Below are 137988 nucleotides of genomic sequence, written 5' to 3'. Positions count from 1 at the left end.
GCTGCTTTGTCTTTGCTAGGATTTCACCTGTTAACTGGAGCTAGAACACACTTTCTCCTGGTGAAGAGAAGGCCTTCGCCTATACAACCTCAGAGGCCTAACATGTAGGTTCTAGTGCCCCATGACAAATGTTTGTTCCATGGCACAGATAAGGCTACAGGTAAGTCTTTGCTTCCTTACATCTGGTCACCCCTACTGGGAGTCTAGTCTCCATGGGCACTATAATGCTTCTTTCCATCATGTGCAGTTATGTTAGGATGTTGGCTCCTCCCTTCCCCTCTGTGGTTCTCCCCCCCAAGCCAAGAGTCACCCCTCTGCAGAAGAGGGTAAGGGAACAGCAGTTATCAAAGCCCTATAGGAAAGCAAGGCCATTTCAGATCTTTATTCAAGACAGTTTAAAAACCACTGAGCTGCACTCCACACACATCCCAGCCAGTCTGTTCTGGGGTGATGAGGACACAGCCTGCAGAGCATGAAGCTAGAGTTTTGGACAGTTTACAACAGGTGCTCATGAGTCACTCTACTTGCAGGAGTGGGTGCTACTCCTGTGAATCCTGCAGACCCTCCCTGGAACATCCCAGCTGCCATCTTCAATACCACACCGCAGGACAGCTTCTGACAGCATCATGCAGGACCCTGCTCATTGGCCAGTCCTTCCCAGCACTTCTGGCTGCCCCAGCCTCACACCCCCTTCACCAGACTCCACTGGAGCAACGAGCAGTGTCCAACAGCCCAGCAGGCTGCATACGACCCAGTGACAATGAAACATACTGAGTGCCCTGTGATTAGGAGTTTTGGTGCCCGGGCATGGTGATACGAGGGGCTCCTGTGTCATGCAGCAACGCTCCTCCTTGAGTCCCAGCTGGCGCGCGAGGCAGGTACTGGAGGCCCTTCCCAGGCAGAGGCAGTTCTCTCCTTCTTTCTGAGCAGCAGGAGAGATGTTGTACCATAGCCACCAGTGTCCATCCAGTTGTGGAATGAGCAGGAGCTACCCCAGCCCGAGCACCCAGGCCCCTGCAGCCAGCTGCAGACTCACCTGCTCGCTGGCTCCTCCACAGTCCCCAACATCTTGGCTCGGATTTTTTTCTGCTGTTTTTTGATGGTGGATTTCATGGCATCCAGCAGGAACCTTGGGATTCGCTCATCATTCAGCAGCTCCCTGGGGAAAACAAACCAGCCAGTGCACAGAAGGGCTGGGAGACACTCAGCTCCACAACCTCCTGGGAGCAGGCAAGGAACATCCCACAGCTAGAGTGACCTCTCCAGGACTCTCAGTCTTCAGCAGAGACAGGAGCAGTCACCCCTCCCCTGAGAGTACCTCAATCCTGGCACAGAGGAATTCGATCCCAGACAGGTCATCCTGTAGGCCTCTCAGCCCAGGCAGGAAAAGATCACTGGCAGGGTGAGATGAGAGACTAGCACATCCCCCATCCCTGGGGAGCAAGGGGCAGCAGGGCAAGGTTGTAAGAACTCCAGTCAGAGACCTTAACCTAGACCATCTACAGCCACACAATTCACCATGGGTTGGGAGTGGGGCATGTGAATCCACCTCGAGGGTGCCCAACTTGCTGGGTGAAGCAGAAGGGAAGGGTCAATCCCTCCACTCCCCCAGGGCCCTGTGTCTAGTTGCTCACAGTTAAAACCATTTCAAGGCTGTCCAGCACTCAAATGCCAGTGCTGCAGATCAGAATCTTAGTAGATCTGGATGACACAGATGCAGCCTACCAGGGTCAAGGGACCTTCCCTTTCTGCTGCGGGGGTCTTTTGTTCCTTCTTGAAGTGAATGTGGTTCTGGTCACCCATGAAAATGCTTCCCCATTCCCTATAATCAGGCTGCTCTAGGTATGCTGGATGGTGCCCTGTCCCATGCTCTGTGGTCCTGCAACATCCATAGAGGTGCTCGCTGTCTGTGGAGACTTCCCTACAGCCAGCGCCATGCCCCACAACCTCCAGTCTGATGCAGGGCTGTGGGCATGCCTGCTGCAATGCTCACCGTTGGTAATAGGCCAGCTCCTCCTGCACTAAGAACAGACTGGTCTTGAGCTCATTCCGCTCCTGCAGGATTTGCTTCAACTCTTCTTTAGAGAAGCAGCTTGGAGCAGAGTTCCTCCCCCAGTCTTGGTGCTGCAGCTCCTCCACAGGTGCTGCTGCTCCATCCTAGGGATAGAAAGAGTGAAAAGCTGAGCAGACCCTGGGAAGACAGGTAAGTCAGTGCAAAGGCCCTGGCAGACCCTCTTGCTACGAACAGGGTACAAGCCAGGTGAGGAAGCTTGCTTAAGATGCCACAGGATCCAGGGGAGATGCCACTGCTGACCAGAGTCACGTGCAGGTGGGGGAGCACATGCAAGACAGTCTCCTTCCCCTTGTGATCACTGATTAGGTATAGAACTAACATATAGCTAGACTTCATTAGCTAGATAGATAACAAATCTGGGCTCTAGGATATTTTAAAGCTAAGGGTGTTTGGTTTTCCAGCACCTATCTAAAACAGAGAATCTCTGGTTGCGAAGAGGTCTCATGTATATCACACACAGCCATCAGGGTTTTCTTGAAAACTCCCTCTCTGCGCCCTCTCCTTCACAAATACACACTGACAGCTTGAGATAGAGCAGATGCTGCTCTGGCCAGCACAGCTTTCCAGAGGTCAAGAGGATTCTTGTCCATTTCTCTGTATCGGAGGGTCTCAAGGATAAAGTTTACATAGAGGCAGTGATGTGCACAACCACACAGCAATGCCATTCATGTGCGAGCCATCTCACAAGGACACTGGATTCAATTATTTACTATTTACGTCCATTTGAAGATAATGAAATCCAGTGGTGTATGGGGAGAGCAGAGGGGAGTTCACCTTACTCTGCTGCATCACAAGCCTGTCCCAATAAGGCCCCACTCCCTCTCCTGAGAGGCAGGAAAGGTGACAAGTCCAAGGCAAAATTCTAACAAGAAGCTATTAATAGGGAAATTGGTTAGCTCATAGAGGGCTAAATATTAACTCTAGGAAACCATTTCCACAACAGAGTTTAGACATGGTCTGCTATTCCCAAGATGACCACTGATGCTTCTTAAAGATAGGTGTGTTTGTTTCCCTCCAGCACCCTAGGATATCATCAGATGTTAATGCTTTTTCAGTTTCTCCAGAATTCTTGGGTATGAGCCATCTGGGCCTGGTGACCGGTCCTTAACTGTATGAATTTGTTCCAGTAGTTCTTCAGATACATAGGTCTCTTATAGCGCCTCTACTTTATTACCTGAAAAGAATAGGTCTGAGGCAAATATCTTGCCAGCATCCTCTGTGGTGGGGACTAAAGCAAACAAGTCACTTTATCACTGCAATATCCTTACTTTCCTTAATGCCTCCTTTTACTCTCTGCTAAAGCAGCAGACTCACTGATTCTCTCACAGGCTTCCTGACACCAACATCAGTCTCTCGCTAAGCCCTGATGTTTAGAGACTTAGAGCCCATGCAATGACCCATTAGTGATTTACTGCAGCTTCATGCAGTGGCTAAGAGTTTATTCTGCACTAGAGATTCCCAGTAGAAAGGATATTGCAGGGCTCTGACTCACTCACCAGATTGAGCCTGGGGGATGCTCCAGATGCAGCCCTGGTCAGTCTGTCAATTTCCCTCCGATTTTCCAGCACCATGGTCTCCAAATCCTCCTTCTTCTCCAGAGCACTCTTGAGCTGAACCTGGACCACAGCCAGTTTATGACGCAAGTCCTCATTCATGGACATGAAACGATTTAACTGCTCCTGCAGCTGAGAAACCAGATACAGGCAAGTGAGAGACAGCTGTGCATACAGCTCCAGGCTCTGCTCTCGCACAGGGACACACAAGTGTGTGCAAGGCCACGGTCCACTCCCAGGAAAGGCAGAGAGGTATGGGCACATATAGGTGCTCAGATACTACATTGCTGAGGATGGTATAAGAATCTATATAAAAAACAATCTGCTCTTATAGCAAACACTCTGGCATATATTACAGGGAGACAATGGTGCATGCAAGAACAGATCACATAGCATGGCACTCCCTCACGGCACTGGAATAAGCCACAGGCACCCTGCCTCTTACCGCCTCTGTGTCATGGTTCTTGCAGACTATCTCATGGGCTTGGGCCCGAATCTCATCCCTCTGCTTGTCCACCACCTCCTTCAAACGCAGCATCACTTCTCTCTCCTTCCGTAAGGTGCTGTCTAAAACCCAAACACCAAGAGAAAAGGCATCAGTTGCAGCTCTGCCCTCCTGCTGAGCTCCATGCTCACAGACATGGCTACTCTAGAGAGTTTGACAGAACCCCCCTCCTGCACCATTGCCAACACTGTCTCAGCTGCATTGATGTTTGCAATGCTGGGAGCTCCAGAGTAAATGTGCTCCTGCCTCCCACAGCCATTTTATGTAGCACATGCTAGACAGGCTGCCAATAGGGTTAGATGACAAATTTCTGAGAATGGCTGCTGCAGCCAGAGCCATTCACACTGGGGCTCCCAATGTGGCTAACCCTAGTGAGCCTGAGCCAGGCTAGCTACCAGGGAGTCTGCAAGGTCCTCTACTGAAAGTGAGGCCATAGCATCTGCTACTGGAGTAACTCACAGATTAAGGCCAGATGAGACCATTATAGTAATTTGGTCCCCCCCACATACACACACCAAATAACACAGGCCAAAGCATTGTAACCACTCTCCTCTCATCTCTTCCCTATGAAGGAGCCGGACTGCCCCACACATCACCACCCAATGGAGGCAGAAGTCACTTTGTAATTTTCTCAAGCACCAGTGAAAGATGGCAGCTGAACTGTGACCACAGCCTCAGCAACTCCTTCCTCTCCCCCTTCGGGAGCTGACATTGCCCAGTTAAATAACCAACTTACAGAATCTAGAGATCACAGAGACTCTCAGATTACTCACTCCCAGGGTATACACCTTCTTGGTATTATCCAAATATTTCCCCCTTTATTTCCTCCCATTGCTCCTTGTACTACCCTCACACAGCACCCTGAATGCCTCCTCCCTGGTGTGCCCCCATGTTACATGGATCTAACTCCCAATGGGCCCTTCTAGTCCCCAGCCACTTATTTGGTCCTCTCCTAGCTTCTTCTTCTCTCACCCACTGTATCTTTCTTACACTGGGGTACTCAGCAGAGAACATGCCCTTCCACACTCCACCTGGAGGTGCAGAGCAGGACCATCCCCTCCCTCCCTCCTCCATGACAGGCCAGTCAACACTACACTCACCATTCTCCTGCCATGTCACATTGCCAACTCCTTCCTGACCCTAACCAGGCAGGTAGACAGCAGGGACTGACATCACTGAGGCCTCCTGCTAATTTATGTTAAAGTCTGCCAACCGTGCATGCAGCCAGCCCATATAACACCTCCTCCTCACAGTTACCATTGTCCTCACTGTTTCTTTAAACACACTTATTACTTCTTTCTTTAAGCTGTAAGCTCTTTGGAGCAGGAACCATCTCTTACTATTGATTCAGGCATAGTTAGGTCTTAATCCAATTAGCTCCCACTACCTCTGTGACTCCAATTTCAAGTGCATTGCAGTAGAGAAGCAGGCCCTCTGCTAAGTGATGCTAGTTGCTGCTTCCTTACTCTATTTCTTCTTTTTACTTACAATTTTAAGAGTTGGTTAGTTTAAATTCTGACTTACTCATCAATAACTAGACTCCCTGGTCACATGAAGGGTGGCTTTAACAAAGGAAATACAGTCAACCACCAACACTGAAAGATGCAACTGAAACAAACAACCTAGAAGGGACAAGTGTAAAATTCCCAAACAGTAGCTGAAGCTTTCTTGGGCAAGGGACAATAGTCCAAGAGTATATTCAGTGCAATACAGCGATGGGTGCTCTGGAGCTACCCATGATAGAGGGACACTCATTCTGAGCTTAACATGTCTGATCCTAAGGGTATGTCTACACTGTGAATTTGTCAACAAAACTTTTGTCTTTCACAGGTACGGGGGGGGGGGAGCCCCCCCCATGAAAAACAAAAGTTTTGCCAACGCAAGTGGCAGTGTGAATGCGGCTCCTGATGACAAAGAGAACACTGATCGCGGGGCTGGAAGTTGGCAAAAGTGCTGACAAAATACCAACAAAGAGCATTTACATACAACGACTTTTAGCGACAAGGCTGTCCACACAGCCTTGTCACTAAAGGCTGTGTGGTGTAGACAAGCCCTAAAGGAGGATTTGACATGAACTACCTTTTCCCTAATTTAGGTAAAGTAGCTCCAACCTCTGACTAGAAACCACTTCCCCAAAGCGCAGGCAGAACAGCTCTTGAAACAAGACATGAAAGGGACAAGTTGGGGTGTGTTTTAAAATACAAGTTTTACATTTGTAAAAGACAGCCAGATTCACACAACCGCCTCCCTGAATAACTTAAGGGGAAGAATGTCTTGTGGTTGAGGCAGCAGCAGCTGGGACTCTGCAGACTTAGGTTCTGCTCCCAAGTTCTGCTATATGCTTTCTGTGCAATGACAACTTTAGGGTAAGTAAAAGGTGTGTTTAGTAGGAGATCCTACAACCCATGCACCACTGCGAGCACCTCTGGGAGCCCTAATATAGGCAAGGCTTCTAGTTAAACTTACTAGAAACTTCCATGCCCTGCCTAGTTCAGAACTCCCCAGTGCTAACACCTGTGCAACTGAACAAGGGGTATTTTCCCTAAGGTCCCTAGTATAGACAGCATTACTCTGTACCTCAGTTCTCCACCCATGAAGTGGACCACCACCACCCTGCCTCCAAGGCACTATGCAGACCCATTCAGAGTTTGCAGTTGCTCAGAAATCAGAGTAAAGCCTTTACACAAATATAACCAGAGAATCCCAGAGAATGCAGCGGCCTGTGAGCCAGGGCACTAACTTGATTTCTGTAAGCAACATATGCGTTCGGATAACTACAGCTTAACCACCACAGACCCCCAGCAGCAGTGACAGCTGTGGAAGGGATTCAGCAGCAGCAGCTCTCCACCCTCCTTCCCCAGGGACACCCACCTTCCTGGGACTGGCTTTCTGCAAGCTGTGCCAGGAGCTTTTGGTTTTCTTCCTCCAGCTGGGCCAACTGGTTCTGGAGAACATGCTCTTTCCTCTGAGCTTCAGACAACTTCTGCTCCAGATCCTGACGGGCAGACCCAGAGAGATCAGCTCCCGCGCTACGCCACGCCAAGTCGACTATGCCTGTACTGACGGGGGCAGCGGCGGGGATCCTACATGGGGCATACGGCTCCCACGGCCAGTCTGCTGTGGGGGTCCCGCTGCCAGCCGAGCTCTGGGCAGCAACCCCCACAGGAGCCAGAGGGCTCGGGGAGAAGCCAGGCTCTGCTCGCCTGGAGAGCAGCCATTACCGGGGACTGGGAACGGGTCACTCGGGGGCAGCCGGGACCCTGGGCCCCAGCCAGCCTGGCCGCTCTCGGTCCGGTGACGAGCGCGCCGCTCGCTCGCGCTCACCTCAGCCCCGGGGGCCGCCGCTTCCTCCCGCCGCCGCTCCCCGCGCAGGCTCTGCAGCGTCCGCAGCAGCGTCTCTGCCGGGTCGCGGCAGCTGGACTCGGCCCCAGCCGGGCCCGCCAGCGCCTCCAGCAACTCCAGCAGCCGCACCACCTGCGGCACCAGCCCGGCCACCGCCTCCGGCCCGAAGCGCCCCGAGCCGCTGGAGCTCGGCCCCAGCGCCCCGGCCATGCGGTACACGTGCTCCGGGGCCAGGCAGCCGGCTGGCGTCCGCCACAGCGGCTCCTCCATCGCCCTGCGGCCGCCCCGGCCTCCGGCCGCCTTAAAGCCGCGGGAGTCTGCGCCAGGGCCCGTGGGGCGGAGCCGGGACGCCGCCCCGACGCAGGCGGCGGCGCTTCCCTCGCGCGGCCCTGAGGCGTTCGGGCCGTTAGCGCGGCGCGCGGCAGCCCCGCCCCCAGCAGCCTCTCGCGCGCGCGGCGCTCGTGGCCGCGCTGGGCCCAGGCTGTCGCGGCTTGGGAAGCTGGGCCAGTCAAAACGTTACCTCACGGCGGAGCTGGAGCTGGGGCAGGTGAGGGCGGAGACCGGCCAGGCTGGGCGGAGCGTGGCACAGTCCAGCCCTCGCGGCGGCGTTTGACCCGCTCCGAGTTACCCCCCGGTTCACAGGTGGGGCTGGGCCGCTGCGGGGAAGCTGCGCTGTGCTCCGCTCCAGCCAGATAGGCCACGTCTTCTGGCCCATCCTCCTCCCGGGGCATCTTGTCCTGCTCAGGGCCAGTCAGGATGCTGCTCCAAGGCCTAGTCTAGGCCTGAGCTAGGCCCACCTCTTTTTCCATCCCTCCCCAGGCTCCACAACAACGTGCTTGTGCCCACTTTCAAAGGCCCTTCGTAGCAAATCCCACCCACTCATTTCTCCTTCGTTAAAGCACTGTCAGTGCAGTCTCTATCACCACCTTGTATTTCCAAACAAGCCCCTTCATGCTCTCATACTGCCCCACGTTTGGGAGGATTGAGAATAAATGTGAAATTAAAGAATGAGTTCTCTTTATACCAAATTCAAGCAAATGTGTTGTAAAGAAAAGGCTTTCCTGCTACTTGTTAGTCAGGGCCTGAAAATAATAAGTTATAAGACCAGAGGAATGGAGTAGGGAGAATATCTGGTTTAAAAAAAATGAGAGACGGGAAAGCTTCTAGAACAATAGGGATGACTTCAGATGGTTTAAACTAAGACAAAGAATCGGGTCTTAAAAAGCCAACATGGACCTTCCCACGCTAGAGTGTTATCTTAAAAGTAAAGCTTATGCAAACCCATATACAAGGCAAAAAGCTATTGGTCAGCAGGAAGGAGGGGAAAGAAGAGGAGGAAAGACTTTGGGAGAAAGGAGGTTGTAAATCTTATCTGGATTAAAATTAGAGTAAACTGTCTCAAATTAGTTGTTAAGAGTGGTGGTAATTGACTATAATATCTGTTTAAGGATATGAAGAGTTATGAATTTGAGGGTTGTGTCAGACCCTACCTACTCATGCTGGAGCACACCAGGATGAGATGGTTTTCCCTAAATTTGGCCAATGTGTAAGTAGACTGATCATATGCTCACAAATGCTCTCTCTGTATTGGATGTACTGCTTATTTTTAGAAAGTTTAGAGTAATTGTATAAATACCATTCAGCCTTTGGATTTAATAAAGGAATTTATGATTAAGTTAGTGTTGTGGTAATACCTTGCATAAATAATCCCAACAGAGGAGCTCCCCATAAATATGCATAACACTACCTCACCATTATCCTCCTCTAAGTCCCTCTTTAAAATTCCCCTTTGCTGGGATGCTTACAAAATAAAATTGACAACAGCTCAACTCCCACTGTGCTGATCAATATGGTCTCATTGTTTCCTTGTACTCCTGTCTGTCCCCATCTGTTGTTTCATCTTTTACTCAGTTGTAAACTCTGAGACAGGGACAGTTTCCTCCCCATTCGTACAATGCCTAGTACAAGGGATTCCTGATCCATGACTAGGGCTCCTAGATGCTACAACCCTTAAGTAACAGGCACAAGCTTAACTATGCACAATTAAGAATCGTAGCATGAGTGACTTCCAAGGTCACCGGAAATTGGTGGCAGAGCCAGAAACTGAACCCAGCTTTCATACCGATGAGGCACAAGGACAATGTAGAGTTCCCAGTTATATAAAATTTATTAAGCCATTCTCCAAAATCACAAAGTACATTTGGACTGACACTTTACACAAATCCTGCCGTCAGTGACTAGACACAAAAGCATCTAAAGCAATGAACACTGAAAGCAATACAGGGGAATGCCTGCAGATCACTAACTCTTCTGGGGCAAGGTACCCACTGTTGAATATCAACAGTGCTAAGTCTTTTCTGTGTCTGGGTGAGTTCTGGGAGCCCAGGTCTATGCATAGAGATCCTCTCGGTCTGCAGAGTAGACCTCCCCTTCCTGCAACAAGGCGAAGTTGAGGAAGTGAGATGGGCGATGGACCTCATGGTAAAACTCCTTGGGATTCGCTAGCTGCAGCTCATACTTCATGTTGGGATCATGACGAACACCTGGAATTAAGCAGTCCCATTTCAGTCCCCATGCCTGAGACTTCAGCCATTTCCACCCACACAGCTTACCCTGTTCTTCATAACCCCCTGCAGGAAGCAACTAATCATGTTTAAGGTACAAGACTGATGTGATTAAGACATGATGAGCTGGACAGGTTTCTTTCCTCTTTAGCTTTCACAGAATCATTGCAAGCCCCTACTAGAAAAGAACTCTCAACTGCAGTTGGGTGTAAGTATCAAGAGACTTGAAACAGGGAGGGGGAAGAAAGGGGGGAGGGGGGAACAAGGCGTGTTCCCACACACAATGTCTTTAAGCTGAGCTCTTTGCATACATCAGAAGTGACTTGCATCTCTCCTGTCCCCCTGAAAGCTCACCATCTGCCATCCTTCTGTCCCTCTCTATTTCTGGCACTCCTTCCAAATCCCAGCCCCCTTCCTCATGCCAAGAGTTGTGTTCCCCATTCTTGTGCCATGCCACCCCTATTATTGTTCTTTGTGTGGGAAGTCATTCAGGGTGTCAATGTGTTAGATGCTATTAGGAGGATGCACAGAGAGGAGACAGGGATACTGTTATGTTGGAAGACATTAAATGGTACCATCAGCCAGTTTGATCTACAGACAGATGTGCTTGAAACTGGCTCTACTAAACAGATGGCAGGAGCTCTGTGACCCATTTCTCCCTTTCCAGTTTTCTAATTTGCCTAAAAAAAAATTTAAAAAAATCAACAGGATTCTGCCCATTGATGCCTAGAACTTTCCCTGAAATTCTGGCCTTCATCAGATGAGGCATTCAGAAGTTACCATGTCACAGACAGACACCATGGAATTGAGTGTAGGGCTTTGAAAACTCAGTCAACAAGCTGCTCAGATGTGATACAGGGCTCATAGCACCAATAACATTCCCCTTCCCGTAACTGCCCAAGGAGGCGCACAGCCTCCACTTCTCCAAGGACAGCCGGCTAAGGTCTGTGCTGGTAGGGACTCACCCATGAAGTTGTAGTTCCAGGATCCCTGTGCTGGTACCATGAAGAAGCCCAGGAAGCGGTCTGATAGCAACATCTGCACCCTCTCATAGTGGGATGGCAGGTAGCCCTTAGGGTTGTTTCCTTTGTCTGTGTTCTGCCTGCCCCACTCATATCCACTGGGAGTCAGTTTGTAGGCGGTCAGAGTACAGGAGCCTGGGGTAAAACTGAAGAGAAAGAAAGTGGTAGTGACCCAAAACTGCAGATCAGGTGAACCCTGAGACTGAAGGGAGGAAGCTAAGTGCAAACATTCCCCCCCCAGCTGAAATAATACTACCTCTAGCTCAGGGATGGGCAAACTTTTTGGCCCGAGGGCCACATCTGGGGATGGAAATTGTATGGCAGGCCATAAATGCTCTCAAAATTGGGGGTTGGAGTGCAGGAGGGGGTGAGGTCTCTGGGGTGAGGTCTCTGGGGTGGGGCCAGAAATTGGAAGTTCAGGGTGGAGGAGGGGGCTCCGGGCTGAGGGTTGGGAGGGGGTGAGGGCTCCAGCTGGGGGGGTGCGGGCTCTGGGGTGGGGCTGGGGGTGCAGGAGATTGCTCCGGGCTGGGACCGAGGGGTTCAGAGGGGGATCAGTGTTGGGGCAGGAGGGGGGCAGGGATCCAGGCTCCAACTGGCGCTTACTTCAAGCAGCTCACAGAAGCAGTGGCATGTCCCCCCTCTGGCTCCTACGCAGAGGCGCGGCCAGGTGGTTCTGCGCGCTGCTGCATCTGCAGGTGCCACCCCTGCAGCTTCCACTGGCCGCGGTTCCTGTCCATGGCACGCACAGAGCAGGAAAAGCCCCAGGCCCGCTCCCCAGCTGGAGCTTGAGGGCCAGATTAAAATGTCTGAAGGGCTGGCTGTGGCCCCTGGGCCATGCTTTCCCACCCCTGCTTTAGCTCATAGTCTAAGTGATCCACTTCCACAAAATGAGTGCAACATGTTGAGCCTGTCTCCTACACCATACCTCCCAGTCTTACCTTACTTTAGTCTAGGTGCTAAACCTAGAAACACAAAACAGACTCTGATATCCACCCATGCTCCCAAAGATAGGCAGCTCACAGCATGCACATTCCAAACCTGGCCACAGCTAGTCTTCAGAGGCCTGGATTTAGATTATTTTTCCTGTATCTGGCTCAGGCAGCCCACAGAAGCCAGGACCCAGGGGATATTTCTAGTGAAGACCTGGCTGCTTTGCACACCTGCAGGTGATGATGATGGTTTTCTCCCCATCCCATGAGGGATTGTCAGCCATGACCTTGGCATGTGTGGTGACGTCCTGCGGCGAGAGCTGAGGGGACTCATTTGGTTGCGTGTGAATCCACCCCAGGGGCTCCATTTCCTAATGAAAGAAGGCTTGTTAGAGGCAGTGACTGGTAGGTGAGCTCACACACATTATAGCCTGTCTATAAATCATTTGAGTAAATGCTTTCCTTTCCCCAAAGCGGAATGGACCCCCCAAGTAAGGGACACAGAAATGAGACTCACCTTGAGGTACTCATGTTGCGGCAGCTGGCCAGGGAGATGCACCGTCTGATGAGTTCCCCATTGGGGCACCATCACAATGCACCGGATCTCCTTCACTTGGGGATTATCTGGAGGGCTCACACCATACAGGTACCCTGCAATCTAGAAATATGCACAAACATCAGTAAAATCCTTGGGTATTTTCCCTGTAAGGCCATGACAACAGGGTGCACCCACTCTACCTCGTGTTTCCAAGGTCAACAGCCCTTTGTTTGGGGATCCTCACAAGCAGAGGGAGCATCCCAATTTTTTTCAGTGGTAGAAGCAATTACTACACAAGAGTGGGGACATGGAGTTTTTGGAACAGAACTAGAATTCAACTAGTGTGTGTAGCACCATTACTGATGCTCAGTGGAATTCACCACCACCTCTGGGCTTTAGAGAATCAGAGGCAGGGTTGCTCCTCCAGGACTGGCATGTCCCAGTGTGATGAGCTGGTTTTTAAATGTAGGCTTGCTGCATAGACTCACTTGGGCCCTGAGGTCTGAGATGCAGATGAATTTCTTCAGCACATTCTTGGGAAGGATGTAGGTGTAGCCTGTTTCCTTGATGTCATCAGACGAGACATAGATGTGGTTTGTTCTCAAGTGGAGATTGGCAGCAGAGATTGCTCTGTGAATAGGAGATATTATCCAGCAGCTCAGTAACAGACCTCACCTGCCTGCACTCATCCTTCCCACCCAGCACAGCAAGCCCCAGACCCCTTCCATTACCTGACTCGCCACTCCGTCTTGGAGGAGAAGGTCTGAGTTTCATAGTTGCTGGTCGTGGAGGTGATGATTTCATCACCATGCTTGTTAACAGTGCGGGTTTGCGTGGCCGTCAGCTGAGACTGCTCCTTGGTTTGCTTCTCAATCTCTGCAATCTGTTGTCTCTGCTGAGAGGGAGCAGAGATCTCCATCCCCAGGATAATATCGCGGATCTCCGACTGCGTCAGGGATGCCACATTCACACTGAAAAAGAAAACTCACCTGTGTGGCTAAATGTTCTAACATGTATTCCTGAAACACCCTCCCCCACTGAGACACGAGCTCACAGAACACTAGCTAGGGGGAGAGTGGAGCAAGACCCAGTTGGGGAGAGGAAAGTGGATCACGGACATATTGAGTGCAGCCTCCACCTCAACAGCGCTTCAGAAGATGCAGGCACAAATGCTCACACTGTACACATGCCACTGAAGTTTTGATGCAGACACTTCATCTTCTTAGCTGAAAGTGATTAACAGAAACAACCAGCTTCCCTATTGGTCCAGGACTTCCAACTATTTGTGGGGGGAGAAAGCAGGGGAGGCCAACGGGCCCCCTTTAAGCCTCCTCTCTGCCAGGTGGAGGAGTCCAGTAGTACAGTTGTTACTGTAGCAGAGAAAGGGGTGGTAAGGGCTGGTCCTATGCTGACAGATCTCTACTGCTTACTTGTTCTTTTTCCCATAGTCAGCGAGGATCAGGTCCTTGAGCTGCACCTCCACCTTGATCCACTCCTCATCTGTCAGGGTGGGCCAGATATGGTGAGGCTCCGTTATGGTGGTCTTGTCTGGTTTCAGGATCACTTTGGCACGGTCGTTGTTTACATGCAGTGCCCGGAGGATCAGGATCAGACGTGAGAATGCCTATGGGAAGAGAGATGCAGCCATTCAGCAAGGAGAAAAGCCTGACATACAGGAAGATATTGGTGACTTACTCCTGCCTCAGGGGACAGTTATGTTGCAGATACAACACAAAGACAGTTCTGAAGTGAACTGTCATTGATGGAGAAAAAACACAAGCACAGTTTAGTGCCACTGCTGGGACTGAGGCTTCCTGGCAAAGCAAGTCCCTGAATAAAGGATGGGGATCCCTGCCCCGTTCTTTGCTGCATGTAGCTGGCAGCAAAGCAATTTACGTCTAGGCAACCATCCTGAACCGCTTTGACATGCAGCAGTTGCAAAGGGGACCCTCACCTACGACTATCAACTATAATACAAATAATTTGCAAAGCAGCCATTTGGGGTGGACCCCAGACCTCACCGTGTAAGAGGAGATGGTTTTCAGCCAATCATCATAAAGGTTGAAGAGAACCATTTGGGGCTCAGTAGCCTTCAAGATGAGATCTCCAAACTTCTCAACTTTCAGGCAGGCCTGGAAGGGCAGCTGCAGCTCGGATCCTTTAATCACAATGTTTGGGAAATCCAGCAAGTGCACCTGGAGTTCAGAGAGAGAGAGAAAGAAAGAACAGGAATAAAACCACACAAATTCTTCAGTATCTCCACCTGCCCCTATAGATCGCAGAACCCTGATCTAGAGCTCCACTGTGGAGCTGCTTAAGGGATTAATGCCTGTGCAACCCCATATTTAATGCATTGATACAGAAAACTCACCCCTCACTTGCCCACTCTGAAGTAAAACAGAAAACCCCCTGCTCTATAACGTCTAAAGGATTTTATAATGGTGCCCATCCCCATAGTATCTGATCCTTTACCTCAAGTGGGTCCAGCATGCCCTTCCTGGTGACTATGATCTGCTTGGGCTGCTCCTCCACAGGGAGGGAGCGAATCAGGGCAGCCACTTCCTCAGCAGTCTTCCATTTGGCCAGCTACAGAGGAAGACAAGGTTAGAATACGATTGCACACACCACCCACCCCTTCACAGGAGAAAACAGCTTGACCTTTGCGGATGAGAGGAACCCTTGAGTAAGCACCACAGCGTGGATCAGCACAGTGAAACGCTCCTGTTAATGAGCGGGCTGGGCAATTACACCATCTCGCTGTGCTCCACCAGCACATCCCCAGTCCGGCTGGGGAAGTGAACTGATTATAAAGTCTAAGGGGAGTCAATTCAACCAGTCATTTTGTGACGAGCCCTCTCAGCCTCATGTCACTGGCACTCCCTCTGTCTGGAGGCACAATCCACTAGAGCAGCTGTTGTGAGTGAACTACTTGCAAAACCCTGGTGCTGGTGGGGGAGGGCAGACAAGTTCGGATTCCAGCCCATGGGCCCTGCTTAGGAGTGCAGGCTCTTTACACCCCCAAAAAGCCCAGAGCTCCGACAAAAATGCACCATTAACAGTGAAATCAAGGAGTCCTGTCCTATAGTAGAGATTGGGCTTAGATCTCACTTTATTGGGACTTCCCAGTGCTCCAGAGACCTATCAAGCTCCCACATGGAGGCGCCTCCTGCTCACTGTTACTAAACAAGTCTCCGGAAGCAGCTAGAGTGATTCCCTGGTCCACTGTCCCCTCCACGGTCCCTGGCTCTTACCTGGCCCAGACGCTTCTGTCCTGCCCACACAGAGGTATGGATGATCTTCAGGAAGAGCTGCCCAGTCCTGGGATTGAAGATGAAAATGGCCCCATTGATGGGCTTTGTGGTCAAGTTCCCTTCAAAGGTCTGGAAAAAACACCAAGGTGAAAATGCTAATGTGAGCTGTACGTGCTGGGACCAAACAGTGACAGGACAGCAAACACCTGTGTAATGAGTTCTGGTTCCCAGCCCCACATAAATGTAACAGCTTCTGTGTATGCACTGCACAAACTTCCATGTCCATTAGTTCCCAGGCTCACCAGAATCCAACAGATTACGTCATCCCTGCCCCAGACTCCCCTAGCCACAGTACGTTACACAGCCCTCCTTCCTATTCCCTCGTCAAAGGTTCCTCCCACCTGCCGCGCTCACCTTGTGAATGGTAACTCTGTACACGTTGGTGTCATCTACAAACCAGATGATCTGATTGGAGAAGAGCTCCCCATAGTTCTGGGAGGAGAGATAGGGTTCTGTGGGCTCTGATGAGTAAAGCTGCAGCCCCTTGCGGATACGCTCCCTCAGTACGTACAGTGCCGGGTTTGCCTTCATAATCTTGGCCATGGCCTGCTGAATCAGAGGCTTGCTTCCAGGGAACCAGTTCCCATAAGCACTGGGGAGGAAGCAGCACGGCACTGGGTCAGTAGCAGATTTCACCGCAACACCAGCTCAAGATCTGAAAGGCAGCAGCAGCCTTTTCCCAGAGAAGAGGCTTGGAGCACTGCCCCTCCCCACACAGGCAAGAGCAGATGCTGCAGCCATCAGCATGTCCCATAGAGGAGATGTGGTCCATCTCTGGCCCCAGCACACTGCTCTCCTCACAATGTCCTTGGGAGTTGTTCATCTGGCGACCCCTCCCTTCGCTTCCCCACACAATGACGAGGGGGAGCCACAAAGAGCACAGCAGTCCCCAAAGCAGCTGCAGCTGCTCCACTGGTGCTGGGGATCCCCAGGGAAGTGGCCTGGCCTTCAGAAACTGCTCCCCGTTCCGTTAGTGAACAGTTAGCACTGTAGACAGACATGGCTCCATCTTTCAGGCCCAGAGTGAGCCTGCAGAGAAATCCCCCCATTAAGAATGCAAGCGACCCCAGGATTTAAACGGATTTGCTGTGACACAACCCACAATTATTAACAACTCAGCAGTTAGCCTCACCCCATTCATTGTGTGTATCCTTCCCACGCCACCCCCTCCCTCTCTGCTACCCTTACAGGCACAGAGCCGGCTCTATTTGTTCTGATGCATACCCAAGGCGCCCATGGCACTGTGAAAGTTTTGGCAATAAAGACGTTGCAGTCCCAAGGCGAGGGGTCATACCTGTGCAGGTTATAGGCCAGGTCAATAGCAATGAGCACGCCAGTGGGGGAGGGGTAGATACTCATGTTGTCCGTGGTGTAATCCAGGAACTTGGCTCTTGCGTAGCGCTCAATGTCATGGGAGTCATAGTCGCCCCAGCGCAACTGGATATCAATCCAGTATTTCTGAGTGGTGGTACTGTCCATCACATCCCTGGGGAGTAGAAAAGAAAAACGGCCATCAACTCCTACCTCCCAAAGGGCAGCTGCAGCCAGACCTTGCTGCAGTTGTGGCATCACCACCCTTGGCAAATAGCACTTACTGCCAAGTCTCAGCACTAAAGCCAATTGTTAATTATGCAGAGGCAGCAAGACCCAAGTTTAGGGAGACTTCATTGTCACATCGGTGCAGAGATGCCTGATGGGACAGTGATCTGAAGGAGATCAGCCTCAGTTTCATATTGGCTCAGATCAGGAAGAATTGCTATTGGTCTTACATTTAACTGGAAGGGGTCACCAGCCCCTGAGGAAAGTCTCCAGTGAGGGCTCAGCCACATGAAATCTGGGGTGAGGTGCACCTGTAAAGGTACCGACTCCAGTCCATATCTTAGGCCCCCAGGACAGCAGGGTCACCAGCAGCACTACGTTTAGTGCTGTAGCTCCTTTAATGTTGAGTGGTAGAAGTGAGGTGCTTCAGGGAGAGGGACAACAGCAGAAGTGGCACACAAGATGCTTCTGGCCACACCCTCTCTAGAAAAGTCAATGCAGATGCAGAGGAGAAAGAACATTGAATGTCCTGAACCAGGGCCACAACTGTAGCCAAGTCACTGCTGGTGGGCAGGCCTCTGTCCTACTAGGAACCCAAAGAGACCCTTGAATGCCTGAGGGACACGGGCTCCATGCTCAGCGGCTCTGCACCCCACAGAAACAGGGAGGAGAGACTGGACAGCACTTACTTGGAGTCTGCCAGCAGGGACGGCCGTGACACATTCCATTTATAGGAGGCAAAGAGGAGGATATCTGCACAGGAGGAGTTCATCTTATAGGACTTCCTGGGGTGGATGGTCTCCTTCTGCACGGTCTCAATCTCTAGAGCATCCAGCTCTTGATCGAACACCTGGGGAGACGGCGATCTGAATAAGGCAAAGAGCAGTGCACAGGAGGGCGGGAAGAACCCCCACCCCAGCAATAGCAGCAAGCACAGCACCAGGGAAAAAGCCAGCTGTGTCCTCTTGCCATCTCCTTCTGCCTGAGGTCACTGGGGGAGGTGCAGCCCTGCTGTAACTCCCATAGCAGAATAGATGCTAAATGATGGGATTTCCCTGGGCAATCTCCACTGCAGGTGGCAGGCTGTTGTAGGTTAAACCCTTGTTCCCCCAAAATTGGAAAGGGGCTTTCTGGGGGCACTGCTGGTAACAAAAAGCCTCCTTCAAACACCGCAGAAACAGAATTACATACATCTGCACCCCCTTCCTCAATGCCCCACTCACTTGACACAAATCCATTACAATGCTCTCGTGAATCTTTTGCCACAAGTGGGCTCGGAAGATCTGAATGAGGGAAATCTTCAATGTGGGGATCTTGCCATGCATGAAGATACCTGTCAAATCCAGTTGCACCTGAAACCCGACATACACCTGACAAGAGAACAGCAACCATGAGAACATGTCACATCACAACCAGCCCCAGGCCTGGGTGAGCCCAAGATCAGAGGATGAAGCCAACTGCTGCTCTATGGAGACATGTATTTTTACCAGTATTAGAATCTGAATGTTACCCTTTAGAATGTGCTTTGAAGGACGGTGAGAATTAAAGAACTTGCCTCAAACACAACTCATCTAATTGTATTCCACAGAGATACAAGTCCATGGAGGAGGACTTTACTTACATTGGCTCTGTTAATGGTAGGAGACCACCAGAGGGTGAACCGTCTGTTGGGGATCTGGTTCAAACCTGATCTTTGGGCATTTGTCAACTTCTTCCACTTCATTGATTCCTCAAAGCCACTGGCCTTCTCCCTGAAAGGAACAGATGCAATCAGCTCTGTAAGAAAGCTATCCCTCCCCCGGGAAGGGAGAGTGGCTTACTCGCAGCGAAGACCATACATAGCACAGAGTTGGGAAATGTATGGTTGGAAAGGGCCTTGAGAGGTGCATCAGCACAGGGGGCTGGACTAGGTGGCCCTTTCAAGGCTCCTCCCAGCCTTGCATTTCTAAGATTTTATAATCTTGTCCATCCCCCTGCCCTGAGTCAACAGTGTGACACGGCTGTAAAAAAGCAAACATCATACTGGGATGTATTAGCAGGAATGTTGAAAGACACGAGAAGCAATTCTTCCACTCTACTCTACTCCACGCTGATTAGGCCTCAGCTGAGTACTGTGTCCACTTCTGGGCACCACAGAAGAGCAACAAAAAGGATTAAGGGTCTAGAAAACACAACCTATGAGGGAAGATTGGAAAAATTGGGTTTGTTTAATCTGGAGAAGAGAAGACTTTGGGGGGGGGGGGGACTAGGACAGGAGAAAAGTTTTCAAGTACATAAAAGGTTATTACAAGGAGAAGAGAAAAATTCTTCTCCTTAACCTCTAAGGATAGTACAAGAAGCAATGGTCTTAAACTGCAGCAAGGGCAGTTTAGGTTGGACATTAGGAAAAGCTTTCCATCTGTCATGGTAGCGAAGCACTGGAATAAACTGCCCAGGGAGGTTGTGAAATCTCCATCACTGGAGATTTTTAAGAGTAGGTTAGACAAACATGAGTGCAGGAGACTGGACTCGATGACCTCTTGAGTCCCTTCCAGTCCTACGAGTCTAGAAGGCGGGATCAAGAGTACCTAGATCATCTCTAACAGGTTCTTAAAATCCTCCCATGATGGGCATTCCACAATGTCCCTTGAGAATCTATTCCAGTACTTAACTATCCTTAAGAATTAGAAAGTTTTTCCTAATCTCCCTTGCTGCAGAATAAACAGATTACTTCTCATCCTACCAATTTGTATTTGTGCATTTGATTTTTCCTCCTTAAGTGCAGTACTTTGCATTTGTCTTTGCTATGCTATAATGAGACTGTGTTGGGGGACAGGGGTAGCATTAGCACTACACAGGAGAGGTAAGTTTTCTGCCGAAAAAGTCTTCAGTGAATAACAGGGCCTTTCCTCACCAGAAGAGACCCTCCCAGGTTGGGAAGTAGGTTCCCTTGAAGAGGGTGTGCTCCAGGATCCCCTCCACTCCACCCAGTGCTTGGATCATATCTGTGCGGTAGTTGTTCAAGTTCCAGAGCTTCCCATCATGGCGCTGATGTGTCCACCAAAACGGGTTCTGTTTCAGAACCTGTATACAACAGAAGAAGGATGTCAGTGCAAAGAGGCTCTGCACCCAGCCCAGCTATTTAACCTTGCAGCACCCACAATGGAGATCTCACTAGAGCTAGGAACCAAGATGCCGGTGTTAATGAGTAAATTAGATGACCCACTGGTGGAAAAAGGAGGGCTGACCCAGAACGTGAATTCACAATGGACAAGTCAGCCTGGATTCAAAAAGATGTTTAATGGCTTTCTACTGGTCAGTATTTTAAAAGCGATCAACAGGGAGAATTTACATTAGGAAGCCAATATTTTGCAAAGAGTGCCACTGAGTCCACATGCCGATTCTCAACATCTGGTCACTCAGCACCCCACAGAGCTGTGTTCCGTATGCCCCTGCATACTCCCAGTAAGGAGAGTGCTGTTTAAGGATGGGGCAGGTTACATTTCCTGACTTTTTTCATAAAGGCCTTTAGCAGTCCCAGCTCATAGGTCTAGTTCCTTCCTAAAGCAGAGAGACCAGGAAACTGCATCTGCTGTAGTGCAAAGGGGAGAGGAGAAATAGGCTCCTCCACCGGGGCTGGCAGGTGCCTGCCACCCAGTAAGTTTCAGAGCTTCCAAGGGCAATTCCCTGTTGGTACCTGGTACTGTTTGAAGTCTGTCCTGACCCTCCAGCCTTTATCATAAGCAAGGGTGTGCCGGTCTTTCTGGAAGAGGGTATTAATGCGAGGAATCCCTCTGTCCCATGAGTCCTCTAGATCCTCCAGAGTCAGACGCCTTGAGAGAGAGAGAGAGAGAGATTTCAAAACAATGGATTTAAACCCAAAGACTCCAGCCAAATAAGGTCCTGGCTTCAGGAGTTCTTAGCAAGGAAGAGGTTTCTGCTACATAAAGCATCTGCAGGTTCATAAAGTATCTGCTGTAGGCTACTATGATCAGTAAAATTTGGACTTCAAAAAGCTGCCCCAACATTTGTACCAGTGATCCATCCTTGTGCTGTTGCTCCATGATGAAAAGAGATGACACTCGCTAGCATCAGTCCTTTCACCAGAGCCTCATGTCCCAGTGTTTCTCAAATGTGGCCACCAGGGCCTTTTCTTGCAGCCACAGCCACCTGAGCTGTGATTTTTATTTTTTATTTTTTATTTTGGGGGGAGGGGGGAGAAGAGGGAGGGAGAGAGAGAGAGGAGAGCACAGGAACAGGGGTGCACAAAGCAGTGGCCCCTCTCCCAGGGATGCCAGCAGCGGTGGGTCCCTGCCCCCCTCCAGAGAGAAGGACTCTGGAGGTGCAGGCAGCTGGCAAATTCCCCACTTTTCCAGGGGTAAGGGAGGCTGGCTTCAGCCATAGGGCTTTGTCCATGCAGCGGCACGCTCTGGTTCCCGGCTCACCACCCCCAGCCATCGTCCCTGGGCCCCGCTGCATCCCTGCCCACCTCCCCATTCAGGGCTTAAATTTGCCCCAGGGCTTATCGGGGCTGATTAAGTCTGCTGTGAAAAATATTAACAAACATACAAATATCACTTTTCACAGTAGAAGACTTACCAGCTACCAAGTCTTAGACGAAAGAAAAAAAAAAGCTCAACCAAAAAAAGCAACAAAAAAAAAAAAACAACAAAAAGACAAGAACATGCAAAGCACCTCATTTGTGTTTCTATTCTGTTTAGGTCCCGTAAAGAACAGAGACAACTGTACATTTTTATTACTGAGTCTGAAAAAACCCTATATAAATAAATTACAATGATTTGGATATGTATATGTGCATATTTTTCCCCCCTAAAGCTAATTAAGTATTTTAGGAAAAATTGTCAGCGTGGCCATCAGCAAGAGTTGGTGGCCAAATTCTGAGGCCACCAGAAAATATGTTGTGAGAACCCCTGCTCTAGACTGTCTTCCTGCTAGGAAGTGTCAGCCATGTCCCAGTTACCTTGCAGAGGCTGGCCCCACCACCTCTGGGAGATGGAATGTGCCATTACAGGAACCCAGCCGTGCTTGGCTCTTAAGAAGCCTGGGATCAGCAGGGCCTTTACGCTTGTAGTTAAGCGGAGTTTTGAAGACAAGCAGGGTCTCCAGGATTCTGCTTACACATCATTCCCTACTTTGCCCCACAACTAACCCATCTGAGTGCAGAGCGGAAACACACCTGTTCTGGGCAATAGCCTCCTGCCTCTTGAGGGCGTATTCTGCCCACACTCTCTGCGAGTCAATGAACTCACTCTCCCATGGCTGGATGTAGCGGTACAGATTTGGGATCAGCTGGTCTTCCTCATGGCTCATCCCTGAGCGGAAGTGAGTGATGCCAACATCTGTCTGCTTGGACCATCTGTAGCAAAGAGGCAGAGGCAACAAGTGAGGGAGGGTGGTAGATCGCTCATGGCTAAGTACACCAAGGCCCTGATGGAGACGACAGACCCCTAGAAACAGGGCACAAAGGTTAACGCACAGGGCGGAAGGTCCCAGTAATACCCTACAAATCCTGCCCGAGCCCCCAACCACTAGTGGCATTCTTGGAATAATTATTTCCCTTCCCATTCTCAGAATCTTGCACAGAGCAGCGTGACTCACCTCAGGTCAGACTGGGGGATAAGAACATGGCCCATGGACAGCATGCCCAACCCCCCCAGCTCTTTGGGGGTGTAGAATACCACGGGGGGGAAGCGGCTTGGCATCTTGGAGTTCAAGCCGATTTTGATTCGGGTCTGAATCTTGTTCTCACACTTCACCAGCAGGTCAAGCAGCTCCTGCGTGTTCACAACAGCCTCCCGGAAATATGTCATCAGACCAATCAGAGCAGTGTTCCATTTGTTCACAATCTAGAGACAAAAGCAAAGGATCATCATCTCAGCAACTCCGGCCAGTGCCTAGAGATAGCCACAAAAGACACCCTCCTTGTTACCTTTGTGAAGGTTGTGGAGCCGGAGGCCATGAGTATCTGTCTCACTCGGTTGTGAAACCTCTGCATAGACTCATCATCCACACGCAGAAAGCACTGAGCTGTGCGCTCCTTGGTCACCTGCAACAGCAGCACATGGACAATCAATTCAACTTAACTGGGAGTCCCCTATCCAACAAACATAATGAGGTGATTTTCACCCCTCTTATGCCATCACTGAAAGGTATCACAAACACCCGCTCTCTCCAGAAAGTGTAGGGGGGTGGCGGTGAGAACTTTAGGAGACTTCTCTGCACTCAGACTGCAGTTAAGAAACAGGAGTACTTGTGGCACCTTAAAGACTAACAAATTTATTTTAGCATGAGCTTTCGTGAGCTAAAGCTCACTTCTTCGGATGCATAGAATGGAACACATTCCATTCTATGGAACACATTCCATTCTATGCATCCGAAGAAGTGAGCTTTAGCTCACGAAAGCTCATGCTAAAATAAATTTGTTAGTCTTTAAGGTGCCACAAGTACTCCTGTTTTTTTTTGCGGATACAGACTAACACGGCTGCTACTCTGAAACCTGCAGTTAAGAAGTTACCTTCCATGGCACCAGCACAGCTTCTCTGCTCTTCAGTTTTCATGCCCACCCACTTTCTAGTTCGCGCCAAGATCCATTCACAGACCCTTAATCTCTTCTGGACAAGAGCTAACCCAGCCAGCCACTTGGCTCTAGCATACGCACTAAACACAATTAACCTTAGCAGCCGATGCTCTAGGCCAGAAGTGCAGAACCAACAGCCGGACAGAGTATTTCATAAGGTCTGCTTCAACACAGTATACTAATGGCCGAATCATTACTGTCTGTCATCATGTTTACATCATTTTAGCTTACACACTTGTGTTTTTATGTACAACATTATCTAAATACATATGAAACAAGCTGAACTTAAAATAGCAACCAATACAGATGACTTTAAATCTTATTAAAACATGCAGAATCTGTTTGACCCACACAAAGTTTATTTGGCTCTCCTGAATAATAAGGTTGGGCACCACTGCTGGCTACCTCTATTGCCATCTCCAAGGGCAGCACGAGCCCAGCAAATCAGTTCTACTCAACCCACACTAATGCAGGGCATGACCACCATCCACTCTGAGCCCTGCTCTGGGATAGACTGCTGTTCCCAAGGCTGCCAGCCACATTCCCTACCTCATTCTGCAGGTTCCACACACCATCCTTGTGGGTGAACTCCTCATAGCTGGTGCGGCACTTGGGTAGGATGCGGCACTCAAAGCCACACATGTTGAACAGCAGGTTGGGATTGTCCTTGCTATAAACTGATACAAAGCTGTTCTCCCACTGCACTGTGGTGACTGAGCGAGGCAGGCGGTTCTTAATGTCCCAGAATACAGCACGGCCACTGAAAGGCAAAGAACACAGTATGAGCCCTGGCTGACAAGATACCCAATTAGTGGGGTGAAACAGAGACATGGGTTAGTTCCTCAATCTCCCCCCTCCCCCGTAGCACAGTATGAACACAGCCCATCCCACATCCAGCACCCCATTAATAGGGATTACAGCATGAAGCTCTGACAGATCCAACACCATCTTTCCCTGATGAGGAGGGTGATGCAACACTAGCTAGGGTTATCCTACAGCTGCCAGATTTCTATGGCAAAACTGCCCATGCACCCAAATCCTCCTTGATGCTCAACATGTCAGATGACTTACAGATTCACATCGTGTTTCATGAGCCGCATCCGGGCATCTCGGGGCCAGCACTTCTTGTTGTTGTAGCCCACAATGTTCTCATTGTTGGGATCTGGATGCTCTGTCAGGTAGCGCTGGATCAAGTCTCTTGCCTCATCTGCTGTAAACCTGGAAATTCACATTAAGGGAGGAGTGAGTTACAGGATTGAATTCACAGGGCAATCCCCATTCAGCCTGGGCAGGAAAGGAGAACCCCTGAAAAGATTCAGAAATTGCACTACCACAGATCAGGGGTAGGCAACCTGCGGCACGCAAGCCGATTTTCAGTGGCACTCTCGCTGCCCGGGTCCTGGCCACTGGTCTGGGGGGGCTCTGCATTTTAATTTAATTTTAAATGAAGCTTCTTAAACATTTTAAAAACCTTATTTACTTTACATACAACAATAGTTTAGTTATATATTATAGACTTATAGAACGAGACCTTCTAAAAATGTTAAAACGTATTACTGGCACGCGAAACCTTAAATTAGAGTGAATAAGTGAAGACTTGGCACAGCACTTCTGAAAGGTTGCCAACCCCTGCCACAGACAGTACATGTCATGTTCTTTCATGCATGTTTCTGTGACTAGACATCCAGAGGTCAGTGCCTACTCACTGCAAAATCAGAAAGGCTACACCCAGCGCACGCTAAGCCCATTTTTTAAAAAAATGTGATTCCTCGCATAGAACTATGGACCTGCCATGCCTGAGCTTTGAGAAGCCAGTTCAGTTACTGCAGCTCAAGAACATGAACTCAAATGGGTCCAAAATCAGCTTTACCAAACAGGCTGAGAAAGAGCAAGAGGAATCTCAGCCAAAAGGGTCATTTCTCAAGTGTATAAGCTCCTTTTAAGAGCTTAAAATGGAAGTAGCCCTGACATGCGACATCATTGCTACTGCACTGCACCGATGGAGCAGGATAAAAGCTTTCCTTGTCTCAATACTGTTGGGCTAGCCCACAGGGCAGTATTCCAGAAGGCAGAACAGATATAATTTAGATAATATTTTTACTTCAAGGTCCCAGAGACACAGACAAGGTTTTCATCTCGAGGCCAAAAGACCAAAAACATCAAGACACTTGATCACGGCCTTGGCTAGACCAAGAGACTACTCACACTTGATCTGAGCCACAGCACCAGCCACTTCATTCCATCTGCTGGAAGGGAGCACTGATATTCCTATGTTTGGCATGGAGAAGAACCAGAGCCATTGCCCTGTGGATCAGTACCATCTCAGCTGTACCTTCTCTGCTGGCACACGAGAGCAGCAGGCAGAGAAGGGAAGGCGCACAGGCGGTGTCTCCTACCTGAAGAAGATGTGAATGCGGTCAATGTATCTGCAGAAGAGGCGGATGGGATGAGCCACCTCAGTGGCAATATCTTGGAAGCTAAGGAAGTCATTTGGCATCTGTGGTGGGCCAGCCATCTCGCTGGCTCGGTGAAGGCCCAGCACCAACAGGTCCATCACCAGCCCATAATACTGAACGATGAAGGAAGCAAACTGCAACCCCCGAATAATCCCGTAGGAGTTGGTGTGGTTCATGTCCTGAGGAAACAGAAGAGAGCTGTGAGACTCTGACTCAACTGCGCCCCCACAGACCTTTCAGCAGGGCTCTCACCCATCTGATGCAATTAAGTTCATGGCAGTTCAAAGGCTACTCCAACAGTCACTCTTGAGCAGAACTCCGATAGTGCTCTTAGCTCCTCAATCCTTCAGCCTGCTCCACTCTCACCCTGGCAAAGTTGCGACTTCCCCAAGGAGATGTGTAGACAAGAGACAACTCTATAGCCCTTCCGCTCCTTCCCCGTTTCCCACAGGCTAATCGTTACCTTGTAATTGATCACCACGTTGTTCTTAGCTGTCATGTAGTCAGCAATGTTATGATCAACGATAAGACGCAAGAGCCTGTTGAGCAGTGTCAAGTCAATCTTCTCATACATCTTCTCAAATCGGGACTCCAGCATCACATTACATTCACCGTCACATGTTTCCCAGACATCCTGCAGATTGTTAATACCTGAGGCAACACAAAAAAGCCAGTTTCACCATCAGCAATGATGCTGCTCCCTCACTCCATTAGCACCATCTTAGGGAGGGACAGAACATTTTCAAGCTCTCCACTGTCACTCCCTTTAGTTGGCCTAGTCTTTTATTGAAGAACCTTACAGAAAAATGGAGACTAGGGAGGAATACAGCAATCAGGAATCTTCAGAGAGGGTGCCTTCACTGTGTATAAAGGTGTTCTTAAATTTACTGAATCCAGTTTCTGGCAGAATACAGAGCTACTGTGCTGAAAGCAAGCTACACGCTACTAAAAGACAGACATTTAAACCACTTCCAAGAGGACACACTAGGAATAGGCAAGCTGACCCCCACAAAGAATCCTACCTACATGCAAGACAGATGCCTACACTGACCTTGGCACCATTTGTACACCAGCAGTGGAGGCGGTTCAGTGTCTGCAGGTTTGATCCAAGGAGGGAAGAGTCTTCGCTTGTCAGCCTCATACCACAAGTACTGATCCAGATAGGCATCTGTAATCTTCTCCAGGGGTTCAACATCGTAAACAGGAACCAAGTGACTGTAGAGGTCCATGAACTCAATACCAACCTAATCAAGAGGAGACACCAAGCTGGCTCACACTGAGGATAGGCAAAGTAAGGGGTTGATCCAACAAGATTCCAGGTGCGAATTAATCTCTGCATGCAGAGAGGTAACTCAATCCTAGGCACTCTGAAGATACTGCTAGTGGTCTATACTCTGGCTCTAGCCAAGACATTTACCTCTTTAAAGGCTCTCTGAGTCAGAAGGTGTCGTTTGATTCTGGACAGAGCTTCGTGGGGATTATCATACGCCTGCTCAATAAGACCCAACTCCTCTCTCTGCGACTGATTCAGACGGGATTTCACACTGAAAACAAAGAATTGCTCCTATGTCCAAAAGTTGATAGACAGAATGACAACTACTCCACGACCCTCAAGGGAAGATTCTCCACAACCAGACTGGACTGTAAGGCATCCTCTGATTACAACTCCTCCCATACGCCCACGCTGCACATGACTCCTATGAGATGGCCAGTACCTGTTCCCACCCATGAGGAGAGCCTGCATGAAAACTCAATAAGCCGCACTAAAAAGCCTCAGTAGTACGGTATATGCTGGAGCCTTCATTAGTCTATCAAGAGAACCTACTATCATGTTCAAGCTCAGATATAAACTGATAACCAACAGCTTCAAGGGCATTACCCAATGCAGCTATCAGGCCTTTGGCAGCCAGCAACACCCTTTCCTCTCCTTACCTGTAGGCTTCCTTCAGCCTTTCCAAGGCCAAAATGAGTAGCTTGGTGTCATGCTTGTAGGAGAGTGGAGGGAAGGGGATGGGTGAGAACCTCCTGCTTTCCAGCCAGTGCACAGTGGTGGTATACACCGCGACAGCCTCCTCCGCAGTGATGTAGGGGCCATCCTGTAAACAGACGGCAGCAGCTCTGTCAGCAGCCATCAAACCCCACTACAGAAAGTCCCAAGCTCTGGCCACCCCTAGCCAGCATCCCAGCCCCACCTTCAAGTAATTATGCTGCCTCTCCTGCTCAGCTTTCAGGTAAAGCCTGGTCAGCCGACCCAGGTTCTTCTTGCACACAGTCTTGTCCACAGTGGCACCCCGGCGGATCCGCTCTCTATTGTAGTGAGCTGTGTTAGTCCACCAGTCAGCTTTTGCCTTCACGTATCTCAGGATCATGTTTTCAATAGGAGTTGGCAGCCCAGGAACCTGGGGAGGAGCAGCAGAGTTAGAGAAACAGGAGTTCTCCCCATGACTAACTGAAGAGAAAAGCCATGTGAGGTACTTGCCTTCCAGGGGATGTTGGCCTTCCAGCACCTCCAGGCCTCACTCAAGTGCTGCAGGATGGTCCTAGCTTTGTTCTGCTTGATGCCCTCCGGCATCATGTCTAGAATGTCATGCATAACTGCAGCTCTCAGCTCCAGGTCAAAGTGAGATTCCACACGCTGCTTTGTTACAGTCTTTGCAACGCCCTTGGAGTGTCGGCCTGGAAGACCAAACACACTTCAGGAACCTGAAGACCAACTGGGCAGTGTCACTTTGCGTCCCATTGTGAGAGCCACACGCAAAGAGGTGCTACAGAAACTCTGTAGCACAAGACAGCTGGAGTTCAAGCAAGTGGAATAGAAATGAACGGCACAAACAGAAGTGAAACACCCACAAGACCTCAGGCCACTGTGCTAAGGGGAGGGCAGTTAATAGGCTATGGGCTTCACAGAGAACTCTATTAAACATCAGTTCCACTGAGAGTCTATATGGGCTCCCGGGAAACTGACGTTCCCTGAAAAATTAGTGAATTGCTCTCACGCCCAGGTTCCATGTTAAGTGCTTTTCTTGGACAAGGAGGCTGGAATTAGAGCTGACAAGGAAACAGCATTTACCTTCACCAAAGCACCCCCTCCTTCTCAGTTCCACTTATTACACATACCTTCAAACTGCCTGGCCAGCAGGTTGCCCAGCCACCGCTCTAACAGTGGGGTAATGCCTCTCATGAAGAACAGCCATACCCTCCAGCCTGGAGCCCAGAAGCCACAGCCGGGCCCCTTCCCCACAGGCCCCTGAAGAAGAAACGCACAATAACTGCATGTTATGTAGTGACATTCCAGAAGGCCTCCCTTCTCACACAACTGCATTGGGAAGCAGTACTCACAGTGTTAAATCTGTAGTAGATGAGATGCTTCAGGTCCTTGCACATACGAATCTGCCTCATCAGTTTGTACTTGTACCTGTACATTCCTGTCAGCTGTCCCACATGGGCAAAGATATACTGCAAGCCATCTGCCAACTGAAACACAGTGTGCACGATTAGGAGATGGCAATGCACGTTACCCAGAGGCACTCTCTGGAAGCCATGCTCTTTACTCCTGGCAGTATAGGGTGCACTGTGCTGAGCAGAACTCCTGTGGGTCGCTCAGCCCTCACCACATGTAAATAAATCAGGAATTGAAGAAGTGCGATTAAACTGCCTCCGTCTGAGCTATTCCTTAACTGAGCTTCAGTCCACTCCCAAGCCTCTCGTACTGCTCCAATTGCTTCTCCAGGGCAGTACACGAGTCAATGGCTCTACTTCCACAATCCATAAAAGTTAGCCACCCGTTCCCCTCGCCCAGCCCCTGACCACTTTTATTACCAAATTAGGCTCACCTGAAATGCATCCACATTTCCCAGTCTGTACTGGACATGGCTATCCACCACCAGTTTGGTCAAACGCAGAACCTCTCGGCACAGATGGAAAGCATTACCAAAACGAGACTTCTTTCTTTCCTGGGAAGGGAGAGACGAGGGTACAGGGATTGGAAGACATATTGTTATGTAGTGGCCAGGCAGCTTCCAGTCACTCAGACAGTTTGCAAAGTGAACAGCTCAGGGTCAGCAACAATAGCCCTTATATTGCATTTTACCTCAAGGCACTAGACAAATAAGCAGCTTGAAGTAAACTTAACAGGTTTGCTATCTCCTGCTGCGCAAAGACCACTACAGTTGCTGCTACACTAGCCATCTAAGACCTTTACTATAGAGATTGCTGCAGCACCAGACAAATTGACTTGGGACTGGAGAACATCACTCCAGAGGGGAAGACATGGACTAGTACCTTGGTGGTGAGGGTCTTGACTGGTTTGAGATTGAAATTGTAGTCCAGGTGGAGATAGTTGAGGTTCTTCCTATGAATCAGCAAGTTCAGCATATTGTAACCCTGGCGGCACACTTGCAGGCCAACCTCCACCCAGTCCAGCTTTGTTGACTGGAAGAACTTTGTTGCCTTGAAGGAGCGGAATAGGTACCTGGAGATGGGGAGAGAACAATGGAATCAGCTGCACCCCCAAGACAAACCAGAGAGACGCTCTCAAGGAAACAGGGCATCACTTACCTCTTCTTCTGAGCCTTGGGAGGTCTGTGCTTGAGTGCATTCAGAACATAGTACTTCAGCAGCTTCTGGTAGGAGACCCTCACTTTCACTGGCTGCCCTGCTGGGCAGTGCTCTCGATACCTGAGGACAAAGACCACAAACCTCAGAGCTCCAAGGAACACTCATTCTCATTCCCCAGATTGCAAGTGATGTCCTGCAGAGACAGCTAGCCAACAGAAAGCTTTGCAAGGTCTCCAGCAGCACTATTACCACCTGCGGCTTTTTCTGTATCACCTTCAACATACAGAAATAGGCTGGATAGGAAACTCTGCTATTCAGAGCCTCTCTACACAACTTCCATGCTTAGGAGAGCAGTACGGCCCCAGTACCTTGGAATCCAACCAAGTCAGATTCATCAAGGAGCTGGAAACTGCACTAGTTCCACTATTGTGCAGCACAGATATCTCCCTTAATGCCGCAGGCACTAAACCACCAATGCCCCCAATAAAGTATGTTACCAGTTCTTGACCAATGGGATGTCTAGAGCTCTGCGTGTCCTGCCAGATCTTAAGTTAAAGGGTCGAGGGGCCCAGAGCAGTGCAATGCCATTGGCCGTGTTGTCCGTGTACAGCGGGGTGTCCTTCAGGAAGGGCTCCACAAATTCTGGTAACTCAAACTCTTCATCATCATCAGGTAAGGGTTCCTGACTCTAGAGAGTGGAAATCCCAGACATAATCAGCCCCACACTTGCTTCAGCTTAATCTCCCAAAAATCCTACCCAAACAATGGAACTGGCATGGCTACACAATGGCAGAGGAAGAGCATGAGATAAACCAACAGTGCTGACTAACACAGGGGACAATGCAAACTCTACGTACACACTGATGGTCTCTGATTCAACTCAGACCTCAAGACACAGATCTAGAGCTAGTGGTAACTCAAGGGAGAGGCCCATTCAATGCACAGTTGCACTCAAAAGGGATAATAGTTTGAAAACTTTTTAAAACAATGGGGTGAATAGATGCTGGCTGTATTATACAGGAGCTAAAGAACACAAGTGTAACACTATACACATCAATGGTGCATCTACACCTGAATATTAGGATCAGGTTTTGGTTAACTCTAGCAGTAGAAAAGGCCTTGAGAATAGCAATGAGGGAGATGGTGAAGGAAGGAGTCAGTGAGTGGAGATTTCTCCTGTGGACAAGAGTAAGAGGAGACATGATTGTGGCATAATCTATTTATGTATTAGGCTATGTCTACACTACAGCCGGGATAGAGGCTCTGAGATTGATCCACCGGCAGTCGATTAGCGGGTCTAGTGAAGACCTGCGAAATCGACAGCAGATCGCTCTCCGGTCAACCCCTGTACTCTACCCCCAAAAAGAAGAGTAAGGTAAGTCGACTGGAGATTCCTTCCCCCCCCCATCGACCCCCCTCTGCGGTGTAGACCCCACAGTAACGTGACCTAAGGAATGTCGACTCCAGCTACGTTATTGACGTAGCTGGAGTTGCATAACGTAGGTGACTTACCGCAGTAGTGTAGACATACACTTCTTCACTAAGGCTAATTTGGTGTCCCTGCTCTCAAGTGCTAGGAGGCAGTAAGAGGATCCTTGAAAGAAAGCCAACAAGTTTAAATGGAAGAAAGGAAACACTTAACTTATAGCATGTAAAGTTGTGGAACTTGCAGCTGCAAGATATTACTGGGGAACAATAGGATTCAGAAAGGATTAGGGATTTATATGAAAGACCTAGTCTCCAGACTCATCTGCAGTGCCACAGAGCTAGTGATCCTCCTGCTTGGAACTACAGGTCTGATCATGAGCTGGGGTCAGTCCTTTTACAGAGGAGTTTATGCTTTTCCTGAAGTATCCATGCCTGTCACTGTCAGACAAGGTTACCACACTAAGCCGGAGTCCCTACTTTCAACATACGGTCTATGCTAGATCAAAAAGACCCTCTTCCATCACTCCCAATTCGGTGCATCCCTGACTCATGGGCGCTCGAGCAGTAACTCACCTTGACAGAGTGCCTGTGAGAGATGGGATTGATCAATGGATCAAAGTAAAATGCTGGCAGGTCAGGATCCTCTGTTTTAATGAAGACCACATTAGGAGTGTGATACCTGCAAGATACAAGTATTAGAGCATCTTATGAGTACAGCAACTTCTCCACACCCCTGCCCGCAGTGGACACTGTACTCACCAGGTCAGGTGCACATGGTGCGGTAGGTTGTTGTACAGGTATGGGAAGGCAATCTTGTACTCTGTCCTGATTGGCTGTCTGATGATTATTTTATTGATGTCATTGAATTCATTCCAATCTTCATCCCTTAAATCAGAAGAAAAGATATTGGTAAATGAAATGCAAAATGTGGCAGGAAGGCAAAGGTCTTGGATCAAAGATGCAGGGCCGTGTCCCCAGATACCTTTCTAAACTCCTTCAATACAGATTCAGACTCTAAAGCAGCATATTACGAAGACCCACTGATCCCAATGAAGTGGCATTTAACCCACCAACATTTCACTTGGGGAAGACAACACATTGAGGCTCCACCCCCAGACCATGCAAGTACTTTTTCCCCTTCCCACCAAAACTCATCACTTACTGCAGGTTAATATCTCGGACCAGAGGCTCGAACTTGGGTCCCCCAGGAATAGCCATGTTCAGAGCCTTGGAAGTGAAGAAGGCCTTCAGATCAAACAGGTAGAAGTAGTTGTCATCCACAAGATCTGTCAGCAGCTGATTAGCTAGCCGGTATAATGTGGACATCATGGGAAGAGTGAATTGCCACCGCTGGTACGTAGAACCGTTCACATACCTGCGAAGGGGACAATGCACAGATCAGCACTGCAGGGCTAGAAGGCTACAAAGCTGCCGAAACCCATCCCTCTCCTCATCCTCTTTACAGGAAATAGGAAGGGAACAGATATCTCACCGGTTCCTCCCGAACAGAAGCGAAGGCTGCATGGCTATTCAAACCCAATGTAGACAACCATGCAACTCCACCTGGTACTGACCAGGTACTGAAATCAGCTCCCCCCCCCCCAAAGACAACTTTCCCCCTAATAGCCAAGATTTAGACATGAATATTTGGGATCACGGACAGCAGTCCCAGGCAGCACGTAATATTACCGAAATTTCCCCCAGAAAAGTAGTCAGCAGGTTAAAGAGCTTCTGGCATGCTCTAGTCAAGCATCATGTACGAAATTCCCAGTGTCCTGGCATGGCTGACTCAGTCCTTCATGCTTCCAGGGAGATAAACAATGTTTCATTCAGTTGACTGTGCAGAGGTCTTTGAGAAGAGACCTTAAAGGCTCAGGCTTGCCCACTCTGCATCAACACTAAAGGTTCCAGACCAGTTTTCGTAAGAGTAGAATTTGCCCAGGTGTCCTTGGCAAAACATCTCCCCACATTTCACAAGCCATCTAATGTCCTTCTCCCCAAGGCTGCACAATTCTAGGCTGCTGTGTACAGAGTTTATACAATGCTTTGAAACGCTTTACAATGAAAAAGTGCTACCAGAAAAGGGTACCCACTTCCTGTTGTCTTTCAATGGCTGGTGGTCATAGAACCAATCCAGGACAGGGGCATCTTCCTCTGGGTCCAGCTCAAGCTGTATTGCCTCCAGAGGCTCCACATCCAGGATGTTGTCAGCATAGTCGAGAGGGGGCTCTTCATCATCAAATGGGGGGAACCTCATCCTTTTGAAGTGACGCCTGTCTCTCTTCTCTCGTCTCATCATGATCCACATTGACCTGGGATGTACCAAGAGCATTAGATATAGCCTATACTGCAGATTCAAGAGAGATCAACCTGCAGATCCCAATGTGCGATTACTGCCAGTGCTTACCCCCACTGTGAGATGTAGACTGGTTCTATAACCCATGGAATCTCATTCACGAAGGAGATAGCACCAGTGATGTGGTACAAGACCGGAACATCTCGGATTTGTTCCCAGGGCATTGGCATGTTTTCCAAGAGCTTTAGGACAGCATGGGGCATGTACTTCAGGGCACTGCAAAAAAAAAAAAAAATCACTTGAGTTAGTCAGTATTCTTATAAACTGACAGTGACCAGCCTCCCACCTTCTTATTGAAACCCAAATTCAAGCTAAGAGGGCACTGAAACTAGATGTTTCACAGGCCTCCCCAACTAATATGAGATTACAGTGGCTGGTCACTAGACATCACTGTTTTACATCACACAGGTAAAAACAGAGCTTTCCTGCAGAATCAGTTTCAGATACAGTGAAGGGGTTAGTGCTAAAGCAACAACCCCCATACAGTCATGTGCCCTCATTGTGTACAGTAACCCTGAGCTGGGGCTTTTGAGAAACTGTTTAATTCTAGGGTGGCTGCCTAGGTTTCTCTTTCTTAAACTTAATAGGCAAACATAGCGGTCTCCCCTCTCTGAATAGCTAGCGCTCCAGAGGACTAAACGGCTCATTTCTTATGTACCTTTCACTGACAATCAACTGAAGTCAGACTTTAAATGCGTGTTGGCTCTTCTTCCAGCGGGGACAGTTTGCCCCATTTACAAACCCTGTTATGAGAGCCCAAATGGCAAGAGCTTATGGTTTTCCAAGTCACCAGAAATGATCAACCCCACCTTCAAGGCAATTGCAGCTCCTTTTCTTTCCTTTCAGTGTATCCGCAGCAGAGAAGTTCCCATGGGGAACAACCTGTCTGCCTCTTCTACACAGAATGCAAAATGTAGTTTGAGACTTTCTAAACCCCAGAATGCTCTGGCTCACCATTATTGCTTAGACACGCCAAGTATGCACAAAATTCACTGGGGAGACTGGCTGTTAGTTGGGCAAGGGAAACAGGCTTAGCACGGAGGCAACTGGGACCAGAATTCTGTAATGCTGATGAGGTGCTCTGGCGAGGACAGAGAGAGGAGCTAACTAGCTGATCAAAACATTAATTGTGATGGTCAAGACATTGGCACGCTTCCAGAAATCCCATGGTAAACTGGGATATTAATCAACCTAGTGATGGAGAAAGAGAAAATCTAATATCCAAGAATTACTATGCATTCCTATGGTGATAGGTAAACTTGTGATAGGGAACATACAACTATGTGCATCTTTAAAACTTGCTGCTTTATTCATGTGAACAGCCTTCCAAAATTAATGGACCATTAATTAGGGTTAAACTGACCTCACACTTAGTAAGGCAAAACACTTCTTTTCATATATTTATACCTGCTCCTGAATTTTCCACTCCATGCATCTGATTGAAGTGGGTTCTAACCCACGAAAGCTTATGCCTAAATAAATTTGTTAGTCTCTAAGGTGCCACAAGAACTCCTTGTTGTTCCATCCAAACACTGTTCTGCTATGGATCAGCAAGGAAAGCGTTTGTCGATTGTAAAATAGTTAGGCCAAAACACTCACCACAATGAGTGAACTACCCGATTCATCTCAACACTCTGCAGGCTGCCTGCCGGCTCAAGAACTCAGACATTAGTTACATGTGGAAGGTTTTTTGAAACCAAAAGCCATTGGGCTGTAAGAATTTATTTGTATTACTGTAGCACCTGAGCACATTCAGGAACCAGGACCCCATTGTGCATACACAGAACAAAAACATGGTCCTCCTTTGAGACAGGGAATGAACAGCTTGGGGACACCGCACATCCACAGAAATTCATCTTATGAATTACTAGGGACTCTGCATATGGTCAGGACTTAGCACTGGATTACAACCTGCTAGACTGGCCCCAAGTCTGAAAGGCAGAGAAACCCATCTCTTGCATTTGGATTATCCAACCACTGTGTAACTGGCATCCTTCTCTCTTCCTTCAAGACTTTTTTATTATTATTAAAGAAAAGAGCTAATTCTGCACAGTTGCATTTACCCAATAACTCAATCGCCTCCCCATCTCCCACTATTGTATTTCTGTTCCACTGAATACTTATTTAGCTCACATAGTCCATCTCCCAAGCACTTTACAAGAGCTCATACTGTAGCATTCTCTTCTATGCACACAGTTAAAACTGAAAGCTCTCCACGGAAGGTCACATAACTCTCAGTGGGTCTCTACAGACTAGTGGATACCTGTGGCATTGGTGTAGTGTACTGCTTACAACACCTGTACTATGTGTACCCTACCCACCACCCACCTTTCCCTGGACATGGATTAGGATGCTCATTGCTCTCCTCACCCCAAATAAACCCGTTTGTCATGCCGAAACTTCCTGTTAGTCATGTCACCATGGTCCCGGATAATTTTCCTCACGTGTTCTGGGGGCATGTCCTCCTTCTGGGCATCCACAAAACCAAATTTCCTCTTCTCGGCATACCGCTTTGCCTGCAGCTGCTGCCACTTGCGGGCTACACAGACAAGAACACACACAGTCCATCTCAAGCCACTGCACTAAGACATAAGCGGGTACTTCAAACCAACATAAGCCCAAAATTATATGGATAAATATCCAGAGCTCTGCTAGCAAGTTAATGCAAACAGTGTTTTGTAGGGGATAAAAAGCTTCATCTTTCAGGGTTTATACCATGTCTAACTACCAGGGATCAGAAAAGGCTCTCTCACACCTGCCTACGGTTGCGTTCTTTCACCTTCCTCTGAGTTATGTAGTGCTGGAGACAGGACACTGGCGCAAATGGACCTTAACATGATCCAGTTTGGCAGTTCTTTGTTCCAGTGCAACCACAGCCTTCACATTAACAATCGCCTTGTGTTATATTGGCCCTGGTGTATATCCGCTGTTGATAGCGAAGGGGTGCAGGTCATCACACACTAACTGCTATGATTTTAGTTGCTACGTTGTTTACTCTGAACAATGTTAAGCTAACTGCTAAAATACATGCAGCTGACAGCAGCCTTTTTAGGGCAGTTCTCACAAGTTGTAATAGAATAGAACAGCGGGGAAAATCCTGCAAAACAAAAACAAGGGCAAATACTCATTCATCACAAATGAAGTGAATTGAAGAGTTTAGTGAGCAGAATACAATGGCTGACAATGTAACTTAATGATACAGAATTCTCATAGGGGCACAGAGGCTACCTGGCCTTTGGATGGTTGGTACAAGGACCTAGGACTTCTCGGTCATGGCTGCCAGGACTGTGTGCACGCACACCCCCCAACCCCACAAAGGCCCTGCTGTGACAAATTTCAATAGCTCTTGCACCTTTCTCCTGCAGCTTCTCTTCAGACATGTAGTCAGGCAGCGGAGCCAAGGGACTGGGCACCGGGGGCAAGCCCCCACGGTAGGGAAACACTGCAGCCATGGAGAGGCAGGCTAGGGACCAGAGAGAGGAAGGAAGGCAGGCTCAGGTCAGGGTCTGCCACAGAAAAGAAAGACTCCTACACCCCACTCCCCCCCTTCTGCTCCCCACGCGCCCCCCCGGGGACAACGCCCGCGCCCCCTTCTGCTCCCACGCCCCCGGGGACAACTCCCGCTCCCCCTCTGCTCCCCACGCGCCCCGGAGACAACTCCCTCCCCCTTCTGCTCCCGCGCCCGGGACAACTCCCGCTCCCCCTTCTGCTCCCCACGCCCCCGGGGACAAATCCCGCTCCCCCTTCTGCGCCCCACGCGCGCCCCGGAGACAACTCCCGCTCCCCCTTCTGCTCCCCACGCGCCCCGGAGACAACTCCCGCTCCCCCTTCTGCTCCCCACGCGCCCCCGGAGACAACTCCACTCCCCCTTCTGCTCCCACGCGCCCCGAGACAAATCCCGCTCCCCTTCTGCTCCCCACGCGCGCCCCGGAGACAACTCCCGCTCCCCTTCTGCTCCCCACGCGCGCCCCCAGGGACAACTCCCGCTCCCCTTCTGCTCCCCACGCGCCCCCAGGACAACTCCGCTCCCCCTTCTGCTCCCCACGCGCCCCGGGGACAACTCCCGCTCCCCCTTCTGCTCCCCACGCCCCTGGGGACAACTCCCGCTCCCCCTTCTGCTCCCCACGCCCCCGGGGACAAATCCCGCTCCCCCTTCTGCTCCCCACGCGCGCCCCCCCGGGGACAACTCCCGCTCCCCCCTTCTGCGCCCCGCGCGCGCCCGGGACAACTCCCGCTCCCCCTTCTGCTCCCCACTCCAACTCCCCCTTCTGCTCCCACGCGCCCCGGGACAACTCCGCTCCCCCTTCTGCTCCCCACGCGCCCGGGACAACTCCCGCTCCCCCTTCTGCTCCCCACGCCCCCGGGACAACTCCCGCTCCCCCTTCTGCTCCCCACGCGCCCCGGGACAACTCCCGCTCCCCCTTCTGCTCCCCGCGCCCCGGGGACAACTCCCGCTCCCCTTCTGCTCCCCCCCGGGACAACTCGCTCCCCCTTCTGCTCCCCACGCCCCCAGGACAACTCCCGCTCCCCCTTCTGCTCCCACGCGCCCCGGGACAACTCCCGCTCCCCCTTCTGCTCCCCACGCGCCCCCCCCGGGGACAACTCCCGCTCCCCCGTCTGCGCCCCACGCGCGCCCCGGGGACAACTCCCGCTCCCCCTTCTGCTCCCCACGCGCCCCGGGACAACTCCCGCTCCCCCTTCTGCTCCGCGCCCGGGACAACTCCCGCTCCCCCTTCTGCTCCCCACGCGCCCCGGGGACAACTCCCGCCCCCTTCTGCTCCCAGGGACAACTCCACAACTCCCCCCTTCTGCTCCCCGCGCCCCGGGACAACTCCCGCTCCCCCTTCTGCTCCCCACGCGCCCCCCCCGGGGACAACTCCCGCTCCCCCCTTCTGCTCCCCACGCGCGCCCCCCCGGGGACAACGCCCGCTCCCCCTTCTGCTCCCACGCGCCCCGGGGACAACTCCGCTCCCCCTTCTGCTCCCCACGCGCCCCCGGGACAACTCCGCTCCCCTTCTGCTCCCACGCGCCCCCGGGGACAACTCCCGCTCCCCCTTCTGCTCCCCACGCGCCCCGGGGACAACTCCACTCCCCCTTCTGCTCCCACGCGCCCCAGGGACAACTCCCTCCCCCTTCTGCTCCCCCCGCGCCCCCCCCGGGGACAACTCCCGCTCCCCCTTCTGCTCCCTGCTCCCACGCGCCCCGGGACAACTCCCGCTCCCCCTTCTGCTCCCACGCGCCCCCGGGGACAACTCCACTCCCCCTTCTGCTCCCCACGCCCCCGGGACAACTCCCGCTCCCCCTTCTGCTCCCCGCGCCCCCGGGACAACTCCTGCTCCCCCTTCTGCTCCCACGCGCCCCCAGGACAACTCCTGCTCCCCCTTCTGCTCCCCGCGCGCCCCCGGGACAACTCCCGCTCCCCCCTTCTGCTCCCCGCGCGCCCCCCCCGGGGACAACTCCCGCCCCCCTCCCCTAACGGACCTCTCTCCTTTCAGGCTCTCGTGTCTCTCCCCCGCTCCCCCACGGCCTCTCTCGCTTCCGCCCGCAATGGCGGCTCTGGATCGTCGCCGCCGCGCTCCAGGGACCCGGATGGGCTCAGGGGGGCGGGACATAACAGAACACACTGACCAATCAGCTCTCGGGCTGGGGACGGATAGGCTCCGCAGCCTATCAGAATTTGCTAACCGGCTAGGAGGCGGGCAAGTCACCGGAAAGGGTGGGACTAGCTGGGTCAGGCGCGCGGATATTCTTCCGGTCGGAGATCCCCCCACCCGCTCGCGTAGAGCCACGCCCCCTTTAGGCCACGCCCCTCCATGCGTGCCTGGCCGCTTCCCCCTGCAGGCGTTAACTCGGGATCCTAACGATGGCGCAGCAGATGGCGCCTCTTTGTTGTTTGGCTGCTGCTCATGCGGGATTGGGGGGTGGGGCCACCCTGTCTACGACCCCCCACTGCCTCATCTATGGGAGGAGGCTGCCAGGCTCCTAAGGGATGTCAGAAGCCTTCAGTGCCATCCCCTCTCCCACGTATAGCCAAGCCCCCATCCCAGGGGTGGGCAAACTACGGCCCACGGGCCGGATCCAGGACACGAGCCATTTGAAGCCGGCCCACGAGTTGCACCACACAACTTGGCCATAGTCTGGCTCTCCCAGGGCTGGCTTTAGGGCGATTCAACCCGATTCGCCCCAATCAGACCCCGCACCACTAAGGACCCTCTGCTGACATGCCGCCAAAGGCCCACCGCTGTCTTCAGCGGCAGCTCTTCTGAATCAGGCCCTGCAGTGCCTAAAGCCGGCCCTAGGATCTCCAGCCGGGGTGCAGGGTCAGGGTCGTGCCATGTGGCTCCAGGAAGCTGCAGCATGGCCCCACTCTGGCTCCTACATGCTCCAATGGGAGCTGCAGAGGTGGTGCCTGCGGATGGGCCTGCGTGCAGAGCTGCCTGGCTGTGCCTTCGCATAGGAGACAGAGAAGGAATAAGCCACTCCTTCTCGGAGCCTGCACCCCGAGCCTCTCCCCCTGCCCCAACCCCTTGCCTTAGCCCTAATCCCCCTCCTGCTCTCCAAACCCCTTGATCCCAGGCTGGGATCCTACACCCCAAACCTCTCATCCCCACCCCAGAGCCCACACCCCCAGCCAGAACCTGCACACCTTCCCCAGCCATGATCCCCCTCCCGCCCTCCAAACCCCTCGGTACTAGCCCAGAGTACCCTCCTACACCCCAAACTGCTCATCCCCAGCCCCATTCCAGCGCCCACACCCCCTCCAGTATCCCAACCCCAATTTTGTGAGCATTCAGGGCCAGGCCTAAAATTTCCATTCCCCCATGTGTTTGCCTACCCCTGCCCTCTGACCATCCCTAGCGCTGGGACTCAGACTGCCCTGCTCTTTACAGAAATCCTACTGGGTCAGACCATGGTCCATCTCGCCCCAGCTCCTGTCTTCCCACTGTGGCTGCTGCTAGATGCTTCAGAGAGAATGAGCAGAACAGGACAATTATGGAGTGATCCATCCCTTATTGTCCAGTCCTCATTTCTGGCAGTCAGCAGTTTAGGGAAACCCAGGGCATGCGGTTGCATCCACAACCATTGTGGCTAACAGCCATTAATGGATCCATTCTCCATGAACTTAGCTAAGTGTGTTTTGAACCCAGTTGTACATTTGCCCTTCACAATACCCCTGGCAAAAGCTGCACAAGTTGACTGTGCAGTGTGTGAAGTACTTACATTATTTGAAACAAACAAAAGGATCTCTTTTGAGATGGGGTGACCAGAACTGCACACCATATCCAAAATGTGAGCGTACGATGGATTTATACGGCAGCATTATGGTATTTTGTGTCTTATTATCTGTGCCTTTCTTAATGGTTCCTAACATTCTCTTAGCTTTTTTGACTGATGCTGCCCCCTGAGCAGATGCTTTCAGAGAACTATCCACAGTGACTCCAAGATCTCTTTCTTGAGCGGTAACAGCTAATTTAGACCCCATCAGTTGGTATGTAAAGGCAGTCAGTGCCCCTCAGAGCAGCTGTCCTGTCATCATCACTGGTTTGCACTGATATGTTCATTATGGATGCAAACATCAGAGGCAGGAAACCCATCCCTGAGACTGGACCCCATCTCCCATCCCATTGTGAGTTTCAGCCTTAGGACAGTAAGCCAGGATGAATCAGACAGTTTCCTACTTGACTGAGTAGCCCAAACAGAAGTTGGGCTTTCTGAATTATTTTCACCCTACAGTCAAGCAGCTGCATGAACAAAGGAGTACTGGCCAACCCAGTAAACAGGCGGGTGGCTGTATGCTGGAGCCTTTGGGGGCACCAACAAGACCTTTAGAGGTAGACCTAAATGCAGCCTGTCTGTTGCAATAATAAAGCCTAAAGGTAACACGCAAGGTACACCTGTGAGGGGTAGGGGTTGTCACTTTATTCTAGCTGCTAAAAAAACTCCCAGGGCCCTGGGTGCTTAGAAAGTTTCCTGAACACTCCTGTATGGTGCTGCTGCCTCTGGTGCTATAATCCCATAGGCCAGTGTGTAAGAATGATTTTGCGTGTGGAAACTGGGGGATGATGCTAGGGGAGGAAGATGCTGCATTGTGAACAAGACAGGGGCTGCAGGGAACCAAAACCTTTTTGGCTCAATTATTCCCCATAAACAAAAGGGGGCTGGATCTGTCTCCCAACATTCACCAAGAGGGCATAAGAGTCTTGGCACAACCCAGAGGCAGATCCCACAAGATGGATGCATGCAACAGTTCCTCCCAGAAATGTCCCATACAGAACACATGTGCAACGGTACCTACCAGAGCCACAAAACATATGCAGGAAAAAAAAAAAACTACTTGCCAGAACCACACCCATAAAACTGCTCTTGATAGCCAGCCCCTGTGGAACATACAGTATTGCACCCCAGAGAGCAGCCAGGCCCATGCAGAGTGCCCAGGCACAATGGGACTTGCCCATAAAACCACGCCTCTCAGAGCCAGGTACTTCTAGAAATTGTGGCTACAGTACAAGGGTCACACTTCCAACACCGCTCCAAATGCGGCAGAATAGTTCATAGGCCTGACATTAGCATTAATCATTTTATAGCAAACAAACACTGGAATTATCGCCCAGGCTCACTGAGAACACAAGCACCACACACCTGTTTTACAGTTATTTTAAATATATTATCTTGCCACACCCATGGCCTGTTACAAAAGACAAATAAGATTAATATTTCTTAAGCCCACAAAACACTGTGACAACCTTCTTAGCAGCAGGTCCTCAGCACACAAGGTGCTGAGCACATTAGGGAGGTGCTCAAGGGAATGGGAATTCAGGTCATTCAGCATCTCACCAGATCAGGATGTCAGTCTTTAACATACAGTAAAACAGAGGAACCTTGGAAGCATGTGTGAAGCCAGTGTTTCTGAATGAATCAGAAGGTATGAGGCAGTGAAAGCAAGGTTGGCCCCTGCTCTCCCTCTAGAGCTGGCGATCGTCACAATCCCGATCCTGGTTCTTACAGGTCCCAATGCCCTGTTATCCTTCTCACTGGGACCAGGAGTCCCCATCCCTGTAGCTCTTCATCCCAGGACTGTCAACTTGGAGCAGGACTGAATAGCATCAGAGTCTGCTTGTAGGTAGCAACTGGCCACATACCAAACTGAAAATCCATCACATCGCCCACTCCTTAGCATTCCCATTGTAGGTGATCTGTGTGCACTTATTAGATGAATCTCTCAAAATATCACAGTATCTGGTTTCCCCAGTGTCCATCAGAGGGTTACAGAGACTTCCTGATTCCATGTGTCCCCACATTTGAGGTACCCTCGAGAAATCCTGGGTGCTCTGCCAGGGGAGATGGTGGGATCCCTTTAGTCTATACAGGGATCTAGCCAGAGCATAGAATGTTGTGAGTAAACAATGCCACATGATTAAAGGGAGGTAACAAACAAGTATCCGACTCAACAAAATTACATTCTGCAGAGATTGGGAGAATACAGAACAAATTACTATAGAAAGACTAATAAGTGAGTAGAATGCATCACATAACAGGATTGTAAGGACTGAAGGCAGGCATGTGAGATAGTATGAAAGGCACAGTCAGGAGCAAGGGCTGAATTGGGGAAGAGTTTCACTGTTTCCTTCCAAGTGTCACCCACTTGGGGACCAAACTGAGATCACTCCCAGACTGCACAGACATTGAAAGTGATTATACATGCTCTGCTGGGCTCAGCACTGCTTTACAGCTTGGTGGCTCCAGGGATCAGATACAAAAAACAAGGGGTTGCAGTCTCCTCAGCTCTAGGCACATCCCAAGCTCCCTCCTGTGAAACCAAGCTAAGCTATCACTCACAACAGATTGTACAGATCTTCATACTGTGACCGTCCTCCTCCTTTCTTACATGTGCTGATCAGAAATTAAATAGTTAAGTTTTGACATTTAAATTATTGGTGAGTTTTAGAGCTAAAACAGCATCAAAAAAAGAAGGCAGTTCACACCTCTCTGACATGCTGTTCCAGACTGTCTGCAGACTCAGACATTACTACATTCAGTTCACATTCACAAACAACACACCAGCTTGATGAACTGGCCCCATTCAACCCATGGTTGGGGAAAGGGGTGGAGAGAAAGGGAGTGGTTAGATTAGTCAAAAGGGCACAGCGGCAGGGGGTGGGAGGTGAGGAAGGAGAGCAGATATGTAAGCAGGAGATGAGCGGTGATGACACTTGAGCTACATGTAGGAGAAAGGAAGATGTGGCTGGACAGCAGGATAGCAAATGATTCTCAGTTGCCACTGATGGCAGTCTTTGGAGTGATTACAACTGGGAAATACAGGAAGCCAGGTTACAGGGCCAAGCAAAAACCTCTGAGGAGCTCTGCCATAGGGGAAGGGGAGGACATGATGAAGGATCACTCAGAAGAGCACTGATCTGCAGATGCCCAGGAAGGAACGATCATCTGTGTCAGGCCACTGGCCTGAGGTGTCGTCATGAAGGACTTGGGAGAGGAGTTCCAGTGCAGTGAAGTGGGGAAGTCAGATTGGAGGAGAGAAGAGGCAGCATGCTGCCCTGAAGGGCAACAAAATACAGTTTAGAACAGAACTCAATCCAGGCTGTAGGCCCATCTAAACCTGTGGCTCTGCATCTGAGCAGCACACTCGGACAGAACGCAAAGGCTAACTCAGTCTTCACTGGTACTTAGACTGGAACCTCTCTGGGGCAAGCACCTCTTTTTGTTCTGTGTTTGCACAGCACCTAGCACGGTGGGGTCCTGCTCCACGACTGGGACTCCTAGGTGCTATGGTAATTTAACTCAATCACTCAGCAGCTAGAGCAACGTTTGCTTGCTGTACAGAACTGGACACAGACAGAGTTAACCCAAGGAGAAAGGGCTGGCTGCCATCTCTGCCATGGGCGCTGTAAATGGGAACTGGACACAACATATGACTTATGGTGACACCAAGTGCCACAGGCTCACATGCCCAGTGGGGTAAGATTATCTGCTGAGCAGTTTTCCTACTGGTGACAAACCAAAACCCTAAACTCCAGATTCTTGCCTGCAGGTTTTGCTGCACTTTCCAGCCTGAAGAACAAATGGAAACATATGCAGGTCTGGCCACACCCCAGCTCCCACCTGCTGGCTGCTCCCACACAGTTTGTCTTCTCCCCACCATGGAGAGGAATATACCTTGATTCCCCAGAATTTGCTGCCTTTAACCTGCTGAAATTCCACACGCCTTCCTAGACGATGGGCATCTCAGTCTCAGCATTTCTTAGCCAGTTGTTTCAGACTGTCCCCCTGCAGCATCAAAACCAAACAAAGATTTCTAGTGAAAGTAGAATGGTTGTGAGCAGGGGTGGCTCCAGGCCCCAGCATGCCAAGTGCGTGCTTGGGGTGGCATGCCGCGGGGGGGCGCTCTGCCAGTCGCCGGGAGGGCGGCAGGCAGGCCGCCTTCGGCGGCTTGCCTGCGGAGGGTCCGCTGGTCCCGCGGCTCTGGTGGACATCCCGCAGGCGTGCCTGCGGAGGGTCCGCTGGTCCCGCGGCTTCCGTAGGCACGCCTGTGGGAGGTCCACCGGAGCTGCGGGACCGGCGACCGGCAGAACGCCCCCCACGGCATGCCGCCGTGCTTGGGGCGGCGAAATGTCTAGAGCCGCCCCTGGTTGTGAGCCCATTCAAACCAGGACTGCTGCTGAGCTGGTACACATGAGCCTGGGCTGGAGAACTCCCCCTTTTATACAGGGACTTGGTCAGAGACGGGGTTTGGTCAGAAAACTACAGAGACAGAAAACCACTGCCACACTTGGGACCCGGGGGAGTGGAGTTCTGCCCCAGGGGACATCTAGCCCTGTCAAGATTTTACCAGGGCCTGGGAGGCTGACCAGAGGGCTGCTGTGTCACCTGAGAGTCTGATGAACAAGGATGTAAAGAGGGTTTAAAAACTTAAACAGGAAAAGCTTTAGAGTCCTGCCAGACTCCACCTCCCTCCTCTCCCCCACAACTCAAAGTCAGTCAAAGCAAGCGTGGCAGGAGCATGTGGGGCAGGATGCTAGGGCTGGGAGGGGTCCATGACAACTCCACAGTATGGAGTCCATAGCACACCAACTTTTCTCTGAGGTTCAAGAAGTCCAAATCACTTCTTTTGCTCACTTTCCTCCTGTCCTTGTCCTCATGGCAAAGGTTGCTCCAAGACAGGAGCCCAGAAGGGTGCAGACATCTGCCCACAGATTGTTACGTGGGTTCACAGCCTCCAGAACCTGCTGGACTCTTTACTCCTTTTAGATGCCCAAAAAAGCCACATCTGCAAGACATCCACTTCCCCTCTGCAGCTGGTCAGAAGATTCCACATCATCCTCTTAGACACAGACCAGGTCAGTGATTCAGACTCAATTACTGAAACTTATTACATCTAGGAATGAAACTGCAAATCCTGCTAGAGCTCCCGCAACCTCACCCCTTTGGTCTGCACTAGCTCCCTTCCGAAAAGCGTCCAATTAAAGCTTTCTGTCCGGATAGCCAACACTCCCATGGATTGGCTCAACCCACCCAAGAGTTCATGTCTCACCCCATTACCACGACCTTCCATCACAACTATGTTCCTCTGGGACAATTAACCTGTCAGTCCCTAAGGGGGTGGGGCTCATAAGTGCAGAAGAGAACTATCACAAGGGCTGGAATTGGACTGTGCCACTCAGGCCTGCAAGACAGGAGACCACAGCCCTCACAGGTTAGGAGCCATATGCAAACTGTAGACATTCAGCTTAGCACTCCCTCAGTGAGATTTCACACACAGCGTGGGGCTTGGGAGAAATTGTTTTGATACTTTTAACTCTTATGAATTATGGTGACATAGACCATGCAGGTACCTGGAAGGCCCTGAGGATTTCCAGCCCAGCTGCGCAGAGACAAGGTGTTTCAAAAAGCTAAGATGATTTTCTAAGTTCACACATCAGTACTGTGAGAAGGACAACCCTCTCCTCATCTAAGCCACGGCCCCATGCTGCTGCAGAATCCTCTTCAGAGCTCCCTCAAGCAGCCACCCGTCAACCGATCATCCCAGCAGAGAGTGCAGAGAGGAAACAAAGCCCTGAATTCTGGCCTGGAAAGGCCTTCCTTCCCTGCCATGTCCACTCGGTCTCCCCACAGCTGTCAGGTGGTGTTATAAAGCAACTGCAACCCCCAGGAAAGCCCAGGAATCTCATCTTGAGAGGACTGTCATTGTCCTCCATTCCTTCAAACAAGACACTGACGCACTCCTGTCCACATCAGTGCTTACTCTCCGCTGGCTGCAGTCCCTCCTCTCCGACCCCTGGACTGCTGATTTCCTCAACAGCCTGCAGGGCAATGGGGGCAGGACTATTTCTCCTTCTCCCGCCACGCCTCCCGGCTGGACTTGAGGAAGTCACTGCGCAGTAAGCGGTAGAAGAGGATGATGTTCATGGGTGTCATGATGGCCATGCCCACTGTGCCCACAGTATATGTTGCCAGCGGTATGTTCTCACGGTTCAGGACCAGCCAGCGTGTCATCCAGGCCAGGGTCGTGATGCGAAACACTATGTAGGTGGCCAGATTTATGATGCTGTTGAGGCGGTAACAGGTGCTGTGCACCAGGTTGGCCATTAGCAGAATCTGTCGCAGGTGCAGGAAGATGGAGTTAATCTCTACAAGCAAAGCCACAAGAGCGAATCCAATATATTGATGAACCAGCACTGTCAAGCTAAAGCAGATAATCACCTGAATGACAGAGAGAAAGAGAGAGAAGAGGGTTAGTCAGCAGTCTGATCTTCAGCCCCACAGCAGGGAAATGGTGACGTTACCTGTCAGAGACTAGTTCTCGGACACCACACTCAACAAAGTGGGACTGATGTGGGCGAAAGAGGCAGTGGCTGCCATGCAGGACTACACCCCCCAAAGTCTCTCTTGCCTGCTGGCAGGCCTGGCGCTACCAGGAGCAAAGGGGACATTTGCCTTTCCCAACTATCTTCCAGGGGCCCCAAATCATTGTCAGAAAGGCCAAAACATGTACAAAGTTATCCACTGCTAAGCAGTGGAACAGCAGCAATTTGGTGAGTATAAATCAGTGCAAAAGACTGAAACAGCAGCGAAATTTTACTTTTGTAAACACTTAAAATGCAAGATTTGTCAAGGGTCTAACTAGCCCCTGGACTCCTGGAAGATTGCTTGTTTTTTAAATAGAGACATCCAGGGACCCCAAAATACCACCTGCCCCCACTGCCCAATAAGGGACCCCTACGACAGCCCTCCTGCAGGGCTTAGAAGCTCTGTTCTCACGCTGTAAACCCTGCAGGACCCTGATTCCCATTACTTTTCCATCCCATTTCCATTAAGTCAAGTCAATAGCCTGCTGGTATCATCCCATCGCTTTGTACAGTGCTGGACAACCTCTTCTGCTGTAAGCTGCACAAGCGGGTGAGGAAGGGCAAACCGAGGTGCTCAATACGGAAGAGGAGAAAGGAACAGCAGGAGCAGCTACTGCAGCCAGAGACCTAGCCCTGGGGAACATAGTTTGGGCCCCAAGCAGGGAAAGTTGGCCCCACTCCAACAGGAATTTCCTAGCACTCAGCAAACAGGAAAAACAGCTGAGCAGCAAGATGAGAAGGGAAAACTCATATCCCAGGACTGCAGCTAGTTGGAGAACTAAGCAGCACACAGAGGAGCTCAGGGAGTTCCCTCCACCCCTCCATGTCCCCATGACGGACTCACTCTCTCAAGGGATTAAGGACGTTTGGTGCACTGCGAACAGCCCTGCAGCCCCCTCACTGAAAAGTTACAGCCACTCACGGAAGGAAATGCCAGGCGCAAGTCACACAAGCAAGAGATGCCCAATAGAAAGAGGAAGACCGGGCACTGCGCTCTTCCCCAGGGGACTGGGATGAGCAGCTGCAAGGGTGGAGAAGTAGGAAGGATTTCAGGCTCCTTGCTCCCTCCAGAGGTCATGGGGAAGAGAGATCTGTGTGCCCGAGAGAGAGTTAGGGCCCCTCCCTGTCATTTAGTCCATTAATGCTGCCCTCTGCACTGGCTCTTTAATGAGATTATTTGCTTCCTGCCGGTTAAGCTCCCTGGCTTGGCCTGAATTAGGTGCATTATTGCAATGACCTTTTGACCCATCCAGCAGCAAGCCCAGATGACACAGCAGACAGGGCCCATGCTGGATCCTGTGAGAGAAGCAGGTCTAACCACTGCACCAAACCACCCTCACCCTCTGGAGTCCCCCAAGCTCCTCTCATAGGTGCTGTGCTGTGCTGGAGCCTTTCTCAGATCTGCCTGCCACACCCTGCCCCCTACCAGAGACTCCTGCTCCTACCCTGCACCCTTGTGAGCTCTTATTCAGTCCATTCCCCAGCACCCTCCCACTACAGTCATTAGGGACCGAGGCCCCAAACAGCCAGGCAGGCACCATGGTACAGAGTTACTACCCGGGGCCTGGTTCACCCTCACTGGAGCTCCCCTAGGGACCGAGGCCCCAAACAGCCAGGCAGGCACCATGGTACGGAGTTACTACCCGGGGCCTGGTTCACCCTCACTGGAGCTCCCCTAGGGACCGAGGCCCCAAACAGCCAGGCAGGCACCATGGTACGGAGTTACTACCCGGGGCCTGGTTCACCCTCACTGGAGCTCCCCACTAGCCTCTGCATTTACCTCTCTATTCTCTCCCCTACTGCTGGGTAAGGAGTCCAGCCAGGGCTTAAATTCTCAGAGTATTTCCCATAGTCCACCATGCCCCCTCTCCCCCCATTCTCCACAGGGGGCATCATGGGGCTCAGGGCTTCAGCTCCACAGGGGGCGCCCTGAGGCCCCATAACCCCCCTGAAACTGACTTGCGCCCCCCCAGAGGGCCATGGACCCTCAATTGAGAACCGCAATAGCACCAAGCTGGAGCCAACGTTTGAAAAAAATATTTACTGGAGCTCCACTCTGGACAGCTCCTGCTAAATTTAAGCCCTGAGTGCAGGTTTGATTGGCTCTTCTGTGTTCTGGGCACAGCCTGAGCCCATAGCCAGTGCAGGGAGGGACTGGTGGGGGAGAGATGTTGGGGGACAGCTGATGAGGGGCAAGCAAGTTGTTTGGGTTTTGTTCTGCAGTTCACATGCTGGAGCATGTCAGCTCACAGACACCCCAAGCCCCTTTACCAAGTGCCTGTGCCTAGGGAGATCAGTGCGCGTAATGGAAAAAGCCAAGTCCCCCACACTGGGAACCTGAACTCATGCAGAGGTGAAGAACTGAGATTCCAGGAAAAGTACGTGGCGGGAACTGGTGCAATTACCGCTCTTGGCAGAGATTCAAGTTGTGTGAAGCAGATATGGGATGGGATGGGCTGCCTCCCATCCTAGCAGAATGCACAGGTCACTGTTTGTATAACGCTGGATTTATTAGTTATGAAACAGCCTCAGCCTGGGAGTCTGCAATGAGAACAGGCTTCCAGGCTTCTACTTTCTCCACCCCATGGGATAGTCCCCAGCCCAGTGCTGCCAAGACACCACCAGACATCACCCTAGGCTCCTTCTGTGAGCAGAAGGGGCTGCTCCCCAGCACTAGAGCACCCCCAGTTTTACTAGAGGGAGTGGGACTTGGGTGAGAGAAATGCAGAATGTGCACAGATGACACAGACTCATGCGCACATCAAAATTAGCGTCATAAGCTTTAGTACCGGGGACTCACAGTAAGAAAAAGTTACTGTCACGTGTGTCATTCACTTTTGTTCTTCTTTCTCTTGCCTTCCCCCTTCCCTCCCTGCCCTTTCTCTGGGTGGCCTGAGGCCTCTTCCCCTCCCTTCCTAGGGAACACTTCATACTGTCAGTTGAGTTTTGCTGTCCCCTTTTCCCTTGGATACTCTTCTCTCTGCTGATTGAGGACCTGAGGGGCACATTCACCACCCTGCTTATTGGCCATTGATAGTTAATAGCTGGAGGAGTGAGACTGGCACATCTCTTTACTCTTCATTCTGAAGTCCTTCCTTTCTCCTCACTTAATCTCACTATTTCATCTGTCCCGCTACTGTCTCCCTCTCCCACCCCCTCAAGTTTACACACACACCCTTCTACCCTGCCCAACTCAGCAGAATGTGTGAGAGGGCTCTGCATATTCTCTCACTTCCCCCGGGCAGAGGTGGAATTCAGGGGCACATATTTTAGAACATAATGGGGGCACCCTTCCTCCCCCATCCTGTTCCTCAAGGCTGCTGTTAGCCCAGAGTGAGGAGAAGCCCTAGCCCAGGGGACAGCAATTGTAATTACCCTGATCATCTCCAGCCACAAGGATCCAGGCGTGTCATGCGTAGTTTCAAGAGTAATGAAGCCAAATGTAGACATTTTGCACCAGATAGAACTAAACTAACATATTCCAGCAGAAGCAGGAGCTGAACACAGCTCCCTCCAGGCCTCCAGAAATGTCCACAAGAGGCCGATGGGGATCAGGCTCTGCCTCAGTGAACTGGTCAAATGTCTAGTCCCTGCCAGCCAACTGACTGATTTGTCTTCAGAATAGTAAGGCCATGCACCCTGAACTCCTTCCCATAGTGACAAGTGGAGACTCACCACCGAGTGATGGAAAAGCAGTTCCCAGGACTGGTGAAGCTTCTGATTACACAACATATCCACAAAATCTTGGAGAAAATATCCTGCGAAAGAAGAGAGTTCCCATCACCAAGAATCTCCACAGCAACTCAGTGCCACTTACCTTTTAGACACCTAGCCAGTCAAAGTTTGTGGACGATACCAAGCTGGGAGGGATTGCAAGTGCTTTGGAGGATAGGATTACAATTCAAAATGATCTGGACAAACTGGAGAAATGGTCTGAAGAAAATAGGATGAAATTCAATAAGGACAAATGCAAAGTACTCCACTTAGGAAGGAACAATCAGTTGCACACATACAAAATGGGAAATGACTGACTAGGAAGGAGTACTGCGTAAAGGGATTTGGGCGTCATAGTGCATCACAAGCTAAATATGAGTCAACAGTGTAACGCCATTGCAAAAAAAGCAAACATAATTTTGGGATGTATTAGCAGGAGTATTGCAAGCAAGACATGAGAAGCAATTCTTCCATTCTACTATGCTCTGATTAGGCCTCCACTGGAGTACTGTGTCTGACAGTGCCTAAGGACCGACGAAAAATGGGACCTGTGGTGCTAGACACCTATCATCCTTCTCTATTGCCTGGGCCATAGCTTCCATTGCCTGTCTGTCACAGTCCCTCCCGATCCCCAAGGGTTTATGAACAAATAGAAGTATATGACACTCTCTTGCAGGAGAGCAGTCAGTTTCAGCAGAACCTCCTGAAGGGGCAGGGAAAGGAGACACCAGGGTCCCATCCCAGCTGGGTGTTTTGGGGGAGGAGTGTCCCAAGTAATTTTCATACAAGTAATTCTGTGCATCTGGAATTACCAGCCTTTGGGGGCAGGCAGATGAGAACTAGACACCCCGATACACAATCCCTCCCCACCCAGCAAAAGATTGTTAGTATGAACTGCGGGGTTAACGTAACAGCGTAGCAGGAGAAGACAGGAGGACCCGCAGCCACGTGAATGTCCCCGTTCGACTCCAAGGACGACCCCCCATTAGAAAGTGTGAGCAGAATCTGAGTGTGGAGCCCCAACACACTGTGACCCTGCAGGCCTTGCCACCAAGCTTGGACCCCAGGAACCTCAATCTGGGCATCAATGGCACTTTGACACCTCACCCACTCCAAAAACATCAGACACTGTAATACTGAGCAAGTTGCAACCTCAGTCCTCTCCACCCCTACACAAGGTCTGTGTTAGCTTCCTTTGTGGGTGAGGAGATGACCGAGAGGTGAAGTGACTCCAAGGCCAAAGCGGGAGTCCAAAAGTCCAGGATCAGAACCAAGCTGTGCGCTCAGTGCTCCTTTCACCACACCCACACACCCACCCACACACACCCTGCATCATCAGTTCAAAGCTGCCCCAGCTCCCCACAGTCTGAAAACACAGACAGCAGCAGCCCTAGTGAGACCTTACAACCTAGCAGGGCATCAAAGCTGCCCCCCACTCTCTCCCCACATTTACTACAGGCACCCCTCTCCTCAGTTAAAGACCCTACCTAATGGAACCGCTGGACAACTCCCCACCCCTGGCCACTACCCTCATATAAAGAAGGGCAGCAATCAGGGTTGAGGCTTCGTGCCTAGGGTCTCTACCCAGTCTGGAGTCAGTAACTTTTGTCTCTAGTTCTTTAAGGTGCAATGCTTTGGTAGCAGCTATTCGGACAACGTTCTGGGTCTTGTGGTTAGCAGATGGGAGCTGCCCAGCCTGTTAGCATGCGTTCCACAGGTTCTGCACTAAACACAGGGAATAACGAGCAGTGCTGCCACTACCTCACCTCATGGGGGAGGGAACAGTGGGGATGGATCCGCAGAAGGAACTCACTGTCCCTGCTGAGAATGGGGCCATTGTTGGCTTAGGGTGATCATACGCCTAGAGCAAGAAAGAGACATCACCAGACCAGGGTGGCCCAGTACCAGGCAAGGCTGCATTTACTTTTCTGTCCCCAGAGATTCAGGGGCTGTTGGGATCTCACCAGTGAAAAGAAAAACAGATCAGTTACAAGTCAGAGAACACTGGGCCTGAGGACAAAAGAGGAACTTTCAGGCCAAACAATCACAACTTCTTGCAGTGGAAGACAAAGGAATGTAGAGAGACATGCTCTGTTCGCAGCTCCCGCCTGCACACCCCAGCAAGAATTGCTCTGGGCCAGTCCAAGGGACTTTGCCCTCCAAGGAAGAAAGATCTATCCAGACAATTAAAGCCTGTACACAAACTTGCAGCCAGGGCTGGCCTTCCCCAAGACCCCCAGCTCCTGCAGCTGCCTGGACACGACCTACTCCAAGGCCATGTTCCAGCACAGGGTGGGGACTCTCTTGGAATGAGCTTTCAGGTTGGCAACTGAACACCTGTTTTGCTGTGGGGCCACTCAGCCAGCCCCCTCCCCCAGAAATGGTCTTCAGATTCCCATCCAGCCGGCGGGGCTTGCCTTGCTCCAGCCCAGGTGCCCCCCACAGTGGTCTCAGCACTCCCCATGCCGCACCAGACAAGCCTGGGAAGTCTCCCTGTGCCAGGGCATTGCCCCAGCCAGCGCCCCCTGCTCCAGGCTGGCACCCGAAAGAAGAGCCACCGAAACACGCCGCAGAGAGTTAGCGGGGCTGCCCAAAGCCAGGCCGGAGCAGGTGCGGGATGCTGCGGAGACTTGCTCACCTATAGATACTGAGACCAGGCTGTGCGCGGCCGGGGAGTGAGTTCCGATCAGGTCCTCCGCCATCTGCGGGTGGAGATAGAACCTGCCAGGCAAGAGAGCGCAGGGTAAGCGCCGAGCCCGGCCCCAGCGACACCCCTCGGCACATGCCTGCCACCCGCCCCAGCCCCCCAGCTGCCCTGGCCCCCAGCGCTGCCTGGGGGGGGGGGCAAGTGGGGCAATTTGCCCCAGGCCCTGCAGGGCCCCCCCCATGATAATACAGTGTTCTATAAAAGCTGCAAAGAGTCCGGTGGCACCTTATGACTAACAGACGTATTGCAGCATGAGCATCCGACGAAGTGGGGATTCACCCACGAAAGCTCATGCTGCAAAAACGTCTGTTAGTCTATAAGGTGCCACCGGACTCTGCTGCTTGTACAGATCCAGACTAACACGGCTCCCCGCTGACACTAGTGTTCTATAGTACTGCTCTTTTCTTATGGAAGGGGCCCCGGACATCGCTTTGTCCCAGGCCCCCGAATCCTCTGGGCGGCCCTAGTGGCCCCTCACCCCAGCAGCACCCGGCCCCCCAGCCGCCCCGGCCCCTCACCCCAGCAGCGCCCCGGCGCCGCTCAGCAGGCTGTGCGCGAACGAGGTCCAGATGTTCCGCCACTTCCAGCGGTTGCGGAGCGCGGGGCGCGGCGGGGGCACCAGCCGCTCCAGCCCGCGGTTCAGCAGCCGGAACGCCGCGAAGGAGCCGCCGATGAGCAGGAGCCCCGGGCTCAGCCCCATGGGGGCCGCCGCTGGGCTCGGGCTGGGGCGGGGGTCGCCTGGGGGGCTGCGGCTCCTGCCCCGCGCCGCGACGCGCCTGGCAGCGGCAGCTTCGAGCCTTGTGTAACTTTCTTGTAACCACCCAACAAACTCCCGGTCCCGCGGCCTCCCATTGGCCCGGCGCGGCTCCGCCCCTCCACGCGGCACGCAGGCCCCGCCCCAGGGTGTGTCCGGGCCGGGCCGGGCCGAACCGGAGCGGGCGTCCCCGCCGGGGCACCCGAGGGTCCCGCCCGCCCAGCGAGCGCGTCGGATCCCAGCGCAGGGCGGGTTGCTCTGTGCAGGTGGCTCCTAGGGAAGCTACCTGGCATCTCCGCGGTTCCCTGGGAGCCAGGCCACGCTGAAAGTATCGGGCAGGGCCTGAGGACCGACCAAAAACGGGGCCAGACACTGAGCCCTTTGGTGAGGCGCCTGGCCCGGGAGACTGAGAGGCTCCCATCGTAGACACAGCTGGGGGGAAAGGGCGCTAACACATGCACCTTGTATTAACATTTGCAGTGTTGCCTGCTCAGCGCTTTATTATGAGACTCCTAATCCCTGGTGTTTTTCTTATAGCTCCAGTGCCTGCAGCCAAATGAGTCAATGAGAACGTACACTTTCCCATACATACAGTGTCTCTAGCCCTCGTGGTCATGGGAAAATAAACTGAAAACAGGATCTACAAAACCAACATTTAGTATTTTAGAAAAACTCACAAGTTTTAAGACAAGCTTATGATGTTTGTGGTCTACAAACGGCTAGACACGATTCCTGGAGAGCTTTAGGAACTAGGAAGAAAGAGAAACTAGCAATAGTATCTGATGTTGAAGGGCTCTTTAGCTATGTACAGTTACAATTAAGTATTTTCATTTAATCTGTCAGCCTGCTCCATTGGCCCGTACAACAGCTCTAACACACACACACACACACACACACACACACCATCTCCTTCAGAACCTTCTCCTCAGGTTCTGGCTGCACTTTTCCCCACACCTCCTGATTTATGCATGTCCTATCCATATGCTTGGAGTTGGAATAATCATAAGTTGCTTCCATATGGAGAATTCCCATCCTTCCTTGTCCTAGTTAAGGACCCTTTTTCTTTCCTAACGATAACCAGTACTCCTCTTCCATCTCCAGCATCCAAGAGAGGTAACAATCAGATCTGACATGTCTCCCTCACTGGAATGCCACAGGGTCTATCTACATGCAAACTGTATCGAGGGACTAATTTGACTGAGGTTGATAATAGCTTTGGGTCTGGAAGGCCCATGCCTTTTTCCTTGTGGGAAGTCACTGATGCAGAATAATCATTGATACTTAAACGGACATATCCTGCAGTAAAATTGCTTCACACCTGGGATCATAGCCAAAGGGCAGAGCCCAAAAACTGTTGTTGTTGGCATTGTGAGAAATAACCTAGCACCTATATCATTAGTTAGAGCAGATGTGGAATTGGACTTGGAACTCTTGAGACCAAAAAAATGTGTACTTAAAGTTTTGCACATGACTGTGCACTTGCTCTCTCCATGGTAAAATTAGTGATTGTTCACAAATGGAAAATATGGGGCCAGATCCTCTGGTCCATCCAAGCTGAGCTAAGTTTAGGATAGAAATAGGGAAGGCCCAAAGATTACTTTAAGGTGGGTGCTAGTTTGGTCCCTGGTGTAAAGTAGAGCAGACTGAAGGTCTACTGGAAGGGCATAACGAGTGGGGTCCCGCAGGGATCGGTTCTGGGTCTGGTTCTGTTCAGTATCTTCAGCAATGATTTAGATAATGGCATACAGCGTACACTTATAAAGCTTGTGGATGATACCAAGCTGGGAGGGGTTGCAAGTGCTTCGGAGGATAGGATTAAAATTCAAAATTACCTGGACAAACTGGAGAAATGGTCTGAAGTAAATAGGATGAAATTCAATAAGGACAAATGCAAAGTGCTCAACTTAGGAAGGAACAATCAGTTGCACACACACAAAACGTGAAATGACTGCCTAGGAAGGAGTACTGCAGAAAGGGATCTGGGGGTCATAGTGGATCACAAGCTAAATATGAGTCAACAGGATAACACTGTTGCAAAAAAAGCAAACGTAATTCTGGGATGTATTAGCAGGAGTATTGTAAGCAAGACATGAGAAGCAATTCTTCGGCTCTACTACACTCTGATTAGGCCTCAACTAGAGTATTGTGTCCTGTTCTGGGCACCACATTTCAGGAAAGATGTGGACAAATTGGAGAAAGTCCAGAGAAGAGCAAAAAAAAGTATGAAAGGTCTAGAAAACATGACCTATGAGGGAAGATTGAAAAAATGGGGTTTGTTTAGTCTGGAGAAGAGAAGACTGAAGGGGGACATGATAACCGTTTTCAAGTACATAAAAGGTTGCTACAAGGAGGAGGGAGAAAAATTGTTCTTAACCTCTGAGCATAGAACAAGAAGCAATGGGCTTAAATTTCAGCAAGGGCAGTTTAGGTTGGACATTAGGAAATACTTCCCAACTGTCAGAGTAGTTACGCAGTGGAATAAATTGCCTAGGAAGGTTGTGGAATCTCCATCATTGGGAATTTTTAAGAGCAGGTTAGATAAACACCTGTCAGGGATGGTCTAGACAGTATTTGGTCCCGCCATGAGTGCAGGGGACTGAACTAGATGACCTCTTGAGGTCCCTTCCAGTCCTATGATTCTATGCTCATCTGCCCAGAGCCTCCAGATGCCAGCAGAGGATCAGATGGAGTCCGCAGTGTAACAGACATACCTCCCTTTTTCCTGCTCATGGCCCTACACTGGTGGGTGGGGCATGTGATGGGGCATAGGTGGAAAGTAGTCTCTGTAGGGCCCAGTATCTGGGTTGTGGGTATCAGAACCATTCTGCTGGAAGCTTTGGCTTTTGCAAGTTAAAGGCTTGGTGACACGTTATCTCAGAAAGAGAGGCAAACAGTTTTTGATTCCCTCTCCCCAGTGGATAACTGCTACACCAAAGTCAAAGTAGCACACAGCCTAGCCTGCAGCTGGCATGGTGGAGTATGTAGCATATTGGTGCCCAAACTCTCCCTCAGCTCTTCATTGAACACCAGTCACCAGGAGCCAGGGGTCTCATCCAGGCAGAGGCAGCACTTTGTAGCTAGTGCTTGCTGGTCAGATTGTCAGAGGTGCTGGACATCTGAGACCAGGGCTGGTGCAGCCATTTAGGCGACTTAGGCGGTCGCCTAGGGTGCTGGGATTTGGGGGGCGCCATTTTCTTCGGCAGCGACCGCGGCAGCCGGATCTTCGGCCACCCCAGTTGCTGATGGCATTTAGGCGGAGGGAGCTGGGCCAGGGGAGCGCGGGGAGGGCCACCTGCAGCAAGTAAGCGGGGGGGCAGCACGCAGGGGAACTCCCCGCCCCAGCCCCCCCCCTCCCCGAGCACGCCATGGCTGCTTCATTTCTCCCGCCTCCCAGGCTTACGGCGCCTAAGCTGATTGGCGCCACAAGTCTGGTAGGCGGGAGAAGTGAAGCAGTGACTGCGTGCTGAGCCGTGCTCGGGGAGGAGGTGGTGCAAGGTGGAAGTTTCGCCTAGGGCGCGAAACATCCTTGCACCGGCCCTGCCTGAGACTCTCGTTACATTCAAGGAGAGCTTGCAGAGGCTCAGCACTTCTGGAAAATCAGAACAGGCAAATTATAGGTGCCATACAAATACCTCAGATACCGACAGCTTGCCAAGCAAAGTCCTGGGTAATACAATGTACTGTGCTGGGCCTTCGCAAAGGCTCAGAAAGAGGCTAACATGACCCCAGGAGATGGAGAGAAATTGCATTTGTACAGTCTTGTTTTCTGAACTATTTTGTATATGATGAAATATCAAGATTTTATACCATCCACCTCCCCAGCTAGCCAATAAGCCTTTGTACTTCAGTTAGCTCTTTTCATCCTCAAGTAAATTAATTTAATTAGCCACAGCAGCAGAATAATTATAGAAATTGGACTTGAACGCTCGCTCAGCCATTCCCCCACAACCTTCCCCCTCATGACCTATTACAGCAATGACACACTCCAGCCTTCCCAAAGGGGGAGGAGCATAATGCTTGGTTGCCAGGTTACAGACCTCCTGTGACTTGTGACTGACAGGGATATTGTGTAACTTGTTGAGAGCCGCAACCCAGATGTGCGTTAGCTGCAGGAGACAGGGACAGACTTGTCTCTCTTGAGAAGTGAATGCCTCAGTTCCACACACCAGGTGCAATACAGGAGGCTGCAATTTCTCGGTTCTGGTGAGAAAAAGCACTTCTGGGCTCATGTGAGTATTTATAATGCCTTTCTGTGGGTAAATGGAAATGACATCCATGTTGGGTGGGTGTTCCATTGCCAGGCTTTTGAGGCAGATGTTGTAGGAGTTAAATTGTTGTTCCTGTTAGTTGCACCTCTTTTTGCGGTGAATCAATCTGCTTCTCTTTATGTTTCATCTCCCTTGATGCACCAACCACAGACCTCACTTTGAAGCAGCTTCACTGCCTGCTCCAGGGACTATTCCCCGGAGGAAAAACATTGATTTAATCCCACAGGCCTCTGTTATCTGCTTTCTGTCTCTAGTTTACTGATTACCAAGACAGCAGCAAAACTAAATAGCCAAGGCTCCTAAGTACTGCTGGGCAAAAAATAATTACCAACACTTTTTTTTAACTGAAAAATTAATATTTGGGTTGACTGAAACATTTTACAAATTTCTGCAAGTTGTGCCAAATTATTTGCCCCCCTGTCCAAACATCTTGATTCTACATTTTCAGAATTAAAAACTTTTTTTCTATTCAAAATTACTTTTTGTTTTGAATTTTGCTTCAATTGTATTCCAAAAAGTAAAAAAAAAAACAAAAAACAAATATGAAATGAAACAAAATGAATCATCGAACCAGAATTAAATTTTCAACTTTTTTTGTTTCAATGACAAATGCTTGTTTTGGACCAACCCAAATGTCAGTTTGTATCAATGTTTCAGGTCAGCTACAAAACTGAACAATCAGTTATTCTCCCAGTTCTACTCCTATAGAGCTTTCAGGCTATAAGCCCTGTTTGGTTATATTGTGCACAGTCAAGGTCACTGTTTGCACTAAACAACTAATACGTGACACAGGTGCGACACTTCCACTTAGACCAACTACTGCAGCAGTCTTGGTGTTGTGGTGATTATGCTGTAATCACCTGCCCTTTTGTGCTCCCTGCTTCCTCTCCTCCACAGTCACAGATAGAATTGTATCTTGTTTATGAAGGAGGTGGCCATGTCTAATGTCCTCTTCCAAGCCAAAACTCAGAACCAGTACTTCATCTTCATCCTCATCCTCCTTCACCTACCAGCTCTTTTTTAAACCTTGTCCTTCTTTGGCTTCCCTGACTCTGCCCTCTCTTGGTCACTCTTTCAGTGCGTCCTTCAGCGGATCCTCCTCATCTACCTGCTGACTTTCTGTGGGACCTTCACAACAAGGCTGCATCCTTGGACCCCTTCTCTACTTTATCTCCCTCTACACCTTAAGCCCATCTGCAAACAGATTCAACTACCACAGCTATGCTGACAGCTACCTCTCTACTCCCAAGCTGTCTCCTTCTATTCAAACTAAAATCTCCGCCTGTCTCGCTGACTGCTCCTTGCAGATGTCTAGCCCTCATCTTAATCTCAATTTGGCTAAACCAGAGTTCCTAATCTTTCCCCCCGCCCCAGTTTTTCAAGCAGTCACCACTACCTCCTTGTTTGATCACTGTGGACAACTGGGAAGCTAAAGTTCTAAGTCCATATTCCCCTGCTTCTCCCCTACTTTTGGAATCTTCCTTGAACGCTCTGTAGTCCACCTGCTCCCTACCATCCATGCACTCCAGATCTGGTTGCTCCCTTTCCTCCTTACAGCAGCCAGAAGGTGAGGATATGGCATACCACTCTAAGTTCTGCAGGAAGGCATCCTGATTTTTGCAGCAAATTGGAAATGCATCAGAAGTCTAAAATAAGTAGAAAAACTTCCACAAAGATGCATTTCATAAGACAATGAATGCTGTTATACAGTAGATCATGCAATTCAAATTAATTTTCTGGATATTTTTCTACGAACGTCCCACCACCACAGAATTTCCAGTTTGCTAAAGGCCTGAGGGGGCCTTGTGACAAATTTTAGTTTCCATGTGCCACAGAATTCAGTGGGCTGTGACGCAAAATACATGGAGCCCTCATCGTACCCCCTGCAAGCAACGGAGTAAGTAGAGAAATTCCAGTGCTCAGCATCAGTCTGTACCACTTGCTTAAGACAGAAGGATGTGCAGGAGCAGACTGGCTAATTCTGGATTTGCTGGCCCATTGCCATCCGACAGCTAACATGGGGGCTTTCACCTGCTGTGGTAACACGGGGAGCATTCCCACTGCAATGGCTTGCAGAGCCTGGCTCCATATGCAATTAGCTGGCCCCACCGCATTCAGTGAACCAGCAAAGCCCAGACAGGCTGCAGTAGCTTGGTTTGCTCTGTGCCCTCCCCAGGGCTGGTGCGAATTGTAGGAAATGACCCAAGGGAATGGCCCCACCAGTCAAAGGTGTGGGCATGGGCAGGTGAGAGGGCATCATGGACACCAGGGATGCTGGGGGCCTCTAGGCTTCAGAAGGGTGTATCTGGGCCCCAGCCAGAGAAGCATTTCTGAGGGTCCTAGACCTTGTCAAGTGCGAGTGACCAGAACTGAGCGAGTCAGGCTGTGTGGCCCGGAAGCAAGGCACAGACAGAGCAGCAGCTGCTGCAGAGTTTCTTACCTGGAGTGCTTGTTTGCAGCAAAGGGCAGCACCAGATGCTTCCTGCTGGCTGAACGTGGATGATGCTGTGTCTGGTGGGCTGGGGGAGGCGGTGAGTCCCCTGCCCTGTTGCTGCCAGGCCCTCATTCCCATCACCCAGTGGCTGGACGGGCTCCACCCTGCCGTGCCCACGGAGGCCTGGCTTTCTCACAGTTCCCAGGTACCCACCCTCAGTCTGTACCATCACCTCAGGCTGTGAGCGAGGCCTCAGCCTCGCCCTGCCCGCCAGGGCTGAGGCACTGGCCCGTCTCACCTAGGCTCTCATGCCAACAGTCTCTGCCAACTGCAATGACGCTTTCTGGGCCCCGGACTTGGGAGTCTGCCTGCGCTGGGCCCAGAACTGGGGCTCTGCCTGCTCCAGGCTGTCGAGCCAAGGCACTGCTGCTCAGAACGGCTGTGCCTGCAGGCCTGGCCCCTCTCTTCCCAGTGCTGGCTTTACAATGGCACCAGTGGTGCCATGGAGCTGGGCCCACGCTCAGACAGGGCCCTGGCCTGCTCCCCTTGCACTGTGCCGAGACCCCACCAGCCTGCTGGCTCCTCCCTGACCATCACTTGCTCCTTTCTGCCTCCTGGCCGGACCCGAGTGCAGCTCCGGCGCCGGGCAGTCTCTGCTTCCCACCACCTGTCTCCCCGGAGCTGAGTCGGCTGGGACTGGTGCAGAAGCCTGGCCAGTCTCACCAGTCGTGGGGGGGGGTGGCTTGGCTGGGCCCCTCCAGGCAAGTAGGTCCTGAGGGAGCCCGGCCAGGGCAGGCCCTGCCTGGCTGATCTCACCACACCTGAGGGGCCGGAGCGATTCCCTGCCCCAGGAACAGCCCTGGCTGTGCTGCCGTCTCAGCCCGGCAGACAGAGTCACCTCCCAGCAGGGCTGGTGAGTGCAGCCGGGAGGCAGGGCATGGGGGAGTGGGTCTGTGGGAAGTGTGGGGGGTGCTGGGCTGTGAGGGGCAGGGAAGAGCTGTGTGTGTTGGGGCACTGGGGAGTGGGGATTCTGTGTGGGGTGCTGGGTAGTTGTGGTGGGGCTGTGGACAGGGGGGCGCTGGGCAGGGGTGGTGTGCTGCAGGGTGCTGGGCATTTGTGGGAGGGTTGGGCAGGGGCACTGAGCATAGCGAGTTCAGGGGAGCTCTGGCCATAGGGAGTTGGGGGGGTGTTGGGTGGGGGGGCTGTGTGGCGTGGCATGGGCCCACCCCCGACAGGAAGGGGCAGGCTGGCAGCACAGGGCCAGGCAGGACACGCTTTGTCTGGCAAATGCCGGTTTGTAAATAGTGCCCTTGCACAGGGCTGGGCGGAGCGGGGCCGCCCTGCGCCAGGCTCCATTGCCCTCATGGGGGCCCACAAAAGGTTAATCCTGCAGGGCCAGGGAGATTTGCTGAGCACTGGCTTTAGGAGACCGGTGGGGTTCTGGTGCATTGGTGGGGGAAGGTGTAACAGAGGGTGGGAGGGGAACAGGGCCTGGCTGCCAGCCCAAAGGGCCCGGGGCTGCAGTTGTGGTGTCACACTCCCAGGGTGCACCATCAGGCTGAGACAGGTCTGCAGTCTGCCAGGCGGCCTAGAGAACGATTCCCAAAGTCACTCTGGGGCCTGTGTCTTCATGCTGAGCTGCATCGTTACATGGTGATGAGGTCATAACACAGATGTCACATCAGCAACTCTGAGAGCAAAATGACCGAGCAGCAGCCTTCCCAGAATGCTCTGCTGGAGCACCCCATTCCCATCCCTGACTCCTCTCTGCTCCGTCTTCAGCCAGCCAGCTGCTGAGACGGGCGCCCACAAGCATGGACACTGAAGACAGCGTCACAGAGCAGGTCTGCCAGGAGTCAGACATCCAGGATGGCGAGTGAGTGTCAGATTGTGGCAGGCTGGGGGATTGTGAAAGGCCAGTTCCCATCACCAGCACTTGCTGACAGTCCTGACCCAGGCCCCCTCCACCAGAACTCAGCCCAACCTCTGTGTGACACCCGGTAACCCCCCAGCCCCACCCGCATCCCCTGCTGGCACCCTGCATTAGCGCAGGGGGAGGGTGGGTCCTGCCTCAGCAAAGTGGCCCCAAGAGGTGGGTGTGCTGGGGGCTTCTGTTTCTGCTTTGCTCCTCAGCAACAAGGCTTCATTTATTCCTAAGAGGCAGCTTGTCTGGTGCTCCTGTCACCCAGGACGGGCAGGCAGGTTAGGAAGAAGCCAGCCCCACAAAAGGCCACTGAGAGAGGCTGTAGGGGGCCCGGAGGCAAAGAAACACCAGCCCCACTGCCGCGGTTATTGGAGGCTCTCGTGGCACAAGCAAGGAGGCCGGTATGGCAGCCTTCTCCTCCAGCTGCCCCCGGGTGGCCTGATTCTGATCCCGCTGCCCCGTGGTGGCCTCACGGTCCAGGCTCGCCATGTTGGCTTGTGCTTGTCTCCTGCAGGCTGCGGGAGGTGGAGGTTGCAGGCCACAAGGTGTTGCTGGTGAGGAATAAGATGGAGTTCAGTGCTGTGGGGAGCAAGTGCACACACGCAGGAGCCTCTCTCAGCAAAGGTAAAACCCGGCGCGTATCCCCAGCTGCCAGGCAAAGCTCAGGCCACGGTGTCCAAGGAGACACTGTGCAGAAAGAGGATGGGCAGCTTCTCTCCAGGCGCTGCCGCTTGTCTAATGCTTCTGCCTAGCAGGCTGAGCTTCTCTCTCACTGCACCTCTGAGCGAAAGGGCAGGGGAAGAAGCCCACACTGGCACCCCCAAGTCAGGGGCAGCCCAGCCCAGCCCCCCGGTGCGAAGTGGACCAGGATTCAACTGCTTTTCAGGGGGCTGCCTTGTCTCAAGTCACTGCTCTGGCCAAGCGCCCCCTGCTGGACACTCACCAGACTGTTGTGTTTGGCTCCCTCCCCACACATACCAGGGTGCTCGAAAGCAGGGGTCCTCACAAGACATTTGTTGGTGGCCTCAGAGTGCAGCCACGGCTGGTGGCCGCTCTGACAATTTTTCCTAAAATACTCAATTAACTTTGTGGAACTCCTTACCTGAGGAGGTTGTGAAGGCTGGACTATAACAATGTTTAAAAGGGAACTGGATAAATTCATGGTGGCTAAGTCCATAAATGGCTGTTAGCCAGGATGGGTAAGAATGGTGTCCCTAGCCTCTGTTCGTCAGAGGATGGAGATGGATGGCAGGAGAGAGATCACTTGATCATTGCCTGTTAGGTTCACTCCCTCTGGGGCACCTGGCATTGGCCACTGTCGGTAGACAGATACTGGGCTAGATGGACCTTTGGTCTGACCCGGTACGGCCTTTCTTATGTTCTTAAAAATACATATGCACATATACATGTCCAAATCAATGTAATTTATTTAGGTAGGTTTTTTTGCAGACTCAGTATAAAAATAATGTACCATTTTCTCTGTTCTTTACTGGACCTAAACAGAACAGAAACAAATAACGTGTTTTGCATGTTCTTGTCCCTTTCTGTTGTTGTTTTGTTTGCTTTTTGTGGCTGCTTATTTTTTTAAGACTTGCTAGATAGTAAGTTTGTTTCTGTGAAAAGTGATATTAGTATTTTGTTAATATCACTTTTCACATCAGCAGACTTGCTAGCTAGCAGGGAGGCAGTGAAAAGTAATATTAACAAACATACAAATATCACTTTTCACAACAGACTTACTCAGCCCTGGTAAGCTGGGGGCCAAATTAAACCCTGGATGGGGAGGTGGGTAGGGAGGCAGCGGGGGTCAGGGGCAAGGAGGGGAGCCCTTCAGCTGCACAGCCAGGGATTGGGGCCAGAGGATGCAGTGGGGCCAGGGGTGATGCTGTGGGGGGAGGCGAGCTTGGGGCCGGCAGTCACTGCCACATGCTTGGGGGCTGGATTGCGTGGCCCCATGGCTGGAGTCTGAAACCCTGCAGCTGGGGGTCAGAGCCCACTGCTGCACGGCCAGAGCCCAGGGTCAGAGGAGGCAACAGGTTGGGGGTGGGAGGGTGAGTCTGGGGCCAGGATGAGGGCTCAAAGCCCGTGGCCAGGGGATGGAGCCTGCCGCCACACGGCTGAAACCTGTCGCCCGCCAGCCCAAATCTGAAGCCCAAACCCCACCGCCTGCCTGCTCCTCCAGCGTTTGTGGCTCCAGAGGGGGACAGGGCTCACCCCCTGCTGACAGCCCTGGGGGAGAGGCCACTGCTTTGCCCCGCTCATCACCACCCAGGAGGCCATGGCCACACGAAAGCCCCTGGTGGCCACATTTGAGAAACGCTGCTTTAACGCCTCCCTTCTTCTGAGTAGGCTGCAGCACTGACTCTGTTTGGCTTCTCGGGCTCACTTCCTGGGCACAGACTGGGTCCGTGTGGTACCCTTCACAGACGTGGGACCTCATGTCTGGCAACTCTAGGACCTCCCAGGACCATTGCTGACCCCTCTCCCACTCTTTTCAAAGCTCCCACCTTGTGGGCACTCTGGTTCACAGCTTACCCTTTTAGAGACGTGCCAATGGACGCAAACAGACACCTTTGCACAGGGATTTTGGAAAACAATTGCTCGTTACTGGGCTAAACAGTTACACCAGCATGCCATTTCCTGCCTCAGTTTCCTCACCACTCTCAAGCATTCTGTGGGAACTGGGCAGCCTCCTAACGAGTCCAGGGTCTTTCCTCTCTCCATTTTACACCCAGAAATGCCCTGTGAGAGGCCCTTCTCTTTAGAACTTCAGTCCCCTTTGTCAGCTGACCTCCAATCAGCTTGAATTCCCCACCACCAGTGATCAGTTGCCTTGTTACCAGCCCACCAGGCAAACTGGTGCTTCTGGGAAGTAGTCAGCTCACTGACCTAGGGGGCCTCCACTTGAATAGAAGACCTAACGGTTTAACAACCCACCATTGTTAGTCCTGTGTCAACACCTCTGGAAATTTCAGCCCAAGATGGAGGTAAAAAGACAGCAGAGGAACTAGACCAGCCTTGCAATCCAAATGGAGTTTGCAGTTTAGTCTAGATACATGTAGAGTCCATAATATCAACCAGAATTCATAAGTTGTACACAGGATTCCCCAAATGATCTCACCCCATACAGTACTTCTCAAGAATAGTGAAGAGGTACACAGCGCTGCTTCGCAACACCCAATGAGGTGAACTAGAATCCTGAACCTAGTTTGTGGAAGTGAACAATTTACCCATGGTACATCACATCACAGTCCAAGCTGGGAATAGACTCCAGAAGTCCTGACAAGAAGTTCTGTTCTACACACTAGACAACACTTCCCTTGGTGTGTGACTTGCAGGAGTCTTGGTGGGTAACAGACTGCGCTGTCCCTGGCATGGTGCCTGCTTCAATATCAGAACTGGAGACATTGAGGAGTACCCAACTCTGGACTGTCTTCCCTGCTTCAAGGTGACATTATCCTTGTTCCTTTCCATTCTACATCCCAGCTTGTTCTGTCTGCTCTGTATTTGCTCCCCTTTTTGCCTCATCCATGACAGTACCTGCCACTCTACACCCAGCCTGGTCCTGGCCTCACCAGTGATTCTTTGGAAGTGTTAGAATTCTCTTCCCTGGCCACCGCTCTCCACAGTGGTTACCAAAGAACTGGTTTTCGGGACCATTTGGCTCTAGGACCTAAATGCCTTTTCAGAAGCCTTGTTAGGCCCCTTGCCCCCCACATTGCCTAGTAGCGCTTTTGAAGGGAAGAAGGATTCTCACAAGGCTCCGAAGACAAAGCATGTAATACTTCTGTAAGTGCTAGCAGTGTCCGTCTGAGCTGCTTTGGCATTGAAAGGTGCCTAACGGTCACTCTGAGCTTGTCAGGTGGAGCGCGGTGTTCTGCGGGCTTGGGTCATCAGCTGGATAGAAGAGTCCAAATGTGACCTGCTCAAACCCACCCTCCGCAGAGGGGCACTCGCTCTCTTCACAAGAGTGAAACACAGGACCGTGCAGCACTCTGTCTTTCGCCCTTAGGGCTGCTCTAGCTTTTTGCCTTTGAGAGACTCCTTCGGCCAAAGGCCCTGGGTTGCTGCTTTGGCATCAGGTTGCCTTATTAGTTCCACATCCTCATTGTGCCGTCACTGAAGACCAGCCCCCCTCCAGTGCCCACCTTCCTCCTTAGTGCCACTTGACCCCAGAGTAACACAGGCGTTGGTAGCAGCCAGCTCCTGCAGGACACACACAGTCCAAAACAAAGACTCCTCCGTAAATTCCCAGCAGCCTCAGCTATGCACTGAAATCCCACTCTTCTTCGGTCTTTGCAGGTGCGAGTGGAAGACGGGAAGGTACTTATTACTGCAAAAAAAAAGGTACTGACCTCACCTGCTCAGTGAGTAACCACAGCAAAGGTGGTCTAGGGACCAGTTACTATTGTTTGAATAATTTCTTCTTTTCTTTCTGCCAGGACCTTGAAAGTGACCGAAAGCTGAAGGCCATGAGTGAGCGATGCAGGAGCAATGAGAACACAATGCTGCTCCTGGGTGGAGGTCAGTGACTCAGTAGACAAGGTCTGAACACAAGCACCAGTGCTTTGGTTGTGTAGTTTGTATGTCACCCCTTTGGGCACATGCTGGGTCTTGCTGGTCTCTTCGCCAGGGGCTTGTTCCTCCTGCGTGGCTGGTGAGTCGTGCCAGAATGGGTGAGTCTCATGTTTCTCTCACAGGTGCAGCTGCACTGGTCTGTGCAGAAACACTTCGGCAGGAAGGCTTTACAGGCAGGATCATCATGGTAACCAAAGAAAAGCATGTCCCGTATGACAGGACCCAACTAAGCAAGGTTTGTGCATGGCCAGAGCTTCTCTTAGAACTGTGATTGAGGGGATGGGCTGGGGAGGGACAGGAATTAGTCAGAGCACCAGCTGCCTCAGCAGAGCCCAGTTAGCCAGGGCTGTGAGCAGAGCCTGGTTATAGGACGGTTACATTGTTCAGCAAATGTCCCTGACCCACTCCCTACAGTGCCTCATCGTGGAACAGGCTTGGACAGCCGTTCTGAGCCAGTGATCTTACCCCATTCCCTGCAGCCCCCTCCTGCTATAGACATGGTTGGCTTGGGGGGAGGGAAAACACATTGCCCATAAGGAAATGCCAGGGGTCCAGATTGCAGCGCAGGTGCTGTTAACCTCTTGAACTGTGTGAGTGGCTTTGTGGAGCTGCTCCTCATTCCTGTTGCTTTGCTTTACTTCCAGGCGATGGATAAGACACTAGAAAGCATTTACCTGAGGCAGCAGGACTTCTTTGAGGCTCATGGCATCGACGTTTGGACTGACAAAGAGGTGAAGGAGCGGCAGCCGCTCACCTTTATCAAACCATTAGTGCTTGTCTCTACCGCTGGCCTGGGAGCAGGGGACCATTGCTGCAGAATACTGTCCTTCTCCTCTGGACTGCCTGGGCACACACAGTGCATGTTGGGAGTCACACACCGACGCCAGGTTTACCTGCGGGGCACTGCTGTACATGTGGGTAAGCTAGTGGCAGACAGGCAGCAGGCGCGTGGGAGGGAGGTGACTTTAGAAGGGGGCATATGGCACACTGGAGGCTTGGGATGGCTGGGCTCCAAACTGGGAACCGTAGCGTTCTCCCACCTTGTACTTGGGTGCAAAGAGCAGACAGTGCCTGTGTGGCTATGCACTACGTGTACTTAGCCAGGCTGTGGAACGGAGCAATGAGCCAAACACTGCCCGGTGCCCTTCCTTGCTGCAGGTGGTGTCTGTGGACACGCAGGGGCAGAAAGCCCACTTCCAGGATGGGGCCTTCCAGCGGTACGACCAGCTCCTCATTGCGACAGGCAGCAGGTGAGAAAGCAAGGCAGCCATGTGTTTGCTCAGCACAGGGAGCCTTAGAGGGGAAGAGTGCAGCAGGTCTTTGACCTCTTCAGTGAGGTCAGCTCCCGGAGCCACTGGGTGGGGTGCATCACCGTGCTCACAGGGGGAGGGGGCAGGCACAGCTGCCTTTTAATAAGCACGGCAACTGTAACTGAAGTCTCCTCTCCCACAGCCCCAGGCAGCTCCAGTGCCCCGGCTCAGACCTGGAGAACGTGTGTTCCCTGCAAACCCCAGAGGATGCTAACAGGATTCTTCACCTAGCAACTGGCAAGAGGGTGGTGATTCTAGGCGCTTCCTTCATTGGTACGAGACTGGCGTAGCAGCTGCCTGACTGCAGGCAGCGAGTCAGAATAGGGGTGGGGTCAGATCACTAATTGTAAGCCGAGCCTTGAAATCTATTTTCACTGTGTGTGCTGATTAACCAGAGGCCCTTTGCCAAAAGTGGCTGCGATGCTCACTGGTGGGTGGCCGCTCCGTGCTGTTCTGGGCTGTGCATTACTCTGTGGGGGGTGCCCCACCCCAAGCTGTTCCTCTGGAAGCACTAAAAACTGCAAACAGCACTTGGACCTGGAGGAAGGGGATTTATTTTATGGAGGTGTCACTTCATCCTTCAGGAGTGCAGGCTGCCTTGTTCAGCACCATCTGGGAGAGTGGGGAAGGTTTGCTGTGCCCTGGGGAGGCCTGAAGTGCAGCTAGCGGGGTGCATAGGGGGACGGAGAAGTCTTTGCCCTTCATGATACTTGGATCCCTGGTGAATCCCAGAAAGATTCAGGATACTAGACTGATACTTGTATCAAAGCAGGCAGCAGGAGCAGTATCTCTGACACACTTCCCACCCCCATGGGTAAAAGGTTTCCTGCTTCATCCCTATTTCCAGGGAGAAGGTTGGGGCCGGGGGAGGGGGGTACTTGTGCCAATTTCACTGCAGACATGTCCATTGTATGCAGGGATGGAGGTTGCTGCCTTCCTTTCAGACAAGGCTAGTGCCATCTGCGTGGTGGGAAGAGAGGAGTTCCCCTTCCAGGCAGTGCTGGGGCCTCAGGTTGGAGGTGTTGCCATGAAGGTAGAGTGGTGTACCGAGTCTTTGTTTATTCATTCTAATGTAAGGTTCCACATGCCAGTAACACATTTTAACGTTGTTAGAAAGTCTCTTTCTATGAGTCTATAATATATAACTAAACTATTGTTGTAAGTAAAGTAAATAAGGTTTTTAAAATGTTTAAGAAGCTTCATTTAAAATTAAATTAAAATGCAGAGCCCCCCGGACATGTGGCCAGGACCCGGGCAGTGTGAGTGCCGCTGAAGGCACGTGTGCCATAGGTTGCCTACCCCGGTACAGTTAATAGCGGACAGAGAATGCACACAGATCCAAGTGGGGTGGAAGCCCTACACTGATCTTGAGTGCTGCACACGCAGTCACACAGCGAGCGCAAACCTTCCGCCCACTCTGTGCCCGAGACACACCACTTACCCCTCCCTACCCACCTTGCACACAGCGCAGCAGCTTGGACAGCTGTGCCTCACGTGCACACACACAGGCTCTCCCCAGCCACACTGGTCTTGTCTCATCCCCTCTCAGCTCTGGCTGATTTGCATGCCACACATGCTCCTGTCTCCCCCAAGCTAACAGTCCCGCCTTATGTGCTGAGCACAGACTGGGGGCCTAGAAGGCGGCGTGGCTGTTCCTCCATCAGCTGTAGGAGATGCTAGCTCTCTGATCCACAGGACCCGCTTGGGGAGGTGGGGTGATGCTTGGAGAACCCTAGTGGGCAGAGCTGGCCAGTGGCCCAGCTAGCTGCCTGGGTTTCTGGAAGGGGAGGAATGTGTAACTGTTGAATTAATCAGGGATAGAACATTGATGAGAAGAGCTATTTCGGGCTGGAGTAATTCCTCTTCCTTGTTTCAGATGCTGCAGAATAAAAGAGTGAAATTCTACATGAAGGCTGAAATCTCTGAGCTGCGAGGAGAGAACAGAAAGGTTACAAAGTCCTTAATAGCTGGACTGCTCCCAAAATCTGCTTCCAATCTGGACCTATACCGTTCTACTCCCATCCCATGTTCCTTCCACAGGCCATGTAATCTCCAGTCTCCCAGGCCTCCAAACTCTACACTTGTATCACATACACAGGCACTAGCTTCCTCTCCACTGCCCCTAGGATCAGAGTCTCCTGGGCCCAGAAACATGGATTGGGTGGTCCAGGGGCTGGGGAAGCAAAGTACCATAGCGAGAGCAGGCTGGGGGTGCTTCTGGGGGGGGGAGGTTCTGAGGCAGCATCTCAGTGAATGGTGTTGCCTCTTTCCTAGGTTACAGAGGCTGTTTTGGCCAGTGGAGAGAAGCTACCTGCAGATGTTGTGGTGGTGGGAATAGGTAAGAGACTAACCCGTACACCTCTGCTTCATGTAGACCCCGTCTGTATCTGTGCTGCCCCTCACCTTCCAGGACCTCTGCGTATCCAAAAGAGCCAGGCTGGCTCACGTCCCAAGACTAACTCCCAGGAGAATAATTACGCGCTCTACCCTGTCCCCAACCAACTCCAGTCCCCAAGATACCCGAGCACGACATGCTTGTGACTTGATTGCTTCACATTCTCCCTTCCTGTAGTGCTGCTCCAGGAGTCCCCCCAGGGATCCGTTCTTACACCCATTGCGCCCGTTACCAAAATACCTGGTCCTGCTTAGAGCTGGCGTTTGATTACCCCTCTTCAAGCTCAACCAGCCCTCGGCCTGTACCCCTCATGCAGCTCTCATTGTCACCCTCACCTCCATACGCTGCTGTTTGTTCTTACTGTGCTTTGCCCAACTCCAGCCCGTGCTGATTGAATGATACTTAAACAGCTGTGCTCCCTCCTGCACTGGCCTGCATGAGCTTTCTTCACTCTCCTGCCACACCTCTTGCGTTTCTCCATCTTTCCCCAAAGGTGTCACCTCCAACTCAGGTTTCCTGAAGGACACTTCAATTGCTATGGACCGTGGAGGCGCCATCCTGGTGGATTTGGTGCGTAAATTCCTGCGAGGCATGCACACATCGCGTTTAAGGTGCCGTGCATGCTAGGTCACTAATCACCCCCCTTCTCCTCTCTTAGTTCATGCAAACCAACGTCCCAAGAGTCTTTGCTGCTGGAGATGTGACTTCATTTCCAGTCACCCTGTTCAGTGAAACAACTGCCACCATCCGTCACTGGCAGATAGCACAGGCTCATGGTGAGGGACTGCAGCAGCAGTAGCACTATCTGTGTCTGCCTCCCTTCCCAATACAGCTTGAAAAACAGGCTTGAGAAATGGTCATTCAAGGCGGCGAGGCCTGTGCCTTGGGCAAGTGGGCTCCAGGACATGCAGAGCCACTACCCATGCACCAAACCAGCTCCACTGACCAGCCCACATGCCCTGCAATGGGGCCAGCTATGCCCAAAGGGAGGGAGGGGGAGGGGTCACACACGTAGAGGTGGGTAGCTGCTGCTGCCAGCCCGAGTCAGTACTTGGAAGCAATATCCCACTTCCCACCTTGAGCCAGGGCAGGAGACAGGCTTCAGGATGAGAAAGCTGATGAACCTGAAGTTTTAAAAGTCTCCCATGAAAGTATCTTCTGGAAAAATACATTATCCACCCCTGGGGTTTTCTGGGTCATTTCAGGTCACATTGCTGCTTTAAACATGCTGAAGAAGCAGAAGGCCTTGCACACTGTTCCTTTCTTCTGGACCTCCCTGCTTGGAAAAAGCATCCGCTATGCAGGTAGGAGGGGAGCAGAAAAGCTGGGACAACCACCCTTCCCCACCCCATGCCTGTGCAAAGCTAGGTGCTCAGATACTGCAGGGATGGGGACCTTATAAGCACCCAGACAGATGTTTGAACCATTCTCAAAGTCAATCAGAGAGAGTGAGGGTGAGAAGTCCCCCAAACCCCTTCTTTAATTTGGGGACGCTACAGCTGAAAGCAGAAAACCCGGTGTCAAGTCATAGACCAGGACATTAGGGTCAGAGGTCATATCCCCAGGGCCCTGGGGACAAGGGTCACCCTCTCTCCCCTTGGCCACAGCCAGAGCCCTAACTGCATGGAGCATGCAGCCCAGGTCCCGCCTCAGGATCCTTCCACTGGTCTACTGTGCTGTCTTCCCCCCACCCACCTGCAGTTATTTGGTCATTGAGCTTAAGGGGCATGGTGGCATCTGCCCAGACCCCACTGCATCTTCTGTGTTTGCAGGCTATGGGAAAGGATACACTGAGACTGTTGTGAAGGGAAATCTGGAGCAGCTGAAGTTCTTGGTCTTTTACATCAAGTGAGTGAATCCGTAGCCCAATTAGATTGGAACTCTTGGCAAGTCAGAGCCAGACCCAGCCAGTGTATCTGCCAAGAACTTACTCTTCCTGTGCAGGATGTAGCACCAATGTCCACGGTGCTCAGGGGAACAGCCTGTATGCACCTCTTGGGATGGTCCTTGGCAGTACCGCCGGGGGCACGCTCCACACCACCCTTCCAAGGGTGTGCACAACAGGGTTGCCGTCCATCCAGCTTCTGCGCGCTGGGGCAGGGGCATGCACAGAAGGGAGGAACAGGCCACCAGAGAAGAAGATTGACAGATCTTTCAACAGTGTCCTGGTTTATAGAAAAGCTTCCTTTTGAGGTTCAATATTAAAACTGTAGAGAGTCAGGATTCAGAGACTGAGGCATATCAGCCCTGGAGAGAGGAAGGGAGAAGTAGGAAGCAGGATAGCATGTTTTCACTCTACCCGACTCTTAACCCATTCAGCACTTGATCCCCCATGGGCACTTCACCATGGACAGCCTCCACTGTCACCGCCCGTGGGGAGACCAGCTCACAGCCCATCAGAATAAAGCTGGCTCTGGAATGGCTCAGTCCCTTGAGCTCTCGGAGGCTGCAGTGCTCTGGCACTCAGGGGGCTGGAGAGGAGTGTAACTTATTTGCTGAGGCTTTTCTCTTTCAGGGATGATTATGTGATTGCAGCTGCCAGCCTGAACTTTGACCCCATGGTCTCTCTGGTAGCCGAAGTCATGTACTCTGGCAGACAAATCTCAAAAGCAGAGGCCCAGTGAGTAATTCAACTGACCCACTAAGTTCATGCCCCATGAGGTTACTGCTGCCTCGTTAGCATCAGCCCTGCCTGGGCCAGAGCACTCAGTCACAGGCAGGCCTTTCCTCAGGGTCCTTTCCTCTGTTGCAGGTCTTCTGATACAACCTGGATGAAGCAAGCCTAATGCGAGACTGCCTGGGGGCTCAGTAACACCCCCACAGGCGTAATAATTTCCCATACCCCTGTCCTCCCACTCAGGAGAAATAAAAACCAGCATGAAATGGAGCAGGAGCTCTGCTTTTCATGTCTGCAATCACAACCATGGCATCCCTTCTCTTTACTTGGGGGCAGCAACCAGGAAAGTTTATGGGGAGAAGGAGGGGGGAGGAGAAGAGAAGTGCTGGATCAACCAGACATAACTTGTCCTCTCTTCTGTAGAGGAGAAACCGTTGGGCTGAAGAACAGCAGGCTACCAGAGTCCTGGAACTCAGCGGAACGGGGGTCGTGGCCAGGGTCTGAGTAAACAGGGGAAGCTCGTATCCCAACCATGCAGTCAGTCTGACAGCTCGATTTTAAAAAATGCCCATGAATATCGGGCAGTAAAACAGAAGAGATTTCACGGAGATTAGTAGTGCATCTAAGAGCAAAGCAGGAAGAGGCGCCTTTTCTCCAGCAAGGGGAGCTGTAGCCTAGAGAAAAGTCTTTCACACAACTAGAATCTAGCCCCACACTCTATGTTAAAACTGAAGTGTAATGCATTATCACTAATACTGCACCCCCACTAGTTAACATGGGCACACAGTGCCAGAGCAACTCAGATGACATTAAATGTTTCCTAGGCTGAGGCCTGCTATAATAGCATCGCTTGGGAACCTTAAATATTGCATTAGTTTCCTCAGTGTTTCCTACCTCTAGTGCAGGGACAGGTAACCTATGGCATGGGTGCCAAAGGCGGCACTTGAGCTGATTTTCAGTGGCACTCACACTGCCCAGAACCTGGCCACCAGTCCGGGGGACTCTGCATTTTAATTTAATTTTAAATGAAGCTTCTTAAACATTTTAAAAACCTTATTTACTTTCCATACAATAGTTTAGTTATATATTATGGACTCAGATCTTTTAAAAAACGTTAAAAGGTGTTACTGGCACGCGAAACCTTAAATTAAGTGAATAAATGAAGACTCGGCCCAGCACTTCGGAAAGGTTGCCGACCCCTGGTCTAGTGAGTCATGTCAGCCCCTCCCAGCCCTAGGAATCCCAACCCCCAGCCTAGGTTATGTGCCACTCTCCCCCAGCATGGAATATTATCAGCTCTCTCAGGCTGCATCTCTGCTTGGAGAGGAGACTTTACAGGAACAGCCAGATGGTGCAGGAAGTGCTCTGTGCCTGAGGGAAGAGTTACAGAATCTCCTGCGCCCAAACTGGCTGGTAGGTGCTGCTTTCCACAGGGAATTTAATGGACCAGGTCGTTGGTGGTCACATGGCAGTTTGCAGAGTACAGTCAAGCCGTGCGAGCTGGTCAAGCTCCACTTTGGGCAACTGCATTCTGCTAGCCTAAAAATCACCCTGGCTTTAACTGGATAGAGCATTCAATCACTTTCTGGCCTAAGCTGCCTCAGTGTGGTAGTAGCTGTTGTGTTCCTCCCCAGATACAGCTGCATTTTAGCAGTGGGAAAAGTAGTTGTGTGGTTTGCAGAGCACAATGGACTCCTGCATGATGAGAGGGGCACTAAAAATGGTAAAATTTCACTGTGCTAAGCCATGTGGTGACAACACCAGGGGAAGTGGGAAGAGCTGTCCCCTTCTTTAGAGCAACATGATTCGCGGCACCTTATATTTGTCAGCACCTGACATTTCAAGAGCTGTCTGCGGAGGCCCCTTCCAAGGCAGAAAGAGCTGAAGTGGAGGAAGTGGAAGCAGAGCAGGAAGGTCTCCAAAGGGAGAAAGCTGCTCAGGTGGCCCCATACAGAGCAATTGCTTCTACCTCATTCAGAACAATGTTTTGCCCCCTAACACACTCCAGCACATGCTCAACCCTGAGCAGAAGCCAGAGGCCACGTCTGACCTTACAATACAGAACACCCAGCCAGCTGCAACAGAAGGGACTGACTATGGATCAAGGTCACAGAGGGCCCCCGCCATGGTCACCTAACAATGACTGAAGATCAAATAAATTCATCTCTGGCCTGACAAGCTCCAACCCCAAACCAGCTGAGTTTGGGACTAGGAGGAGCTTAGCCTGAAGCCCATCCATGGACAGACTCCAGCAGTCAGGAAGCTCTGTATTAATGTAAGTTGAGATTGAAATGCCTGGAATTGAGCCGTTTACAAAGCACCTGCTGCTGCCTGCGCTGGTCCCAGACCGAAACAAGTAGCCCCAGGCAGCGGAAGACAGCCTTCCACCACATGGCATTACTGCCAAAGACACATTGGAGGAATAACCCTATTGCCATGGCCTGGCAGCCCACTTTACAACAGCGCAGCCTCCTAGCACTGAGAGCCCCACCTGTCTCCACCTTCAGCTGGCCTGCCTGGCAGCTCAGTCTGGCTCCTTTAAGAGCTTATTGTGCCACTGAAGCTTTTTTCAAGCCCATGACCATCAGCCATGTAGCAGCATCCTTTGGTGAACATGCTTCATAACCCATGGGTTCCAACTCACAGCCTGGATGAACATAAATCCAGCCAGGGAGCAGGGGGGAGCTGGTTCCTAAATCAGGCCAGTTTCTCCTCCCCTCCCACACTTGCAAGGTGAGGAGAAACCAGTCTGGCAGGCTCTGTGAGAAGAGGCTACATCTGTGCTTTCTAGCCTCCATGTGAGGGCCACTCCCTGGGAAAGCCTCTGTGATCACTGCCCAGCCCATGCCACCTTCAGTTTAGCATGCTTGCTGGAAAGCAGCACCTCCAGGCTGCTTCTGCTGCAGGGAGGGGGTCCCTCCTCCGGAGGAAAGCAGCTTGCACTTGGTCAGGGACCAGCCAAGCCCTTGCCAAGAGCACCACTTGAAGTGCCTGGCGAGTTGATGGGACATAGGGTGGAGTGTTCATGCTCTTCCCCCAGGAACCAGCGTCTTGTGAGGGACAGCCAGGGCCTGCCCCACGTGAATGGTAGCATGTTGGGGGGTTGCATTCCTACAGGACCCCCTCAGTACAATGGAGTAGGAGGAATGTGGTGACTGCTTGTGTGTTGGGTCCTTCTGACAATAGCTAAATAGCCTGGGGAATGTGGGATCAATGAATATTGCCCCATCAGGCTCCCTGCCTGCGTGAGCTGCGTAAGGGCCACAGAGCAGGTAGGTGCGCTGTGTCTGTTCCTGGAATGTCATTGGTTGGATGACAGTGCTCCGCTTTAGTCACAGCAAGCAGGCGGGCACACGAGGGGCGTGGGAACTGGAAGCTCTCTGAGCCATGCTAGTAGAGAATCCCTGTGCCTGGAGATAAGGCTGTCTTGTTTGGAAAGAATGAGAGTGCTATAGCTTCACCATCACAGCTGCTGAGAAGGTAGCGGTTCTCTGCTCCCTGCTCCCATGGGGGAGGGAACTGACATGCATGTGGTCATGACACAAGGGCAGTATCATGGCTGCCCCAAGTAACCCATGGAACTTGCTGCTGCAGGGTGAGGCAGTCATATACATGTACAGCAAAAGCAACTTTGGCCACGCGGAGAGGACTTCCTGCTCCACTGTGTAATCAGGCTGGGGCAAGAAGAAAACTCCCCACTCCCTGCCATGCGCCCCCATGCCCTGTACCATAGTGATGCATGTTCTTTAGTGACCATTACCTTCCTCTGCCAGATATAGCTCTGCTCAGGTCTGGGGCCAGGCTTGTTATCCTTAGCGACTACAGTCCTCCCTATTTGCAGCACAGAGCAGCCCCAGAAAGCAGCTTGCCATCTCCACATCAGTACTACAGTGCTCTGCAGCAGTGGTTTTCAGCCTTATTTGCAGACCCCCAAAAAGTTTCAAATGGAGCTGCAGACCCCTTTGGAAATCTTAAGACAGTGTGCAGCTCCCCCAGGGTCCAAGGACCACTGCCCTACTGGGGGCTGGCAGCACATCCCTGTGAGTGCAGCTAACTCCTATCCAAGGAACCCCCATTACCTATCAGGACAGCACGGCTGCGTGAACTCGCAAGTCATCAGGGGGTGAGGAAGAGCTGCTCAGGAGAAGCCTGGAGTGTGGTTTCAGCAGCCCTTTGCTGACTAAACCCATCACAGTTGGCGTGAAATGGACCTCTGCTTGGCAGCTATAGTAGAGGTCAAAGTGTCCTCATCAGTCCAGGTCAAGGAAGCCTCCCACGCTGCCCCTAGCAATTAGGCACCAAGGCTGTAACCAGCACAGAAAGTTGGTTTAGTCAGGTGTCAATTAGCAAATTAGAATATGAGGTTCTACCAAGTCACCCAGGGGTAGCCCAGGTCTTCTGGGTGAGCCAAAGCACACTTCCTCCTGAGACTAGAAGCAGGTTATAAGTCCAAATTGCTGGTGAAGTGAAGGCTGCAAAGATAATCAGGCAGAAAGAAGCAGAAGGGCCCAAGCCCAGGTTGAACAGCAGTAGGTGGCATGGAAGGGTTGGCAACTTTTCCTGCATGTTTTAACATTAGGCATCAGGCTCTCATATCCCATGGAAGCCTATGGAGGTTGGAGAGCTGTTAGACACCACATCCCATTTCTCCAAGGTGAGAGCTCCCAGTCCAGTTGAGACCTTCACCACGTCCCTCTACTTTAGACATTTAATGGTTCAAACATGACCTCTGTACATCAAGGACAACTTGTTTAGGACACTTTTGCAGGTCTTCCCATTAACCAGGGTGCAAGCACTCTAGCATGGAGACATACTTACTCTCCTTTATGTTCAACCTACACTCCCCCCAGCCTCAGAGTATCCACTGGAGACTTTTCCTGAGTGTCTCACTACCCCAGGGCTCTGCTTTCAGTACAGCTTACAGATCAAGATCAAGGAGCGGGGCTCTTCATAGTCCGGCAAGGTGGTCATCCCTCAACTAAGTGGTTAATCTTAATTAGTTGAAAACTCACCCATCCTGCTCGCCCAATGCGTGCATCCAGCTGACATCAGACAACCCAAGTGACAAGATGAGAGTGGCTACATTCAACAGTTCTTCAACTGGCAGCTTTAGCTACTAGACGGACGTAAAGCTTGCCACTGAAGAACTGGTGCTAGTTAGCCGGCAGCGCAGGCAGCTGAGTAGCAGCTGAGGAGGAAGCAAACAAGTCAGAACCAGTACTCAACACTTAGAAGTGAAATCAAGTCATCCAGGAACTAGAACTCAAGGTTCTTACACCAATGGATGGTAGTGCTGGGTACTTCCCTTCCTGACACACCCTCTAACCACACAGCCCATACAGAAACCCTTCCTCCCATCATGGCACCCGCTGAGTGCATTGTTCCCTTCCACTGTTGCTCCTGGCACAGAGAGTCCTTGCTGAGTGGAGTCTCATGTGAGACTAAACTGGCGTGGGTATAATTGAGGGATTCCTAAGATTGCAACTGACGGAAGTTTCACTCGTACAGGAGAATCTGCCACACAGGCTTATGGTTATGCCAGCTGTGCTTTACCAATCCCAGCAGCACCAAGGCTGGAGTTGCTGGGAGCTCCTGGCTATGTTTGACCTGGAGCCAGGTGTGACCTAAACTCCTCCCCAAAATTGGCACCAGCTGTTCCTCTCACTGCCAAACCAGCTGGTGCATTTGCTCTTATGCACAAAATAAATTCAACAAGACTGGCTGGGTGCATGCTAGTGGTGTGCAAAGAACGAAGGCATCTGTGTGACGGAGGAGATTAGATAGCTCATTATTATGAGAGCCTTATAAAAGACTCAGAGGAGAGTTTGGTGTATTCACTAAGGGGGCAGCCTGTGCCCCCAGCCAGAGGCATGGCAGGTTTAGGGCTACCCCACAGCAGGCAATAAAGCATTTCCCAACTGCCCCTCTAGACTGATGCCAGAAACTCAGCCTGCCAAGGAAGATACTTCAGCACCCAGCATTCCTGCTGCCAAGTTACCACCAGGGGAATTGAAAGACTCTTAAGCTTTTGAGAACCTGAGCAATCCAGCATATTAGCCACCCGGGGGACACCAGGGCCAGCCCAGGAAGCTGGGTGATGAACTACGAGCACTTCCAGTCCAAAGATGGAACTTTCTAGGAATCAAACACTGGCAATCAAGTAACTAGACCTCCTGAGGTGCTGGCCCAGCCTGAGAGAGCAGGGGCAGGGAGAGAGAAGTGTCTTGCTTTGTCAAGAGGTCCCAGGCATCAAGTCTATGGGACATCTGGAGGCCCTTTCCTTTTCACAGTGCGTTTGTGTGGCGAGGGCAGCAGTGTGAACAGAACACCATGACCCAGGACAAGCCACTAACTCCCACCAAGTCCAATGGCACATGGATTTCAAGGGGCTGCAGAGGAAGCCCCAGGAAAGTCTGTGCACCGGCAGTGACAGAACCTGTCTAGGACATAGGCTCTTCGGGACTACACAGACGGCATCACAGACTGAAGACTCATCCTGAGGGGGTGGGAACATCTATCCTGCAGGAAGGCTTCTGCCAGCACTTACCAGAGCACAAGGCCGCTATCCTGCAAGCTGCGGTGATCACAGAGTAAGGCCCAACTCTTCTGTACAGGCTGCTCTGGCCCAGCCGAGATGCCAAACATTCCACTCATGCCTGGTACATATGGTATAAATTCCAGCCCAGTCTGCCGGCCCCTTCATGTCTGAACTTTGTTCCAAGTGCTGAGCTCCACCCCCTCCTTTCTTCCAGCATGGGGCTTGAATGCATGAATCAGCATGAAAGGAAAAGGCCCTCTCCATGCCCCAGCTCCAGCCAAAAGCAGAGTCCTTGAGATGGAGGAGCTGCCAGACTGCTGAGTGGGAGACAGAGAAGGGACCTACATAGTCCACAAAAGAATAATGTCTCTATACAGAGTGTATGTCTCTCTCAGGCATTCACTCTCCCCCAAACTCCTGCATGGGGCATGAAATGTCAGTGTTAGTCTGACAGTTACAGACATGCCCCTGGAACCACCAAGCAGAGGATAGACTATCTCAAGGCTTTGCCCCTAGTGCTTTGTTCTGATCTAGTGACAAAAAGATCTCCAGTAATGTGCACGAGACGGTTGCAAGATGTCCCTTCTGTCTGAGTCTGCAGCAGGGTGGACCCTGAAGGTCCTCCCTCCAGCTGGTCCCCAGAGGATACTATTACAGCTTCTCTGAGAGGGGGGTGTGGGAAGCTGATGGCTGCTAGCGTAATGCCTACTCTTCGCTTCTAGCGATAGGGAACTTCACTCCACGAACTGGGTCTTCACCACACCCCGGATCTCTTCAAGACATCCACTCTTTAACTTGGGAATCAATCAGCTTACCCAGCCTTGAGGAGTTTCGCTCTTCTCCCTAGGGCAACCCACGCACCACCAGCCACTAGTGTAACATGGATGGGCAGCAGCATTATCGATTAGGAGCCAGACAGGCGGCAACAGGAAAGCCAAGAACAAGAGACTGAATCCAGCAGCCTCCAGTACGCCCAAATAAACCCCCCAGACTGTGCACAGTGGGCAGCTCCTCTGGGGCTGCTCTGTAGCCAAGGGCACTTTCCCAGGCTGCACCACAACAGGGAGAGGTTGGAAATCACCCAGCCTTGACCCAATCCAAATCTCTGGCTCGGACCAAGGCTCAAGCCCTCACCCCCCACGGAGCACGGGGAGAGAAAGGTTCGGTCTCCACCTACCCTCAGTGCCGAGGGGCTCATGCACCCACCCAACGGGGCAGGAAGCGAGCCAAGAGCCCTGAACCTCGCAGCTCAGGGCGGCCTGACCCGAACCAGGACTGAGCTCCTGAGACAGCCAACGCCAAGAGCCGATCAACTGCGTGTGCTGCTGACTCAAGCAGCATCTGCCCCACCCAGCGGCTGCCAGGGAAGCGGAGCTGCTCGCAGCTCCTCGGCCTGTCTGGGAAGCCACGGACCAGTCTAGATCCTGGGGAGGGGCGGGAGGGGGTCGGAGCCCCCCCAAGTGGCCTGGTCCCGCCCCAGCAGCCAGCCCCCGCCGCACCGACGCCAGGGCCAAGGCCGAAGTTCGGGGCCGCGGCAGGAAGGTGACCTTCCCCCGCGGGCGCCCCCGGGCAGAGGGGCTGGCCGGGGGGAGGGTGGCGCTGCCGGACGTTTCCAAGACGCCCTCCCCCGCCCCCACCCCGGTGTTGAAACCCTAAACTGCAGCTTGCATAAGCAGGGGCGGCTGCCTCCCCCGCCCCTTACATAACAGCGCCCGGGGCAGCGGCCGAGCGCGCCCCAGCCCGCGGCGCCCCCCCACCCCGGGAAGGGGGCAGGCCCGTGCCCCGCCCAGCCGTGCCCCAGCCCCGTGGCGGCCCGGCCGGGTCCCGGCGCCAGCCCCCGCTCAGACCCCCCGCCCCGAGCGGCTCCCCGGCCGGGCCCGCCGACACCCACCTGCCCCGCAGCCGGCAGCTCCGTCCCGCCCAGCCGGCCGGCCGGCCGCACTCCCCGGCTCCTGGCTCTGATCAGCTGGCGGCGCCGTGACGCAGCCACCCACCGGCTCCTCCGGCGGCCAATCACCGCCCGCCGTTGGCAGGGGTAACCCCGCCCTTGTGAGACCACCCACTGCGCCATGGCCGCCCCTTCCCCGCCCCGGCCCTGGTTGGCACTTTAGAAAGCCAATCAGAGGGCAGAAGACCTGCAAGTCCCTCTTGTCATCCAGCAACTTGACCAATGGACTAAGAGCATCCACCTCCTGCCCCGCCCTCGTAACCGAACAGACACTGGCATCAGGTTCATCCAATCAGCAGTGCAGAGCTAACTTAGAAACTCTCTGGACACCGCCCTGAAGCGGAGCATGCCGGGAAGTGTAGTTGGCGCGGCAGACGCGCTCCCATCATGCATCGCGCGCTGTGAGTTGGCATTTTCAGCAGAGAGAAATTGGGGAGGGGAGGGGTGCGGCCTCTTAAAGGGACAGAGACCCCCATCGTACCCAGCCCCAGGGAGCGTCCTACGGCCTCGGGCCTTGCACCCCAGCTGCACAAGGCCTAGCTCCCCCGCCCCCGCGGACCCAGCAGCTCCTATGGGCCTGCCCCCCCCCCCGGGGCCCTAGCACTGCTACCCGCCCCCAGCCAGAGCACCCCAGGCAGCCCCCCAACACCCACCCCAACCCCCAGGCAGCCCCCCAACGCCCACCAGACCCCAGCACTGCCACCCCCTCTCCCCCCGGTCCTGCCTCAGGCACCCTGCTAACCAGACCCCAGCCAGGGCACCCCAGGCACCCACCCCAACCCCCAGGCAGCCCCCCAACGCCCACCAGACCCCAGCACTGGCCACCCCCTCTCCCCTGGTCCTGCCTCAGGCACCCTGCTAACCAGGCCCCAGCCAAGGCACCCCAGGCACCCACCCCAACCCCCAGGCAGCCCCCCAACGACCACCAGACCCCAGAACTGCCACCCCTCTCCCCGGTCCTGCCTCAGGCACCCTGCTAACCAGGCCCCAGCCAGGGCACCCCAGGCAGCCCCCCAACACCCACCAGACCCCAGCACTGCCCCCCCTCTCCCCCCGGTCCAGCCGCAGGCACCCAGCTAACCCCGCCCCAGCCAGGGCACCCCCGGCCCCCACCCCACCCCCCAGGCAGCCCCTCCACAACACCCACCAGATCCCAGCACTGTCCCCACCCCCACCCCAGCACTGCTGCACCCAGGCACCTTGCCAACCAAGCCCTAGCACTGCCCTGCCCGACCCTGGGCACACACCTCCCAACTGCACTCCAAACTTCAGCAATCCCCTCCCCAGGCTATCAGAATCACATCAGGGGTATATCTGGAACTGAAGGCCTTCTGGTTAATACTTCACTGTCTAGGATTGGCTGGTGAAGGGAGCAGTGGGAGAGGGGGAAAGAGCAAGGAGCTGAAGGGCAGAAGGAAATTTGGAAAGAAGGCAAGGATCATAGAAAAAATGGGGCCCAGTATCTTGTCACTTTCTTGAGGCAAGTGCAGACAAGGGCACATGTGGAAGGGGGCCCTTCCCTGTAAGAACAGGCCCCAGGGCACAACCACAAAATAAACAGCATGTAGGGGTGAGGTGCATGGAACCCAGTAGCACTGAGCCACCTGGGACAGTCTGAGCTTCCCCACAGCTGTGCACTGTTGGTACCAGAGAAAATATTGGTCTGTGACCCATGACCTGGGCCTGCCCCTCTGAGAGGAGCTGGGTGTCGAATTTGCAGGATTAGGCATCTGCTAACTGCACTGCCCCCACAGCAGTCAGCAAAGCGCAACCTGTGGCTTTAAGAGCTCGTGCTAATGACAGAATGATTCCGAGAAGTTGTTACAACTGGGCCACCAATCAGAAGTAGATTTTCTCTGAAACGCACCAATCACAGCCAGCAAATGGGCTTGTCTAAAGAAACTCATCTGAACCCAATGACTTGGCAATACCAGAGCCGGGTGCATGATGACTGAACAAGTTGTTTAAAGGGCCAGGGACTTAGCTCCAGAAGCTTCAGGGAGTGGCTCTGTCTTGGAAAACAAGGGCAAGAGACCAGAAGCAGTTCCTACCACATTTCTAGGGGTCAGGAAGGGTATAGAGATTAATTTGTGAGGAACAAATCTAATTTCTGCTGAATAGAGGATGGAGACCCAAGTGGAGCAGAGGGGAGCAGTGGATTCACCATCTGACCCACCATCACATGGACTAGAGCCACCTCTTTAATGCTGAAGCTTTGTGGCAGTTCGCTTAGTTTGGCTCTTTTCTGTTTAGCTGGGGAGTGGGAGAAGGAGGATCCAACTCCACTTATCACAGAATATCATGGTTGGAAGGGACCTCAGGAGTCCAACCCCCTGCTCAAAGCAGGACCAATCCCCAACTAAATCACTTCAAGATAGATTCCACTTTTCCTCTCCTCAGGCTTGCTCCTAACAATAATGCCTAGCTCTTCCCTAAGGCTTGTCATCCTTAAAGCTGAAAGAACTTTTACCAAGATCAATAGCATCATCATAAGGCCAACACGCCCTTCAGCCTGGGAGGGTTGCAGCTGGCTGCACAAAGAGTCCCTCTGCAAGGGTGTAATGCATCCCTGCCTCTGGAGGGGCACCCTAGTCCAGAAGAGAAGTATGCTGCTTTTTGCCCTGCACCCCCAGGGACTAGAGCCTGTAGGGCTGCCATGCTCCCTCCTCTCAAGGGGTTCCCACTTTTCACCCTCATAGAATTGGTTTATTTCTGTACCTAGTTTTTTGTCTCAAACAAGAGGTGATCTTGCTAATCAGAGTCTCTCTGGGGAGGGACTCCGGGCCTGTTTCCCTCCCACGCTGCTGGCTGGCACATTAGGCACCCACATCAGGCTGTCTCACACTCATCCACAGATCTCAGCACTTCACTCAATCAGACACAAATGAGGGAGTGAAGAGCTGTGAGCCTGGCTGCTTCCCCTCTCCATGCTGCAGACAGGAGAGAAAAAGCACAGCAGAGGCTTGGGACAAAACAGGCTGCTGCAAAGGACACTGTGAAACCTACTGCAGAGGTTCTATTTCAGACCAGAGCCTGGAACAAGCTGTCATTTGTCCCCATTATCCACATCTGCTTTGCACCAGTGTCCAGAGAACCCCCCAGACTGAGGTCTCTGGGGTGCTGGGTGCTACACAGGCACACGCCCCTTTGTCCATGGCATTAGATGCAGCAGATACTGACCAGCAGAAGCCATCGGTCTCCCTCATACTGTAACTACTCAGGAACACTGGCCCTGCACAGAATAAGACCAATAAGGCCTCTTGCCCTACTGGGCCCTCCTAGCCAGATAAAGCCCCTGAAATGCCCTGAGTGCTTTTCCAGAAACATGGCTCTTCCCCACTCCCCAAGGCCAGCTCCGCGCCATGCAGGGGGCCCACTGGTCTCCTTTAGCCCACAGATCCCACAGGGCAAGTTTCCCTTCCTTTGTCTGTTCATTCTGTGGCACATTCCAGTTTGTGGAGGAAGACAAGAAGCAGGACTGAGGCACACTTACTCTCCCCTACATCCTGCTTGCTGTTGCTGACGCTGCGGGCAGTCAGTGCTGAGATGCTCCCCACTGCAGTCTGGGGATGAGAGGCTCCTAGACCTCCCAGAGGGTTGGGAGAGAGGGGCTGGGGGTTATGTTCTGCTGCCACCCCCTCGTTGTTCCCTCCCGGCTTTGGGCCGGTGCTGGCTGTGCGCCCATGGTGCCACCCCAGCAGCTGTAGCTGGGGTGGGGCAGCAGGGGTGCCGCACAGGGCGTTGCCCCTTTAAGAAAGTTTCCTGCCCTTAGCCCAGTAACAGCTGATTGATGTAAAGTGGGGGCCTCGGGGGACGAATCAGCTGTTGCCACATCCCGCCCACGTGACTCCTACACGCTCCGGAGACGCAGGAGCTGAGGCCGAGCCATGTGCGCGTCTCTGCTGGCACCTAGGCGTTCTCTTAAAAGGGCCACCGCTGGCTGTGCGAGCGGGGCCCATGTCCTGTTCCTGCTGGCAGGGGCCAGGAGCGGGGCACTTGGGGAGTGAATGCACCACCCTGGGAGGGGAGCAGGGCCTTAGGCACCTTGGGCTGTGACCTCCTCTCACCAACAAGCAGAGGAGGGGCCTGCGTGCATAGCCCAATGTCCCCCGGGGCCAGCTCCAGCAATTCCCCTGACCCCTGTGAATGTGTCAGATAAGACCTTAGCCTCTGATTTCATAATAAAGCTGTCAGCACAGATGCTTTTGTGACTATATGGTTTGGGCATGAATACAAGTTCACATCAGGCAGTGCAGTGCCATTTTGTATCTTCAAGCAGCTTTCTGACTGGAGAACTTAGCTGTTACAATTAAGGATGAATTTGGTTGCTGTTAATGTTACCGTAGGTGGCAGTAGTATTAATAATAGCATTGTTAGAACATCCCATAGCCAGTGTGAGGTCACAGTTACTTCAAAGACTTCATGGACAGAAACTTTAGTGAGAATATCTAACATGATTCTTGAGCCAAAGAGAACCCTGATGTAGTTACAACAGAGCGATATGTCAAGCAACTAGAACAGAAGTAATCCTAGGACAAGAGCATCAAACAGTTACCACTATTAAGTGAAAGAGAATGTTAGATGTCACACACAGTGGTAGGTAGCCACTGCACCCTTCACACCAGCACCATGAATAGTCTAGGCTAACAGGTCTTGCTCTAAAGTGCATTAGCTAGCACATTTTAACTAACCCCATTTAAAATGCAACTTGGCACTTAGAATTGGGGTGACCAGAGTGGCAAGTGTGAAAAATCAGGATGGGGTGGGGGTAATTGGTGTCTATATTAAAAGACAAAACCCTGGATATCGGGACATCTGATCACCCTACTTAGACTAGATGGGGCAAGTCATCTTTCAAAACGTTAGCTGTTTGTAGTCAGTTCTAGTGGGGCACCAGCCAGCTAAGGGAGCTTGTGCACTGGCAAGAACACAGCCACTATCCCTACAAAAACAAACACCAGGAGCTGCAAACAGGCACCGGGGTGGGGGATCCAGTGGCTGAATACCCTGCAGGGGGAACTGTTTTGAGAATTAGATGCACCACTGGGATCAGAAAGCTATGAAGGTTCAGAAACAGGAGTGACTGTCAGGTGCCCGGGACCAACTCCCATCCATGGCTGCATCTATCTGTGGCAATTGGTTTTACAGGGGAGTCGCATCTTACACAGGGGTTAGGTTCTGAAGTCAGCATGTAAGGCGAAAATTGCGTCTAGTCAAACGCTCATTGAGTGGAATGGTGGGCGGAATCGCCCGCACTACAGGTACAGTATTTAAATTGTTATTTTTCTTTGTTTTTTGTTTTGCCGAATGTGTATAGTTAAAATCACGTAAGTTAAATGCGCCTATGATGCAACTCCACTGTAGTTGCGATGATGTTTTATCAGCATTTGATTTTCCAATTCAAAAAGGGACACTAACAGCTGTCCCTTGGCTTAGCAGACACTGGCTCCTGCCATGTGGCAGCATGTTGACCCTTTGTAACCCTGATCCATGCCATCTGATTAGGTGTAATTGCTGGGAATCAATCAAACCTTTATACACCAAGAGAGTTTTAATGGGAGCTGGACTTGTCTTCTAGTTCTAGCTTCAAATGTATTGGCAGATGCAGTTGAGCACCCAACACTGATTTTCCTTCTGAAGCAACTAATCTCACCTGTGACTGGGCTGCAGCGCCAACAAACTGCCTGGCAGCTCTCTGCTGGGAGCTCAGAATTCACTGGCAGCAGCACCCTGCTGCTGTCTGAGCTCATAAAGGGCAAGATGATGAGGCAGAACCCCAGTGTGTCTAGCAAGGTGTAAAGCAGCAGATTTTAAATGACTCATCATTGCTCTTCTTCCCAGGGAACGGGGCTGTGTGGGAAGCTCTGGGTAACTGGGGGTCTACATCAGCACTAAAGGAAGGCTGGGTCCCATGCAGGGGAATTTTAACATGGGGAGTGAATTCCCCTCTTCCCCAGAAGCAGAGTGAAACCCTTCACCCCATTCTCTCCCACCATCTCTGGGAGAAACACAGCTCTGTTTGCTTGTTCCTTTCCATTAGCACTTACTCCATTACATGGTATTTCTGACTGAGGCCCTTACAGCTCAGGCAAGACTGGGATGGGAGCCATCCAGCAAAATGAGCCATGAGCCTATCCTACAAGAATGTCAGCTATTTGGCTACGCCCTTCCTGCAATGCGTGGGCTGTGATGGCTAATGTCTCCAGGGGGTGCCAGACAGCAAGTACACCTGGCCTGCGGTCTTGCTCCCCAGAAAGCAAGTGAGCAATCAGGAGGGGCCACACTGCACCAGGAGGCTGGGCTGCAGGCAGCAGCCCACCAGGGCACTGGGACCTCGGCAGGGAGCAGCTCTCTCTGGCAGGGGGCCCTTTTCCAAGAAGGAAACATTGTACATACTTTCTCTAGTTTTATACTAATTCTGCTGGCTCAGGCATGATGCGATGACCTCGCCTGGGCAGCACAAGGGCCTCTGGCTGCCAAGGCCCTGAGGGGAGGCATCACCAAACCAGGTCTCCTTTGCACATATGTAGATGCTTGTTCGGTCTCAGAGTCGTTGTGACTCAGAGACCCAGTGAGATGGGAGCATCTGCAAACCCTACCCCCAATATCAACCCTGTGAACCAGCATTACCCCTGCAGCAGCAGCCAAGAGCAGTCCACAGCGTACAAAAAAACCCAACCATGCAGCCATCTGGCAAGCACCAGCCCTTCCCAGGCCTAGCTCCTGAGGTTTGTAAGGCATGTAATTAATTTTATCCCTTGACTAGAGACTAGTCTGAACTGGAACAATGGGTCCAACTCAGGACATTTAGAGTCAGACCAGCCCAGGTCTAAGGTTTGTGACTTGGGTATTAACACTGATGAAGTTGCCAATTGGAGACTGAAGCCAATTTCCGCTTTGCTCAGTCTGTAGCTCTTAGAACAGCCTCCTGGAGGTGCCTGGAGCTCTCCCGCAGGTGAGCAAGTAGAGAGCTGTGAGAGACTCTTTAGCAGGACAGCTCTCTGCTCAGGGGGACTCTGCTCATGTGCTTCGATTTCCCCTGTCCCCTCACAGAGGCCTAGTCCTCTGCAAGTTCTAACTGGGATGCAGCGTGTTCAAGGGGCTATGTCTGAACTTGGAGCTGGTGGTGTGATTTCCAGCACAAGGAGAGATGCATGTTGTCCCGGGGTGCTGTACTCACCACTGGGGTGCCTCCTTGTAGCCGCACCTGGGGATTCGCTCAGCCAGTCTGACGCCCTTCCTGCGGGAACTCACTCTATCTCAGGATTGACAGCTCCTTCGGGCCAGGTTACTGTACTTTTCCCCTTTGGAGGGAGAGAGGGAGGGAGCTATGTACCAAGTGTCTCTGTACTAACTGTCCCGGACAGCCTTCCAATTCACTACCCCTCAATGGTGCCTGGTAGGGGAACCCACACCTTGCTGCTGTTTTCCTGGACTGCTTCCTACACTGCCTCCATCAGGCTCCTTCCCCACCTCCAGGTACACCCTGTTCCTGCCCAGGTGAGCTTCATCTTTTAATTAGTCCTCATTGCTCCCTGGCTTCTCCTCCAGATGCTCCCTAGGGAGTTAATTGGCCCACCTGGCAACCTTAATCAGGGCTCGGGTGGGGTGACACCCCATCACACTCATGCTACCTGTCTTGAGCTGCAAATAGAAATAGACTGTAGCTGTGGCAGGGCCAACAGCAGGAAGGCCTAGCTGCCTTTAGCTGTGCTTAGTGTCTCAGACAGGACAGCTGGCCCCTCCCCGCACTGGCCCCACTGCATCTACATTTAGTGCACTAGCTTGATGCCAGCTAGCATGGATCTGTCTCCTTGAGCTATGAATCACACCCCCAGCTCCCAGTGCAGCCATACCCACAGTCAGACCCAGAGTCTCTGCTCCTGCTCCGAGCTGAACTGCTGGCCTAGTTCTTTCTGCATTTCCTGGCTGGGGAATTTCCATTGGTTGGCAGCTGCCCATTCAACTTTCCTTTGAAAGTCCCATGTTTGTGACTCCACCTGTAGCCCTCTCCATGGTCATAGATTCTCTGTCCAGAAGGGACAGTGCTGGGCAGTGTGGATGCCAAGACAGGCGGCAACCATTGTGGGCAGCCCTGGGAGTCCTACACCTGGACAGCATGGTGCACGCCATGGCCCACTCCATGGGTGACATAGCAGGAGGGCTTCCAGACCAGCTCAGTGTTCTCAGCGCAGCTGCTAGGGGTCGGCACTTCAGGGCAATGCCCTGGAAGGGCTGCGGGCTCCAGAGTTACCAGTGCTGTGTCCGTGGGAAGCACAGGCGTCTCTGACCTCCTGCTCTGACTTTTGTGGCTAGAGTCACACCCTGCTCATCCAAGAGGGGAAGAGGCAAAGTCTGCTCTGGTAGCTGAAGGGTGGTGGCATGGGGAATGCAGGCAAGCGGAGGGACAGGGCAGGAGGTGACTCTTACGACTTGCCTCCTAATCTCATTACAGGGCTTAAACGGCAGCAATCTGAGCTGGGATTAGGTCTGGTGGACAGAGTAGGACGCTCGTTTGTTAAAATAATCACTCCTCAAACCACCTATTCTCAGGGCCTGGAGTCCTTCCCTGGCCTCTCTGCCCAAGCCTGCAGAGGAGCAATTCCCCTGAGTCACGCCTGCACAGAGCCTTCTCCAGAAGGGAACTCACCTGTGCCAGGTCAGCTCTGTGGGGTCCACATTTCCCCTCTGCCTGCTGCTGGGACCCCTTTAAGGCTGGATGCCTCATCAGCTTGGATTGCCGGATTTCAGCTGACAGCCTGGGGCTGCTTTGACGTCATTCTGACCTCAGCAGAGCCTGCCAGCTGATTGCAGTTCCCTGTCACTCCAGCAGTAGGGCCCGAAATAACAGCAGCCTTGCCATGTATAGACACCCTGCCTGGAGCAGCAGCCCCAGCTTTACATAACTCACATTTACTGCTGTGTTCCCCCAGCCCTGGCTCCTGCTGTGCCAGCTGGCCATGCCTGCCCCCACAGTCACATACGCCATCCACACGCATCCCACCTGCGCCCAGGCCTGCACGCCATCCCACCGCCGCCCCAGCCGCTGCACGGCGCACCGCCCCACCGCCGCACACGGCATCCCTACTGCCGCGCCGCCGCCACGCCATCCCGCACCCGCCATCCCTACACCTGGCCCACAGCCGCACACCGCCATCCGCCTGCCAACCCGCCGCCGCACATGCCATCCCTACCCATACCCACAGCCGCACACGGCATCCCTACCACCACAGCCGCACGCGCCATCCCAACCCGCCGCCCCACAGCCCCACGCGCCATCCCAACCCGGCCGCCACAGCCGCACACGCCATCCATACCCACCGCCCCACAGCCGCACATGCCATCCCAACCTGCCGCCCCACAGCCGCACACGCCATCCATACCCACCGCCCCACAGCCGCATGCGCCATCCCAACCCACCGCCCCACAGCCGCACGCGCCATCCCAACCCGCCGCCCCACAGCCGCACGCGCCATCCCTACCCGCCGCCCCACAGCCGCACGCGCCATCCCTACCTGCCGCCCCACCGCCGCACACGGCATCCCAACCCACTGCCGCTCAGCCGCACACGCCATCCCTACCCACCGCCCCACAGCCGCACACGGCATCCCTACCCGCCGCCCCACAGCCGCACACGCCATCCCTACCCGCCGCCCCAGAGCCGCACACGGCATCCATACCCACGCCCCACAGCCGCACACGCCATCCATACCCACCGCCCACCGCACGCGCCATCCCAACCCGCCGCACACGGCATCCCTACCCGCCCCACAGCCGCACGCCATCCCAACCCGCGCCCCACCGCCGCACACGCCATCCCAACCGCCGCCGCCGCACACGCCATCCCGCCCCGCCGCCCCACAGCCGCACATGCCATCCCTACCCGCCGCCCTACAGCCGCACACGGCATCCAAACTGCGCACCGCCCCACAGCCGCACACGGCATCCCTACCCGCCGCCCCACAGCCGCACACGCCATCCCAACCCACCGCCCCACAGCCGCACACGCCATCCCAACCCGCCGCCCCACAGCCGCACGCGCCATCCCAACCCGCCGCCCCACAGCCGCACGCGCCATCCCAACCCACCGCCCCACAGCCGCACACGCCATCCCAACCCGCCGCCCCACCGCCGCACATGGCATCCCTACCCACCGCCCCACCGCCGCACATGCCATCCCAACCCACAGCCGCACACGCCATCCCAACCCACCGCCCCACAGCCGCACACGCCATCCCAACCCGCCGCCCCACCGCCGCACACGCCATCCCTACCCCCCGCCCCACAGCCGAACACGCCATCCAAACTGTGCGCCTGGTCCAGGCCAGCGGCCTGCCACCGCCCCACAGCTGCACGCGCCATCTCTACCCACCGCCGCATACGCCATCCAAACTGCGCGCCTGGTCCAGGCCTGCGGCCTGCCACCGCCCCACAGCCGCACATGCCATCCCAACTTGCCGCCCCACAGCCGCACACGCCATCCATACCCACTGCCCCACAGCCGCACACGCCATCCATACCCACCGCCCCACAGCCGCACGCGCCATCCCAACCCGCCCCACAGCCGCACACGGCATCCCTACCCGCCGCCCCACAGCCGCACACGGCATCCCTACCCGCCGCCCCACAGCCGCACACGCCATCCCTACCCGCCGCCCCACAGCCGCACGCGCCATCCCAACCCGCCGCCCCACCGCCGCACACGGCATCCCTACCCGCCGCCCCACAGCCCCACACGGCATCCCTACCCGCCGCCCCACCGCCGCACACGGCATCCCTACCCGCCGCCCCACAGCCACACGCGCCATCCCTACCTGCTGCCCCACAGCCGCATGTGCCACCCCTACCCGCCGCCCCACAGCCGCACACGCCATCCCAACCCACTGCCGCACAGCCGCACACGGCATCCCTACCCGCCGCCCCACAGCCGCACGCGCCATCCAAACTGCGCACCACCCCACAGCCGCACACGCCATCCCAACCCACCGCCCCACAGCCGCACGCGCCATCCCAACCCGCCGCCCCACAGCCGCACACGCCATCCATACCCACCGCCCCACAGCCGCACACGCCATCCCAACCCACCGCCCCACAGCCGCACACGCCATCCCAACCCGCTGCCCCACAGCCGCACACGCCATCCCAACCCACTGCCCTACAGCCGCACGCGCCACCCCTACCCGCCGCCCCACAGCCGCACGTGCCATCCCAACCCACTGCCCTACAGCCGCACATGCCATCCCTACCCGCCGCCCCACTGCCCCACACGCCGTCCAAACTGCGCACCTGGTCCAGGCCTGCGGCCTGCCACCGCCCCAGCGCCGCACACGGCATCCCTACCCGCCGCCCCAGAGCCGCACACGGCATCCCTACCTGCCGCCCCACCGCCGCACACGCCATCCCAACCCACTGCCCCACAGCCGCACACGCCATCCCAACCCACCGCCCCACAGCCACACGCGCCATCTCTACCCACCGCCCCACAGCCGCACACGCCATCCCTACCCGCCGCCCCACAGCCGCACACGCCATCCCTACCCACCGCCCCACAGCCGCACACGCCATCCCTACCCGCCGCCCCACAGCCACACGTGCCATCCCTACCTGCTGCCCCACAGCCGCACACGCCATCCCTACCTGCCGCCCCACAGCCACACGTGCCATCCCTACCTGCTGCCCCACAGCCGCATGTGCCACCCCTACCCGCCGCCCCACAGCTGTGTGCGCCGTCCCTGCCTCTCCACCATGCGCTGTCCATACCCAGGCCCACCTGCCGCGTGTGCTGTCCATGCTCACACACTGCCCTTGGCGTGGCCCCGCTGCCTGTAGCTGCCCCCTCTTGCTGCCCATGGTAAGTGCAGATCCCCACTCTCGCCCACACCCTCTGAGCGGGTCACCGGCTGGAGTGAGCCGGACCAGGCCTCCTACTCTTTTCCTTTCTGGGCACGCATATGACTTACTTATGTCGCCTTCTGCAGCTGGGTCTCCCTTGTTCTCATGCCCCCTGGGAGTGTGGGGGGCTTCCCAGATCCTGTCCCCACTGGCACAGGCAGGGCGTTGGGTGCCAAACGCCCCAAGGGACCCGAAGCTGCTGTCAGTCCCTCTTTGAGGCTTTTGGCGCTGTGGTGAATGTACCCCTTTTGTCCAGCATGGTGCCTCGCCTCTCTCTTCTGACCCACGGGGCTCCCTTGGCCTAGGGCTGGTCCCCAAACACTGCACCATCCCTCCCTCAGGGGCTCTCTGGTTAACTGCTGGGCTCTGATCAACCCTGGAAGTTGCCATGGGAACAGCCCTGTCTAGCCTCCTGTCTGCTCCGAGCCAAAGGTCGTTACGGAATCAAGGTCCATTGCCCGACCTCCGGCCCGGAGTCAGCAGGAAAGTTGGTGCCGGGAGAGAGCAGGCTGGGGGCTCCTGCAGTGCCCCGCTGGCCGATCACTCCCTCCCAAGAGGGGGCTTGGAGTCAGAACTCGAGTCCTGTTACTGCCCCGCCACAGACTCGGTGTGTGACCTCAGGCAAGTCCCCTGACCTCTCTGTGCCTTCACCCTCCGTATAATGGGGCCGGGGGGAGCGTTCACAGAGCTTGGTTCAGTGCGATTCGCAGCCTATGTGCATGAAAACCAGAGCTGGAGCCTTGCAGTGAGCAACCACTTCCCAGCACTCAGCCATCCTCTGGGCAAGGCAGAGCCAGCGCCTCCGCGGGCAGCTCCGGGAGCCACCTGCTGGCCACGTCGGGGTCCCACAAAGGCCCTGTTCTCACCAAAGGGCAGCCTGGGCGGCGGAGGGCCGGACGGCTTGGTGCAGCCGTGCCACATCCTGGGGAGAAGTGACTCCCCTGCCCGAGTTCTTGGGGCCCTGGTGGGCTCAGGGGAGAAAACCCCTCCCCAGGGCCCAGCCCCTCTGGCTGAGCTGCCAAGCGCAGCATTTCCTGGTGGCTGAGTCCCAGCTCAGAGTCCCCTGGGGAGTCGGGGGGCAGCAGGGCCAGGGGCAGCCAGGACGGAGCGGGAGGGTGGCCAGTTTTGTTTGGTGTGTTCCTGGAGGTTTCATCACGTGACATAATCTTTAATTCCTGAAGGCTTCAGGACAATCCTGGAGGGTTGGCAACCCTAGCCACTGTTCCCAGTGACCTCCCTGGCTCCCTACGGCCCCCTAGCAACCTTCCCCCCAACTCCCCACTGTTCCCAGTAACCTCCCTGGCTCCCTACGGCCCCCACCCCCGCTACCCTGCGCCCAACTCCCCACTGTTCCCAGTGACCTCCCTGGCTCCCTACGGCCCCCTAGCAACCCTCCCCCCAACTCCCCACTGTTCCCAGTAACCTCCCTGGCTCCCTCCGGCCCCCACCCCCGCTACCCTGCGCCCAACTCCCCACTGTTCCCAGTGACCTCCCTGGCTACCTACGGCCTCCACCCCCGCTACCCTGCGCCCAACTCCCCACTGTTCCCAGTGACCTCCCTGGCTCCCTACGGCCCCCACCCCCGCTACCCTGCGCCCAACTCCCCACTGTTCCCAGTGACCTCCCTGGCTCCCTACGGCCTCCACCCCCGCTACCCTGCGCCCAACTCCCCACTGTTCCCAGTTACCTCCCTGGCTCCCTACGGCCTCCACCCCCGCTACCCTGCGCCCAACTCCCCACTGTTCCCAGTGACCTCCCTGGCTCCCTACGGCCCCCACCCCCGCTACCCTGCGCCCAACTCCCCACTGTTCCCAGTGACCTCCCTGGCTCCCTACGGCCCCCACCCCCGCTACCCTGCGCCCATTTCCCCACTGTTCCCAGTGACCTCCCTGGCTCACGGCCCCACCCCGCTACCCTGCGCCCAACTCCCCACTGTTCCCAGTGACCTCCTGGCTACCCACGGCCCCACCCCCGCTACCCTGCGCCCAACTCCCCACTGTTCCCAGTGACCTCCCTGGCTCCCTACGGCCCCCACCCCCGCTACCCGGGGCCCAACTCCCCACTGTTCCCAGTGACCTCCCTGGCTCCCTACGGCCCCCACCCCCGCTACCCTGCGCCCAACTCCCCACTGTTCCCAGTAACCTCCCTGGCTCCCTATGGCCCTGCAGCAGCCCTCTTCACAGCTGCCTCCTCCACCCATAACAATCCTTCTTCCAGATGCTCTCCTGCAGTAACCCCCCATCCCTCTCCCTTGGCCCTGATCCTGCTAGCGCTGATCCTCACTGGCTGTGGGGGGAGAGTTGCTGGGGTGGGGGGCAGTAAGGAGCCAGGGAGGTTACTGGGAACAGTGGGGAGCTGGAATTGTTACATAGTCTGTGTTATATCCATATAATAAGCATATTTTCATAAATAATATGGAGTGTAATGCCGCACCCGGGATTCAACAAAGCAGGAATTTAAGTGAAGATGAAAAACAAGGCCCTCGAGTGGGGCAACAGGCAGAGCAGTTCATGCCCCGGGCCCCTCGCTGCAGTATGGACAGGCTCTAGCAGAGGGCTTGGCGTCTCCAGGCTGGCTTGAGTGCGGTCTGCAGGGGAGTAGGGCTGTTACAGGTTGCTTGAGAGCCAGCAGTAAGATTCTTGGGATGTGCTGGGATTTGGCCAGTCACCTCCTGCTCACCAACCTGCTTCCCAGGGCTCCTCGGCACAGCAGTCCCTAGACCTTGTCTACAGCAGCACTGGGGGAGCTGCGTTCCCTCAGGAAAGAGGTGAGTATAGCCAAGCTCACAGGCAGCTGTCTCACCAAGCTCCCCGTGGGCACGATTAGCCCCCCTCAGCACCTGCTCCAGGGCCTTGCTCATGCCAAGCCTAGATGCTAGGGGGCCCCCTAAGAGACCCTGCTCCCAGCGGCATCTCCCAGGCTCCTTATCCACCCACTTCATGATGCTGCTGTTCTCACCAGCTCACTGCCCCGTAGCGCACCAGGCTGCATACAGAGGAGTCAGGCACTCCAGCCCAGCACTCCGTTTTCCTCCTGCCGCTGGATCTGTGTTATTGGCTCAGGCCTTCCTGTACTGGAACACAAGTCCCTTGTCTTCCCATGACATCCCTTGCCACACGACGCACCCAGACAACCTTACCTCTGCCCCCTTTGCAATGCTGGTACATGGGAACATGGCAGCCCTGGGTGCAATACTTGGGGAACATGGCATCAGCCAGTGGTTGTGGTGGTGCGCGCTGGTGTTTGGTGTTTAATGTGCTGGTGTTTGTTATGGAGGAATAAAGTACCCTTGTGGCTTCCCTATGGGGACAGAGCTAAGCTGTCTGGCTGCGGTGCGTAGTAAGCATCACCTAAGCTGAGCATTAGTGTGCAGTGGCGTGTGTGCGCGTGCACCTGTGGGTGCATGTGTCTGTGAGTGTGCACACACCTGTGTCTGTGAATGAGTGTCTACTGATCCCATGAGATGCAGAACAGGAAGGAAGACACCAGTCTTTGAGCTTAAAATAACATTTCAAGCATCCTCTAGTCTTGTCATGTAACATTAATGAAGAATGCCAGTTAGCCTGCACACACGGGCAAGGAGGTACAACTACATGCCAGGGTGCATTACAGATGAGGACCCAGGAGTGTCTAGCACTGCATCACCCAGCTACGTACAGCAGTCCCAGCCTCAGGAAGGGAATCTATGCCAGTTACTGTTTTAGAGCTTTATTGTCCTTATTTTTATATGGAAGAAAAGTAACAGGCCCAAAATGCTGCCCAGGCAGTGACCCTGAGTCGCCCCTGATCATTCTGCTGCAGCCCTTGGCCTCCCTCATGCCTCTCAGCTACCATTTGCTTGGACACATGTAAAACCTAGAGATATGCTCACTGCAGCAGGGCCTGTGTCTTTGTATGTCTTCCATGAAGCACCCAGCACAAATTCGGGTGCTACAAAATAAATAAGAATCATTCATGCCCCTTTGCTCCATTGCAGCACAGCACCTGGCTGGGCCCCAATCTTCTAGCACTGGGACATCACAGCACCTGGCAACCGTCAGCAAAGGCACAAAAACACATCACATTACCACAACCAGGAGCCATTGGCACTAGGACGCAAACACTTCTGACAGGGCAGCATCTGAGATGCCGACACCCAGCCAGGACGCAGCACCTCTGTCACGCTGCAGTTATCATCTAACATGATCCGTTTGTTCACTGAAATACTATGTTCTTGTTCTGAACCGTCCCTTGGGTAGGGCGAATTGGGGTGACTGCTCCGGGCCCTGTGCTTCGGGAGGCCCCGCAGGCCAGTGCGATTGGCTGGTGTGGTCGGTCCTGGAAGAGACGAACCCCGTCACTTCTGGCCCGGGTCCTGCACCACCCTAGGGAAGGCCCAGTTCTTGTTACAAAGAGTCACAGTCCCAAGCATGCATGGGGGCTCTCAGGAAAGTCCACCAGATCATCCTCCAGGTGCTGAGTGAAGACCAGCTGTCAGCGGGTGTAGGAGCGCTGCCAGCGGTAAATGTCAGGGCTATTGTGGGGGCAGCAGGACTCCTGCCTGCAGCCACCTCTGCCCTGGGTGACCTTCAGCACCGGCCTGGCCCCTCTCTTCTTGGCCTGGCCCCTCAGTTTGTCCTCTGTGAGGAGGAAATCCACAGTGGTGTGGAAGAACTGCAGCAGCACCTCATGGCTCCAGAAGGCACCACACAGGCTATCCTTGAAGAAGCCACAGTGTCCGCCTCCCTGGGTGAGCAGTAGGAAGAAGTAGGGGTTTGTCTCAAACAGCTCAAAGGGCACAGTGTCCCTGGGGCCCCCACACATGGGGTCGTCCTGGCTGCAGATGCACAGCACTGGTACTGCCACCTCATCCACATCCCGTAGGGGGTCATTCCTCTCCCAGTACAAGTCCCAGGTCTGGGCCTGGCAGAACAAGATCTCCTCCAGCTCCCTCAGTGACTGGCCCCCAAAGAAACGATCCAGGGGCAGAACCTCCCCTAGCACCGTGGCAAACCTGGGGGAGACAGACACTGGTAAGAGCCCAAGCAGGAGAATGAGATGGGGGGACAGCTCCCTGCGCATGGGGCAGCTCAGGGCGGAATGCACCATCTCACCGTGGCTCTATCTGGGACAGAAAAGGCTGTCTCCCGTCATCCACCTCCCCCAGGGCTCTGCACGTTGTGCTGAGAAGCATTCTCACTAACCAGGACTGCTCCAGCTACAGCTTAGGGTCACCAGCTCTGTCCCCAACCTGGATCTCACGTGGGTCCAGGAGACATGGGCAAAGCCACTGGGATCCCTCAGAGCACTGCAAAGCTGCACTCCAGGCATGGTGGAGCTGGGAGGCTATGGCTCATTGCTTCACTACATGCTGTCCACCTCTGCCCCAGACAGACCCACAGATGAGTCACTCACCGGCTGAGCCACATCTTCTGGGACATGAGCAAGAGTTGCTGCCATAGCCAGGGGCACCCAGCTTCAAACCAGCCCCGAGGGTGAAAGATGGGGGAGATGCAGCCAGCAGCTGTCAGGTGGCTAGAGGAACCACATTCTCCCAGGTAGGAGAACAGGAGCCCTGCCCCAGTGCTCTCCCCCACTGCAAAGAGCAGGGCCCCTGGGCACCGGGAACAGATGTACTGGATGGCTTCTCGCAGGTCAGCAGGATCCCCATATGGCTGCAGCGTGGTGGTGCTTAGGGGGCAGCCATTCTGACCACGGCGGTTAAAGACAACAGGACGGTAGCCATGAAGGAGTGCCACATGACATAGCTAGAACCAGACAACAGGAGTCACCGTGAGCGTCCTGGGAACAACAGGGAGGGGCAGCCTGTCTGCCTCGAGGGCCCCATCCCCGGCCTGCTCTACCAGCTGGTGGGTTAGGACAGAGCCGTCCCTTGGGTAGTGCAAATCGGAGTGACTGCTCTGGGCCCCATGCTTTGGGGGGCCCTGTGGGCCGGTGCGATTGGCTGGCGCGGTCAGTCCCGGAAGAGACGAATCTGTCATTTCTGCCCCAGGCCTCCCCCCCTCAAGCCAGGGACAGCCCTGGGTTAGGGGCTCAGACACAGGAGAAACCTCCGATCACACCTGGAATCCAGGTCAGGATTCTTCCCTGTGGCCATTATCTACAGCTTTATAAATGGTCCTTTCACAGGACCCAGGCAATGGGTCTTAGAAGCCTGTTCCTCTGCTCAGTGCCGTGGTATCACTGCCTGGAACGTTTGCCTCATTCTTCCTTTCCTCAGTGTCCTGATCCCTGGCCAAGCTGCCTTGGTCCCTGTCTCCTGGCCTCGGGCGCCACATTCAGGCCGAGGTTTGCAGATGTGCTCACTAATGTGCGCATCCAACCAGAGACACCTGGGCTGATTCCCAGTGTGCTGAGGACCCACTGAAGTGGGGGAGCCGCAGGCTCTCCCGGGGGCTGGTCGGAAGCTGAGGCACCCAAATGAGTGAGCACGTTGAGCAGCTGGTGCCTTTCATCTCCACCTTAACCCCCCCATCCTCAACTCAGTCGTGTGCCCATCTCTGGCCCCCTCCCACTGGGATAAATCCATCGGTTAATGGCGCGAAGCCAACAGTCCCGGGGGAGTCATCCACAGCCCCCTCCCTGCTGCAGCACAGCCCCAAACAGCACTGACCATTCAGCTTTCAAACACACTGTCCACTCACCTCTACGTCCATGAGCCCTGCCCCTCAGCCTCCTTGCAAGAGGGAAGATTCTGCCCCAGACGGTCAGGTGGGTTGGCTGCATTTCCCACACACAATGGCATTTTGTTATTTTCTGCCCATGCTTCCCATCTCCCTAGCTTCTTTTGTTTGCAACTCCTCCCAATTCAGCATCATTGGAAAATTTCACTGGCATCTTCTTTACCCCTTTTCAGATGGGCACCGCCTAGGGGTAGGGTTCAGATACCAGGAATCATGAATGAAGCTGTTGAAATATCAGCACTAGGTGGTGTGGAGGGGGCAAGGGCATCCACAAGTGGCACATGGACCCAGCACATGCACCATGCTGCAGTGGGGGCTGTGCGGCACTAGGCGTGGGTGCCACTGGCGGGGGCAACCTGCACTCGGTTGCATCGAGCAGCGAAGGGAGTACAAGGCTCCCCGTTTTCTGACCCGAGACTGGAGTTCGCTGGGGAGCTCTCTGGCAGGTATTGACCGTGTTGTTCTAACTGCACTCACAGCTGCTGGCCGCCCTAGCGAGGTGGTGCTAAGGCTCCTTTCTGGTAAGGTGAAGAGAGGTTTAAGGAAGCCCAGAAAGACCCAAGTCTCCCAGCCCAGAGCCCAAGAGAATCCACTGTCTTCTCTGTAGATTCAGCTTGTCAGCTGCTGCAGCAAAGCCAAAGGGCAAATGGGGTCAGTGGGCTTGTGGGAGGATGGGAGATAGATTTCGGCACTAAATCAGTTGTTAGCAGCGATTGCTAGGGGACCCCTTCGGTGCTGGGCAAGGAACACACTGCTGAGGTTTATACACAGCCTCGGTTAGACAGCCTCTGCCCCAGGCACCGGGCAGCTGGGAGACAGACTGGTGCTCCATGCAGCTGCCTGATGGGAACAGCCTGTCCTCCCTGGTGTGGGGGCGGGGGAGGAGGGGTTGTGCAGCAATTCCCTAAATACCGTACACCCTTCCAAATCCTGTGTGACCCCCATGTTCTCCAGCCAGGCACGGCACTCACCCCCACCCCAAACAGGCCACAATGCTTCCAAACCCTCCAAACAGCCCACTTCTGCCCTGAGTCGCCCCCCCCCCACACACATTGCTCTGCCCCTCGGGGCAGGGATTGGCTCCATCTCTGCGTCCTGTCACTGTCTGTCTAAGAAAATTCTCTGAGCTGTAGCTGAAGGGGTCGAGTCCCTGTTTCTACAAATGGGAAAACTGAGGTGCAGGGAGGGGAAGTGACTGGCCCAAGGTTACCCAGCAAGTCAGTGGCAGAACTGGGATTGGAGCTTGGGGGCAGTTCCTGGTGCCCAGCCCTGTTGCCTGTCACTGCCAGTCCCTCCCGCTCATTACCTTGCTGATGTTGCGGGTGACCTTCCCGAAGGAGTTGGGGACAAGCAGCAGGATGGGTGTGCTGCAGGTGCTGGATGGCTGTCTCCTCTCCTGCTGTGCTGGCCCCACTGCCCAGTCCAGAGCCACCAGCCCCTCATCACTCAGCTGCAGATAGGTCCTTACGAAATGCACCCTGCTATCCAGGGGCCCCATCAGGCTGGCCAGTGTCTGCAGGGAGGGGAGAGCCCTCCATGGCCAGCTGGCTTCGCACAGGCCTTTCAAGGCCTGACACTGGCTCTCCAGGTAGGCAGCCAGCGCAGAGGGCTTGCAGACCAGCTGGGCCCCAGCGCTGCTGGGGACCCAAACCCGGACACGCAGGAGGATGAGCAGCAGGAGGAAGCCCAGCACCCCCGCCCATGGCAGCATGGCCAGGCCAGTGCCTTCTTGGATCACAGGTCCCTGCTCCTCTACAGGCTGTGGGGGGCTGAATCACACACAGCCCTAAGGAGAGGAAGGAGCTGAGCCCCGAGGCCCACGCTGACCAGACTTCCTCAGCAGACTTCCCTCCAGAGAGGACAGGTTTCTAGCATGGCAAGCTTCAACCTTCTGCTTTGGTAGCGAGAGAGGGCGGGGGTGGCTAGGGCGTGTGAAGCAGCAGCCTGGAGGAGGAGCTGCGGCAGTTTCCGTGTCAGTCCCAGAAGCAGAGAGAACCACAGAGACCAAAGATTGTGCATTAAAAACTAACCCTTTGGGTGAGGGGAGGGAGGACTTGGAGAGGGTGTGTGTGAGGGATGCTGTGGGGAGAAAGGCTTCACTTGGCTGCTGGGGCAGGCGGCACCTCACCGCTCTGCACGCACCCCTCCGGGCACAGGAGTGAGAACATCCCCAGTCCTAGGAGAGCAGGCAAAGCAAAGGGGAAACCTGAGGAAGACAGAACCCAGGACACCCAAAGCAAAGGGCAATGGCTACTCTCTGCAGCAGGACAGCCTGGGGCACGGGCAGGGAAAGAGATGTCACAGTGGGCAGGGTCTGGCAGTGGCAGCCCTGGGGAGGGGGCAGAGAATGATGCTGCCCAAGAGGCTCTGCAGCTCAGAGCAACCTGTGCATTTGAGAGAGAAACTTGATTTCTGATGGGAGCCATGACAGAGGCTCAGTGATGCTGAACTAATGCAGGCCAGAGGCTCCATCCCCTGCAATTTCATGTTTAGCTCATGAGCAAATACAGAAGAGAAGAGGAGTTAACATTTCCCGTCCATTATTCTCAGGCTCTGACCCTCAGCAGCCGCATTTCGAATGCTCCAACCCAGGGCTGGAAGTCCAGGGCAGATGCATGGGCAAGAAGCAGGATTGTTAATTGGGCAGTGCTTTCCAGCCCGCTCAGCAGAGCAGCCGAAATCCCCAGCTGCACTCACAGAGAACGGCTTCCCACCTCAGCAGCACTGTGCAGAGGTGGAGCACCACCTCCCTCTAGGAGCACCGCCAGCCACTTCTTGGCCCTACACACCCAGCACGCGGCTCACCCCTTGGCACTCACAAACCACGACACAGGAAGCACGACAGCTGATGACTAGACCAAGACAGTCTAGTGGGGACACAGGGCACCAGAGCAGCAAGAAGCAGTGTCTATCCCACCATCCTCCAGGGCATTTGGGTGCCTCTCATACACACATAACCACTGATGACATTCCACAGGGGAACCCCCCGGCCACACCTCCAATGCATGCGACAGCTCGGCCAAAAAGCAAACCTAGACCAGCTCCCCAAGACTAAATCCCTGGCTCCAAAACGCTCCACCCACAAGGCAAAAACCTTACTCCAAAGACCTTCCCAGTCACCATGTCTTGGAGGCCTCCCAGTCAGGGTCCAGGCCAGGGCACAGCACAGAGATGGCTTTGGTAGCGCTCACAGATTAGTCTCTGTTGTCTGGTGGGAGAAACAGTATGTGAGCGTGAGTGCGGTAAGCAGGCACGCCTGAGACTGGGTTAAGGGTGCCTGTGGGTCATTGGCCTTTCTGATCCCGGAGTGCTTTACTAGGCAGGCTTAACGCTCCCCGAACATTGCTTTGTATGGAACATGAATGAGAACAGCACCTGCAGCGATGCCAGCAGGGGCACAACAACCAAGAGCTATTGATCTCTTGCTCCAGGCCATAAACTGATCCCAGGAAGGGGTCAGGCAGAAATGTGTCCCCAGGGGATAGCACTGCAGGTGGATTAGGCATCCTGCACTGGCCACCATATCAGGCCATCCCACACCTCTTCCTGCAGATCCCAATTGCCCTGTGCGGGGTCTATCAGTACCTGGGCTTCCCCTGAATGACACACCATGGTGATTTACAGCCTGTTTTGTCCCTTGTTTCTTCATTGACCTTCCTGCTGCCTTGAAGGTTGTTTCACCCCCACAAATAATTTACTCAGCAGAAGTTGCACAAGTCCCTTAATCAATATCAATGAGAACAGGTGCGGCCAGAGCAGGAGCTTGGGAGCATGTGGCCACAGCATCTGATGCAGCTGAGCAGGTGCCACTGGGAGGTTGTGGGGCAAAGAAAGGAAAATTGCATCCCAAACCCCAAGGCCTAGGAAAGGAAATGTGACTGGAACTGAAGTACACAGACAGGGCTGCAGGCTCAGCACCAGGAACTTAGCCCACCACAAATGAAAAGTCTCATTAAAAGTAATCCACATCATGCAGTGTCTGACACTCCCCCACAGAGGGCCCTGCCTCCTCAGGGCTAATAGATGCTGCCTGTTTACCCTGGAATCTTTTCTTGCACTAAAACAAAAACTCACTTACCCATGACAGCTGACGTAAGCAAGTAAATAGGAAGCTGTGATGGTTGCAGGGCCCTGAACAAGGACCTCACAGGATGTGCTGGTGGTGCAGGGAGTGGATTCATGACACTGTCGTGCCCAGCTTCTGCTTTCTCTCTTCCTCTGTTTCTTTCTCTGGGCCACCAGGCAGACCCCAGCGCAGCTGCCACTCCACTTCGCGTGCCTCTGTCCCAGGTCCCGCAGTCAGCTCACAGGATCCCCAAAGTCCCTAATTCAGGTGAGAGAAAATAAGCCATTGCTTCTCTGTGGAAGTGACTGTCTGTGAAAAGGGCTCTGTGCACACAGCATGGTACATGGCCACGCCACACACAAGCAGCCTAGCTGAAAACATGGCGCAGCAGGAGTGTCACACAGCCCTGCACTGCGCATGCAAATGCATGTGCATCAAACTGTCTGCCTTACACCAAACCTTCCAACAGGTGAAACTAATAAAAACCCCTCTGCCTTTCATCAGAGGGTCTCCAAGTGCTAAGAGGCAGTTGGGATTCCTTCCCGGCCCTGCTCAGCATCCCACTGGCATTAATTTGCCCCCAAATTAAAAGCTTAGAAAACCCTGCGGTGGGAAGGGAGAGAATATGGAGAACACAGCTGGGTCAGTAGCCTTTATTTGGGTGGGGGAGAAGGGTATGTGCTAGATGTCCCAGGCTGAAAATCACTATTGAGGTGTCTGGAGAGCTCAGGACTGAAACTGCAGGGCCAGGTTTCAAGTCAGCGGCGCCAAGACATGCTGCGGAGTTGCGTGGGCGCTGTCTGGCTGTTTACTCTGACCACACCGCATCATCTCACTTCCCCACTTCCTTGCTGTGGATGGAGGAGCAGGCCATGTTGTTCTGTGCTGCTTTTGTTTCTGTAGTGACTTGACCACTTCCGGCCCTGTGTGGCTCGCAGCCATGCAACCCCATGGGTCCTGCACTAGTGCCTCAATATGCACAGCAGCATCTCTCTATACAGCATCATCCTAATACCTGCCCTTCCCCAGGCCAGGCTGGGGAATGAAAAGATTCTGTCCAAGGTGAGGCAGGCCAGACGTGCAGGGAATTGCTATGGGGACCTACCCAGCAGCCCTGTGGTGATGGCCCCAGAAGCTGGATAAAGCTGGAGGATGCCATGCATTTGCAGGGGCGGGGGGCCCCAGCAGGCCATTCACCTGGTTTTAAGCTGGCCAGCCCTGGTCTGGGGAAGGGTTGTCCCTGTCCAGCACCAGGGTGAGCACAGGCTGTTGCAGCGCACACAGCTTGCGCCCAGCAGCCGGAGGGGGGTCGCATGTGGGAAGTACTGGAACGCTGGTTTTCTGGGGCTGCCCCCCGCCCCGCGGGCCCCCGGTGAAGGAGGTGGGCGCAGGGGGCGAGCCTGTGCGGGAGCTCGAGGCTGAAGGGAAAGGCCCGGTACCAGCATGACCCATCCGCAACCTCGGGTCCTTTGTATGCTAGAAATTAGGGTCCCCTCGGCCGGAGCAGGGGCGGGGACCCAGAACTAAGGGCGATCCCAAGCCTCCCCTGCGGGCTGCTGGCGCGGGCCCCTTTCTGCGGCTGCTCTTCGCTCCCAGACACCGCGGGCCCCGCCCCGGGGCTCTGCGGACCCCGCCGGGAGATGGGGCCGGGCCCGGCGCCCCCGCCACGTGGAGTTTGTTTCCCGGAGAAGCGGCCTCATGTGACCGGCATCAGCTGATCCAACATGGCCGGGGCCCGGGCCGCCCCCGCCCGCCGGGGCTAAGGGCTCGGGCTCGGGCCCGCCCCAACCCGGGGAGCCCCGCGCCGCGGCCCCAGGTGAGGGCGGGGGCGGCCCGGTCCCGTGTCCTCGCCGGGCTCGGGGCCGCTGCTGCCCGCGGCGCTGGGGCCTGGCCCGGCTGCTCCGCGCCCCGCCGCGCGTCCCCTAGAGCCGCCGGCCCTTCCCCGGGCCTCGGGCCCCGGCTGCCGCAGGGAGCGCCGGGCTGGTGCGGGGGCTGGGGCCGGGGCAGGGCCGTGGGGCCGGGCTGCTGTGTGGGGGCCGGGGCTGGGCTGGTGGGGCCGGGGCCGGGGCTGGGCTGGTGGGGGCCGGGGTCGGGCTGGCAGCGACCGGGCTGGTGGGGGCCGGGGTCGGGCTGGCAGCGACCGGGCTGGTGTGGGGCCGGGGCCGGGGCCGGTGCGGGGCCGGGCTGGTGGGGGCCGTGGCCGGGGTCGGGCTGGCAGTGACTAGGCTGGTGGGGCCGGGGCCGGTGCGGGGCGGGGTCGGGCTGGCAGCGACCGGGCTGGTGCGGGGGCCGGGGCTGGGCTGGTGGGGGCCGGGGTCGGGCTGGCAGCGACCGGGCTGGTGGGGGCCGGTCGGACTGGCAGCGCCGGGCTGGTGGGGGCCGGGGCTGCGCTGATGGGGGGGCCGGGGCCGGTGCGGGGGGGGCCGGGCTGGTGGAGGCCGTGGCCGGGGCTGGGCTGGTGGGGGGCCGGGGTCGGGCTGGCAGCGACCGGGCTGATGGGGGGGCCGGGGCGGGTGCGGGGGGCGGGCTGGTGGGGCCGGGGTTGGGCTGGCAGTGACTAGGCTGGTGGGGGGGCTGGGGCCGGTGCGGGGGGGGGGCCGTGGCCAGGCTGGCCTGTGTGCCGCTCCTGCCCAGGTTTAATGGCGCTGCCACCGCAGTCCTGAGCACAGACTGGCCAGCCCTGTGGCCATGGCAGAGGGGTGAGGCACCCGCCTCAGGTGACCCCCGTTCAGGAGCTCCTAGGTCTGTCTACACTGCGGCGGGGAGTGAGCTTCCCAGCCAGGGCAGACAGACTCGCACGAGCAGGGCTTGAGCTAGTCTGCTAAAGGCAGAGGCTGGACTAGCCTCCAGCGTGCTGGGCCTCTGGACTCCCTGCTTCCAACAGCGCTAGCCCCAGCCCTTAGTGTGAGTCTGTCTGCCTGGGCTGCCAGGCGTGTAGATCTGCCCTGTGACCGAGGAGAGTCCGAGAGCCCCAGGGGGATGGGTGGAATCGCAGCCTCCAAGCTGCCTGTCTCATTTAAAGTGTGTCTGTTTCCTGCAGAGACCGCTGTGCTGTGGATCTCTGCCGGTGCCTTACCAGCATGGAGTGCTTCCTTAGGAGAGTGGAAAAAGACCTGAATATTGATCACCGTCAGCTCACTGCTGCTGTTGAGGGGACCCATCTCATTGCCTTTGTCCCGGTGAAGTGGCTAGTGAGCCTGAAGGAGCGCAGGGTGCTGCCCACCCTGTGCCCCCGGCCTGAGGGGCTGAGCGAGGTGGAGGTGAGGACGTTCCTTCAGCACTCTGTGCAGAAGCTGCCTGCTGGCTGGACGAGAGTGGAAATCCATGGTCTGAGGAAAGAGAGGTTGGCTTATCCACTGACTTTGCACCACAGCGCGCAGGACGATCGGAACGGGCGCTTGGAAACACTCCATGGGTTCATGCAGAATGTTGCTTCCCAGAATTATAGAAACTTGTGGTGTAGAGCTCACTGCCTGTATGTGCAGCCGTACTGTCATGCTCACACGCCGCCCCCGGTGCTGGCCCTGGACCTGCTCAGAGTGGCTCTTCAGAAGATTTATGGCTGCCCTTTTCTCCAGGTGGGTAGGAGTGTTCAGTATGCCTCTACTGCCAAAGACGGTTCTACGTCCTCCTGCCCAAACATCCTCCAAGCAGAAGCTCTTCTGGAGTCAGCCAACATGCTATACATCATCTACCCGTATGTGCAGTATTGCTTGCATGACATTGTGACCTTCAGCCCTGCGAAGCTCACCAACAGCCATGCCAAGGTCCTTTTCATCCTCTTCCATGTCCTGCAGGCCATGAGGGCCTGTCACCAAGCGGGGCTGGCATGTGGTCCCATCTCCCTTCGTGATGTGGCAGTTGATGAGAAGCTGTGCAGCCGGCTCAGAATTAACCTCCACGAGTATGAGAAACTGGAGGAGGAAGAGAGGGATCTGAGAGCTGATGAAGAACAAAGGGCTGAGGAAAGCAGGGCTGTGGAGTGGACTGGGAAGGAGGCTAGGCGCACAGCTTGCCAGGAGGAGCTCAGGGGCCTTGTGCTGGATTGGGTGCATGGGCGAGTCAGTAACTTCCACTACCTTATGCAGCTGAATCGCCTGTCTGGACGGAGAATGGGAGACCCCAACTACCACCCAGTTCTCCCCTGGGTGGTGGATTTCACCACCAAAAACGGCAAGTTCAGAGACCTAAGAAAATCCAAGTTCCGCCTCAATAAAGGAGACAAGCAGTTGGACTTCACCTATGAGATGACCAAGCAGGCATTTGCAGCTGGAGGATCAAGTGGAGAACAGCTCCATGTGCCCCACCACATCTCCGACGTCCTCTCAGACATCACCTACTACGTCTACACTGCCCGGAGGACACCCAAGGCTGTGCTCTGCTGTCATGTGAGATCGCAGTGGGAGCCAAACGAATATCCTGCCAGCATGGAGCGCATGCAGAGCTGGACTCCAGATGAGTGTATCCCTGAGTTCTACACAGACCCCACCATCTTTAAATCCATTCATTCTGACATGCCTGACCTGGATGTGCCATCTTGGTGCAGCTCCTATGAGGAGTTCATTGAAGTCCATCGCATGCTGCTGGAGAGCAGAGAAGTCTCTCAGGATCTCCACCACTGGATTGACCTCACTTTTGGCTACAAGCTGCTGGGGAAGGATGCTGTCAAGGAGAAAAACGTCTGCCTCCATCTGGTAGACAACCACACCCATCTGGCCAGCTATGGAGTGGTGCAGCTCTTTGACCAGCCACATCCCAGACGCATGGTGGGACTTGCATACGTTCCTGCTGAAGCTCCAGTCATTGCTCGACCTCTCATCCAGAACGCCAGAGAGACAATAGTCCTAGAGGATGCCCAGGGTCAGATGGGTGATGGAGTTAATGGGCTGGTCTTGGAAGCCACACCTTGTGAAACCAGCTGGTCTGGTGAGAAATCCATCAGTGGTGAGGATGATTTGGAGCAAGGCACTGAAGCTCTGGATTCCATTCCTGCAGCTGGCAGAGCCGCCGACCAGCCCTGTCCTGGCACCCCTTCAGCTCAGCCCTCCAACCTCCCTGCCTACCCTACAGAAGGCAAAACCTCAAGTGTCCGGCCTAATCGAAGGAGTAAGCCTGGTGTGGCTCAAGCTGAAAGGGACAAGATGAAGATTATGCTCCCTGAGGGTTTTAATCCTGTCCAGGCCCTGGAGGAGCTGGAAAAACTCTATAACTTCTTGGTTAAAGGCTTAAACAGTGAGATGGAGCAGCCACTGGTGGAGCTGCCGCTGGGCCTCTCAGATCTTTTCCAGAGAGACATGCAGGCACTGGGAGTTCTGATAGCTGAGGTAGTGTTTGCGCCAAGGGTACGCACCCTGAGGCCAGATGCATCCCTGCTGGAGCGGTTCCTGATCGTTCGGAATCTTTGCCAGTATCACCCGAAGGAGATCCCAGCCCCGCTCCAGCACATGCTGGATACTTTGCTGCAGCTGAACATGCCTGAGGGGAGACTTCTAAAGAACAAGGTGGCCAAGAACAGAGTCCAGCTTTTTGAGTACAACCCTGTTTCCCAGGGTCTCCCACCACCCAGCCCCTCGCAGTTCCTTAGCCCTTTCAGTTCAGTTGTTCCCTTCCCTCCATATTTCCCATCTCTGCACAAATTCATTTTCACCTACCAGTCAAAGAAAGTGGAGGATGAGAGTCAAGGCCGTGAGCTCGTTTTCCAGCTGTGCCAGCAGCTGGAGGGGATCCTCTGTGAAATCACTCCTGAAGGCTTGGAGATCCTGCTGCCCTTCATCTTGTCTCTGATGTCGGAGGAGAACACTGCAGTCTATACCGCCTGGTACCTGTTTGAACCCATAGCTAAAGCCTTGGGCCCCAAGAATGCAAACAAGTACCTGCTCAAGCCCTTGATTGGTGCATATGAGAATCCCTGCTGCCTCCGTGGCCGGTTTTACCTGTATACAGACTGCTTTGTGGCTCAGTTAATGGTGCGTCTGGGGCTGCAGTCCTTCCTCTCTAATCTGCTGGCTCACATCCTGCAGATCCTTGTTGGCGTTGAGAGCTCCCAGGAAGAAAGTAAGTCCCTTCTGGGAACAGCAGAAGATGAGGAGAGTGGAGGAGGCAGTCCAGTTTCCTGTGCGTTTGGGGAAGAGATCAAAATGGATGTGGATCATGGTTCCTCGGCACTTGACCTTTTGGATTACACGTCTGGAGTCAGCTTCCACGACCAGGCCTATCTGCCAGAGACTGAGGATTTCCAGAGTGGCCTCTATGTCAGCGAGTCTCTGCAGCCTCAGGAGCAGGAGTTGCTTAGCCTCGGGCGGCTGAGTGACAAAAGCAGCGCCAGTGAAATGTCACTGGGGGAGGACAGACCTGCAGATGGGGATTCCCAGAAGGACAAGAGTAGCCTGAAGTCTGTGGACAGCAGTCAGGACCTGAAGCAGAGTGAAGACTCTGAAGAGGAGGAGGAGGAGGAGGAGGAAGCCACAGTTGCTACAGAGCTTACCCTGTCAGGGGGCACTGGTGCTTCCATGGATGCTGCCCTGGCTGATGACCACAGTGAGCCAGGGGACGGGGAAGAGCAGGAGCTGCATGACCACTCTGAAGATAAAGAGCAGACGATTCTCCTGGGTAAGAGCTGCACTTAGATGCCGTCTGTCTGTCTGAGGTGGTGAGTGCCTGGTGCAGCAATGGAAAGGGGAGATGGGAAGCCAGTCCTGTGCAGGAGGAGCTGGAACCAGCTCTGGACGTGCTCCTGAATCCTCCGGGAAGGTGATCAGAGCAAATCTGAACGTATCAAATGGAGACTTTAATAGGGTGGTAGATGGAGTCCTGATGCTGCTGCTTGGCTGATGCAGCTGGCCGGGTGCTTGACAGAAGCCCAGGTGGTGATGCAGGTCAAGAGTCAGCTATGTGGGGAGCTCTGGTGAGGACTGAGGCTCTAAGTGTCCCATGGGCAGGGTCTGGGCAGCTTACAGAGTGGTAGATTATTGTTCCTTCTCTCACTCTGCGCTCTTGTTTTGCAGACACGGCCTGTAAGATGGTGAGGTGGCTCTCGGCCAAACTGGGCCCTACTGTGACATCTCGTTACATTGCCAGGAACCTGCTCCGTCTCCTCACATCCTGCTATATCGGTAATGTCCGTCCACCTGCTGAAGAGGCGCTTTGAAGGGCTGCTCCTCTGACTGTGCCCCAGAGCAATGTGCTGTGAATGCTGCCCTCCCCCGGAAGGTGCAGACCTACCTGCATGGCTGGGGGGTGGGGGCATCTGAGTGTTGGGGTGGATGTGCCCTTTGGGATTCAGCACAATGTCTCTCTCAGCTCACTGAGCTATCTCTCTGGCAGGTCCTACCAGACAGCAGTTTGTACCAAGCAACGAGGAGAACAGTCCCCTGAATGCCGGAAACATCTACCAGAAGCGGCCAGTGCTGGGGGACCAGGTGTCCAAGCCGGTCCTGGCCTGTCTCATGTATATGGCATACCTGTATGGAGAGCCTGTTCTGACCTATCAGTATCTGCCCTACATCAGCTACCTGGTCAGTGCCCTGTCTTTCTTCTTTACTTGTAGCTGTTCATGCATGTGATGGAGCAAGAGCTGCATCAAATGTTGAGCTGCAGGCACACGGGAGGGATGATATACAGCACAGGCCCTTATCATGTGCCGCCTTTGCTGTGTTTAATCCTGGGCATTGTAAGCTGAGCAGTGTCCTGCTGGGCTGCTGCTTGGCTGGGAGTTGGCAGGGAGAGCACTTTGCTGATGCAGCCAGAGCCGGAACTACCTATTCCAGGAGTGAGTTCCCACTTCCTGTCAGTGATGCCCATGGGTGCAATGTAGGGATTTCCTGTTTGGAAACCCTCGCTTTCCAGGAGCTCTTGGTGTAAGAGTTCTGCACTCCGTACATATGGGACAGGCCCAGGAGGGGTTGAAGGCGTCTGCCTCTCAATTCCATACTGAAAGATTAGCAAGATTTGTGGGCTTGGTTTGAAATTCTTAGTTGCTCCTGTTGATTATTTGGCAAAGTGTTCAGTAGAGGCGATCAAAAAATGGTAACCTGTTTTAAAAAAAACCAACCTTGATTTTGTTTTGAAGTGTTCGAAACAGACCCATTTTTATTCTTTTAAATAGTTGTTACTTTTCTACTTACAGACTCTTGCTACATGAAGAATTTCAGTAACCATTTTCCTAACATTTTTTGATTAAAAATTGTGGGTGAGGAATGGCACAACAGTTCATGAAAAACTTTGACAATGCTGATCGTATTTCTGTGGGAAAATTTGGTTTTGAAAAAAGGCCACTTTTCAATAAAAACTTTATGGAAACTTTCAAGCAGCTTTAGCATGCAAGTGGTCAGCATAGAGCCTGGGAGTCGCTGAGTTAACTCTTTTTCCCTACCAGCTCTCTGTGAGCCATTTGCCCTGGAGGGGATTTCTCAGTTTCTCCAGTCAGCTGCTAACATAACTCCAGCTGCTAACAGCTGATTTGCTTTAGCCTCTTGTCTGTCTGTCTGTCTTGCGCGCTCTCTCTCTCTCGCTCTCGCTCTCTGTTCTGGGAAGAAACATAGCTTGTGATCGGAAGCTGCCACCGAGAATTGTTCCCATTTTCAGTGTGAACAGGTCTCTGCCCTGCATCTTGGGTAAGAGTGGGGGTGGCCAACCTGTGGCTCCGGAGCCACATGCAGCTCTTCAGAAGTTAACATGCGGCTCCTTGTATAGGCACCGACTCCAGGGCTGGAGCTACAGGCACCAACTTTCCAATGTGCCAGGGGGTGCTCACTGCTCAACCCCTGGCTCTGCCCTCATTCCACTCTTTCTCCTGAGCCTGCTATGCCCTCACTCCTCCCCCGCCTCCCCCAGCCTCCTGCACCCCACGAAACAGCTGATTGGGAGGTGCGGGGATGGTTGGGGAGGCACTGATTGGTGGGGCTGCCGGTGGATGGGAGGTGCTGGGAGCGGGGAGCTGCTGATGGGGGCGCTGCTGATGTATTACTGTGGCTCTTTGGCAATGTACATTGGTAAATTCTGGCTCCTTCTCAGGCTCAGGTTGGCTGACCCCTGGGTAAGAGCATGGTTTGAAGGGCGGATAATCTAGAAAGGATGCCTTTGGTGTTAGCATTATTAGAAAGCTTTTCGGTGTAACCGTGGCCAGAGCTCTGCTGTAGCCAGTGCCCTTAAGGCAGAGAAAATGGTCACTTCCATTCCAAGCCTGACCTCTGGGGTTCTGGGCAGAGGCTGCTCTTCCAGCTCCGAAGCATGCTGGGCTGGCCCCTCAGAATGGAGCCGGGTCCAGGAGCTGGCGTTGAATCCTGTATCGCTCATTTGAATGACACTGGCCCAGGAGTCCGGTTCCCAGGATGTTCTGCTAGCGTCCTGGCATGGCCCAGTGGTGCTCAGGCCTGTGCGCTGGGCAAACTGAAGGCTGGGGCAGGTTAGGGCATCCTTTTCTCTCTGCTTCCTCCACTCAGGCTCCAGGCCTTAGGCGTGTCCTGCAGGCAGACGCTGTCCGTACCATGGAATTGAAGTGCTTTGTTCTCACCACTGTCCCTCCTCCTGGCTTCAGGGTCTTTCTAGCAGATGAGGACTTTGGGCTCAGCCTCTCCCCTGCAGTCTGTTGGTCCCTGGTGGGGCTCGGTGCTTGAGGAGGGGTGGGAAGCTCCTCTGGAAGCTGTGAGAGGTGCAAGCATGAATTCCTTGGGAACTGCTCCAGAATGTGGCTTGTCCGACCTGTGCAGGGAGGCTGGTAACCACGGGATGGGAGGTGGTAATGGAGAGAGCTTACGGCTGCTCGACTCTTCTTTCTGCCCTCCAGGTTGGCCCTAGCAGTGGGGTTGGCTCTGGCCGGCTAAACAGCAGGAAGGAGGCTGGGCTGCTGGCAGCTGTGACTCTGACCCAGAAGATAATCGTGTGCCTTTCAGATACCACCCTGATGGACATTCTCCCCAAGATCAACCAGGAGGTCCTGCTCCCAGTACTGGGCTTCCTGACCTCACCTGCCATTGGGTGCGTGTAGAGAGCCACCACTCCCAGGGACCAATTGGCACCCACCAAACCCTGGCATTTCCTCTGCCTGGTGTGGATAAAAAGTCATGTGCAATCTAAAGGGTTGGGATAAAGCTCTCCTGGGCAGGGGTGGGCTCAGGACTATGGGGGCTCATGCTGCCATTCCGCCCCATCCCTCCCTGGTGGGCTCTCCTTATGCCAATCCTGAGTTCATCTCTCTGGAGCTCTCTGACAGTGCTGTCCCTCCCCCGTGCACCTGTAGGGCAAGAACCACTAAGTGGGTGCACACTGTTGGTCTGTGGGGCGGGATGGTGACTGATGTGTTCTCTTCAGTTTCCCTAGTGGTGTCCAGGCCCGCACTGTCCTGTGTGTTAAGACCATCAGTTTAATTGCCCTGATCTGCCTGCGGATTGGGCAGGAGATGGTGCAGCAGCACTTGAGTGACACTGTAGGAACCTTCTTTGGGGCTTTCTCGCTGCTGCAGGAACTGCAAGAGCAGGTTAGTGACGGTCAATGGCTTCTGTCTCCCTCTTCCCCATGGGGCTGTGGGCACAAGGACATTGCAGCCCTTGGTGCCCACGGCACGCGTGAGGGGCTGGTCTCACTGGAAATCATCTGTCTTCTCTTGTTCAGGGTCTGTCTTCAGAGTCACTGAGCCCTGGTGAGACGCCTGAGCTGGAGGTGCCCTTCTCAGATGGGAGAGCGCTGCCCCTGGACCCCGCCACACTGGCAGAGTTACAGAAGGTTTTTAGCCCAGAGATGGCCTACACCACCTATGTCCCCTTCTCTTGCCTGCTAGGTATGCTTCAGCTACCTCCTCTCCGCTGCTGGGGCCTCGTGCCAACAGTCCTTGCCCTGCACTCTGTGTTACATGCCTGGCCTGGGGTCCAAGTGCAGCATCTGCTCTGTGCATGAGCCCTGAACTGTAATGCAGCCTTGACGGACAGGAATAAACCCTCAGGACATCATATGGGCCTTGCCCTGCCTGCAGGGGATGGAAGATCTCCCTGCCCCTCTGACCAGGAAGGACATGTAGGTGACGGTATCTGGAGTGGGCCCTGGGCCAGCAGAATACTGGATGCTCTGTGAGCCTTGTGCTCTTGCTGAGGGAGATGGGGAGGCTGGGGAGAGGTTCCTTCTCCCAGAGCTGTGCTCTGTACTTTCAGGTGATGTTATCCGGACGATTGTCCCTAACCACTCGCTGGTTGGGAGACTGGCCAACTTGTACCTGGAGAGCGTGAACCCAAAGAGCCTGCCACTGGTCAGTCAGGAGCCAGCACTGGGCACAGCCTGCTTGGACCAGGATGCCCGAGGCAGCGAACCCAGTTCTAGTCACCACGAAGACAGTCACTCGGGTACCTTTGGGAGCGTGCTGGTGGGAAACCGCATTCAAGTCCCTGCAGACACACAGCATGCGAGTTCTGGCTCGCTCTGCTTCAGCCCCAGAGCTGATGGCTTTTGCCCCTCTTCTGCCAGTGAGGAGAATGCCCTGAAGCAGGATCTGCCCCGCAGTGCCCACATTCTATGTGGGAACTGGCTGGCCTACTGGCAGTACGAGATCGGGGTGAGCCAGCACGACCCCCGCTTCCACTTCCACCAGATCAAACTGCAGAGCTTCTTGGGGCACACGGGGGCCATCAAGTGTGTGGCACCACTCAGCTGTGAGGACTTCTTCCTGAGTGGCAGCAAAGATAAAACTGTCCGCCTCTGGCCCCTCTACAACTCCGGGGATGGCACCAGCGAGACGGAGCCACGGCTCACGTATGCTCAGCACAAGAAATCTGTCTTCTACGTGAGCCAGCTGGAGGCCCCGCAGCAGGTGGTGAGCTGCGATGGTACTGTCCATGTCTGGGACCAGTTCACAGGTGAGGGGGCGTCGGCTGGTGTAGAGAGGGGAAGCCAGGAGAGGGGTGAGAGGCTGAGCTGTACTCAGCAGGTCGGCTTACGCTTACGGAGAAGGACCAGGCTAAATCTGTACATCTGCACCTATAGGAAATCCAGCCCTGCCCTCTCCATTTCATGAGGAACAGCTGGCTGGGGCCTCTCTGCAGAGTAAGACAGAGTGATTCTGTTCTCCTCCTGCTCCTGGCAGAGTCTTACCTATAGGACAGAGGGGTCCCTTGCTCTGAAGCAGCAAGTCTAGTCTGCCACTAGAGGCAGGAGACTGGAGTAGAGGTGTCCTGGGTTGCTGGTGCCTGATGATTTCCCCCTAGAGACTGCTCTGTTCCCTTCCTTCTCCCTCCCCGCCCTCCTGACATCATGGGTGTCCTTGCAGCAGTGCAGTGATGAGATGCACACAAGGACTGGAATTGTCTTTGGTTGCGGGAACAGTGATCCTGCCCTGCTGCCATGAGGTAGGCAGGCTGTGCTGGTGCACTCAGCTTGTTGTTCTTTTCAAAGGTAAACTTCTCCGGACCTTTGATGCATTGGACAGCAAAGTTCCCATCACTGCCGTGACCACCATGCCCTCTCCCCACAGCAGCATCTCTGTGGCCAGTGCAGACTCTGTGCTGCGCTTCATTGACCACAGGAAGCCAGGATTACAGGTACCGGGGTCTTTGCTATCTCTAGACATTGTGGGCCACCTTCTTCCTGATCTGTTCCACACCTGCACCTACCTCCGGGTGCTTGTATGGCCAGTCATTGTTACTCCCAGTCCGAGCGTGCCTGGGTACCCACAAGGGGAGGCTGGTGAGCTAGGCCTGGCATCCAGGCGCTCCCTGCATCCTCTCCTGTCACTCAGTAACTGGGGCTACTCCTGCCTGTACCTGTCTCCTGTAGCACGAGTTCCGCCTGGCCAGTGGCGTGAGTGCTGGGCTCATCCGCTGCTTGGCTGTCAGTCCCAGTGGGCGCAGTGTAATGGCTGGCTTCTCATCGGGATTCATTGTGCTGTTGGACACCAGGACAGGGCTCATCTTGAGGGGGTGGCCAGCCCATGAGGGAGACATCCTGCAGATAAAGGTGAGAGGCTGGAATAGGGCTCGGGCTGCCCCGCACGTGGGGGACCACAGACGGCGCTAAAGGCTGAGAGCTGGCTGTGCAGACCCTGCTGAGCCTTGCGGCAGTGGAAAAACAGGGCTGTGGTGGGGTGTCCTGCTGCCGGTGGCTCCTGCAGTATTCAGAGGGCGGTGGGTAGACAGGCCCATTTGTCATCTTTCCCCCACTCCTCAGAAGTCTTTTCAACTCTTGGTTGACTTATTTTTTATTTTAAGGCCACCCCTGTCACCCCCTTGCCAGGGCTTTGCCTTGGGATTGGGGCTGTCAGTGACTTTTGGTGCACTAGGTTCTTCCAGCTCACGTTCCGCCTGAGCCAGCAGATCCCTGGTCTCCTTGCTGATGAGCAGGCGTGGGCATTGTGAGGGGCAGGCCAGACACGTGAGCTGGGGAGGATGGGAGGGTGCTGCTCTCTCCCTGAGGCTAGCAGCCCCTCCCTGCTCAGGAACTCATTCTAATGAGTAACTCTTGTCCATATTTACCTGCCCTGAGGGAGCAGCACTGGCGTTTTTGTGTCCTTGACCCAGTTCAGGTTAAACAAAGTTCACCTGCGTGGGTTGTTTACCCTCTCACAGCACTGGTAGCCAGAGTGCAGCGGCCCCAGCCCTTTGCTCTCCTCAGTGCAGTGTGTTGCAGAATCTCAGCTGGGCCGAGCGGGGTTGTGCTTTGGGGACCTGGGCCTGGGGAGGAGAGAGTCTGGCAGTGGTGCCCACTCTGTGATAGTAACAGGCTGACAGAGGAAGGGGCAAGCCCCCGATGTGCAGGGAGAGGGCTGTCAGGCAAGGCAGAGATGCACGCTGTAGTAAGTCCCTTAGGAAAATGCCAGTTGCCAGACTGCACTCATGAGTCTGAGATGGGAGGGTGTCTAGGACTGACAAGGTCTTGCCAGCAAGAGACGCTGTAGGTGCCCTGGTGAGAGGAGCTCAGTGCTACTCCTGTTTGCAGGGTCAGTGTCTTGTGATCTGGGGAGAGAAGAGCTGGGCTCTCGGCCAGGGGTGGTCTTAGTGCAGAAACACTGATTCACTGGCACTCTCTCTCCTGCAGGCTGCAGAGGGCAGTGTGCTAATCAGCTCATCTTCTGATCACTCCCTGACTGTCTGGAAGGAACTGGAGCAGAAGCCTTTGCATCAGTATAAATCTGCTTCTGACCCCATCCATGCCTTTGACCTCTACGGCAGTGAAGTGGTGACCGGCACCGTGGCCAACAAGATTGGCGTCTACTCCATGCTGGAGTCGTCGGCCTTCCCTACCAGCACAACCAAGTTGAGCTCAGAGAACTTCCGGGGCACCCTGACCAGCCTGGCTGTGTTGCCCACTAAATGTCATCTCCTCCTGGGTTCTGATAATGGTGTGATACGTCTCCTGGCCTAGTGGCCTCCATGGCCTATCTGCCTGGTGCCCTGTGCAGTCAGTTCCACTAGCTCTGGTAGTAGCACGTAAGGCCAATATCTTCGCTCATGGGGGAAAGGGGGTGAGGTATTTCTCTGGGATACAAGATACAGGGGAACATACTTGTTAAGGAGTTCTCAGTAAATCATCCCCAACCCGTACCTGCATTCGAAAAAGCCATAGTGGAGGAACCTCCACTGCTGCTGGGAGAAATCTGGGCATTGCAGGGCAGCATCACCCCCCTGCAAGAGGCCTGGAGCCTTCCACACCATGTGTGCCTGACTCCCCCCGGGACTGAGCTGCTCTCGAGAGAAAGGTGGACTCTGGGCGTTCTCCCGCCTCCCTCCAGGACAGGAGTGAGAGGAAGCCCTTGGTAAGAGGATCACAGCCGCTGCCCTCCACACTCCAGCCCAGAATCGCTGGAAAGTCACAAAGGGGTGGGGCCAGCTGAGCCTGGGAATGGCCTGGTGTTGGGCATGCTTGCCTATGGGGCCTGTAGGGCACTGGGCTATTTGGTTGTCCTGGAAGGTGAGGACACGGGTTCTTTTTCTCAATTTGCTTTATAGTCTGCTGCAGTCCTATTAGCAACCCCACCCCTGCCATGGCATCCATCTGGGAACCCTTCCCAGCACCCACTGTGGCTTCTCACTGATCCTAGGGCAGTGGCGGGTAGCCGAGCCAGCCATTTACTCCCTCTGTTTGAGGGTGGGAATGCCCCTACAGAGGGGTGGGGCAGCCCCAGCTGCCAGGGGAGGCAGGAACTAGACCTGTCGGGGGGTTTCAGGCTCCCAGCCAGGCCCTCTGCCCCGAATCTCTGCATGCTCCTGGAGCGGGGAGGGGGATGTACGTCTTTCCTTAGCTCCTGTCCCAGAAGAGGCAGATCCATGTTCCCCATGGTGGCGGGGAGGGGATTTCTTTTGCGTGCTCTGGAATGAGGCTGTTGTCTGCTCCTTTTGAAGGCGGGGCCCCATCTGAGCTGGGTGGAGTTCAGGCTTGCCGAGGAGGGCAGCTTGAACCCCTCTTTGCTGTCATACCTCACACTCTACCCTACAGGTTTAGGACAGCGAGGGGCAGGACCCAGCATGCCTTGCACCCACAAAGTGCTGCCCTCTGCCCCAGGACTCCGTGGCTAGAACAGCCCTCTCCAGGCAGCTGTGCTTGAGCTGTGTCCGGGGGGAAGAGGGCATTCCCTGGGCCCATCAGTGAGGGTAGCTGCCTGTCCATACCCCATGGCTTCGTTCTGCTGCAGGCTCTCTTGAGCTACTCTGAGACTTTGCAGAATGGTGCTGAGGGGCTGGGAGCCTGACGAGAGGGGCCGGGCCTGAGATCAACACTCCACCTGGTGGAGGTGGAGGGGAGGAGACTGGGCAACTCCTGCTGGCTCTGGGTGGAGCTTAGGGACTGTGGGGAAGGGCTGTCATCCTGCCCAGGTGGGACTCCCAGGGCTACCCACTGCTGGGGGGGTCTCTACTTCCTACTGCCCTGTGCTTGCAGATGGAGGGTGGGGGAGATGAGCACTTAGTCCCTTGCTATCCCTCCATTTGGGGGTGGGAGGGGAGCTCTGTCCTTTGTTGCCTATTAACTACTTGCAATAGATGTAAATATTTATTCTAATAAACCCTTTGAAAGAGACCACGAGAGGAGCCTTTCTGTGTGTGGTGCTGGGGTGTGTGGTGTGGCTGCATGCGTGTGCTGGGGAAAGATGGGCAGTAGTTTGACTTATGGGGAAAGGATGATGGCCTCCTTATGCACCTTTCTGTAACGCAGGAAAAAACCTGCGCAAGCCTGGGGGACATCAGACTGAGTGACACATGCTGGTGTTCTCATGCTGCTAGTACTAAAACATCCTTGGGACTTTCTAAACATTCCTAACTCAAAACCTGTTGCAGTCAACGTGGGAGAATTCTATCTTAGACCTTGTCTTAACAGATAGAGGAACTGATCACAAAACTAAAAGTTAATGGTAGCTTAGGTGGGCATGATAATGAGTTTATTCTCCTTGCACATTATAAATGTAATGAACTTCAGACCAGTTATATATATTAAGAGGGCCAATTTCACAAAGCTGAAAACAAGTATGAGCCAAATCACCTGCAAGGAAGAATTGATAGTTGGGAATCATTTAAGAACCCCTTACTAGATGCCCAAAAAAAGCCACAAACCAGGAAAAAAGGCTCTGCTGATCAAAAAACTGACCTGGGTTAGAGAGGAAGTGAAAGCAGCTGTAAAAAGTAAAAAACAAAAAAAAAACCCCTCTCTCTCCTCTCTCTGTGTATGTCTGTGTGTGTTATGTATATGTGTGTGTGTGTGTGTATATATATATAAATAAACAAATGGAAGAGGGGAAGCTGTTAGTAATTAATATAATTTAGAAGGTAGGAATTGTAGAAAATTGATAAGGGAAGCCAAGGGATGCAAGGAGAAATCTATGGCCAGCAATGGACAAGGAGTTTTTAAAATGTACTGGGGAAAAACCATGATGCAGCCTCATCATAGAGTGATGATAAAACTCTTTCCAGTCCACTCGTATCTCTGGAGGATGTTAAACAGAAGCTACTACAGTTAGGCATTTTAAAATCAACAGGTCCAGATAACTTGCATCTAAGAGCTTTAAAAGAGCTGGATGAGGTGCTTGCTGGACCATTAATGTTGATTTTTCAAAATCTTCGAGTACTGAAGAAGTTCCAGGAGACTAGAAGATGACTAATATTGTGCCAATTTTTAAAAAGGGTAAATGAGTTGACCTTTCAGCCTGATGTTGATCACAGACAAAATAATGGAGTAGCTGATTATGGTAGTCAATTAATAAAGAACTAAATGAGGGTTAATGTAATTAATGCAGATAAATACAGGGATTATGGAAAATAGATCTTGTCAAACTAACTTGATATCTTGTTTTGATGAGACAAAGTTTGGTTGATAAAGGTCATAGTGTTGATGTAATATACTTAGACTTCTGTAAGGTGTTTGACTTGGTACTGCATGACATTTTGATTAAAAATAGAACAATATAAAATTAACATGGTACATTTTAAACATTAAAAACTAGCTAATTGATAGGTCTCAAAATGTAACTGTAAATGGAGAATTGCTATTGAGTGGGTGTGTTTCCAAGAGGGGGTCCCACAGGGATTGGTTCTTAGCCCTACGCTATTTAACATCCTTATCTGTGACTTGGAAACACAAAATCACTCCTGATCAAATTTGCAGAAGACACAAAAATTGGAGGAGTGGTAAATAATGAAGAGGATAGGTCACTGATTCAGAGTGATCGACATCGCTTGGTAAACTGGCTGCAAGCAAACAATATGTGTTTTCATATGGCTTCATGTCAATGTATACATCTGGGAACACAGAATGTAGGCCATACTTATGGGATGGGGGGACTCTATCCTGGGAAGCAGTGAGTGAAAAAGATTTGGGGGTTGTGGTGGCTATTCCGCTGAATATGACTCCCCATGTGATGCTGTGGCCAAAAGAGTTAATGTGATCCTGGGATGCCTAAACAGGAATCCTGAGTAAGAGCAGGGAGGTTGTTTTACCTCTGTATTTGGCGCTGGTGCGACCACCGCTGGAATCCTGTGTCCAGTTCTGATGCCCACAATTCAAGAAGGATGTTGATAAACTGGAAAGGTCAGAGAAGAGCCACAAGAAGGATTAAAGAACACGTCTGATAGTGATAGACTCAAGGCGCTCAATCTATTTAGCTTCACAAAGAGAAGGTTAAGGGCTGACTTCATTATAGTCTATAAGTACCTACATGGGGAACAAATATTTAACAATGGGCTCTTCAGTCTAGTAGAGAAAGATCTAACATGAGCCAATGGTGGAAGTTGAAGTGAGACAAATTCAGACTACAAATAAGGTGGAAAATGTTAACAATGAGAGTAATTAAGCATTGGAACAATTTACCAAGGTTGATGGTAGATTCTCCATCACTGCAAATTTTTAAATCAACATTGAATTTTTTTCTAACAGCTCTGCTCTAGGAATTATTTGGAGGCAGTTATCTGGGCTGTGTTATACAGGAGGTCAGGCTCGATGATCACAACAGTCCCTGCTGGCCTTGGAATCTATTAGTCTATGGGTGGAAATGGGTGCTGCGTGTTGTGTGTGTTTGAGGGAAAGGCAGGGGGTGTAGCTGGATGGTGGAGGTGCTGTGTGTTTGAGGGAAAGGCCTGGGGTGTAGCTGGGTGGTAGAGGTGCTATGTGTTTGAGGGAAAGGCAGGGGGTGTAGCTGGGTGGTGGAGGTGCTATGTGTTTGGGGGAAAGGCCTGGGGTGTAGCTGAGTGGTGGAGGTGCTATGTGTTTGAGGGAAAGGCAGGGGGTGTAGCTGGGTGGCGGAGGTGGTGTGTGTTTGAGGGAAAGGCCTGGGGTGTAGCTGGATGGTGGAGGGGCTATGTGTTTGGGGGAAAGGCCTGGGGTGTAGCTGGGTGGTGGAGGTGCTATGTGTTTGGGGGAAAGGCCTGGGGTGTAGCTGAGTGGTGGAGGTGCTATGTGTTTGGGGGAAAGGCCTGGGGTGTAGCTGGGTGGTGGAGGTGCTATGTGTTTGGGGGAAAGGCCTGGGGTGTAGCTGGGTGGTGGAGGTGCTATGTGTTTGAGGGAAAGGCAGGGGGTGTAGCTGAGTGGTGGAGGTGCTATGTGTTTGGGGGAAAGGCCTGGGGTGTAGCTGGGTGGTGGAGGTGCTATGTGTTTGGGGGAAAGGCCTGGGGTGTAGCTGGGTGGTGGAGGTGCTATGTGTTTGAGGGAAAGGCAGGGGGTGTAGCTGGGTGGCGGAGGTGGTGTGTGTTTGAGGGAAAGGCAGGGGGTGTAGCTGGGTGGTGGAGGTGGTGTGTGGCTGTGTGTTTGAGGGAAATGGGGTTGTTGGAGAGGGTTGCAAAGTGACTACTCTGCAACCAACAGTTTCTCTGCGCTGAGAAGTGACTTGAAAAGAACCATGCCAGCTCTCCTCATGTAGGCTCCACTGATGGAAGGGGTGCTGTTGAGCAGCCCTCTGCCTTGCCAGCTTGGAGTAGGTTGTACTGCTGACCCTTGTATCCAACTTCTACCTCAGTGTGTTCTAGAGCGCCTCTCCCCCTTCCTGGCCTTTCAAAGCAGCTTCCCAACAGAACACTGACCCATCCCAAATCAGCCTGTGGTGACAGTTCTCAGGCCTGTCTTGTTTTCACCTGTTCTACCCTCCCTAACCTCTTAAGGCTTCTCCCTGTAGTCACTGTGGGGGCCAGGGCCTACTCCAGGGTGTGTGTGTGTGGGGAGGGGGCAGCAGCCCTCCTGCCCTCACTCGAAGGCTCTAAGCCTAGACTCAGCTAGCACAGCCCTGGCTCAGGCCCTATGGTCCCATTCAAATTCTCCACCCCTCTAGCACTCTAGTCCAACAGTGATAGTAACGCATGAGGCCGCATCACCCCCAGAGACAGGTGAGGATCATTATCTCCACTGTACAGAGGGCAAGCTCAGGCCAAGGTTATAGCAAGCCAGTGAGAGAGCCAGGATGGAACCCAGGATCGTGCCCGTCCCACCAGACCATCCTGCCATGTTGGAGTGGGGGCTTTGTGTGTGTGTGCGTGTGTGTGCGTGTGTGTGCGTGTGTGTGTGTCAAGGGCTCACAACACTGTCGCTGGTGGGGAAACCCAACTCTTCTAGGCATGGCTCTGCTGCTGCCTTCGTGATGTGTGGCATGGCCCAGGGTGTCAGCTCAGCCCAAGCTGAGGCCACTCCGCTTCCTGCTTGGACACACTGCAGCCAGCAACTTGGGCCCTGGCCATGTGTCAAAGGGCTACATCCCATGTTTGCTGCAGCAGGAGGAGAGGCTGGGATAAATAGACTCGCAAGCCGGAGTTTCTCGCACAGAAAACTCTAGGAATAGTGGCAGAGGGAGGAACCCAAAAGCCATTAAATCCCAAACCTTGGCTCTCCCATTTGTGGCCAGGCGTAAGGGGTCTGCACTCCCCCACAGGCACAAAGGGGGAGAGACTCAGTTAGACAAAAGATTCCACTTGTTACTTCTACTCTTGGACTTTCAGGAGTAACATAATCTGGTAAAATCAGGGTCACAGCTGTCCTTGGGGTGCAGCGACCTAGAGCCCCACAGAAAAACACCAATTCGCTCCATCCCAGAACAAATGTTTAACCGGATGTACAGGGTCAATATTTGCTGAAAGGGAAAAATCTTCAAATAAGGGGTGGTGCTGAAGGTCATGCCTGTTGCTGCCTGGCAAGCGTGGGCTGGACAAGGGGCTTCATCCGCCCCATGCAGAGCCATCGGCTGGGTGGAGAGGGTGCCTGCACCAACAGAAATGCTTAGCAAAACGAGGTAAGGGGCAGAGGAACTGGGGGGAGGGAGGATTTGGCAATAAACTGGGGGGAACTGCTCCAGTGGGGGAGGGGGCCATGTGAAATTGCCCTAGTGGGTGGGAAGTGGAGAATTCAACAATGAGCTGAGGGCCAGGGGCCTCGGGGATTGGAGTTTGGGGTTGCATGTGGGGCCAGCTGTTGGATTTTTTTCTGATGGGGCGGGGGAAATGCCCTCCAGCTCTTCACATATGATTGGAGAAGGGCTGCAGCCCAGCTTTTCCAGGTTAAGCTAGGGACTGCCTGGCAAACTGACGCTGCCCCCCAGGAATTCAGTTCTGTTTTGGGGGTGGTGCTGGGTGTTTACCCGATCAAGGAGAAGGAGAACGACCCCCACTAGACCAGGGTGAGTGCTTGGGGCTGGAGCCGGGTCCCAGCGAGGTGCAGGCCAGTGCGAGTGGGCAGGGCCATGCCTGAGGCACTGGCTGGGAGCCTGGCCCCCCAAGTGACAGGAACAAGAGTGTAGCAGTGGGAGGGGCAGTGCTTGCCTGTAAGGGGACTATGTGAGTGGCGGGAAGGGGAGGGCTCTGTGGTGCAGGCCAGCTATTGAGGGGGCAACACTAGTGATCAGCTCCGACATTGCACTTCCCATCCACAACCCTCTACAGGCAGCACCTGCTGAATCCTTGCAGCTCCCTAAAAGGCAGGTCAGTATCACTGTCCCCCATGGAGGCACAGAGCAGCAGCAGAGCTGGGACTGTCTCTGACCGTCAGCCAGGGGCCTGTCCCTTATCCTCAGCTTTGTGTGCATGGGCGAGAGTGGAGAAGCTGGGCCTCCCCCTGGGTTGTGTGGGACAGATTTCATGTGGGAATCATTAGGAAACTGCAATTTGCTCTCCAGCCAAAAGAGGGTGAGAGGGATTAGAAATGCAAGTGTCCAGGGAGAATAAACTCCTGAGCACAGCTACAGCACTGCATCAGTGCTGGGGCCTGGTCAACTCTCTGGCTGCAGTGCCTTGGCGCTGGGCCTGGACTCCAGAGCTGCTTCAGGGACTGTTCTCTTCAGCATCATTCACCTTGCCGCTGCTGTCTCCCTGGGTTGGTTTCCCAGCAGTTTGTGTCTGTTCCTCCTGGATCCTGCTTTCCTTTCCTCTCCTCTGGGCTCATAATCCATTGCTGTTCTCATTGTAATAATGGGCAGGCACAGTACAGGCACCCTGGGGGCAGAGAGGACCCAGGGAGTAGCTTGTGAGTGTCACTGACAGCTTTTGTATTCCAGAAATACCGCGATGCTGCTCTGGGGTCTGCTGCTCTGCTTGTCCACTCTGCACGATAGCCCAGGGGTAAGCCACAGGCACAAAGCACTGCCTTCCTCCGTCCTGCAGGACATCTCCTCTGTCAGCACACTCTTCACCCGTCAGCCGGGGCAATGGCGGGAGCAGGGCAGGCAATGCCAAGCTGGATTAGAACAGGGCTGATCTCCAAATGGCTGGCACCAGATGCTTCTGAAGAAACCCCCAAACAGACCACAGTGGAATAACCTGGCCCCATGGGACGCTGCTTCAGCACCCGCTCAGTCAGTTGTTGGCTCCTGCCCTGACACACACAAGGGCTTATAGACCTCGGTTTCTTTATCCAGTCTGATGTGACTGTGGATGTGCTCATGATCCAGATAAATACCCCTGAGCTTCAATGGTATCTAGTGGCTGTGAGTACAGGAGTTTATCAGGAACTGTGATTTCATCCATTTGCCTTCTTGCTCTCATGAGAGCAGATCTAGAATTGCTCAATCTATCTTCTATCCCAGCCACTATTCTGCATCCCTCTCTCCTGTTCACTCTCTAAGCTAAACAGTCCCAATCTTTCCAGTCTCTCTCTAATCATTTCCATCACCCACCTCGGGACTTCCACTTCTGTTATATCCATTCTACAAAGAGGTTAGAACCATCTCTGCTTCAGTCAGCCAAGGGAACCACAGGGGCCGTGCTAGTCTCTGGCCCAGTCTGGAGGGACGTGGCAGGAAGTGAGCCAGAGGGGAGTGATTTCCTCATGCAAACCTAGAGGAAGCTATTTGGTATCCAGCTCTGGCCTCTTCCCTTTCCCCCAACTCTGACTCAGTTCATTTCCGTCCAGGTTCCTTTGGCACATGCCCTTGAGCTGGAGACTCCCCCCTCTGACGACGCTGCCCAGCAGGAGAGCCCTGCGGTAAGAAGCTACAGGCTCCCATGTGCGGAGGTTACTCCGGGGTATTTGTAAAGCTCACCTTGGTCTAGTCCTGCCAGTGCCACCTTCCAACACATGCCAAAAATATGGGGCTGTCCAACTTCCCTGTGTGCAGAGTCTGCCACACGCACTGCATCCCAAATATGGCCAGGCAGCCCAGCTCAACTGACTTTCAGTGACACCTCACTCCAACATGCCGGTTTGAAAATCCCAGCCTGAAGTGAGAGGCCAGCATATGGCATAGGTCAGTGGCTCTCAACCTTCCCAGATTTCTGTACCCCTTTCAGGAGGCTGGTTTGTCTTATGTACCCCCAGTTTCACCTCGTTTAAAAACTACCCATTTACAAAATCAGACATAAAAATACAAATGTGTCACAGCACTCTATTGCTGAAAAACTGCTGACTTTCTCATTTTTACCATATAATTATAAATCAACTGGAATATAACTATTGTACATACATTTCACTGTATAGTATATAGAGCAGATTATCTACAGGAAATTTCAGTTTGTACTGACTTCGCTAGTGCTTTTTATGTAGCCTCTTGTAAAACACGGGAACTATCAAGATGAGTTGATGTACCCTCTGGAAGACCTCTGCATACCCCAGGGGTATGCGTACTCCTGGTTGCAAATCACTGGTATAAGGGACAGAAACTGATGTGTAAAGAGACTGGCTGGTTAATTAATTATTCAGTCATAAAACTGATAAAGGAAATTATCAGCTGTGGACCAGGAAGAATAGAGGCTTGTGTCTGAAACTGTCTGTCTTGGCTCTTACACTGTGCCCATCCCTGTGTTACCTGAGTGCCACATGGATCTGTTCAAATACACACAAGGAAACCTCTCCCTCTCCCCTGCTATTCTGTAGGGAGGTTTTTTGTCATTTAGGTGGAGTTACTGAGGGCCAGCTAGGTCCAAGAAGTGACCAGCATTGTAGATGTTGAGGCTGTGACACCCACAGAGAATGCTGAAGAGATGGTGCAAGGCAGATCTGCAGTGCTAGAGGTGTGGAGAGGAGGAGAGTTTGGGGTTGAGGATGATGCTGGAGCCACAGACGGAAAAGGCAAAGGGAGGCCTGAACAAGAAGGGAGACAGAACTGGGGTGCAGGAGACTCCTTGTGCCAAGAGAAGGATGTTAGCCAGAGATATTTAACCGAAGGAAGCTGAGATTAAGCCATCTTTTCACTTAGGCAGGACAGATCAAGAGAGTAGGCAGGGAAGAGTGATTGAATGTCTTGGAAGACCCCGGCTTGGCCCGTTTTCTTTGGAATAAGGCACTTTCTATTTTCCAAGTTTGTGCTAATGTGAAATCCTGAATAACTACTTTCAACTTTCAGGGCCCTGCAGCGGAAAATGCCACCAGCATAGAGAACCCGGAGTGGGATCCCTCAGCACAACTGACCAGTCAGGTAACAGAGAGGAGGGGGACACTGGCCACAGCTGGGGCTGATCTGCTTCAGGCAGAGCAGCCCAGGCACAAGGGGTGATGCTGTCACTACCTCAGCATATTCTGTCCTGGGATGTACGGTGTCAACACACAGCGGCCACCTCGGCACTAATACTCCATAGTCAAAGAATACACACAAGTTTTGAGACGGGACTGGCTGCAACAGGTCCCTTATCCTCCTCCTCTTTACTGTAGGTCATCATCTGGTTGCTGTTATTGTCAAGGGACTTGGTCCCTCTGCTCTTCAATGCATCCCTAATAGTGCTCAGATGTCAGGACAGTGCCGATCTTTCAGATTGCTCATCAGTTCCCTCCGGGTAGCCTCCCTCTCACTGACTACCTGTAATGCTTCATCACAGAGCACGTAGCCTGTGCCAGCTAACTAGGCATGCTGCCTCCCTACCAGTGTGAACTGGACCCATTCGTCCCCTCCCTGTGACAAGCCACCTGCAGCCCCAGTAAGAGAGTGAGGAATGCAGCTCTCTTTCCCTGCTTTCTCTCAATGTAACTTCCTTCTGTTTCTTTGCAGCACTCTGAAGAGGCTGGAGCCTTAGAAGGAGATCCACAGTTAGTTCCCACCACCACTCTTCTGCCAGTAGTGGATCCGACCCTGCCAAATGCTGCAGAGTTGAATTCCACCTCTGACACCTGGGAAGACATCCATGGGCCTACACAGCCACTTCCTACCACGACCAGCGCCACAAGCCCCGGGGCTGGCCTCACAAGCTCACAGGGCCATCTTGTCACCGGGACAGTGGGAAATCACAAGCAGGTGCTGGAGGGGCAAGAAGTTGATTCCTCTGAAGAGGAGGGAGAAGGTCAAGAGAGAGGCTGTGACATGTCTCAGGAGCAGACACACAGGCTTGCAGAAGGTCTGATGAAATTCACCATCGATCTCCTGACAGAGGTCCAGATGGAGACCAGCAGACCCAATGTGATCCTGTCTCCCCTCAGCATCACCCTGGCATTGTCCCAGCTGGCACTAGGTAAATTACTAGGTTCAAACAGCACAAGCTTTCGCCCTCTATGATGTTCCCTCTAGGAGAAGCACCCAAGCCAATGTCCAAAGTGCAAACACTAAGCCGGGCACCCTCCCGCCCACGTTAATCCTCTGGCTTTATTCACTAAGGGGAATGAGGCTACCCTCACTTGAGGCTGGTCTCAGGTTCACTTGCTGGGACAGCATGGACCCAATCAGGAGGTGCTGTGGTAGTGCTGGTAATGCCTTACACTCAGACCACCAGAGACTCTCTGGGAAGACATCAGATGCCCAGCCACAGAGGGAGGTGGTCAGAGCACCTGCCCCTTAGTCCCTCGGATATTGACACAAATCTGACGTTGCTTTTAAGGAGCAGCAAACCAGACGGAGAAACGCCTGCTGGAGGCGCTGCACCTGGAATCAGTGCCCTGTCTCCACCACCTGCTGAGCAGCATTCGCAGGCAGCTCACAGGGTCCATGCTCAGTGTAGCTTCACGCATCTATCTGCAGAAAGGTGAGAGCCAGGAATGGGGAATTTCTACTGGGGTGTGGCTGCTGAAATAAAACTCTCTGTGACACACACACACAGACTGAAGAAGCTGTGCTGATAGAACAGTGACACCTGTTAGTTTCCTGAAGTACTCCCTGTGGGGATACCTGGTGAGCACATCTGGCTTCACACTGCACTGTCTGACACGCTGAGTGAGTTTCATCAAGGCCAGATGACTTCATGTCGAGTTCCTTCCTTGCAGGGTTTGAGGTTAAAGAGAAATTCTTGGAGAACTCGGAACGATTCTATGGGGCAAAGCCTGTGACCCTGTCTGGGAACAATGAAAATGACCTCATAGCCATAAACAAGTGGATAAAGGAGGCAACTGAAGGGCAGATATCCACTTTCCTGGATCAGCTCCCTGCGAGCACTGTGATGCTCCTACTCAATGCTGTCCACTTCCAAGGTGAGCTTCAGCGCACTCCACAGTCCCCCCTTTCCAGCCCTCCCCCCTGTGACTAGCTGGGGTTCCAGGTCCTTTCCCCAGGTGAAGTGGCTGCATGTACCCAGGTGGAATCTCCTTTCATTTCTTCCCCATTTTGCTAGATCCCTCTTCCTCCCCCTGCATGTATGCAGTTCCCCTTGTTTAGCCTTGTCTTCAAATCTCATTACAGAACAGCCTCCTGACTTCCTCACCTGTGCTACACGTTAACTGACCCAGGAGCCAGAACTAACCCACAGCGTCCCTGTCGCCTCGCTGGTCCTGATCCCTGGGAGGCAGTGCATCATCTTGCTCTTCTTAGCCAGGTCACACACACTTCATTAGGTGCCCAGCAAGGTGGTCTGAGGTTCTCCTGCTAAGTACTGGCCAGCTTACAGCCCAGCACAACCGTAGCTTAGTCTTCCTCTAATTCCCTGAGGACTGAGTACCTCTGTGCTGTCAGGGGCCTGGCCTGTACCCTTGCAGGAGCTCCTTGCCCTATCACTGATGCTGGCCTCCTTCCTCAATCCCTGCATTACTGGTCGCTCTGCAGCTGTCTCTCTTCTCCATCACTGATTTTACCCTGCACTTGCATTCTCTACTTCCTCCCCACAGCACCTCGGTCTTCTCCCTCATCACTGAGGCACAGAGAGGGGATGCCATTAGGCGTTGGCTCATTCCACTGCACCACACAGCCTCTCCTGAGGATAAAGACATCCTGCACTCACAATTCTTCCTGCTATGGCACTTCTTTCTCCCTGCTCCAGTCACCACTCACCTGTTTGCTGATGTGTTGTCAGGCACTTTCCTTTGTTTTTCATTCAGGTTTGGGTTTGATTAATTATAAATTTATGATTTTGGACAGGATTTTGGAGGCATAAGTTTGATCCCAGCCAGACTGGGCCAGATGTATTCCACCTTGACGACCAGTTCATAGTTCCAGTTGAGATGATGAAAGCTCAGAAATATTCCCTGAGCTGGTTTACTCTGGATCCCCTGGAAGTTCAGGTAAGAGTCTGTCTGGGGTGTTGCTGGGCAGCTACGGGAATATCCCTTTGTTACTGCAATGCCCCCACTGCATCCATGTTCTATGAGAAGAGATTGGTAATACCTGTTCACAGACGCAGGACACAGAAGTTCTTTTCAAACATCCTTTGCCTTCGTTCCCTGAAAAGCTGTAACATCTTTGCCTTCAAATTCATGGGATGATGGACTAGATGGGACCTAATGGACCTTTTGGATAAGTCTGCGAGAAATGAAGCAACATGGAGATGGAATTCTCCCATGGAAGATGGGAGGATCTCTTCAGAAGAGGGCCACTGCACTGTAAATGCAGTTCATGTTACAGGGGGGGCTTTGCCTTTTCTCGTATCTTTGGTCTCCACCTGTCTTGTGGATAAATACTGGATCTGAGCATTAGTACTATCTGTTCCAGTCTGACCTCTGTCTCCCTGGGATAGACAGCCACTCCACTCCCACCATGCTGCCCTGCTCCCCCTGGCTTTCTGAGCCCTCATTGTCTTTGCCTGGCTGTTTCCTGTTCCACCAGTTCTTCTGATTGGTTTGTTTCCAGGTAGCCAGGTTTCCCTTTAAGGGCAACATGAGTTTTGTGGCCATTGTCCCAAACCAGTTTAAGTGGAACGTCTCCCAGGTGCTGGCGAACCTCAGCCATGACAAGCTGCACAGCCGCTTCCCCAAGGAGAAGCCCACCATGGTAAAGATGCCCAAACTGCATGTAGATTACCAGCTTGAACTCAACCAAGTCCTCAGCCAACTAGGTAATGCCCAGGATGAGGTTTGCACGGCATGAATGGGTTGGGCTGATTGCAGTTATCTGTGCACTGAAGCTCAGAACTGATCTCCTTGCTCCAGACAACTTCAAAGACCTTGTAACTCTTTACTCTTCTCCCTGTCACTGCCCTTTGCTTTTTTTAGCACCAGCCTTTTCTCTGCCCACTCCCCAAAAATGTGGTCACTGTTGATCTGAGAGCCTTCTTCACTGCAGTTCCTGTAGCTGTCTCTCCCTATCTTCCCCTCCTTCAGCTTTCCATCTCACTTCCAAACTCAGCTGTGAGCACCTTTCCCCTGCCTGTGACCTCAATTTATTTTCCCTTGATGTTGGGATGTATGAACTGCTAAGACAACTGTGCTTCTCAGTGACAATACAGATGACAAAGCCCAGAACAAAGTGTGTGAGAACTAAGGACAAAACAGTCTTTGTTAAGAGGGTCTGGACCGGGTTATGAAATGGACTTCCAGATGAGATTAGGCAAAAGCAGAGTCTGAGTGTGTTTAGGAAATGCAGCAGAACCTTCCTCATGGACAAAGCATTTCCAGCATAGCAGGAATGACATTCACCACAAAGCCCCCGACCTACCCAAGCATCCTTAAAAAAACAAAATTTACAACCAACCAATAAACACCAAGCAGCAAACAAAATATACCCCACCAGAGCTTCCCACCCCTTAGGAAGAAATGCCAGAGACTCTATGAATTCCACTAGGGACATCACTGGGGAAGGTGCTCAGATACCATGCTTTGGGCAGCAGTATAACGCCCCAGGATAGATGTTCAGTCCATATGAAAGCTGTGTTTTGTTTGGCACTGGCAGCTAGCCATACAGGGAAGAACTGAGAAATCTGGCCAGAGTGCACTTTTCCTTACTCTGCCTGCCCATTCCCTAGCATGGGCTCTGGTATGGTGCGCTGTCCAGTCCCTGGTGGTGTGTACGGTATACAGCGATACAGACTGTTGCTTCCTTTAGTCTAAGCAGAGGTTCTCAAACTGGGGGCTAGGACCCCTGGGAGGGTTGCGAGCTGTCTGCTTCCACCCCAAACCCTGCTTTGTCTCCAGCATTTATAATAGTGTTAAATATATAAACAACCGTGTTTAATTTATAAGGGGGAGGGTGTCACACTCAGAGTCTTGCTATGTGAAAGGCGTCACCAGTACAAAAGTTGAGAACCACCGTTCTACAGGGATAGAATGAATGTCTGAGCCAATGGCATGCCATGGCACTAAACTAGTGAGTAGACAGGCTTCTGTTTGACCCCAATTTGATTTCTATTTAGGCCTCGGGGAGTTGTTTTCCACCCCAGACCTGCAGAAGATCACAGATGAGCCTCTCTTTGTATCCAGCATCCAGCACCAGTCCACCCTGGAGCTTGCAGAAGATGGCGTGGAAGCATCAGCTGCCACTAGTGTCATGATGTCTCGTTCACTCTCCACTTTCAGCCTCAACCAACCCTTTCTCTTCATCATCTTTGAGGAGACAACAGGCATCCCACTCTTTGTGGGCAGCATCCAGAACCCCAACCCCAGCGCTGCCCAACAGAAAAAAGAGCCACAGGACTCACCTACCCTGAAAAATGCCATCAAAAATAGTATCCCCAAATAAGGGAGGAGCAGTGCCTAGGAGTCCTGGGACTGCTGCCTGTGAGACCTCTGTAGCAGGGTCTCTCTCTCCTGGCTGGGCTTCCATCAGAAGCCCTTCTGCCCCATCCCAGTGGGTCCCCTCTGGCAGGGCTCTCCCTAGAGCCCCTCAGCACCACTCTCGAGCAGCAGTGCTGGCACCAAATTGTCTTGAATACTCATTAGCTTCTGACAATGTCTCTGTGCAATTGGACAAAGACAAGAGGTGTAAAAGCTGCTCTTCCCTCCGAGCCCCTTATGCACATTCCTTGGTCAGGACATTCACCAAACAGCAGGACTTGCTTGTCACTAGATAGGCAAATAGCAGCTCAATCAAACTGATTAGCAGCCAGTCGCCTTCCCTGGGATGCGAGTCTCAGCTACTATTTCTGATAAAGGTTCTGCCTAGAACATTCCTGCCCCTGTCCCCCGGGTACTGGGATTTGCTGGGTGTGTGCACAAGGGAGGGGGCTCATTTCTATCCCGTGCACCAGCCCTTCACCTGGGATGTGGGAGGCATCTTTTGTAAAGTGTTTTTTAGTAATTTTTATGTTGGCAGAATAATAAAGAGTGAAACAGTTGATGTTTGGCTGAGTTGGCGCCTTGAGAGACACCCGGCAGAGACTGGAAAGGGCACAGCAGGGCAGTAAACAGGCGGAGTAACTGCAAAGACTGGGGGGAAGAGAGTTCCTGGGGCTTGACTGAAGGGTGGAAGGTCCTAACGGGTCTCATGAGAAGTGAGCAGTCCTTTCCCCTTACTCCAACTCTCACCACCAGAATGAGGCGCCACAGGATGAGATTAATGGCTAGTAAATATGGAACCATTAAAAGGACATTGCCTATTCCCCTTAGGAAATCTCAGCTGAACATACCAGAGAATCCACTAATGTGGGTGGATACAAAGAGTGGGGAGATCCAGTCTGATGCCATAGGGTCTGAGCTGAATGCTGTAGGGGTCAGGAAGGAAATGTCCCCATTAGCAGCATAGCACAACTGGCTGCTCTTTGCCTTCCTCTGAGGGAGGAATTGGTATTGGGCATTGCCAGCTGGCAGGCTCCTGGATTCAATGGATGAGTGGTGGAATCTGGTCTGGCACAGCCTACATGGGGCTTGTTATCTTCTGTTGGGTGCTCCTGAGCCTGAAGAACAATGCTACTGGAGTCTGACATCTTCCAGGACATGACTGCATCTCCTTGGGGTCAGAGTCACTCCCTTCTGTCAGGACAGGGATGGCGTTCACCTGGAGCTTCACTTCTGAGATGGGTACAGCTCACTGGATCCCCGCTCTGAAAGAACTCAGCGTGTCTGACCCAAGCAGCAAAGACTGATGGTCTGGGGGAAAAGCAACCCCCACCACAGCAACTTAAGCTGTGTTACGTTAGTCTTGCTAGTTTCAGTGTTTCTGTAGCAATTAACAGTGAATGTCTACATGCTGACAAAGGGAATTTAGAACCACTCTTTGTTGGCCATCGCACATTCTGCTTCTCATTGCTTCTAGGAAGCCGTTCTGGGGAATGTCTACAGTGCATCTGGGAGCGAGCCTCCCACCCTGGTCCACAGACCTGGGTTAGCAGGGCTCATGGTAGTGTGCTAAAGGTAGCTGTGTAGACGGGGTGGCTTGGGCTCTGAAGCCCACCCTCCTCCTACAGGTTTCAGAGCCCAAGCTGCAACATCTACACAGCTACCTTTAGCACACTACGGTGAACCCTGCTAACACAAGCTGAGAGGCTCACTCCCAGACATCACACAGATATACCTTAGTGGTTTTGTTTTCGCATGGAAGTAGCTAAAGAACCAGTCACCTTCCCAACAGCTCCCCCTTTCCTGAGTAGATCTGCCCCAACCAAAGAGCATGCTGCCTGCTG

The 137988-nt window shown here is 53.4% G+C and overlaps 7 protein-coding genes across 26 annotated transcripts in view; 3 read left to right on the top strand and 4 right to left on the bottom strand.

Annotated features, from left to right (window-relative positions):
• Positions 1-7798, bottom strand: part of LOC120387163 (Rab interacting lysosomal protein) — a 17439-nt gene extending 9641 nt beyond the window's left edge. Inside the window, exons 1-7 of one of the 2 annotated variants that reach the window (XM_039507452.1) lie at positions 7457-7795; positions 7004-7127; positions 4073-4194; positions 3571-3759; positions 1994-2157; positions 1037-1159; positions 368-922 (exon numbers count right to left, since the gene is read on the bottom strand). In XM_039507452.1, coding sequence (XP_039363386.1) covers positions 832-922; positions 1037-1159; positions 1994-2157; positions 3571-3759; positions 4073-4194; positions 7004-7127; positions 7457-7744 — 1101 coding nt within the window. In that variant the 5' untranslated portion in view covers positions 7745-7795 and the 3' untranslated portion in view covers positions 368-831. Of the gene's footprint in view, positions 1-367; positions 923-1036; positions 1160-1993; positions 2158-3570; positions 3760-4072; positions 4195-7003; positions 7128-7456 lie in introns of those variants that run through there. The other variant, XM_039507451.1, reaches the window with a different exon arrangement.
• A 1819-nt stretch (positions 7799-9617) lies between these two features.
• PRPF8 (pre-mRNA processing factor 8) lies at positions 9618-40358 on the bottom strand. Its single transcript, XM_039507871.1, has 43 exons — positions 40233-40358; positions 38104-38214; positions 37122-37290; positions 34803-34967; positions 34489-34707; positions 33558-33770; positions 33155-33280; positions 32969-33074; positions 31465-31655; positions 30968-31087; positions 30692-30881; positions 30244-30363; positions 29750-29884; positions 29528-29657; positions 28890-29086; positions 28603-28809; positions 28343-28506; positions 27828-27954; positions 27462-27654; positions 26874-27061; positions 26351-26589; positions 25026-25172; positions 24504-24714; positions 23307-23423; positions 22976-23223; positions 22554-22733; positions 21054-21189; positions 20271-20440; positions 18999-19128; positions 18601-18747; positions 18067-18227; positions 17133-17324; positions 16193-16430; positions 15779-15907; positions 15000-15113; positions 14549-14722; positions 13958-14151; positions 13259-13498; positions 13016-13157; positions 12507-12647; positions 12221-12360; positions 11004-11206; positions 9618-10017 (listed from the first exon to the last, which is right to left on the bottom strand). The coding sequence occupies exons 2-43, from the start codon at positions 38201-38203 to the stop codon at positions 9863-9865; spliced, it is 7008 nt and encodes a 2335-aa protein (XP_039363805.1). The 5' UTR covers positions 38204-38214; positions 40233-40358; the 3' UTR covers positions 9618-9862.
• Positions 40359-46359: 6001 nt separating this feature from the next.
• On the bottom strand, positions 46360-62903 carry TLCD2 (TLC domain containing 2). Of its 2 annotated transcripts, XM_039508021.1 has the most exons (4): positions 55553-55839; positions 54966-55048; positions 52289-52371; positions 46360-48467 (listed from the first exon to the last, which is right to left on the bottom strand). In XM_039508021.1, exons 1-4 carry the CDS (start codon positions 55732-55734, stop codon positions 48090-48092), a joined length of 726 nt encoding a protein of 241 aa, XP_039363955.1. In that variant the 5' UTR covers positions 55735-55839; the 3' UTR covers positions 46360-48089. The 2 variants fall into 2 exon arrangements, with proteins under 2 accessions (XP_039363955.1, XP_039363956.1); XM_039508022.1 differs by lacking the exons at positions 54966-55048; positions 55553-55839 and adding an exon at positions 62497-62903.
• LOC120387357 (apoptosis-inducing factor 3-like) lies at positions 59876-75618 on the top strand. 5 transcript variants are annotated; one of them, XM_039508006.1, is made up of 19 exons: positions 59876-60017; positions 64273-64366; positions 64929-65038; positions 67753-67862; positions 68717-68761; positions 68857-68938; positions 69115-69227; positions 69637-69723; positions 70151-70242; positions 70445-70575; positions 71220-71335; positions 72179-72250; positions 72577-72640; positions 73191-73267; positions 73356-73473; positions 73903-74001; positions 74470-74545; positions 75213-75317; positions 75450-75618. In XM_039508006.1, the coding sequence occupies exons 2-19, from the start codon at positions 64305-64307 to the stop codon at positions 75481-75483; spliced, it is 1593 nt and encodes a 530-aa protein (XP_039363940.1). In that variant the 5' UTR covers positions 59876-60017; positions 64273-64304; the 3' UTR covers positions 75484-75618. The 5 variants fall into 5 exon arrangements, with proteins under 5 accessions (XP_039363940.1, XP_039363941.1, XP_039363944.1 ...); XM_039508007.1 differs by lacking the exon at positions 75213-75317; XM_039508010.1 differs by lacking the exons at positions 73191-73267; positions 73356-73473.
• Positions 75619-84172: 8554 nt separating this feature from the next.
• Positions 84173-122431, top strand: WDR81 (WD repeat domain 81). Of its 6 annotated transcripts, none has more exons than XM_039508002.1 (11): positions 84173-84201; positions 109482-113050; positions 113446-113553; positions 113765-113955; positions 116226-116416; positions 116750-116915; positions 117050-117215; positions 117583-118281; positions 118817-118962; positions 119198-119377; positions 120455-122431. In XM_039508002.1, exons 1-11 carry the CDS (start codon positions 84188-84190, stop codon positions 120779-120781), a joined length of 5757 nt encoding a protein of 1918 aa, XP_039363936.1. In that variant the 5' UTR covers positions 84173-84187; the 3' UTR covers positions 120782-122431. The 6 variants fall into 6 exon arrangements, with proteins under 6 accessions (XP_039363936.1, XP_039363935.1, XP_039363934.1 ...); XM_039508001.1 differs by lacking the exon at positions 84173-84201 and adding an exon at positions 107118-107503; XM_039508000.1 differs by lacking the exon at positions 84173-84201 and adding an exon at positions 107584-107696.
• Positions 99354-108013, bottom strand: LOC120387358 (protein ABHD15-like). 8 transcript variants are annotated; one of them, XM_039508014.1, is made up of 5 exons: positions 107639-108013; positions 106454-106699; positions 105475-105583; positions 101087-101439; positions 99360-100685 (listed from the first exon to the last, which is right to left on the bottom strand). In XM_039508014.1, exons 3-5 carry the CDS (start codon positions 105496-105498, stop codon positions 100166-100168), a joined length of 897 nt encoding a protein of 298 aa, XP_039363948.1. In that variant the 5' UTR covers positions 105499-105583; positions 106454-106699; positions 107639-108013; the 3' UTR covers positions 99360-100165. The 8 variants fall into 8 exon arrangements, with proteins under 8 accessions (XP_039363946.1, XP_039363948.1, XP_039363949.1 ...); XM_039508015.1 differs by lacking the exon at positions 107639-108013 and adding an exon at positions 106894-106959; XM_039508013.1 differs by lacking the exon at positions 107639-108013 and having other exon boundaries at positions 106454-106881.
• Positions 122432-126981: 4550 nt separating the features above from the next.
• Positions 126982-136674, top strand: SERPINF2 (serpin family F member 2). 2 transcript variants are annotated; one of them, XM_039508318.1, is made up of 10 exons: positions 126982-127112; positions 128370-128433; positions 129224-129295; positions 130653-130724; positions 131292-131748; positions 132112-132255; positions 132494-132697; positions 133578-133720; positions 134286-134490; positions 135784-136674. In XM_039508318.1, exons 1-10 carry the CDS (start codon positions 126997-126999, stop codon positions 136107-136109), a joined length of 1803 nt encoding a protein of 600 aa, XP_039364252.1. In that variant the 5' UTR covers positions 126982-126996; the 3' UTR covers positions 136110-136674. The 2 variants fall into 2 exon arrangements, with proteins under 2 accessions (XP_039364252.1, XP_039364253.1); XM_039508319.1 differs by having other exon boundaries at positions 127049-127112; positions 128356-128433.
• Positions 136675-137988: the final 1314 nt, after the last annotated feature.

The sequence above is a fragment of the Mauremys reevesii genome, linkage group 20 (genome assembly GCF_016161935.1).
Source record: "Mauremys reevesii isolate NIE-2019 linkage group 20, ASM1616193v1, whole genome shotgun sequence".
Lineage (NCBI taxonomy): Eukaryota > Metazoa > Chordata > Testudines > Geoemydidae > Mauremys > Mauremys reevesii.
This window is presented reverse-complemented; position numbering and strand designations above follow the sequence as displayed.

Excerpts from the sequence above, each read along its gene's own strand:
- PRPF8 (XM_039507871.1), bottom strand. The coding sequence starts at position 38,203 with ATGGCTGCAGTGTTTCCCTACCGTGGGGGCTTGCCCCCGGTGCCCAGT. Across the intron at positions 33,281-33,557 it reads GTCCGAGATATTAACCTGCA|GGATGAAGATTGGAATGAAT; the intron begins GTAAGTGATGAG and ends TTCTGATTTAAG. Across the intron at positions 29,885-30,243 it reads GAAATGTGGATGCATTTCAG|TTGGCAGATGGCTTGCAGTA; the intron begins GTGAGCCTAATT and ends ACTGTGTTTCAG.
- SERPINF2 (XM_039508318.1), top strand. The coding sequence starts at position 126,997 with ATGCCTGTTGCTGCCTGGCAAGCGTGGGCTGGACAAGGGGCTTCATCC. Across the intron at positions 130,725-131,291 it reads CAGCACAACTGACCAGTCAG|CACTCTGAAGAGGCTGGAGC; the intron begins GTAACAGAGAGG and ends GTTTCTTTGCAG. Across the intron at positions 132,698-133,577 it reads CAATGCTGTCCACTTCCAAG|GATTTTGGAGGCATAAGTTT; the intron begins GTGAGCTTCAGC and ends GATTTTGGACAG.
- LOC120387357 (XM_039508006.1), top strand. The coding sequence starts at position 64,305 with ATGGACACTGAAGACAGCGTCACAGAGCAGGTCTGCCAGGAGTCAGAC. Across the intron at positions 68,939-69,114 it reads AATGCTGCTCCTGGGTGGAG|GTGCAGCTGCACTGGTCTGT; the intron begins GTCAGTGACTCA and ends TTTCTCTCACAG. Across the intron at positions 69,228-69,636 it reads ACAGGACCCAACTAAGCAAG|GCGATGGATAAGACACTAGA; the intron begins GTTTGTGCATGG and ends CTTTACTTCCAG.
- TLCD2 (XM_039508021.1), bottom strand. The coding sequence starts at position 55,734 with ATGGGGCTGAGCCCGGGGCTCCTGCTCATCGGCGGCTCCTTCGCGGCG. Across the intron at positions 55,049-55,552 it reads GGCGCCGGGGCGCTGCTGGG|GTTCTATCTCCACCCGCAGA; the intron begins GTGAGGGGCCGG and ends CTTGCCTGGCAG. Across the intron at positions 52,372-54,965 it reads CCTGGTCTCAGTATCTATAG|GATATTTTCTCCAAGATTTT; the intron begins GTGAGCAAGTCT and ends CTTCTTTCGCAG.
- LOC120387358 (XM_039508012.1), bottom strand. The coding sequence starts at position 104,086 with ATGCTGCCATGGGCGGGGGTGCTGGGCTTCCTCCTGCTGCTCATCCTC. Across the intron at positions 101,440-103,681 it reads TCACCCGCAACATCAGCAAG|CTATGTCATGTGGCACTCCT; the intron begins GTAATGAGCGGG and ends GTCTGGTTCTAG. Across the intron at positions 100,686-101,086 it reads CAGAAGATGTGGCTCAGCCG|GTTTGCCACGGTGCTAGGGG; the intron begins GTGAGTGACTCA and ends TGTCTCCCCCAG.
- WDR81 (XM_039508000.1), top strand. The coding sequence starts at position 107,599 with ATGCATTTGCAGGGGCGGGGGGCCCCAGCAGGCCATTCACCTGGTTTT. Across the intron at positions 107,697-109,481 it reads TGTCCCTGTCCAGCACCAGG|AGACCGCTGTGCTGTGGATC; the intron begins GTGAGCACAGGC and ends TGTTTCCTGCAG. Across the intron at positions 113,051-113,445 it reads AGAGCAGACGATTCTCCTGG|ACACGGCCTGTAAGATGGTG; the intron begins GTAAGAGCTGCA and ends CTTGTTTTGCAG.